The sequence below is a fragment of the Diplotaxodon limnothrissa genome, linkage group LG12, assembly GCF_057381915.1.
Source record: "Diplotaxodon limnothrissa isolate DT_005_m linkage group LG12, D_limnothrissa_male_GT1.1, whole genome shotgun sequence".
In the NCBI taxonomy this organism is placed as follows: domain Eukaryota; kingdom Metazoa; phylum Chordata; class Actinopteri; order Cichliformes; family Cichlidae; genus Diplotaxodon; species Diplotaxodon limnothrissa.
In genome coordinates, this window is record NC_140607.1 from 23,291,396 (window position 1) to 23,424,064 (window position 132,669).

Below are 132,669 nucleotides of genomic sequence, written 5' to 3' on the forward strand. Positions count from 1 at the left end.
AAAAGAAATAAAGATACAAATAGAGTCATCCAATGAAAAAGTCCTTCAAAGGATTGTTTTTTTTTTAAAGATCCTCATCAAACATAACACTTTGCTTTTTTCTCCCTCTTTTCACAAAGTACTTGTGCTTTCTAAAAATCCTCTCAGGGTCATCAGATCTGAATTGGTACAAAAACAAAAACACAACCACATATTATAATTTAAGTTTTTACTGATTTGTTGCTGGTAAGTGAGCTTTAAGATGACAAATCAGATGATTCGGTTGGAAAATCTTATCTTAATCTCAATCTGCCGAAGTCATTCACTAGTTGGAACAGGTATTGATGTTCTTGCCGTCAGCAGCGTCCTCCACCAGCGCTAAGTGATAGTCCGTGGACAGTGTGAAGTGGGACACGCAGCCCACCAAGCCTCCAATGTACTGTCTGTTTGTGTGAAGCGCTATCTCCTTCATGCCACCTTAAGACGAAGAACAGAGAGAGCGCAAACATACAGATGTGAAAATGATCTCTTAATCTTTATCATTTTATGGGTTTAGAGATTTGAGGTTTCACTTACCAACATATAAGGGTCCATTGATATTAAGTTGTCTCATTTTACCAGGCGCCCTGCCTGTCTTTGCCCCGTAGTCATCTACAGTCAGCTTTCCTGACTGGCCATCCCTGAATACAGTAAATCAGTTAGTCAAACTGAGAAACTGAACTTTTAATTTGTGCATAACATTTTTGTTATATATAAAAATAAAATATTGACCTTAGATTTTATATTTAACACAGGGATTGAAAGGTGATTTGCGGTAGCAAAAGACTGTAAAGAATGACCTACAACTGCTACTTCTACCGGATCTGTTGGTTTATAAATGGTATAATAAGGCTATAATGCAATATGTTATTATAAAGACTAAGAGAGGCAATTTAAAGTAAAGAGCCACAGTGGAATGTGATCAACATACTGGATATCCACTTGACAGGATTTCATGAGCTTACCTCACAGCTTTGACTCTGTGCCACTTTCCATCGCTAAAGGTCCCGTTGATGACAATGTTGGCTACACCACTGCCCAGGTTGTAACTACAACAACATGGAAATGCATACACGTACAGCAGACTGCAGTGGAATTACATTTTTATGGTACAAGCCTGATTAATCCTGATTCTCTTAGTGATCATGGTCCTCACACAGACCTTTTTTTTGTTTTTAGCTCTACCTCTGCTGAGCACGTACAGTAGCTCACTACCCCTTGATGGCATAGGCAGTCATACTCGATTATTACTGTCCTTCTTGTGCACAATTTTTTTTTCCCATTTGTGTTTTATGACGTTTTTTGCCCAGCGCGAGAACACAGAAAGGGCAAACACATGGCATCTAGAATTTACACTTTAACTAAAAACATTTCTTTACAATCCAGTTACATTTGATTAAGAATTATAAGATATCATAACATATTTTACTGTTTTTATAGTGCCGTTCATGTTTTACAGTGATAAATACCTGAAGATGAGAGCGCCATCTTGAAGACCCATAGAGAGGAAGTCACTGTTGGGTCTCATTGGACTGTCTCCTCGCCAGAGCAACAATCCGTCTTTAGCTGTGCTCTTAAAGCGCATGAAAAGGCTGGATCTGGACCCAGATACTCTGTAGAAAGATTGTAGAATGCACTTCATGAAAAAGCTAGAAATTAAAAAAAACACACACACACAGGAATTTCCCCACCAACCTTTTAAGGATATCTCTGTTGTCATAGGTCAGGTAACTTCTTCCGATGAACTGTGGAATCTCTATGGCTTCAGTAACAGCTGGGAAGAGAACAAGAACTCCTTTCATATCATCACAAGGTGGCAGCATCAGCACGTGTCAACTTATGTCTACAGCTAAGAGAAAAGACCAAATCTGATCCTGCGGTGGAAAATGTGTGAAGGGAAAGAAATCTTACGTGTTTTCCAAACAAGGAAAGAAAATTAAAAAAATATCTACTTTTTGAGATCAGAGAAGAAGACTTACTGTTCAAACAGTAATTCCCACACTCTGTTCCATGAAAGCATTAAAGAGAAAAAGTAAACTTAAGGGACTAAGTTTCCTTGAGAAAAAACTGTCATATTGGTGGATTTAAAACAGAAAGCATTATAAAAAATAAAACTAAGCACAAAATATTTCATGTAGCATGTAAAAACATCAGCATATTTTATTCTTAGCACCGTGTGAACAGCCTGCTGATTTCTGTGACGTGCACCAAATTGCACATCAACCGAGTTCATCTGTCGATGAGAACAATTCCACATGCAACAGACCTTTCTGGCAATGCCTGCCGTCGTACCCTAGAGGGCAGTCACACTCATATTCATCCCACTTTGGCCTGCAGGATCCTCCATTGGCACATTGACTTTTCACACATGGGTGTGCAGAATTGGCTACATTAACTCCACCAGCAGTTGCAGTTGTTATAGGGATGGTGCGATCATTGAGTATTAGCTGAGGGGGTGAAAAAAAAAGAGCACAGAGAGGAAAAGGACAAAATGAAAGAGCGCGACTGTAAAAAAACAACAACAAACTAAAATCAGACACCTGCCACAGTAGCTTGGAGATTGTACGCAGTATACATCATATATAATGTAATGCTGCTGTGTCACTCTTGATGGATTGGAAATGACTGAGTAACAATCTAGCAAATATAACTGTGTTGCAGATCACTGATGTTGGCATATCTAAAAAAAGCAATCACCTTCTGAATAATGCCAGTGAAGGGTTTTATTACACCTGCTGTCCGCTTGGTTTTATCGTACTCTGGCACGCCGCCAATATAGAGAGGTGAGCTGCAGTTGATCTGAGTGAAAGCTCCCTGAAACATAAATACAGCAGAGAAACAGGTGAGTCATGTCAAACCATTCATCCGCACGTCCGCTTAAATAAATACATGTTTTAAAAATCTATAACTCTGGATGTGTTTCGCTTGGTCAAAAAGAGCCTGATATTTTTCTCAGGAGTTTAAGAACCAAACCACGGCTAAAAGGTGATTAAGTGTTGCACATTCAAGAGTTGACTTTGACAGGTGATTGTTCTAATACAAATGTCACTTAAACATGCTTTAGAAACTAATAAGGTGTGTGCGTATCATGCATTGAGGTTTCTAATGTCATTAATTCCTGTTTTATTTTGAAATTCCCCAATTCTGTGTATTTCAGTCAGTTTTACTTATTGTATCTGGTTAGTTTCCCACCAGCTGTGTGCATTTTTGGCCACTTGTCACTTGCCTCTCATGTATGAAGTCTACCCTGACTATAAAGACCTCGTACTTATACTTGCTTCTAGTATCTTGTGGTTTGATTCTTTCTCCCGTTAAACTATAAAGTTGAGTTTTTTGTGAAGTATATTTTCTATAAATATATTTATTTTCTAATAATAACATAACATAGTTTTTGCAGATGGTTCTAATGGACTTTAATGTACCTCAGCAATCCCCTCCATAGGTCTTTGGCTGTCCACCTGGAGGATACCACTCTTTGCTGTACGTGATACTCTTAGCTCATGCCATGAGTCCAAACTGATCTGCTCCTCACTCCTGAAACACACAGTAACACACATTTAGTAAATCTAGTTAGATAATGTAAAACCAATGTGAAAAGAAGATTCGAAACTTGGCTCTATCCAGCACCTTATGACAGCTCCTCCAGAGCCACAGTCAAATCTGAACTCTACATATCTGTCCACCAGGTTTATAGCAAGGAAGTCCCCGCTCCCTGCGTCATCACTGTACAGCAGCACTCCATCAGGGGCTGACGGCTGAAACGTCACCTCAAACTCAGTGAAGGACAGGTAACTCTGTGAGGACTGAGGCCATGGGATGACGGCATATGAAAACACTGTTTCATTGAAGAGCGGCGAGGACAGTGAGAAACCTGAGGAAAAGGAGAAAAGACACAAGAAAATAAGTAAATGTAAAGAAGAGGAAAACAGTTGCTAACAACACAATGAGATTGTAGGAAGAGATATATCAAGGAGAGGAAAAAGTGAAAGGCTATTTTGTGTGAAAGGTGGTCTGACATGCAATCAATCCTTCTACCGCCATATGAGAAATATTTCTTACTTCAATCGATTTTCTTGGCATTTTCTTCAACTGCTGAGTAATTACCTTGAAAGGTTTATGTGACAATACGTGGAAGTCAGCAGGTAAGAAGAAACGGCAGGGATTTTATTTTTCCTTTTTTCACAGCTGTTCAAAACTCTCCTTGTAAACTGGATGCTTATGTGCGCGCTTTTGCAGGTGTGAGGGGGGGAAAAAGGGGAAATGGTTGACTCACTCTCTTCACAAAGTGCTCCTCTGAAGCCAAGTGGGCACAGACAGATGTAGCCATCAGCACGATTTGCAAAGCAGACTCCGCCATTGGCACAGCTGACCAGGTCACACACATTGTCACTGCACTCACCTGGTACATTAGGACAAAGCCAGCATATGTACTCTGCATATGTTTGTACACACTTACAACATAAATACAGTTTCCATGACTGCATTGTTCCTAAAAGTGAGCAGGAGTACAACACTCACACAACACGCACAATCAAAATATATGAGTTTTTTTTTTTTTTTTGTTTGCTTGCTTGTTTTGTATGAATGGGGTATATTTATAAATAAAAAAAACTTTCAGTGATTTTTAATTTCTTGCAAAATTTATTTAATATTCTTACCTCATTCATAAAATCATGTTGTGAAAAAGTCCTTTGTGTTCCATAATTTGCCAAAAACAATCTGCTTCTTGCTTCAGTGACATATTGGCTAAAACCCTGTTATTAAAAAGCTATTTTTGTCTGTCGCTGTGACAGAAAATTATCTAAAATGGCAACAATTCCTTTCTTATATCACTGGATTTGTCTTTTTTGATAATGTCAGATATTTTAATGCTCTCATTATACACCACGACATGGTCTGCTTTCATTTTTTCTTTTAAGCAAAGTGAAATAACACTAACACCGGGTGGTGTGATGAATAAACACTGTCATCCATATTCAAATTATGCCCACTAATGATTATAGTTATTTACTGTATGCATGAAAACCAAACAGCCAAACTCTAGAATTACTGTTCAGCTACTCAACCGAGCACCAAAACTTCAGGAGACCTAGTGCACTGTGGGTAATATGGATAAGAGCCAGGTGCCACTGGCAGCGGCCACATTAAAATAACATTCATCACTCAAATTCTCTCACATCCTGTGTGCTTCCTTACCTATATCAGCTCCACTCAGAGCACTGCCCAGGGGCCATGGCCTGATGTCTGTAGCCTTATTGTTGATGGTCAGACTCTGCATGCAGCCAACAAAGCCACGATTTGTCCCTGTCGCTTTGACCAGCCAGTAAGCGCTTGGAGATCCACCGACATGCAATGGGGAGCGGAAGGTGATCTTACTATACTGACCCTAAGAGGACAAGATGAAGAAATTAAAACCTCTTTATTTATATTTTAAGGATAGTCTGACCCCTTGTAAGACAATATTTGACAATATGCACCAACAGTTTTGGTGCAAGTAGTTACAGGAACAAACTGGTTATCCAGATGATGAAAGTGTAGCACCTTTAAACCTCTGGGCAATCACTTTTATTCGCACGGTGACTTTACAGGTTGCCTGGTAGGAGTTTGACTCGGACATATTGCCAACATGTTGCAATCAACATTAGTCAGTCTGTGCTAATGACTGCAACTCATCTGGGGCAAGTCTCTTTGCAATGGTGGACTCAACTGTCTCCAAACTGGTTGTATTTTGGTTATATTTCTATATAAAAGCAAACCTGCAGAGCACTTGTGTCAATTTACCATCCAATTTACCAAGAATGCAAGCAGTTAATTTGAGTTTCTGTGCATCTAGATGGAAAACACAAACAGAGTGCGTGTAATAGCCGACTTGATCCCATTCGATAGCCGACTGAGCAGACTGATCGCCGTCTCTATACACCAAAATCACTTTGAAGATAACAACTGACTGCAAAAGGTTGCAGACCTGGTCCCTGTCTTCAAAGCAACCATTGCAAAGACAACAAGACTGCAAGTTCACTGCACACAACTGCACTAATTTTAGTAGAGTTGCAGTCTCCAGCCACTGACTGACTGTAGCATTACACCTGACTGATGAGACATCTTGTATCAGTATGCTTTAAATCACTGTTTAACTTAAAATATGTTTTTAAAAAACAAAAAAACAATTTGACATTTTTCATTTTCTTTGTATTATAACCTGTGATCGTCCGGATATGGGTGTGTCGTTGTCCATACGGAGCCAGCCACTCATGCCATCTCTGAAGACAGTTACTGTGTGCCACTGACCGAGAACAATGCGGCTCTCACTGACTATCTGAGCTGCTCCTGTACCACAGTTAAACCTGCAGAGACAAGAATCTAGCAGGTAAGCATCATAGCTACAGACAAGGAAAAATCCCATCTCTAAATCTTATGCACCCTACAGTGCACATTTATTTCTTTTGATAAACAGTACATGATAGCTAATGTTATTCTGACATGTTCCTCACCTGTAATGAAGCTTCCCCCGAACCAAAGCCAAAGAAGTAAAGTCTCCACGGCCATGTTCATTCTCTCCACAGTACAGCAGCAACCCATCCTCAGAGTCTGCCTGCACCAAAGAGAAACCGTCTGAAATCTATTTTAATCACTGATAGAAAAAAAAAGATATGAAACGTGATATCTTACCTTAAACTCCAAAGTAATCTGAAAGGTTTGATAAGAGTTTTTTAAGGGTTCAAAGGTCATGTGAGAGTGGCCATGGAATCTGGGAAACTTCACTGATAACGCTGAAGGAGGACAAATGAAAAGAAAAATCATGACAAATGAGAAGTAAGAGCACCCATGGGTTGGAAGAAGAAAAGGCCACTTCTTGCAACCTTGACAAAATAGCCACTACACTATCAGAGCACAGCTGACATAAAATGTTTTAAAAAAAAAGAGATTCAGAAATCTTTCTTACCCTCAGAGCACGTGTCCCCTCTTCGTCCAAGGTTGCAGTGGCAGCGCGAACCGCCGCTTTCGTAATCAGTGAGACAGAAGCTGTCGGGCGGACACACAGTATCATCACAGCTCAGGTCGTACACACGAGGTACCTCGCCTTTCCAGGGGGACGTGGTCGTAGTAGAAGTGGTGGTCGACAAAGGGATGCTTTGGAGGATAAAAAGAGAAAGAAAGATAAGGAACTTTAGTAATCTGTTGCTAGTTGGGGTTACAGTAACCTAAGAGGCAATGTTTTGTCGTGTATTTACACCTTCATCAGGTATGTCTTCTAAAGGTGGCATTTGATTGTAAATTGTTCCTTTTTTGCTTGAAGGAAAGGAACAAACAGCAAAAAGCCCAAAGTGCTCACCCAAAATCAACAGAACAGGGGCCAAGCCACCATATATAGCTGCAGATAATGACATACAGTACATCACAACCAGACATGTGTGACATTTCACTGCTCCATTCGCTATCTTTATCAAATAATTAAGTATAAGAGCACAAAAAGACATGTTCTAGGTAGCTAGTAAGGGGGGAAAGCAGAAAGCCAGGAGAGATGGAAATATAATAATCACAATCACAGACTAAGGAGAAAAACTGTGAGCATAAGAGCAGTAAAAGATTTATTTTCTGTTCACGAGGAACAATCTATAAGTGGCTAATTTTGCCTTTAAAAGGTTTTGAAATCTCATCAACAACAAGAAATTGCAAAAAAAATCCTTGATGGAAAACAGATATTAAATTAAATAATCATTTTAACATCAGTCTTACCTGGTAGGGGTGAGTGGGGCAGTAGTTTTGGTCTCAAGAGTGCTACTGGGCTGTGAAGTGACTGGGAAAAGCAGATCTGTAAACTCTGAAAAGATGGATGATGTGGTGGTGGAAACTGGTGCAGCTGTAACATTTGGAGGAGTCATGGTGTTCATACGGTAAACAACATTTCGACCAGATGGGGGACCAGAGTGTGAACGCAGTTGGGACTTCCTGTTGTCCTGACTTATACCCGGAAATGGCTTCAACTAGGAGAGAAAAGAGAAAAAATCAGCGAAAAAAAAGTGAAGTGAGTGATAATCCAACAGAAAATAGGGTTGCAGTTTAGCTCTGGACTGTAAAAAACACACCTCTTCAATGAAGATATCATAATCAGAGTCATCAATGTCAAAGCCATCTTCATCTTTGACCCGAGGATCTGTGATGTAACTCCCATAATCACCGCTGCCAACATCTGATGCACCTGTTACAGACACCACAGAGGAATATGACTTGATAATTATTACAAAAGAGAGCAATGAGTACAAAAGGACAACAACAGGTTATTAGGTAAAACACAAATCATGAATTCCATGCAGTGAACGCAGGTCAGAGAATCAATGAGCTGGAAAAGCTGAAGACATGAAAGCGGGATTGCAAATATACAGTAAAGCTCAACTTCAATCTTTATTTTTTGTACAACAGATAATTTGACTCTTGGAGAAAAGCTCAATATTTTCCATCAGTAATATGAGAAAGTGAAATGAAATATATTCTAGACTCAGACACAGTTTAAAGCATTTTTCTGCTTTTATTCTGATAGTTATGGACGGTAATCCATCCATTATTAGTAAAGTATAATAAATACAATGCATCTCTTGGCCTAGTTCAGTCCAACCACAATCACTGCTTGACTTTCCATTTTGTGCTCATTGACATAGATTTTCTGACTTTCATGAGCTATAAACCATGTAATAAAAATTTCAAAAAGAAATGCTTGAAATCTTTTTCTTTATATGCAATGAAAAAGAAGCATATGAAAGTGAATATTTTTCATTTCTTTTCGCTTTTTTTATTATTTGTTATAAACACGTTCTCCATTTTGCTCTTTCATTGGCTTCTTTTTGAATACGGCAAGTTGGTGTTCATAAAATCACTGAGTCTCCATTATAAAATGTGTCAGTCATTTTGCATGAACACAGAGGGCCACCAGTGGTTTCTTTCATTATATATTTGCAGGATCCAGGGGTGCCTATTTAGCTCAGTGGGTTGAGCAACAAATAGCCTTAAAGGCAACTTCAGGTGCCTGGGTTTTATTTCACTCTCTGTCCATCTTCTCCTGTTTGCTCTACTGTCCCGTCATAAAAAAAATAAAATAAAATAAAATAATAAATATGTATATTTGCAGTCTCTTTCCCATGTATGACAGTGATGGTACAGTTAGTTGGTAGCAACAGTGAATAAGATCAAAATGACAAACAATAACGGCGGTTTCACGGCAGAAGAAGCTCTGGTCTTTGGTTATGACTGTGACAAAGGGGCAAATGTGATCATACTTCTCATATTATGATGATGATAATGGTGACAATAGTAATCCAGCTGATGCTAGCCCAGTAAGTCTACCTGTTAGTCTGTACCGAGGCTGCTGCACCACATACTGAAAAGTGTCTCCTCCGTTCAGAAGTCTGCCATAAGAAGCTCACAGTGTGCAAAGACAAAGCCAGACAGTAAATACCTGGATTCCAATAAAACCTGGGAATTGTTACAAATTTATTTCACAATAGCAATAAAATACATGTAAACTTGAGGTGGAATATAAATCAGCTTTTAAGATAATCAATATGCATTTTTATATTCGTATAGAGCTTCATGATGTCTTTTGTACACACTAGAATGGAAAAGCAAACAAAAACAATATGTGCATGTTCAACATAGCACACACACACACACACACCCATCCCTCTTACTCTGAGAAAGCTTAATCTTAGCTTACATAACCACTGCTCCCCCTTCTTCTTGCCCTTCTCCCCCCTCATTCCTCTTAACTGTGTAAATGTAGAAAATGCTGGAATCTGAGGGATAAAATCATAAACCTTTGTGTATTGCTGTGGAGTGATTATGCACAATTGAAAAAGAAAAAAAAAAAAAAAAAAAAAAAAAAAATATATATATATATATATATATATATATATATATATATATATATATATAAAATTTATTGACTATATCGTTCACGAAACTAAACAGAAAGAAAACTTGACTTTTAAGTGTGAAACAGTGCCAAGATTTAAACTGTGATTAGCACAGCCTAATGACATTAAATCCACTGAATAGCAAGTGCTGGCACAGAGGCAGGGGGGATGCCCAAAAAAACCTCTCATCAAACTAATCTGCTGTTGTGTAACAGTCCCCCTCAAACCATACCACCCTGTTTCTAACCACTCTGACCACACAAACAAGAACTGCTGCAGAAAGAGCGACAAAAAAAGTATGTCAGTCAGTCAAGCCCACGCCTTCTGCTCACTGGAGCAGTGGTGCATTGTGTGCATGTGTGTGTGCATCCATTAGGCATGTGCATGGGCAGAGAAGGGGTCTGGCATCCCATCCTTAATCCTGTCTGATGAGACTCGGACGTAACCCGCTTTTATCCCCTGCTGAGAAGCCACGCTTCTCTAGACCCGCAATTTCTGTCGGTCTGCCTCTGCAATTCACCCACAGCATGGTGTTCGTGTAACTTTCCTTCGCATCATTCTTAACAATGTCTTTTTAACTGAATCTGTCTCCCTGTCTGCCGCTCCTGCACTGTCTCTCTGAGGACTTAAGGCTCTTGTTTCAATCAGAGCAGTTTACAACAATCAGACAGCTAACACAGCGTTGGAAGCGGTGTCGCCCGCAGGTCACAGAAGAGAAACCTGGATAATGTGATTGTGTTTACATGGCTGTTTAATTTCAGTAGTTATAGATGTAAAAAGCTGAAGCCCGACATGGACTGCAGCTCACACTCACCCATACAAGCGTAACGCTATGCCCATTAATCTCTAGGTGAATTCATCCTCGATACGTTTGACATTATTATTGCACATTTTTGTGTGTCTAGCACATACACACCTGTATGAATGCATGTGCGTTTTAATATCAATCAGCTCCTTCCATCCCCCCAACCCTATCTTGCCCCCAGCAGGAGGCTACATCAAAAATAATAATGTAAATGACTTTGTTGCGGCGTATCTCCATTGGCTTTGGTCACAATACCCACTGACACACTGCCAGGTGCTGTCCTACATTCAACCTGCACACAGTGTTTCCATGCCAAAGCCTTACCAGAGGTAAATCATTTTTACGTCACATGAGGTTTGAGGAGGTTTTGGCCTCCAAAAAAAAAGCTACAAACAAAAAAAAGCTAAATTTTTAAGAGATTTGAAAAATATTTGCGAATATAATATATTGGCCAGTTTCATTCAGATCCGTAGACTCACGCACCGTTGGTCAGGAGATAGAGTATGTTAATAATAATGTGTTTAACAGTCATCTGTAATGTTTTGGTCCTTTGTTACATGATTTACTATTGCTGCACACCGCTGAGAGAATTTCACTGACTCCACAGGAACACTCGGGTGTTTTGTAAATCATGAGGATTAGTTTGGTAATGCAATAATATGCACAGTCTGTTTTATTTAGCGTGGGTGTATTGTTTAAACTATACTGAAAGAGAGCTTGTTTCAAAATGTGGTTTTAAAAAGAGTAATGAGGGCGCTTGGCCACCACGACATAAAACTCTGGCTCAGATATCAACATTCGGCCTTACCGAGCGTGCGCACGGGATTGTTGATAGGACTGGGTGGGCTAACTCCGTGTTTGTTGACCGCCCTGACAACAAACTGGTATTCTGTTTCTGGAAGTAACCCTTTCAGAACCATGGAGTTAGTCTCAATGGGCTCACGAATGTATGTCCACTCTGTGTCCATTTCAGGCCTGAGAAAAGAAAAGACAGGCATAAAGATACAAATATAAGAAGATTAATTTGACACACATTTGATGTTTGATAGTTTCGAAGACATCAATTATCTTTTTTTTTTTACTCCTCAGTCATTTTGTCTTTTAGAAATCAATGAAAAAAATGGTGATTACACTCAAAATCTCTCCAAAGTAATTGTTTTTAGAATGACGGTATGTTTTTGTGAGGGGTCAAAACTGTGATGTAATCTTCCACTTGACTGTGTTGCCCCTAATGAAAAAAAACATCTATAAGCAGCGGCATGGAGTACAGTGTCAAGATTGAATCTGAATAACTAAAGTTGTAAAAAGAGTTTCCAAAGAATAAAAAAAGAGATTATTTAACTGATTATTTGTTTCATTGTTGTTTTTGTTCTTGTTGTACTACCACTCTGGACATCCTTACATTACAACATTTTTGATTATCGTAAAAGTCATGAAAAAACTAAAACAATGAAGTCCTGAACTTTTCCTTAATCTCCAGCTTCCTTTCTTTGCCTGACTCAGGCAGCCTGGGGCCATAACTCTCTCTTGAACAGAGGCATCTTCAACAGCAGCTTCCACTCTCTTCAGTGAGGCCTCGTTTGATGTAAGGGGGGAGAAAGATTTGCTTCTGAGATGATCCTTCTGTGTTGAAAATCTCCCCGCATGCAAACACAGACACTTATTCTTGTCTGCTTGCTCACAGTAAGTGTTTTTCAGCCCGCCCATCTCTCCTCTCTTTGCTCATTCGCGGGGTGTTGATTCTGCACCATGAAGGGCGACACTGCTGTGTTTTTTAAAGTTTGCTTCCTTTTATAGCTTTTAAACTCTTCTTTCTTTTATGACTTGCTTTTAAACATGTCTTTTAAATACCATCTGATATTTCACAGGAAAAAAAATATCTGGCAAATCATCAGACAATTCGAGACAAATTATTTCTGACCTCAACTTTTTTGGAAGAACACTTGTCTAGACATGGGAGGTTCTTTATCTGAGTGCCTCTATGTGTGCGTGCGTGTGTGTGCGTGTGCCTGAACATTACTAAACAAAGAATGAAACTCATTCTTTCACATGTCACAACTGACCCTTATGTCAAAACACAAAAGCTTACACTGAACAGACAGGAAAAGCCTCATGAAAGTCACTGTGAAAGAGAGCTGTGTGTGCCCTGTTTAGTTATTTGAATCTGAGTAGGTGCAGATCTCTACATCCGTTAATGCAAACCAACTGAATTTTGTTTGAAATATGGTTTCTTTTAAGATAGTGCATTATTAGCACTCTGCTAGCTTTCAAAACTGTTACTGATTAACAGTGTATATTATTGATCTATTTCTAGAAGTTAATAACTTCTAATAATGAAAACATAGTCCAATTATTTACTATTTTAAAAAGTGTACAGATGTTGTCCTGTGTCCAGCGTCTGCTTGTTCCTTGTTGAGAGCCTCAAAAGACTGAGGGCTGAGGAGTTGAGCAACTTCAGGAAGCAAATCAAAAAAACTGAAAGCTGGGGAAACCACTGTCCTAAAAAAACAAGTGCAAGCAACAAAATTTGATTTTACTGAGAATCACTTCAGGTTGCTTTGCAGCACTGTAGTGGCAGTGACTCTTTCAAAATCAACTCAAGGTATCTGATTAATTAAATCTGCAATCAGAAGCTGCTGTTTTTACATTTCAGCCCATAGAAGGATAAAACACACGGGGAAAGAATGAGAGGTTGTGGTAGCTATGTTTTGAACCTTTTAAGCAGTGTTTTTTAACTTTAGGGTGGACACCCTGAGGTGTTGTAAGATAACTTCATGTAACTGGTGTGAAGTAAAAGCATACAGCTGGGTAGCAGGGAAAGTGCCTGGCTAAATGTTAGATATCAGCGCAACAGGGTTTGTCATTGCTGGTGTACCTGAAAATCAAAAACACATTTCACATTTGGTTTATAGACATGAAAGTCAAGTTGATCTTCTAACACTCCTAGCAAAATGGAAAATAAGAAGATTTTGCAGAACTGTTCTCAGTCTTAACTTGTTAAGTGCATATGTGAGCTGATTTTTAAGTGCTTGCATAAATTGTTTTTGCACCAATTCCACTCAAAAAAGACCTTCTAGTGCTGAAGTCGACAGCTGTACAGCACCGTAAAATTACTATTCCTAAAGTTGGAACTGCTGATGTTATGGAGGATGCAGTTTGCACAGTCCGTTTGCCACTATTTTTATTTTATGTAATGTTCAGCTCTCAAAACTGTCAGAAAAAATTGGCTGGTTTTCAAAAGCGAGCAAGCCAGAACTAGCTCCAAACCAGCTCTGGTGTTGTGTTGATGTAAAAGAAGTGACTGGTGTTTGTGCTGTTGCGTGTGTCCTATGTATTAACATCAAGTCAGCAGTGATGAAACCGGTCAGTTCTGACTGACCTGATGTAAGCCACCAGGAAGTGAAGAACAGGTGCGCTTCCATCGCTCTCGCCTTGCTGCCACGATAGCGCCAGCTCTGTGTCGGATACGGCCATGACAGTGGGCTTGGAGGGGGGTGAAGGGGGCATGCACATTTCTAATGCCAGGGGAAAAAACTGTAGTCAGCGAATGGTGTAAACGAATTACTGTAAAGCTACTGGCATCGACTGTAAAATGATCTCCGTCTACTCACATATTCTTACCCTGTGAAGCAGTGCCGATGTCTCTGGGCATGCTGGGTCTTCCCTCCCCTGCCCAGCCATATGCTCCAACACTGACTCTGTAGTTAGTGTTCACCTTCAGGTTACTGATGTCCACATCCTAGAAGGTGAATGTAGGAAACCGTTAAGAAGCAAGGCGAGGATGATTAGAAAGAGAGAGGGATGAAATAGAAGAAAAGAAAGCAGGGATGACATTATTAATTAGGGATTTTCTCAGCATCAGAGCGGAAATAATATCAGGTTCACAAATAAATGTCAGTCGTGACAATAAAGCAGGAGAAGTGTATAATTTTATAGAGAAAATGCATAATGTGGAAAGCAGTGGCTAGCACGGTACTTACAAAGCTTGCTTGTCCATCAAATTGTCCCTTTGAAAAAGAAAAAAACAGATGTTTGCATAAAATCACGGTGTTATGACTTTAATAACAAGTTCAAACTGCAACATCCATTCAGGTTTCCTCTAAGCAAATTCCACATTGTCTACAAGTGACTGCTAAAAATGCAACGCCTATTACAGGTGAATGTATCTTTGGATACTAACAGTAGTCAGCATGTCCAAGCTGAGCGGCACCTCCATTATAGACGCGGTCCCTACTGTACGGCCATTCTTCATCTCTGTGTAGAAAACCTGGATGATACAAACATTCATAAAATGCAATGAGTTTTTGGTTTCTTTGGTTTTTGCCTTTCCGTTTTAAAGATATAGCAACAACAATGTCAAAAGAGGGATCGCTAGAAAAAATTTATGAGGAAACTGAGAAGACTGTTTGTAAACTTAAAACAATTGGCCACCCCGCATGTTTATGGGGTAGCTCTGTAGTTGACTAATCCTCTTAGTGAAGACATATGGTCAAAAGCAGAGCACACGCAGTCATACTGATCCACAAATTGCTAATGGGCGACTCAAAACAAAAACAAGGGAAGAAGGAAGGAAGCAAGGGTTTGGGTTGTCTTAGAGTATACCACATTCAAAGAGAGGAAAAACTAAAATTATGACTTGTGTTACAAAAGAATCTCTATCTGTTTATTTGTTGATGACTTTCTATCAGGAGCTGAGCAACCAAAAAGCAGCACAGGTACATCTCAGTCCCCTGAAGGTCTACATCAGATGTTACCATGTTATCATGTTGCCTAGAAACCATCTACAAATGGGCTAAAACGAAAGATTTTATATGAGTTATCTATCTATATATATATATATATATATATATATATATATATATATATATATATACACCTTATAACAGCATTGTTTCATTGTAATTTTATGACATTTTACATACTCAAAATGTAAAATATTACCTTTTTTTATCTAAATCAGATATTACAATGTCGTATTCCCCAACAAGCACAGACCAATGGGCTGAGAATGACCTACTCTTAGTATTGATGCACCTGCAGTGCCTTATAAAAGTAGCGTATTGTTTTAATTTCACAACCTTAAAATCTCATTTAAATCAACACAAACTGGATATTGTGATATATAATGATATCACTTCCTTCCTAAAATTACTTAACAATGATATAAAACAACATGTATATAATATGTATATATAATATAACAGGACATGGATACAGGCATGTACTGGTCGCTCAATAATAAATAAAATTTGCAGTCAGTCGATTTTATGTTAAAACTCCCCTGCAACTTTTTTTTGTTCATTACTGAACGGAAACTGAAAGAAGCCAGGCCGACTTTAGTGTTTAAAGTGCAGCTTGTATAGAGTGGAGCAGACAATAAATAAAGATTTGTGACCACATCTTCCACAGCTACACTGTCCCTGTAAAAAGTCATATTGTGGAAAGGGTTCCACCCCAAAACCAGAACTTTCAAATATCAATCTAGTGCTCAAGGCTCTCTTAGTGGGCAGTGAGATGACAGCACTTTAGAAGCAGAAAAAAGAAAGTGGGGGACACTCATGCCAGTGGTGTGCAGAAGGAAATGGAAAAATTTTTCAAAGGAAAAAGAGAGACAATTTGATTTGTGACATATCAGAGAATTTGTTCTTTATGTTTGCCAGTTTGAAAAACCTTTCTATGCATTTTGAAAGGGCTCTTGAAAGAGTTATGTAAGTCCACTTCTCTTGGTTTTAAACAATTTTTTTTCTGGGACACTTGGACTCAAAAAATAAAAAATGGTTCAAACTAGAAAGAAGTCCTCTACAATGAAACATCCATATTCCAATCAAACATAACAGGATTTCAATTTTTATAAATAAGGTAGCTAACATCTGGCTTAAGACTTTGCTATGAAAGATATGTAAAATGTTTCATTTCACCAACATTAAATATCTAGCTACTCTAAACTTGTGATGCAACTTTGTTGTATGACTCATTTCATAAAAACATTCACCACCTTCTACTCTTAAAAATCAAAAGTTCAGCAGAACATGAGAATCATTTGCTATTGGATGCTAATGGAGCAGAGCAAACAGAGCAAAATGAAGCAGCTGAGAGTTTAATAAAACACTAAGACTATGCTGAAAGATAAAATGTGCAGATGTAGTCTATCTGATTAAAAAAGTAACAAAGTCTTTCAGCTGCTTCTCCTGCCCCATTCAGACATGTACGCCTTTCCTTTAATCTGACAGCTTCCCCCTTTATGTATGAACTTTTCCATATGTATGTCATTTTTCCAATAAAATTGTGACTCCTATCTAACACGGTTGAACCTAGTGACATTAACGGACAGGAACGCGCAAGATTGCATTTGAGTTGTTGTTATTTGGCCCAATTTATAAATAATAAAGTTTACAAATAACATGTATGTCCTAGAAATAAGACAATTTCATGTTGATTAGCTACTGATTAGATGTGATGTTAGAAAACAACAAAGTGATACAAGGGTGTGAAAGCTCCATTCACATGGTCTATAGGCTGGTTGGTGACCATCTAGATACCACTGGTAGCAAGTGACTGTTGAAGGGTGATGACTGTCGCTATCTACTTGATGTCTAAAGCTGCAGCCATGCAAGCCAGGAGAATCACTTGTTTCTACGGTGCTAAATGTGTATTCTGCAACTGATTGGCAAGTAGTTGCTGCAGGTTGTTGTCGGTTGTTAGTGTGAAATCAGTTGCAAAGAAGTGTATGGTGCTGCACCAAAACTTCCATGCTATTGCTTTACAAACACTTGCAAACTACTCTTTAAGTCGTAGTTAAACTGTGAAAAGTGCAGCGCAAACGAGAAACGCTCTTCTTCTACACTCCCTATTTTTTATTTGTTGTTGTTTTATTTAACCTTTAATTAACCAGGAAAAATAAACTTTTGAGATTAATAGCATGTCCTGGCCAAGAAGGACAGTAGTCAAACATAAGTTGGATAAATTATTAGCACATATCCATATATATATACATCCAAATCTACACACTGGTTAAGTACAGGCAAAAAATAGAAATAAAATACAGAAACAACCAAATTTTATAAACTTCAGATTCAATAAAAAAATGTATAACTTGGAAAAAGTAATTTTCTAATGCCAGAAATAAAGGTAATAATATTAAAGCAAAAGATTTATACCCTGAAATAACTGCCACCAAGTCATTTGAAATTGCTCTAAATCCATAATGTGAGACCAGTTTCTTAAGTTTTATTTGATTCGGCGGCTCATTTCTGGAGGAACGAACTTGAATACAATCTGAATGGTTTTTGCTGTTGTTTTTTTAATTCAGTGTGACTCTATGGGAAAGACAAGGAGAATCTTTCCCATTTCCTATTTGCATCGCATTTTCTTCAAGTCTTCCTGCATCTCTAAAAATAAAGGGGAAATCGCCATCATCTATGCAAACTACTGGCAACTGCAGCAGCAATCCGTTAGGGAGCAAACTAGTCACAAGGGGGTTCTTTACAACTGATTTCAACCAGTGACACCTCCACGTCTCAGCTGCTCAGAGAACACACATCTTTTGCCTGGGATCAGGCAGGTTACTCAGGCCTTGGTTTTTCAGTAGTTTGCCATCTTTTGGTGTAAGAATTACTAACTCTATGCAATAATATATGTTAGTATATCAATTTAGGTAAACTTCCATATTAGTACTTCAGGTTGATAACTGGTTCCAAATCTGTCCTCTCTATTGGTTTGGCACTACCACCAGTTCCTTTCATCATTGCTGATATTTTTCTGGCAGTTGTGCATTACAAAACAATTATGTGTAACCGGTGGAAGTTTAACTTTTGCCCCCTCTCCCCGCAGAGTAAAAGTACAATGCAAATGCTAAAATTGCGTAAACTGTATATTTGTAATGTGGGACTTGATAGAAGAATCCGACCTATAAGCAGGAAGAATGCTGATACAAATATTTAAAAAATAAAATAAAATAAAAAACCCTTACCAACATACCTAGTGACATAATGTAATATAAAAACTGAAATATTGCTTCAGTTGTTAAATTACATTATGTGTCTCTAATTACCTTATATCCAGTGATGGTGCTAACATGTCTCCGGGGCATCTTCCATCGTACACTGAAGGCAGTGCAGTTGATTGTCTCCAGCTGGATGTCTAATGGAGGACTCAGGCGATCTGGTTAAACAGAGACGACACACTTAGTGACAGATATAATCAGTAAGGGAAAGAAGAGATATACAAGGGAGGAAAGTACAAGTTTGGTTGTATTAGAAAGCTGTGACCACCTAGTTTTGGACGTGTCCAGAACTCTGCTGCCCGTATTATTACTAGGACTTCTTCTACCCACCACATCTCCCCAATCCTGAAGCAACTTCACTGGCTCCCGGTCAAATTTCGCATCCATTTTAAAATAATTCTGTATACATTCAAGGCTATTCATTCTCTCTCTCCACCGTACCTCTCTGACTTATTACAGATGAAGCTCCCATCCCGCTGCCTCAGATCTTCATCTTCTCTTTCTCTCTCTGTTCCCTCTGCTCGTCTGATCACAATGGGAGGGAGGGCCTTTAGCTGCTCTGCCCCTCGACTTTGGAATTCCCTACCCCCGGACCTCAGAAATATTAGTTCATTCTCTCTTTTTAAGTCCACCCTCAAAACTCATCTGTTTAAAATTGCCTATTCTTAAATTTCTGTATGTTTTAACTTTTATCTTCTATTTTTACCATTGTGTATATTTCCAGTTTTTATCTGTTGTACAGTGTCCTTGGGTGCTTTGAAAGGCGCTATTTAAATAAAATGTATTATTATTATTATTATTAAATAATGTTATACCAGATACATTATGGAATTATTTTGGATTTCATTACAAAGAATCTTGATGTCCTGCTATCAGCACGGTTCAGTAAGTGATGAAATGTAATTTACAACATAAACCTAAAGCTGCTGAAATAAAAATTTTCATATTAAGCATAATTCCAAAATTCACTTTTCTGTTAAATGTATAAACAAACAAATCGATGAAGAAATATCATCATCAGTGTGTTATTGTACAGTACCCTCCCTGTAGGTGTGATTTGATGGGCTTAGCAGCCAATCAGGCAGATATTTTCATCAGGAATTGTTATAGACCAAAACTCAATAAACTTAAATGTAACTATTTCAGTTACAGTTACACTGTGGCCAGAAGCAACACTTCAGATGAACATGAATGCTGCTTCGTGTCTGCTAAATCATTAGCTGTTTAGCTAACATGCTCACCACAAAATATCAGTGTTGTGTTCTGAGGCTGTTTCCCAGTCTTCAAGTCTACAAAAATGTTGTAATGCGGATTTCAAATGTGATATTTTAAATCTTTACTTAGTACTTTCTACATGTTGACAATGCACACCATATTTTTAAGAATCATAATTACAATGCTTGTTATAATTTTTGATCAATAAATCATTAAGGTAAGCTTGAAGACCTTGGTAAAAAGCCAGGATTTCATGGATTGTTATAATAAAATAATAACAATAAAGTGGTACAGAAATGTTTTTTCTGTGTTACTATTCAAGCACTTGTTTGTTGTTTTTGTTTTTTGGAAAAAAAAAAATACAGAGGATTTCTTGCAAAGTGTGCACCATTGCCTAACCTCTGGATTGGTGCTTTGCTGCCAGTTTTGAACAAAATAAAGTCTCTTGCAACATATTTCCCAACATTTAGTCTGGAAAGAAATTACACTCTTTTCCACTTGAGTGCATTTGAGTGGTGAAAAAATGGACCACTTCTAGCTTATAATATCAACTGACTCTGACTTCACATGTCATTTTTTCATGGTTCTAGATACTACAAAGGCATGTAATTGCCTTCCCAGTGTTCAGCTATGGCCTTAAAACACAGTACTTAGAAAAGTTCTTAAAAGAGCAAGAAAGAGCAGCTACGCAGCTGTCGATCATTAGGACTTCTACTGGCTTCTAATGTCCTGTGACGTGACGTGGAGAAGCATGAGAAGACAGCAATGTTTACAGATTCATATTCGGACACTTTTTTGTCAAAATATTTGTATATAGTGAATATTTGCCATAAAAATGCTAAATATTGCTGTACAGCACCTCAATATTTTATGATGTATTTTAGTGTGCTTGCAGATAGATTTCCCTCATTAAAAAATATGAAATGCGAGCGTTTGGTTCAAAATCTCAAATATTAAAAATATTAGCCACAATTTTTCTGTCTGACTGACAGTTTGTGCTGGCTTTTACAGCTATAAACTGGTACTGAAATCAAAGAAACATAAATATAGCAAAGCAGAGTGCTGTAAATTGAAATCCCATGTAGAAACTCTTTTCCACTGTTCCTGTATTTTCTTTCCCGTGACTACCCTTTTCTCCCTCTCAGGATGACCTTACTCCTACCCACTTCGACCCTCTTCTTCCGTCATCTCTTTTCCTTTCTCGCACCCTTGTCTTTGCTCTTTCACCTGAGTGGATAATGAAACATGTCAGGTGAATTCCCTGATCATTTATCTCTCCCCAGGGGTGTGTTCCAAGCAAACACATGGGTGCGCTGAACTCACAGATTTCAGATAGAGATAGAGAGAGGGGTCTCTGTGAATCATTAACTGTATGTCTGAAAACTTACAACAAACTACATGATGGATCGATGTGACTTTTAATACCTTTGAATGAACTGCTATGAAACTGTTATTGCACTTAATTGTGTGTCGAGAAAAGCTTGATATAGCCACCTGACACTCATGGTGTTTATAGCAGTTACTATTTGTCTTCCATGCAACACTAGCCTGATTTTTTTCCCTTTCAAACACATAGAGGTTTGGACTTTTTAAAAAAAAAAAATGAAACACTATTACGGTTAATATTTAAAACCTTTCTGTGAAGCAACCTGCAGAGCCTTTCTGTAAGATGCCATTCAGAAGTGCTCTGCAGCATGTGTAAGTCTTCATCTCTGGGCACATTCACGGCTACTCAAGGTGCCTGATTCAGCGCAGAGAAGCTGTGTTAAAAACACTCAGCACCGACTCACACAAACCTTGACAGTTGATTTAGCCAAAATAACCACTCTGCAGTTCAAGTGGCCGAATCGTTACTGTGCCACTTGTGAAAGAGGATTTATGGGTGTCTGGCGTGTGGTCCTCTCTGAAACTAATGTTAACAAAACAAATATTGATCAATCATATCTATATCGGAGATCACATTCGAGTATGGCCAAACGTTAAAGACCTCAATGTCTACAAACTGCACACTCTCACTGTCTCTTGATAAAGTAACAGACTTGCTTCTTATTAACATATTTTTTAATGAATATGCATAATAGTAAAATTTCCATTTGAAAAGCCAAACTGTTGCTTTCAACCTGAAGACATGGTGAAGTTCAAAACGAGCATCAGAATGGGGAAGAAATGTGTTTTAAGTAATTTTCTGCAAAACTGTTGATATACGGGGATTCTTTCCTGCAGAACCGTCTTTAGTGTTTACAGAAAATGATACAAAAAAAGAGAAAACATTATGTGTGCAGCAGTTCCCTGGGTAGAAATCCCTTGTTGATACCAGAAGTCGAAGAAGAATGGCCTGACTGCTTTGAGCTGATAGGAAGGCAACACTAACTTAAATAACCACTCGATTCAATCAAGACTGAATGGACAACATGAACAATGAACAAGCCTGAAGTAGATGGTCTACAGAAGCAGAAGACCACACCAGGTCCCACTCGGCTTTGATTCTCACGACCTTACCAAAATGGGTCAATATAAGATTTGGAAAACTGGTTGCTTGGTGTTATGAGTTTCAATTTCTGCTTTTACATTTGGATGGCAGGGCCAGAATTTGGTGTAAACCATGGGTAGGCAACTCCAGGCCTCAAGTGTCGGTGTCCAGCAGGTTTTAGATGTTACCCTTGGTCTACACACCTGAATCAAATGATTAGTTCATTACCGTCCTCTGGAGAACTTCAACATATGTTGAGGAGGTAATTTAGCCATTTAAATCAGCTGTGTTGGATCAAGGACACATCTAAAACCTGCAGGACACTGGCACTTGAGGCCTGGAGTTGCCTACCCCTGGTGTAAACAACATGGAAACATGGATACAGCCTGCCTGGTTGGCTGGTAGCAGTGGTGAACTAGCCATCTGGTGGCAGCATCCCTTCATGACCACAGACATAATGGGATGTATTTTCTTATGGCTGCTTCCAGTGGGTTAGCACGCCAAGTCACAAAGCTCAGATCATCTCAAACTGGTTTCTCAATCATGACAGTTACTTCAGTGTGCTCAAATTACCTCCGTAGTCACCAGACCTCAGCCCAGTAGAGCACCTTTGGGATGTGGTGGATCAGGAGATTTGCATCATGGATGCAGTCGACAAATCTGCAGTAACTGCTATAACATGCCAATATGGACCAAAATCTCTGAGGAATGTTTCCAATACCATGATGCATCTATCCAGTGAAGAATTAAACCAATTCTGAAGGCAATAAGCTCCAATCAGGTACTAGCAAAGTGTAAATTGGCTGGTAAGTGTATGATATCAAAGTTTCCATCTGTCGCATACAGTTAAACCAGCATATCCAGCATAAGTTAACACTGTTTATTTTAAGTCCAAACTGTACCATGCATCACAGCAACATGTGACTTTCCTCAGTTTCAAATGTGTGAATATAAAGTCTTTTTTTCATGTGCTACAAGATCTAGTGCACTTTCAAAAAGCTGCTTTCATAATATTTACTCTCACTCAGTCAGCAATTATCAAATCTTATATTCAGATATTTTCTTTCTGAATAAGCCACCTATTCCCTCTGATTATCATCCAATTATGAAGAAATGCAGCTCTTTTCAGGTATGAGCCATTCAGAGATCATTTTTAGTAAGACACAGGCTTTTATGGTTCTCTTCAACAAATCTAAGGGATAATTACACAAATCTTTTTCCAATTACTAAAAAAATCAAATCAAATCTAATGCATGTGTAAGGTGATGGAAGATGTTGGGAAAAAAATGGGGAAAATGAAAAAACAAACATTTTCACTTGTTCTGTTACTAATGTGTATTTTAAGAGGGGGCAATAACTGTCAAAATCCTGAAAAAGAAAGACCACCTGGATGTCATTCATTGTGGACCCTTGCTTTATTTTTAAGCTTGAATTTAAGTGTTTTCATTAAAGACAGATGTGACTCATGTGGACACAGAGTCCTGTTGACATTCCCCCCTCCCTGAGAATGAGGTCTGAAAGACCTCAGAACAAAAACAAGTACAATTGTCACTAGCAGTCATGAAGACAGAAGTAAAATCATTCTGTTTTTGGCAGTCTAAACTGTGGTGAGTTTATTGTGCTGACAGACAGATGTGAAAGTCAGCCTGCAGTGGCCTGTGGGCCCGTAAGAGTGAGGGCGGGAGAAATACAAGAGTCAGACAGAGTGACAGTGAGAGAAAAAGGAAGTGATGGAAAGAAAAAGAAAAGGAAAGAAAGGGGACCAAAGCAAGGAAAGGAAAAAGAAGGACAAAGAGTGAGGGAGTGGAGGCTGTGCGCATATCATGAAATCAACATCCAGGGATTTCTGTCCAAAGGACACATTGGCAAGTTTAATGATGGCTGCTCCAGTAAAGCTGAAGATTTCATTTTCTTTCATTCTATCCAGCTGACATATTCTGTAAAACTTGTAGCCAGCTTTTATCATCATAAAGTATGCCTTGAGAGGAGAAATTTCCATTTTATCTGGTTTTACAGTCCACACCATAAATATTTACTTATTTCTTGCTCTTCAGGCACTGTTCTTAAGCATGTGTAATTTGAAATTAAATAGCAGATAATAAATTCAAGTAACATTTATCTTTTGTAATGAAACTAGGTTTTTTATGAGTATGGAAAAATATGAAAGGGATAGGTCTCTTAGGGACATTAAAGTAATACTAAGATATTATGTGTGATGGAAAAAACTTTGCATAAAATTGTGTAAGGTTAAAGCAGACTTAACGTTACTGGTGTAGTGCAGCAAACATGATGAGCACATACAAATACTGTGATTACATCCACAAGGCTTCACTATAAAGACCAACTTAAAATAAAATCAATAATGATTAGGCTATTGTTATAACCGTAACACCTTGTCGGAGCTGGTTTTAGCTGCAGAACTTACCAGACCTTCGAGCATTTGATCTTCTTGCACAAAAGCAAACGTTGGCTATGCAAATTGCAAAGAAAAGTAGATACAAAAGACTTCTTTGTTTGCACTTAGATTCCATGTCTTGTTTTGGTCGAGATTTTCAAAACCAGTGACCAATGTTCATTTTATCACACATTCAAACGCACATGTAAATGCAGCTAATCCCGTCGCTGATAAAAGTTTTCTTAAAAACAAACGTTTTTCATCCAAATTTTGGGGACGAACGCCATCCAAAGACGTGCAGGGTATGTCCGAGAGGAGAGGGCATCTACGGTTTGACACTGATAAGATTACAATCTGCAAAAGATCAGTGGGAGGGACACATTAGCGGACGGACGGGCAGCCACGGTGCTCTGACAGGCGCTCTGACAGACGATGGAGAGGGCTGTTCCGACAATTCACGCGTAATGCGCACAACTGAACGGTGGCCACGGTGATTCTTTTTTACTGGTGGAGATCCATTTCCTTTCGCTCCAGTCCAAGTAGTAGACAACAAATAAGATGGACAGCGAAGTGCAAGAACGTAGGGCCATTTAGAGCTAAGAGGATAATAAGCGTCTAATCCGCACACTGGACACAGATGGAGAGCGTGTCTTTACGCAAAAGCAGGGGAGCCGCTCAAGCAACAGACACTCAATATGAATAACGTGTGTGTGCGTTTGTAATTGAGTGGCTGTGTGTACAACAAAACCCAAAGAGAATAAATTAACTGATTAATAATGTTAGCGAGAGAGACGGTTAGTTATCCATTAATGTGTGACTAAATTACCGAGAGAATACCCATTCATTATGTTCTTCATAGGAGTCTCAGCCCGAAAGAAGTAAAATCTAATCAAGAGGAAGGGTCTCTGTATGATTTAAAGAGAGAGAGCGGTGGAGAGAGGTAGAGTGAGAGTGAGAGAGAATGAGTTAAACCCTGGTGGTGGAGGCAGGCAAGAAGGGCTAAAAAAGAAATAAGTATAGAACACATAATACAAGGCACTTTTTGGTGCTGATGAAGTGCATTACCTACAGACTTGGTGAAAATGTAGTTTCATCCATTACATGTCCTACACATATTAGTGTCAGCGCAGCAGCAGTGGGCCTATTAACCCGAACTATCCACCTGGAGGAACACATTTTGTAACTTGATTCCATTTTGGTGTCCATTTTTGTTATATTAGTTAGGCTAGATAAAAATCTAACCCACAGCTAGGAACCACTCTGATTTGTTAGGCTATTTTCATTTTCACTGCTGCTCATCTACTTCAGCTTAATTTTCTCTGCCAGCCATATTCCACCTCCAGAAAAGGTATGAAAAATTCAATGATCCCTCAAGCCATGCGAGGTAATTTGAAAATAATTTTGTCTCATTTTGATCTAGTATTTTATTCCTGACACACACACGCAAAATGTATCCTGTGGGAAATAGGAAATGCATATTTGAGGCATAAAATAAATTCCTACAGAGACATAGTTTTACCTATAAACTACACTTAGTTGTGGTCAGAAGTATACATACAATCATCATAGGTATGACTGTCATGGTAATTTTATTTTTATTTTTTGCTCTTAATGATTTCTTTGAACAGTTCTTCTACCAAGCTGGAATAACTGCACAACAAACATCTTTAATGACTTTAGAAAAACAAGACCTGGTGTGCAAGTTTGAATTTATTTGGGATTTTCTCTGATCCGCACAGGGTCAAAGCATAATATCAGGTTAAAATATACAAGTGTTGCCGAAGGTTCTACAATGCCTTTTAACTATACAAGGCCAAGACCTGTTAACTTCCCATTATCATGACTGACCACAACTGGTAGTTTATCTTTGCCAGCATAAAAATGGTTTGTTTTACTGGATTCATCAATACTCAAAATAATAGTAAAGTCCAACGAATGGAGCCTCCTGGAGCCATTTCTAAACAACTGCAAATTCCAAGATCATCAGTTCAAAGAATTAAGTACAAATTATTTTGGATATGTCACCATGTTGGCAAGGTCTGGAAGAAGCCCAAACTGTCACCCTCAAATAAGAGGAAATTAGTTAGGCTCAAGCCTCCCATGAACTGGAAACTGCTGACAAACTAGCATCACCGTCTACAGTGAAGTCCGTCACCATGAACTGAAAGGGTGTTGACCAAGAAAGAAGCCCCTGAGCCAAATGACCTTCAAGGTTTAATGAAATTTGCAGTTGTCCACATGGACAAGCTAGGTGCCTTCTGGATAAAGGTTATGTGTTCAGACAAGACAAAGACTGAGTTGTTTGGCCTCAGTGACAAACGGGATGTTTGGAGTATTGAAGGAGAGGCTTTTAAACCTCAGAACATTGCACCAGCTGTCAAGCACGTCGGTGGTAGCATCGTGATGTTGGGCTGTTTTGCTGCCATTGGTACAACGCTCCCAACACACATCAAAACTGGCTTTGGAAAGGATAAAGCAGGCGAACACTAAGCTTCATCCCAAAGCTCCAACCTCAACCCTGTTGAAAATTTAGGGACTATGCTTAAAAACTGGGTCCATGTCAAGAAAGCCATAAATTTACATAAACTCTACTAATTCTGCCAAGAAGTGCCATCAAATGCCAGAATTATATTACAAAGGTAGTTGGCCAAGATGCAACTTAACGTATATTTAACCAAATATTAGTGGGGGTGTATGCATATATTTGAGCTTGCAGGTATACCGTATGTCAATTAGAGAAAATCCAACATAAATTCAAAGTTGCGTGCACCTAGTTCCTGTTTTTTAAAGTTATTAAAGATGTATGGCGTACAGTCATTCCACCCTGGAGAAACAACAGTTCAAAGAAATCATTAGAAGCCCCAAATTACCCTGACATTCATACCATGATGAGCATATATACATTTCTGACCTGATATAATTCCACACACAGTTCATCATTTTAAAAGGAGTCCCAGACACCTGGAATTGTAGAAGCAATATTACAGTAATAGCCAAGACTCATTAAGGGTTAGTAACCTGCAGACACAGGATTTTTTCGTCTACGTTGGTTGGCTGCTGACTGACTGTTGGGAGCAACCTGGGGTTCGGTGTATTGCCCAAGGGCAATTTAACATGAAAAGAAACCAAAACAAAAAATCTGAGAATATCAAGCCACAGCTGCCCACAGTTGTTTTAGTAGAAGTTCAAAAAGAGCAAGCAGACCTTACAACAAATCAGCAGTTCTTATTCACTCAGTCAGTATGGGAATATTGATTGTATGCTCTCAGCAACAAGGTAGAGCTCAGTTCAGACTTTGGTAGATGGAATTTTAACTGTTTGTCATCAAAAATGAAAATTACTGCACTGCACCCAAGTGTTAACTTTCTGACCGGTTTTATAACACAATGTACAACAGAAGTGAGGTCCCTGTGTATTAAATGTCACATAATTAAAAACTATACCACCTTGTAGTAATTTTGTTACATCTAGGTTTATTTTTGTGCTATTGCAACAATACAAATGCACCTTTATATCTTTTGTTTTTATCTAATACTTCATATAGCTATGTTTATTTGTCATGAAGGTTCAGTCTTCTTTGGGAAGGAGGATACCAGCCTTGCGCAGGTTTTAGGAAAGATGCTTTACAAATATTTTCAGCTGCCCCTTTCTGTAGGGGATATGCCACTCTACATTTATCTTCTAAATGCCAGAAATATGTTCCATTAGATTCAAGTCAGGTAGTATACTTGCTCAGCTTACAGTTTTGGGTGAAATCTGGGTTTCAGTGTATTGCCAAAGGGCCTTTTTTTTCAGTTTTTAGATTTTTTTCCCCTTTTAAAATGCTCATATATATTTGCCAAAGTGCTTTGGGTCATTATCATGCTGTAATCCTCCTCTTCTGGTGAGCTTCTGGAGACTAATCTGGTCAGCTGGTATTTTGGTAAGGCCACAGGCACTCATGGTGCAATCTATAAATGCCATCTATTCAACACCACTACCACCTCTATACTATGACTACATTTGTTATGGCTGTGTTGATTTGTGGCACACACACTGGAACCCATTTGAGATGAATAAGTGCTCTTATTTTCCCAAAATATATCTTTTTATATTTATGTGTTCTTGCTCTTGCAAGCAAGTGTATCTGTAACTTGGATAATCTTCAGAAGTTGTCCAAAATCTCACATAAACTCTTGTGCTAAGTGTGAATCACTTGCCCGTCTGTGTTTTTGTCAGCGGTGTCATTTTGTGGCTATGGCTTTGATGGCTTGTTCTACACCTCCTGATTACCGCTGAGACCGTCTTTCTAATGACTTTCAGCTGGTCACCAATCTTCACTCAGCTTTTTCCATTTTTGTGAGGTCTCACGATCAGATTTAACAGTTGCCCTGAAAATGGTTCTGTGTGAAGCCGTGATGTAAACGTGCAGGCAGACACAGCCTATGGGTCTAGAACTGAGGAATTTTATAACCGTGTTCATGCAAAAGGGGACCTGTAAATGATAAATGGACTGTGACTTATATGAGACATATGCTTTTCTGCTCAAAGTGCTTTTAGACTAACAGCTACCCTCTCCCATTTATGCACATCCATGCAGTTCTTTATTGCCTTAAATCCTTTCTACCTATCATGCATCAACTCACACGGTATCTTTCCCACAGACACTTCAACATGCGGACAAAACAACAAGTTGACAACCTACTTTACTGCTCAGTTTTAATTCAGTGATTGAATTTTTAATTAATTTGTTTGTGTTTTGATTGTGCATAAGAGAAAATACACCACTCTGCCAACTTAGAAAATAATGCAGTTATGGAGAGGTGACACAGTTTTAAATTATTTGACATTTACGTCGTATTTTAACTTACTTCCAGCCCACACTTTATGTAACAAAGAGGGCTGTCAAAGATGGAAGAAATGACCTTTTTACATTTTACATTTCTGACAACGTCAAAGCGAGCTCACGCTGGACCAGGTATGCATGCCGACAAAAAGAAATGATGACAAAGAGGCAAATTTTGCACCGATATACCACTGCAAAGCCTATACCTCTCTCATATCTCACTCAAAGAGGACAGCTGACTAAGTCTTGCATGCAGTTAGCAGTGGCAGTCCTTTTAAAGGAATGTCTTTGTAGGGTCTCAGTCATCCAGGTGATGGTAATCTAAGGAGCTCAGAGAGAAAAGCAACTGGACTTCCTCTCATCTCAGAAGCTTCTTCAGTTCTAATGAGCGAAGTTGTGGCTCTGTAACACAATCAGAACAACATATACACTCTGACGAGTTAACAGGTCTTTATTCTGTGCATATTTCCCTTTATAATATGTAGTTTATCACTGATTATGCTTCGAGTCTGAATCACAGGCCTCCAAATAATACACACTCTAATAATCCATAATCTAAGCTGAGTTAATACCTTTTCTTTTAAGTTGTCCACATGTGTCTTCTAAAGCAGTCTGACCGTTCCCCTGTAACCTCTGACATCAACAAGGTTTTGCCCATAGAACTGTAGATTTTCTCTGTTTTGGGCAATTCTTTGTGAACCCTATGGTTGTGTGGGAATATTATCAATGAAATCTTAATTCTCTGCACTATATTTCCATTGTGACATAATAAAAAAAAAAATAGTTTGATTTAGATGATTCAAAAGCTTCTTTTCAAACCTAACCAGTGTCAGGGTTGGCAGTTGGGATATGTAGAGCTTGTAAACAGCAAAAAATAAGCTGAACTGCAATAAAGTCTGGTGTCTGCATAATGAGGCTCAAGGATCACAATTTAGTTCAGTCCTGAAAGAAGTGAAATTATAGGCAAAATCCAAAGGAGGTTTCGAGTTGTGACATTATAAATCAGTATAAAAGTTTCAAACTACTTGATAGTTATACTGTACATTGCCACTAAAGCCTAAAACGCCTATCACCAAGCTTGGGGAGGATAGTGAGGTTTCACTTTGTTTGGCCCAGTGAGGAACTCAATGGTTCCATCTCCTGGACAAATGCAAATACACAGGAAAACACCGAGTTAGAGAGACAGAAATGAGAATAAAACAGCAGCAGCCACTAACAAAGCCATAGATTTTTCAGTACTGTCATCAATTAATGTTTTGTTAATAACCTAATGAATATATTAACTAATCAACAAGGTAAGTTTTCTCTTTCTCACCAGGCTGACTCAGACTATGACAGACAAGAGACGAGATAGCCTTAACATTAGCCTTGTTCCAAGAAATTATTTTTCGTACTCTTCATTTTAATCTGTAGAAGCAAATCAACCAGACTGGTGGTTTAGAAAATTGCGGAGCTTAATGAGAAAAACAGTAGGCTGCCCTGAAGTCAAAAGACCGTGACGTGTTTTAGAGGAACTAATTGGTTCTTTCTCACCACACCATGAAGATCATTAAAATGTCAATACAAATTAATTTCAGTTTGGTTTTGAATAGAAACAAAGTTTTAAGTTCCCCAACACCTCTGGGTGCTGTCATCATCCACCTTTACATATTTATATCAGTTACACTTGTTGAAGCATTGTTTTATTGCCATGTTTTATTAAAAATGTGTAGGAAAATTAATCAGGCATATACTTTTGATTTTTTTTTTTTTTTTTGGTGAACTATATTACACTATTTGTATTTTTACAACAACAGAATATGATTTTTGCTTGTTTGTTTGTGTTTCAGAAAAAGAGATCGTTCAGGAGTCTGCGAGATGTTTCAGGAAATCATAATTAAAAAACAAAGAAAAGAAGAGAATACTCAAAGTGTGGGTTTTACAAATATGCTGTAAACTTGCACATTGTGTACCATATTTAATGTGGATAGCAGTGATTTACAGTGTCCACTAGTGGCAGGATCAGACTCCTGCATGCAAGTGTGTAAAGAACCAGAACATCTGGGTTCATTGTTCCACCGGTTCATATCTGTACTTGAAATTCCAACTTCCAAAATGCAGTCAGACGTTTGGGTTTTGCAGCAAACAACAATTTCACAATAACTCACAGTCACAAAACTGGAGACAATTACAGAGTAAATGGTTTATTTGCTTAAGCATAATAACTGTTACTGACCTTACTTTAACATTTCTGAGCCAAGTCCCTGTGGTTCAGCTCAGCAGACAGCATCCACATTCACAGCTCCCGTAGTCTGATCGCTCGCAGCCCGAGGCTGCAGCAGCACCGAACTACATATGGTGTAGATTACTCTCTAAACACTGCAATGGCTCACCAAGGGGGTGCTTCTTACAACCTATTCAATGATTTACACACCACACAAATGTACAAGTAGATGTAACATCACCAGCAGGGAAAATTTTTTTGTTTGTTTGTATTTCGGATGGGGCAACAAGCTCTAATGTAGCACGTCCTTTGAAATATTAAAGTCCTCTATAATCTTCCTATAAGTGCAAGATAATTATGGGCTACATTCATTCACGGGCTATTTTGTGAAAAAATAAAGGTTTAATTCAGCAGACTGAATTAACTTTGACGTGGTTGTTGTGTCTGATGTTTGTTCATCAGTGTGCAGAAGTGTGTTCAGTGTGAAAATTGAAGTGTTTTTAGCTTTTCCTTCTCTGTGCTGACCTGAAATCTAAACATTTAACAGAACTGGTGAGCTGGTTTTGAAGAACAAAAGTGTGTAGTTTAACTTGAAATATATTTGCATAATACTCGATCAATGAAATGTCTGATGTATGGTTTTATTGATTTATTTATTCATTTTTTTATTTCTGGAAATGTCTAATGGTGATCTCCAAAATAAAGAGAACGAAAAGTGAAGTGGTCGTCTCTCATTTATTGAGTTTAAAGGATGCTCATGAATACATTAGCAATAAGAAACTACACAACCTGCCCCATCAGTGTATATCTACCTTACATATATAAAACATGAGTGTTGGCAACTATGTGAGTCTAAACTTTAACTTTAAATAGCACGTTAAACCCATAGGTAATGTAAGCATGCTAACATTGTTACACAAGCAGAGCAAGATGCTGATATTTAGCATGTAAGACATCATCTTAGTGTGCTAGCATGCTAACATTAACTACAAACACAAAATGCTGATGCTGGAGATGTTAGGGAAAAAAATGTTTTAGCTAGATGAAATATGGGGCTCACCAACAGCACAAGTCAATATTATCTGGTCCTCGTGGGTATGTTTACCAAAATTCATTAAATAGCTAATGAAATATTTCAGTCACAGTGTGTCCAATACAGCTGTTCTGTCAGATGCTGTTGGTGTCACAATGATACACACAGGGTGTCCTTTGGTTCTGATGCCACTGGCTGCACCTAGAGTGACAGCAGAGCTCCTTCAAATATCTAAAAAGTCAGTGTCAGGAGATCTTAGAGGTCCTAGTAGAGTTTGTTTGTCAGCTGTTTTGGGGGCATTGTGCTTTTTTTGCTTTTCACTTTTCACTTTTTTTAATTTGTTTTTTACGCATTGCTTGTTTAGGTCTAGGCACTAAAAACGATTTGGTTATGTTTACACATAACCAAATAGTATCTTGTATTTGTTACAAGATACAGAACTCTGCTATAGCAAAAAAACAACAACAACAACTTTTGTTTAAGTGGGAGAATAAACTACTTGTAAATGCATAAAAACAGATTGAAGGACAACTTCCTGTCCACCTCCTGTCAATCTTAGAGATAGTAATTCTCTAATTAAATAATGATTCTGCACCAGCATGTATCCTAAATCAGTAAAGTAAATTGCCTAAAAAAGAAAGTAGAGTTAGGGATCTCAGTTTCAATTTACTCACTCAATTCTTGAGAAAATGACCCAAAATTAAGAAAATAACTTGAAATTTTAAGACAACGCGAAATTTTGACTTATGCATGGCCTGTTTTCTTCTTTTGAGACAGTATCTCCAAATATCTATATTTGGAGATACGTGGACAAGGCATTCGACCGTGTCCCTCTGGGTGTCCTGACAGAGGAGTTGGGGTGTCTGGCCTGTTGCTACGGGCCATACAATCCTCATACAACCTTTGCAAGAGCTTAGTCCACAGGGCAATAACTCATTTCTGATAGGTGTTGGACTCCGCCAGGGCTGCCTTTTGTCACCAATCTCTTCATAATTTTTATCGTAGCCAATTGGCAGAAGGCTTTCACTTAGGTGGTCTCAGACACTCATCTCTGGCTTCATCTGGTGACAGCCTCCTCCTCACACTGGAGCAGTTCACAGCCGAGTGTAAAGCAGCAGGAATGACAATCAGCACCTCCAAGTCTGAGGCCGTCAGCTGGAAAAGGTGGAGTGCCCACTCCGTATCAGTGACAAGTTCCTGCCCCAAGTGGAGAAGTTTAAATAGCTCGGGGTCTTGTTCACAAACAGACAGATTGGTGCAGTAGCTGCAGTGATGTGGACGCTATAGCGGTTCATCGTGGTGAAGAGAGAGCTGAGTGTAAAAGCAAAGCTCTTAATTTACTGGTCAGTCTACATCCCCACTTTCAGCGTTGGTCAGGAACTTTGGGCAGAAGAGATTGCGGATACAAGCAGTGAAAATGAGCTTTTCCCGAAGTTTGACTGCTTTCTCCCTTAGAGATAGGGTGAGGAGTTTAGCCATCTGGGGCTCAGAGTTGAGCCGCTGCTCATCCACATCAAAAGGAGCCAGGTGAGGTGGTTCAGGCATCTGATCAGGATGCCTCCTTGGTGAGGTGTTCAGGGTATGTCCCACCCGGAGGAGGATATTTATCAGCTAACGCCTTGGTGTTCCACCGGAAAGGCTGGAGGAGGTGGCAGGGGAGAGGGAGGTCTGGGCTTCTTTGCTTACGCTGCTGCCCCTGTGACCCAGCCCTGGTTAAGCAGAAGAAGATGATGGATGGATGGATGGATGGATGGATGGATGGATGGATGGATGGATGGATGGATGGATGGATGGATGGATGGATTACATTAAATGGGATGTAAGTCAATATTGTTTTCAATTCAATTTCATTTCTATAGCAAAAAATCACAACTGTCAGCTCAGAGTGCTTTATATTGTAAGGTAAAGAGGAAACCCCCACAATCAGATGACTCCTATGAGCAAGGACTTGGTGGCAGTGGGAAAGAAAAACACCCTTTAAACAGGAAGAAACAGGAAGAAACCTCCAGCAGATTGAGGGGAGAGAGACAGAATAAAAGACCTATTGTGTTAGAAAGTCATCTGATCCGGCCCGAACTATATGCTTTATCTGTGTTTTAAGTCTAATCTTAAAAGCAGAGAGGTGTCCATCTCCCAGTTCCAAACTGGGAGCTGGTTCCACGGAAGAGGGGCCTGAAACCTGAAGGCTCTACCTCCTATTGTACTTTGAAATATCAAAGGAACCACAAGCAAGCTGCAGGCTCTCTTAGGGCGATATGATACTATTTAAGATAAGATAAGATAAGATAGAACTTTATTAATCCCTCGGGTGGGTTCCTCTGGGAAATTCGACTTCCAAAAAGCACAGCAACGACCGAAGTTACAGTTACAGAATTGTTATATATATATATATATATATATATATATATATATATATATATATATATATATATATATATATACACACACACACACATATATATAAATATAGAGACAAATATAAATAAAATATACAAAGGGGATAAATAGAATAAATAGGAATAAAAAATAAAAATACAAGTGAATTGCACATTTCAAGTATTGAGTCTATTGCACTGTTGACTATTTACAAAAAGTATTGCACAAGGTATTGTACAGTGAGGTGAAGAGGCACTACAGCTTAGTTGTTCCCCCCTCCTTTGTCCTCCTGTTTCCCCTCCCTCTCCCCTCCAGGGAGGAGTTAAACAGTTTGATGGCGTGTGGGACAAAGGAGTTTTTAAGTCTGTTAGTTCTTGTCTTGGGGAGAAGCAACCTGTCACTGAACAGACTCTTCTGATTGTTTATGGCCGTGTGCAGAGGATGCCCAGCATTGTTCATAATGTCCATCAGTTTCTTTAATGTCCTTTTCTCTGCCACTGTCACCAGAGTGTCCAGCTTCATGCCGACCACAGAGCTAGCCTTCCTGATCAGTTTCTCCAGCCTGGATGAGTCCCTCTTTGCTGTGCTGCTCCCCCAGCACACCACAGCATAGAAAAGTACTCCAGCAACCACCGACTGGTAAAACATCCTCAGGAGCTTCCTGCAGATGTTAAAAGACCTCAGCCTCCTGAGGAAGTACAGTCGGCTTTGGGCTTTTTTATACAGGTGCTCTGTGTTGCATGACCAGTCCAGTTTATTGTCCACCCACAGCCCGAGGTACTTGTACTTGTTGACCACCTCCACCTCCTCCCCCTCTATCTGAACCGGCAGTGGACCTTCTCTGGACCTCCCGAAGTCCACAACCAGTTCCTTAGTCTTTGAGGTGTTGAGTTGCAGGTGGTTTGTGTGACTCCATGCGACAAAGTTCCTCACCAGACTTCTGTACTCCTCTTCCTGATCATCCCAGATACACCCCATGATGGCCGTGTCATCTGCAAACTTCTGAATATGGCATAATTCATAATTTGATTTGTATGTGATTTGTATGTGAAGAGAAGGATTTTAAATTCAATTCTGGATTCAACAGGGAACCTATGAAGAGAAACTGATATAGGAGACATGAATTAGTTCAACTTATACAACTAAACTGAGCTGAAAACAATGGTCATTAAGACAGCAACACATGCCTTTATCCAGTATATTACTCAGTCTTTTCTTAAAATTTTAAATCTAAGTACATTAATATAATATCTTCTTACTTAAAACAAGTTTTGCTATCACGAGCCATTTTGGGGCCTCAGTTTCACCTCGGCCAGCAATGATGGGTGGAATAACACGGCACAATTAGCTTATTGTATGTGAGTCGAACTAAACTCTCAAAATGGCTGACAGATTTGAGTACAGAGCAGCCCCCATGCCTTTCAAGAAGGGAAATGAACATCTGTTTGATGTATTTGTTGCTTGGCACGAGCGTAATTGCTTGAGGACAGGGTATTTAAGTGAGCAAGTCAGTGGAAAGGGAAGCCTCTTCTGAGTAATTAGTAGGCTAACTTCTAAAAACACGAGTGGAAGAAGATTGTTATTGTGCATGACTTTACAGTTACTGCATACTCAGATGCTCAAATCGCTTTTGCATGTTCACTGTAGTCCAGTGATTACAATACAATGTGGCTGTCGCAGGCATACACTGACACAGACATGATTCATCATGAAACACTACAGTTCAAGGGTGCACGGACCCGTACGCATGTTTACACATCTGCATATGCTGCTTCGGATAAGTGTATTTCACATCAGCCTTGTTCATGGGCCGCTGTAAACTATAAGGCCTACCTGGGATGGAGGAAATGGAAAGATGTTCTTTTGGAAAAACCTTGTGTGTACCAAACCAGGGGATTACAATTTATCTGCAATGATTATTTTTAAAAAAAACCTGAGAAACTGAACAATAAGGCTGCAATTTATATTCTAAGCATCATGTTCTTATGCATGATAGTGAAGAAACAAAGCAGATTTGCTTTAAAATGTAAGCCCTGACAATAAAACACACACCCTCTAAGGTTACTTGAGCCAAAGGATTGCTGTTTGAATCCAACTAAAGCATTTATTGACCCCATTATAATTTTTAAAAAAAAAATTTTCAATCTGGACTTTGAATCATATAAGAAAATGCAGTTTACGTTATACATTTATCCTTACTAAAGAGCTTTTAAGCATCACAGCTGTCTGAGTGCTTCACTGAGTGTTTCACGTCACATATAAAGCTCTCAGATCAAGTCACTGGATATCATTCTGATTTTCATCAACTCCCTGTTCCTTATGCACTTAATAATAATGTTCAAAAGGATAAGCTAACAAACGAACAGATATGAAAACCGACTTTCTCTTATCCGCATTTTCACTGAAGTGTGGAGGAGGCAACCTGACCCACTTACTCCACTCACTTAGCTTATCCACATATGTCTGCATTAATTATAAACAAAATTACTAATCATACATGTTTGACAATTTGTTTTTAACTGTTCTTTTGGACTACTGGACCATTAGTTCTTAATATCTGCCTCAAACAAACCAACAAAGGAACAAATGGGAAGAGAAATCTACAGTTTTCCTCGGACATAACGTGATTAAAAATGACATATTTTAGCTCTTAATGTGGGAGAGAAAAGGGTTTACACAAGAAATTACTGGCGCAGTTATGCTTGGCCTAAGGGTTGTCACATCAACTTCTAGAAGTTAAATAGCACTGAAGTACATTAAGTGGAGAACTGTGGGATTTCAAGCACATGGTCTTCATCAGGAGCGACACAATCTATTCGATCTGTTTTGACTGGCTAATTGGAAAAATGTTTTCCGTCCAATATCAACCCAAGTCGAAAAGCAGGATGGGGATTCTGGTTCGGAAAGAATGGAACTTCTCCCGCCCATCTGAGGCACATTTCTGGATTTCCTTGGTGATATAACTCTTTAACTCTCACCAACTCCACACTTCAGCTTCTGTCTTGTCTGTGGCCTCCATCCTTCTGCATAGTTCCCATGCATGGGGTGGAGACAGGAAGAAGCAGAGGATGGACCGTCGCACGTCACCAGCACTCCCCAGCTCTCTCGCTTTTCCTCGCAGCTCAGTCAGGATTGATGGTGAGAGAGATGGCCCGAAGTCAGCAGCAGGAACTGTGTTGAATGAAAACAGTGAAGGACTGAAAAAAAAAAAAGGTTTTCATCGTTAAAGTGTTGTTGGACCCGTTTTGGAGTCAACTTCAGAGAGGAGCCGCTGATTTGCGTTTGCGCGTCTGTGCCCTGAATGTTGCGCCACATTGCGTTTCGCTGTCCAGCTGGCATGTGAGTGATTGCGTGCAGTTTGCAGTGCGCACGGTCGATTACCACCATTTGGACTGGCAGTAGCTCTGATGAGTCTAACTATTACACGTCCGTGGAGCGCTTTTGCCAGATGATACCTGTTGATTTTGCATCGCGCCATGTCCTACTGTCGGACTGAAGTGGACAATGAAGTTATGGGATAGTCTAACCACTTGTTTGATACTGCTGAGTGCCGTTTACGCCAGCCCGCTGCTCCAGAGCCCGCAGCAGCCCACGTCCACCAAGAGGAGAGGGCGCGTCGCCGAGAGTCCCCCCGAGCTCCCGCCCGTTCAGATCGGCCTGTCTGTTTCTTCCACGAGCATGAGCCGCGCGGATACCGCAAACAGGGACGAAACGCTGGCTGGAGGAGACAAATGTGAGGGTAGCGAAAGTGCGCAAACCCGATATGTCATTTGCAATGAGATTTGTGTGAATTGCTTAAAGACGTGATGGTGATGTGTCCACCAGAAAGAGAAAAAAAAATCAAAAATTGGCAAACCTAACAACAAATAGAAAACATGTGTAAGTGGTCACCAGTTAAGTTGCTTATACTTAAAATTTCTTTTATTTTATGCTGAACGAATATTTGATTCAGATTGATCATGGTCTTAAAACCTTTGCAGTTACACGTCTCATCATACTCAGTTTATTGGCAGATGAATGCCTCTTTTTTTCCCCTCAGAAGAATAACTTCAAGTGGTAATAATTAGGAATTCATTTTCCATCAAGTAACTTGTGCCACGAGGCTACATAGTAGCTGTGTTGTCTTCATTGTTTAATCCCACTTAAACGTAAAAGCGTCTGGTGACAATGGGACTCATTCGTAAGACACCTAAATCCAGCCCATCAGTATTGCCTCCACAGAAGAGACCTCTGTATCATTTAAAGATGTGCATGTGTAGTTTAGTGACACAGCACTGCATGTGTTCAATAGCCAGTGGGGTGTGTAGAAGTGAAACAGTGTGTTCTGTCCAGCCTTATGCATGTCTCTTAATTGGTTTCAGACACCACTGAGGAGCCCCTCCCAAATGAGTTTGAAGATGTGGTGAACTTCATCAAAGTAACCATCAGTAGAATGCGTCGCTCCTCCTCGCTCACTGTGTCCTCATCTACCTCCACCACCAGCACCACCGCCGCTGCCGTCCCCATCTCTTCCCCCTCCAAAGATAACTTTGACAGCAGGACCCGACATAGAAGGAGAAAGAGAAAAAGGACAAGCCAGCGAAATAGTAACAGAAGAGAAGGGGGATCTAGAAGTGCTGGCGCAGGTGGGAAGATTAGAGGCGGTGGTAGAGGACAGGGCTGCGTGCTAAAGCAGATCCACCTCAACGTGTCTGACCTCGGTCTGGGCTACCGCTCCAGTGAGGAAATGATATTCAGGTACTGCTCAGGACCGTGCAGAAAGTCAGAGACAAACTACGACAAAATCCTTTACAACCTCATTCACAACAGGAGGCTTCCCGCCAAAGACGTTCCCCCTCAGGCTTGCTGTCGGCCAATAGCGTTCGACGACGATCTCTCGTTTCTGGACGACAGCCTGGTTTACCACACCGTGAGGAAGCACTCCGCCAGAAGATGTGGCTGCGTGTAGGGAGTGCAACTTGTCAGGCTTTGTGTAATTTAAACTTTTTATACTCCCACTCTATAGTGGTATAATGTTAAGTGTTTTTTCTTTTGTTTTGATTTCACTCACAGAAGCTTTTTTGGCATGTGGTGATTTATGACTTGGATTTAGCAGTATAGGAGTAAATAAACAGGAAGTGGCATTACACAAGTTTTCACCCCAGAGAAATTACTTTTAAGAGTTACCTCGGCACGGTTACAGCTTCTATGACTTCCTTTACAGCCTACAGCTTGGCTATGTGGGATTTGATATTCCCATCTATACTCAGTCACAGTCACACATTCAGCAAACTCACTCTGTCTACTGTACAGCACATAAGTTACACAAAACATCACGCATATGAGATGTATTTATGAAATCTTGAATATATTAAGTTATTGATATTTATTTGTTTTTTGTAATGAATAAATGTTATTTATTACTGTGATCAGATCTATGGGAGTGTGCCAAAGATTTAAATCAAATATGATTTATTTTGATATAAAAGCAGTACACTGCAATACCATCTTTTACGCATCAGTATCTAATCTTAAAGGTACCCCGTTGAGTTGTCTTGACAATGTTAAGAGTGCATCCAGGGTTTCTCACCACAACACAGTGTGGGTGCCTTTGAGGTCTCGCAAATGAGCCAGCACACATTTCGAGTCTAACATTGTTTACATCCATGTTCACTAGCTTCTAGGCTTATTTGTCTTCGTCCTTTCTACTCCTGCTTCTTTACTTCTGTTACTCCCACTGATCAGCAGAGCATCTTAATTATGTAGGAAGCTGTACGGCATCTGTCTGTGCCGTGCGTGTGTGCACGACACAAACAGAATGCAGACCTGTTCTCATAAACATCACGCTGTTGTGTTTTCAATTCATCAAAAACTCCCCAAGGAAAGCTTTAAAGGTTTTTCTGCCTTTGTACAAGTAGCTCATTTGACTGTTTCCTGATTGAAGCTACGCGAAAGCATTTTCTTGTCATGGTTAGAGCTCGTTCCTCCTCTCAGCTGAATTAAACCAAAATTGCTCACCTCAAAAACAAACATGCAGCTATACGTTCTAGAGTATGTGTGCTCAAATTGTCTTATTTTTAATGTTAATAAATGCATTTTTACAGTGTACTGTATTCTGTAATGAAAAAAGGAGAAAAATGACCCCATTCCTTTGTTAATGAGCTTAGAAGACAACAGCATACTGTTTTAAGTCTGTCCAACCTTCAGAAAGTTTAGAAAAACATTCTGATTTGCAATTTGATCCCAGAATGCTTTCATATAAATCTTGTTTTAGTCCCTTTTTACCTAAGACACGAGTAATTGAGCATTGGGCCTTGGTTCTTAAAGAAATAATAAAAGATGAACAGAATCTGATGTTATCAAATGACGAGAAGAAACAATAAACACAAGAGAGACAAGATAGTACAATACCTATAGTACAGGGATAAAAGGAAGGTGGGACTGACAGGGAGTGATGAAAAGAAGATGGATCAAAGTGGCGGGGGGTGTCAAAAGATCTTACAACACGAGCAAAATAGCATGGAAGAATAAGCAGCGAGCTTAGAGCTGAAGTGTATGTTGGAAAAGAAAGGAAAGACTATTAAAAATTTGGGAAATATCCAGAGAAGACAGTAATGAGGACGAGGATGTGGGGATTGGAGAACATGAGAAGGGAGATGTTTAACTAATGTGTGTGGCCGCTATCTGATCCACTCCTCTTATCTCACATTTCACAGCCCTTCCTCTCCTGAACTTTGGGTCAGTGCAACCTCGTTCAAAAGCTACAGGGCATACGCCAGCTTACAGATTCAGTTTTTTCATTTTTTAAGTGTCGTATTCATCCATAAATACCATTATGTGATTCTGTGTGAAAAATCATGCCCTACAGCAGAAATGCTCAGAGCTGCTTTGATTAGAATTTTAGAGGCAGACATGTGTAGCTCCACTGTTTTGCTTTGGAGACAAGATGTCAAAGAGATGTCCTTTATAATGGTTATAGGTCTCGCTGTGAACTGCACCTGTCTACTGTTCAAACATTCTGTTTGCAAGAGGCATCCAATCAGAAACAAAGTTGGGTTAAAGTAGAGGTGCCCTTTAAGCAAGACGAGCTAAAATAGCTTGTTTCAGACAGGATGAACTGATAGTCTGCACCGAGGCCCAGTATAGAAGAAGTAAGGATTACTTAAATGTGAATTAACCAAAGCTACTGTAACAGAGTACAAAAATAAGACTATGGAGCCCAAAATGAGGACGACAGGTCAAATCGTGAAGTAATGAAGGCGTTTTTGTCCCCTCCATTTGTCCTTTGAACTAACAAATGTATACAAATCACCATATATTTAAAAAACTGGCAACTAGTAATTTTTCTACTAAGCCAGTTATGCAATATTAAGATCTGATGAGTAAACAGAATGAGTCACTTTCCAGTCATTATGTCTACTTTGAATTATTTTAGTGTCCAAGCCACACATGAACAAGTTGCACTCAAAAAGCCTTGTGTATAAATATTTGTAGTAGTTACCATTCGGGTTGCCAAACACTATAATAAAATATAGTCTGATGGACAATATGAAGAAAATGTGCACAATTAAATGTAACCCTGAAAGATGGCAACAGCAACCTGTTCTAGCTGCACTATGGAAAGTATAAATAACAAGTGCTATAGTCGTAGACAACAGAGGAAACCATTAGAGCCAAATGACACCTAGCAGGCAGTGTCATTACAGTCAGGCCAGTGTTCTGTTCTTTTGTTCACGGTGTTAGAGGAGCTTGTAATGAGGGATAATGTTCCGCTCGAGTGTAATGCAACACAAGTGTTAATGCTTAAAGGGGCGGTGTTCCAAACAGGTGCTAAATGCTGGCAGAGCTACAAGTGTTGACATAGTTTTCATACATGAGACCTCTTTTCTGTACTGTTCACCCATTTGTTCACTGCTGTAAAAAACATTAAAATATCCTGGCTCATGGGAAACCTGGCATATCCAAATGTGAAGTTTTTCTCCAGACTACTTCTGTTGACAAAAAGCAAAAGACCCAGTCACTGGGTGAGTGCGAGCAAAATCCCCGAGGCTCTGAGCTTGAAAATTTGGACAAATAAGACCATTTTTGTAATTTAGAAATTCTTTTTATTTTTATATTTGGGTTAGCTTCCACTTTTCAAAGCAAATTTCGACCATCCAACCTCCTAATGATGTCTTAAAACATGACTGCAAAATACAGTTTTTCTCAAATGTTAAAACACAAAAGCCAATCCTGTAACCCAAATGACCAGTAGTCTAAACACATTTACTAAATGTAGCCACCATATTCCAGTACCATAAACACATGTCACATGAAGACACAATTCACAAAACACAACCCTCTGTACTCATAAATCTAAACACATTTTTCCTTGCTAAAACACATGTTGCAAAACAACTCTGCTCATATCCTCAAATGAAAGCCCATGTGATGCGAAATGCTTGCCACAGTCACCAATCTTTGAACACAGGGAACACACCTGGCGTCATTCACTACACACAATGACTCAAAATTGAAGACACTTGTTGCTAATGCTGTACCCACATGTAAAAGCAAGTTCAGAGTGCACAGTATGCTGAAGGTTCCAAACAAACACAATGGATGAAGGCAGAGTCAGGGGAAGAGGAATTTGATGCAGAGGAGGGAGAAGAGCTGGCCCTGGAAGAAGAGGAGCAGGCCAATGAGGAAGAGGAGTTCAAATGAGAGGAGGAAGAGGAGCGACCAACGAGGAAGAGGAGAAGGCCAACATGGGAGAGGAGAAGGTCCAGGAGGGAGAGCAAGACAACCTCGCACCATCATTACTGACGAGATGCGAGCAACAGCTCAGCGACATGATGCCGCACAGTGATTGTGGTGTGTGTGTGGTGTGAATAACGTAAATAAAAAAACTTCACACCCTGTTCATGTTTTCAAGATTACTGTTGTGTGCAATAGATTCTGTTTTTGCATTGAGTTGTGTTACAGTAGTGTACGTACATGCAGGATTTTCTATAGATTTATACTACTCATATGAAACTCACAAATCTAAATGCCTAATCCTCTGCAGAGATCTACGACGATCCGTTACTGTATAGTTTCTAAAATATGCATTGGCAGTTATGAAACAAAGAACCTTCTCACAAATTGAGCATTGTGTTTTCAATTGTTTTGCTGTAGTGTGTAATGCTGTGTATAGTGTTTACAGTTTTGACAGCTTCGAGCTGCTCTCTTGGTGTGGGAGTTTGAGTTTTGCAGTGGGAAGGTGTGGTTGTGTTTATGTAGCTTTAGAGAAGGGTGTTGTGTTTGGACATTGGGGGACCTGGTGGTAACGTTTGTGACATGTGTTTTAGCATTTGAGAAAAACTGTAATATATTGTGGGGTTTTGAAGATGCATATATATTTTTGAAAAATTAAAAGACGGATTTATAAATTAATATCCTATAAGCCTATAATCCTATAGCAGTCTATGCTGGGAAGAATTAAAGCAGCTCTGGAGGCAAAAGGAGGTCCAACCCAGTACTAACAAGCTGTAACTTAAGAAGTGATAACTAACTATAAACTAAGGCACCACTTTTTTCCTACATGATCACTGTTCTCTGGTCTGGAAAACTTCTTATCTTCTAAGAAAAATCCTGGTGATTTTACATGTCTGGGAACTTACCAGTCAGGGTGGGTCACTTAAAGATTAGCTTATAGGAAGAGTGTCAAACCCTGTACCAGCATTATATCATTTTATACCTAATGAAATGACCAGTGAATATATTAAAACACTGTGATACACAATGGTGGATGTAAAATAGAGCAGTCAGCAGCAAAATTGGGCCTGGGTCATTGTTTCCTCTTCCAACAAGACGCTGGTGAAGAATTACCTTCAGAAGACCAGAGTGAACGTTACTGATTGGCCTGCACAAAGCCTTGAATTAACTCCCACTGAAAATCTGTTGGATGAACTAAAGACAAAGGTCCGTGTCAGAAGACCATTACATCTGGAGGAGAATAGAAGAATGGCCTGGGATTATTCAGGAGATGTGTGTGAGACTCGTTGAAACCATAGCAAACAACTGCAGGCTGTTATCCAGTAAAAAGGGTATGCAACAGACTATTAGCATCAGGCGGGCTAACAATTTTCACCCTGGTAGTTTTTGATTTTTTTGAAATTGCTTTTTTCTGTAAATAAACCAAAAAACATCTTGCATCTCAGCCTCAAACCTTCCAATTTCCTTAAAGATTTACTTTATAAGAAATTGGAAGCACATATTCCCTCCTCATCTTGTTTATTGTTGTTTACAAGAGGAAGCAATTGTGGGCAGAGTCTTGTTAGTCAGTATTGTGCTAGCTGGCATGAGAAAAGATACAGATGATAACCTGAATGTAATCATGGTTCGATGAAGCATGTCTGGGGTCTTCATGAGAAATCTGTCAAACTAAAAGAAGCTCTTTGTGCCACCGCTCTGGAATCTGTCAGAATGACTCAGGTTACGTGACAAGACAATTGCAAAGACAACCACAGAAAGAGAAAGGCGAGTCATCATAGATGAAAATAATACAGCTACCAATTCAGGATGTATTATGACAACACAATACTGATGCTGTCTCACCCTGTTGTTTTAGATCAAAAGAAGCTCCAAGATTTCTTTTTTTTTACTCGCCACTGAAGACTCATGAAAGTAGCTTTCATGAGTCTTTTAATGAGAAGTTCTTGCTTCACAAGTGAAAACACAAAGGGAGGAAGAGAGGGCTGGAGTTTTGGTGCCAAAGTTCTGCTATATCAAAATAGACAGTACAAAGTATATCAAAAAACTAAATCACTCGTATTTTTTTCTGATACAAGAAACAGGCCTGCCACCCTGTCAGTGCTGTTTAAACACTGCTGTGCATCACTGGATTGGCTGAAACACAAAGCAGAGGCGCAGGGAATTAACTTGGAGCTGTAACCGGACTGCACCGATCATCAGTTGGCTTATCATCAAACCTACAGTCTGGACCACCAACCACAGACTCCCCACTCATCACTGTTACCACACACACTGAGACACGTGTTATCAGTCATCACTGCAGTGAACTGCAGATGGAACATGCACTGTTTCAGCCAATTGCCAACAAGAGGGAGACAGCACCAGCTTCTAACTCTGTAACGTCAGTGGCACAATGCATTAAAAAAACAGATATTAATTTCATTTAATAGTCTTTATACGTCTGAATCATTTGATCTTAAGCAAATATTATAGCTTTAAACATGACTTGATGCCCTGCAATATGAAGTGATGAGAGGTGTGAATGCAACACTATCACCTGCGTGTTGCTGTGTGAGAATGTGTTAGTTCAGATAGTTAAATATTCAGGTGTAACCAGAGAATGTCCTTTACACCTGCTCTGTGTGTGCATGCATCTATGCCTCAAAGTGCATGTGTCTACATCTCTGGCATATTAGTTAAATAATTTTGCTCTCTTTTTTTTTTTAAGTACCATTTGTAATATTTTAAAGGGAAAATTGGATCATTAAACAGGAAAACATGCTCTCCTTAGGTTTTTCATGCATCATATTTTATTGAGCAATTCATATTTGGTCAGTTAGGCGCTACTGATGGGGTGATGGCATTTACACATACTTATCTGTGGACTATACGAGGAAACCACAAAAATAAAGAAAGAAATCAATTACATTTGTGATCAAAGACCATAAATCATTAAGCCCTCTGAGCTATTGTGTTCTCCAGCTTAACAGTCTTTTTCTAAAGACATTTCAGCAAATCCTTTACAACATTTTACCTTCTCCGTTTTGCTTTCACTGAAGTGCTTTCGGGATCTCATGTGCGCAAACCCTTTTCTGAATGAACGCTGTCACCTCGAGAAGGCACAGCTGAAGATTTGTAGACAGGCTGTTTAATGACGTGATTCTCTTGTCGGCCTCTGTATTTGTTAGAGTGTAAGGGTAAGAAACAGCTCACAGGCAGAGCAAACAGTAGCCCTGCTGGAGTGGAAACTGTCTGCTCCGATGTGACACACTACATCAAGCAAAGAGGCAGCTGCTGAGCTGATGTGACAGACAGACCACTGCCAAAGATACACACCAGCAAAGATGTTACATTTGATTTTTTTTTTTTTTTGACCAGCTCGAAATTACTTACAGTGAAATGTGTATTCTTAATCAGGAGTGGGAAATTAATTTTCCCAAGGGGTCACATGAGTAACTGGGACTGTTGTGGAGGGCCGCACTAATAAGCTGAAATCTATTCTGGTCAGTATTAATTTAATTTCTTTATAAAATGCTATAAACTCCTCAAAAGATTAGATGTAACACAATTAATTAATCACCGACCCCTGTTCTAAAACTGGAATTTTTTGGGAAGACAACACAGAGACAGACATGTCCATTTTTCAGCAAGAAGGTAGAGCTCGGATCTACATTCATTTTAGCTTGCCTGGGTTAACAAAGTGTAGCAATAATTTAGCACTGTACCAAATCAGTAGAAGCTAGTGGAAAACCACGTGGTCAGGTCCCGAGCACCATCTAAATGAGTGAGTTGTGTATCTAAAATCACAAAGCTATTAAGACCAAAACCAATTATTTCACCAGGCAAAAAACATGTTTACAGCTGCCGTTAAGTTGGGCGTTTTAACATCGGGGCCTTTTGAATCTCTGCTTTACTGTTCCACGATGAATACATGACAATTAAAGAAATTAGTTTCAGCAATATAGAAGGACAAGTTTCTATTTTTAACATTTTGACGACATGCTTAAAGAAACCATTAGAAGTTGACCCCAAAGACTGTAAATAAAAGACGGAGGTGGACTTAAGCCATGCTTTAAGTGCCTCACACGTGTAGTTTTTAAATGGTCACCAGGTTTCTGTACCTGTTAGTGCAAAAATATTTCAGGTCTTATAGAAGTCTATGAGACGACGGTTCTCTGGCTTAGACTCTAAAAACACATTCCTACAGCAATTTTTGGCTCCGCCCCTAATTTCCGGTCATACTGAATAAAATGTTACATCTATTTTTTAAATTGGTCATACTATGTTTTAGAAAGGATCATTATCTGGGTTATAATGACTTAGCAGTCACAAGTTAATGAGCATGCGATTTCAAGGTCAGACTTCATGAAGTTGGCGCTGATAAGGCTCTTCTTGAGACTTCAAAAACCAACGGTATCTACATCCGTCTTTTCAGCTGTCTGTGCTTCTGCATCTGAAAAGTGGCACTCATTTGAAAGTACCTTAAAACCTCCATTCTTTTTAATGGGCAGAAGGGGGCACTGCAAAAAGACTTCCAGTTATATCGAAGTTCATGGGAAAACAGTGCTCAGCTCTAGTTCTCTGTGACCTCAATAAACACTTTCATGATGACCCCATGGGCTCAGTTGCTAGTAGGAAGTCACGCTGAATGCAAGATGAAGTTTATTTTGCAAGTTTTGGTCATTATTAGGGTCAGATAGGGCATGCCCATTGGCTAGTGACTTGTCAATCATAAGTCATTAGCCAATGCAGATGGAGCGCTTCTTAGTTTCATAGACAGATCCAATCTTGACCATCATGTCCGGTTGCAAAACTGCAGAAAATTTTGTAAATAGTAGTAAGTAAAATTTATTTATATAGCACTTTTTAAAACAGGAAGTTATTTCAAAGTGCTTCACATGGGAATAAAAGCATATCAACCACAGACTCCCCACACTGTCACGAAATGTTCAGCGTGCCTTCAAATGGGGCGGATGCTTGATGTCACAATAGCTATTTCCCTCTTTGATATACAGTCTACAGTTCAGTCTTAACCCTTGACCTTGACTGTGTTCAGTATATTAAACATATATTTTCAAGTACATCTGTTTCTTTCATTAGAAAGTTTTGATTCTTCAGAAGATCACATGATATTATATAAAAAAGTCAACTGCTGTTTCTAAGGTTCAGAAAGTGAACTCCTTCCCAACTTATACAGTGTTTTTAGATTTGGATTTATTGTTCAAGATTGACAAATAACACATTCATAACTTCTTTATCTGATTTTGCGGTTGGCTCAAAACCGTTTAAATCTGTAAAGATGAGAATCACGAAAAACAACATCAAACGCTAACTTTAAACAACCATGATATACATGTGTATATTTTTTACAAAATAATTAAATTTGCAGGCCTTTAATGTTGTTTCCTCCATCCACGAGGCGCCCTGTGTCACATAAAATAAAACATGAACTTAGACGTCACATGACAACATGCTACAGCTGTTCCCTTCAGGGTCATAAAGGTTATGAATGTTACAAAATGTCCATAACACACAATGTCAATACATCAGTGGTGCATTCCTCTCATCGTTTACACATGTGGCCCTGGAGCACCTAAGCTACACTGAGGTACAGAGTGGAACCGTTATACTCTCCTTTGTAAACACACTAGTGTGTGTGTGTGTGTGTGTGTGTGTGTGTGTGTGTGTGTGTGTGTGTGTGTGTGCGTGTGTGTGTGTCTAAAAACCCAGGAGGCAAACCAGACCCCCAACTTACCATTCATCCTCCCTCATGAGGAAGCAGCAGACCTCCCTTTATCCCTTCCCCACTTCTCACTATCCCTCCATCCTTCCATCCTTCACGACCTCCCACATCTCTGCTTACCCTCCCAGTTCTTCTCTCTGTTCCTCTGTTTTCTGGTACTTTTTATTGCCCTGAGAATAGATGCAAAACCTGGCCTGGTGTCTTCGCTGCCTCCTGTGTATGTGAGTGTAAATCCACATTACACTTCTCTCCGTGTCTGTATATCCCTGATGTTAAAGGGAGGAACCTCTCGTTTCCTCCATAAACACCTCAGTGGTATGCAAAAGATCTGCAGTGAGGATGTATGATTTTTTCAGCCTTTGTAACTCAGGTATAATTTCTAAATAAGAATAATAAGTTGTTGCAATTTGTTAAATGGGCATTAAGGAAAAATTATTTAATTTTTTGTTCAGCTTAAAAAGAAAGAACTAGAGATGAATCCATTTAGCCACTGAAGTCAGTCTATTTGTGTCTGTAATGGGTGATGGATTGTTCATTTCATTAATCTTGGATTAACCTTTATGAAAGCAATCCACTCTACTTCAGTAAAATAATGTAATACACTAACACAGAATAAGAACTGCTAAATATTTTTGTCAAAGCATCATACTTAATAGGAAACTGATTTGACACAATTAATGAGTGTTAAAACAAATGTAACAATCTAAGTTACTGTGTTTTCTTTCTGGATATTTCTTGAACTATTTTAATTTTTTCTAGGTTAGCCTTTTATTGTAGTTTGTACAGCATCTGGACACAAGATCAAGCACTGCTTGTGACTACTATCAGCGAATTCTGTTACACAATGCTGCATGACAAATTGCTGATCTGCTGAATCTCAGCTTACCGCTGGGACCAGGCTTTGAGTCCTCAGTGAGCAACCAAGCTGAAGCATCGCAACAGGACAATGCTGGGATGAAACAAACTCCAGCTCGTGGATTTTCTTGTTAACCATGTTTCTTTTTTAAAACTTCAGTTTTTAGTCAGTGACCTCCTGTCTTTGAGTGAAGTTTGAATCATGGTAGAAAAATTTGCTCTGGACAGCTACACTTCTTCCGACAATAATGGCTTTAAGTCACATCTTCAGGTAACCTAAACTGGTACACGTGGACCCTAAATGGCTAATGTGTCAAATTCAGTAGAGATTTACCAAACATAAAAATGCATTGGTGTCTTTGATGATTTGTTAAAAATGATTGTAATATTTTAAACTAAAAATCTTACAAACGCCTTTAATTGTTAACCAAATCATTGTCCAAACCACAACCCTAACCCTAACCCCAGGAGACTCAGACAATAATACACTCAAGACAAGGAGCGGAAGGGAAACAGGTGAGAAGACAGCAGAAGACAATTAACCTAATAAATCGACTGCTTTCAAAATAAAACAGGAAACAACTAAACAAGGAATCACAAAGAGACATATAGACTTAACATGACACAGGTGGATACAAAGATGGTTAAATTAATTAACAGATCCAGATAAAAACTATACTAACATTAACGGAAACCAGAAAACAAAAGCAGAAAGAACTAAAGATGAAACACGCTGTCAATACCATAACAAGGAGCTCCAAAAAATACAAAACCTTGGGTATAAAGCCCAGAGCTAACATAAATATATTGCATGTAAATAACAAGAAAAGTTGATTATTTCAAAAAATTTGCAAATTTGCATCAGTCACATTGAAAAGTCCCCAGCTTGCTCAAAGTTATTGGAAACATGTAAAGGAAAATTACAAAATGCAACGGTAGGAAGGGGAAGTTTCCTTCTAAATCAATGCAACATGTGTTTGATTGCTTTGTAGAGACATTGTCATATTAAACAGGTTGCATTTAATATTTAACAGAAAGATTTATACATACATACACTTGTAAATACACATTTTTGTTGCTATAATTGGGAAGAAATTAATTGGTCTAATGCATTCCTTTTCCCCTTATGTCAGCCTTAGACTGGCCTAGACATAACCTTAACCCTAAAACCAAGTCAGGGCCGAAACAGCACTCTTATTAGGTGCAGAAATGTCCTCCCACTGATCTTCTTAAACTGCTCATCACTAAGATAATGGATGGCTAACATACTAATACAGACATGTATGAGCTGTACTCTTGTCTTCTAACAAAAGCCACAACCACACTCTAAGCTTGAAGCACATGGAAAAAACAACAGCAGAGCATGCCAAAAGTTGACATACAGTACCACTGGACCATATGTGCCTACATAAATCTACTGCTCATCACGATGCTAAAACAATATGTGCTTCCCAACCAAGCAAGCATTCTTCCGCCATTGCACAAGTGTGGCCTCATTTTGTCCTTTATCAGGGAAAGAGAAAACGATATGGACTGCATTTGCATTCATTTTTAAATGAAATTTAAAATGAAGTACATATTACATATATATTCATATATATTTGACCTAATGGTCACCCTTTTATGACAATGTTAACCTCTACTAAACTGACTAGTAGCAGAAAGTTTGCAGACAAGGATAGTTTCAAATATCTTCACAATATTATGATCACATGTTCACATCACCCTATTTGCACATTTGAATGCTGTGCATACATTTCATGTTAAACACAAGTGCTTGTGCAGAGCACAAACTGCACTTTAGCACGTGAATGGAGAGTAGACTTTTTTTTAAAATACCAAAAATACTACTGTTAATAACAGAACTTGTGATCAAATCCAAACCAAACATTAGTGTGTGAGATCCCAAAAATACCTACACAAGTATTTATAAGCCTCTGATCCCCTAACAGACATCTGTTTCCCCCCTGAGGTGAGCGGACCCTGAAATGTATCCCACTAAGCCAGAAAATGACTCACAGAGAGCCAGCAGTTCAAACCTCTGACTCACAGCCCCTTTACAACCTTTCATAGCCTCAAATGACCTTCTTGTGACCCCTCACAATGCCTTAATAACCCCCATTCAGGCCTGAGTGAGTCAGACAAAACTGATGGAAATTTGATCTGTCATGCCCCCCTCGCTCTGTAATTCACTCACACTGTCAACTTCTGACATGAAAATCTACATGCAAGCGCTCAGACATTCATCATGGGCACGCGCACAAACGGAGACACACGCTGACTGATGACTAACTGTCTGTATGAGCGATACATTTCTCTATATGAATATAACAGATGACATGATTATTCATGCTTTGATTTGCTTTGGTTGCATGATACAGTAATGGCAATGGTAAAATGGCTTTATTTTGAGAATGCCAATTCAACAACAACTTCCTAAATCCTTACAAATCCTTCCTTACAATTTGTTGTACTTGGTTGTATAATCCCAGTAACACACCAAGAGATATATTTACAGATATATATACATATACACACACATAGTGTGTAAATAGTGGATGAAAAGATGCAGTAAAAGCCCTTTTTTATCCCTGTACCTTGAAGTAAAGTGGTTTACGTCACTACGACGCAGGCAAATATTCAGATGATAGTACAAGAAGAGAAAACAAAACATTGATTCTGGCATACAGAACAGCAGCGAGGGTCTAAAAAACAACTCCATCACACACTGACAGGAAAAAACCACTGGCTTCTTCAAGTAAAGCCAAAAAATAATTTTAATTCCTGTTTTTTACCGTAGTTGAGAAGAGACTGTCCAAATTCTGATTTTATGGAAGGCTTTTTTGAGTTTTTGCATTCATTTTTGATTTTTTTTGTTTAATCTCTAGAAGCTTTATGTATGCCTTATGCTTTGACTAAAAACATCCAGACCTACAGTCAGAAAAAGTTGAAAACACACACATGATGTTGTATCCTATCATGTTTAGTACACGACCTAACATCCTGATACGCAGAACAGCACTTGGTGTGAAGTTCACGAAGGTTTGCAGCTGTTCTTCTCTTTCCTCTGCATGACTCTGGCATCACTGTGGGAAACATTTTCTGCCTTATTTTTGTAGATAAATCTGCGGTGGAGCTTCCATACTGTGGACACTGTAGATAAATGGCTGTGACACGAAAGGAAAACATTTGAGGACCGGCTACGTCGAATAATGAGCGAGCTTAAATGGAAAAACCTGCTGCGTCTAAGCTGGTCACTCACTGAATCTATTATACAACGAAAGATATCCTGATTGTAGCACTTCACACTGAGGCTGAACACACGGGGATCTGTCGTCACACAGTCAAGTCACACAGGAAGCTGCCGTATTGTCGCCACGCTGTCGTCAAGAGAACCGTAACAAGAAGGAAGCGCCCTCACACGTGCACATGGAGCCGTCTCCTCCTATCATGACAGGCTGAGTGAAGCCCTGCTGCTCTACACAGCTCTCTCACCACCCACCATTCACCCAACTATAAAAGACTTCGTCACTGTTGAAGAGCAAGCTTAGTTAAAGGTTTTGTTAATCAGGTACAGCAGCAAGATTGCGTCGCATTTCCATAAATGTAGTTGAATCACAAAACTGTTTTAATCCATACAATGACTCATCCTACAAAAACACTGGATCTACGGTTCCCATCATCTTTTTAATAGATCCACCCTGACTGGTAAATTCCCACATCTTCCAAACTCAACGCTTTACTGTGTAATACATGATATCACCAGGGTCATTTTCTCTGACTTGCCAAAGTCCTCCAGCACAACAGCAGAGAGCAATTATGTAACAGTTTTCACTGTTTGAGAAGCAGAGCTAAACTCAACAAGTATGAAACATTCCTCAGAGATATTAATATGATGGCATCACGCATCACACATCCGTGATGTTAATCTCCCACTCCACCGCATCCCAAAATGAATCTTTTGGACTGATATGATGGATCCTATTGCCATTCTCTCACTGTCATGCTCAAGATTTGAGGTTTGTGATGTGTTTAACTGGTACACTATCCCAGAAAGGGCGTAGGAAAAGTTGTACGCACATTTTCTAGAGCCGTCCACTGGACCAGATTGGAGTGTTTGTTGGGCCAATTCTGGCCCCTGGACCTTCTGTTTGACATCCCTGCTTTAGACTATTCTGGTCGATACTTTGTATACTTGCGATACCCTTATGGGGACAAAATGCCTGCCGCCACGAGTTTGAAAACATTTTTGAGACTCAAAATGTGGTTTTAGTGTCAGGGTTACAATTAGGTTATGGTTAGGTTTAGACTAAGGGTCGGGGTTAGGCATTCATTTTTGATTTTTAGGGTTAGGGTAAGCAGATAGGGAAAGCATTACGTCAATTAGACAATTACATGTCCCCACTAAGATATGAAAACATGACAGCGCGTGTATGTGTGCGTGTGTGTGTCTGTGCTTTGATGGAAATAATTTTCATCCCTGTGATTACTTGCAATAAGGATACAAGTCAATAGAAACTACAATATGAAAAAAATCTTGTTAAAAACCACAGACAAATTAGGAGCAGCACAGTGAAATACTTCAAATAAAAATTGGCCAGAGGTTTTCCAGAGTTGGAAAACTACACTCCAGATGAAAATGCAGCACACCTGTCCGCCCACGGCCCTCCTGCTTTATATCTTTCAGCATTTCAAGCACATTACAAAACTGCTCAAAGAAGCAGTTTGTAAAAGGAAAATATCTCACGCACTACACTTCACACCAACAAAAGCTCATGTAATTATTTCTGAAACTGGTTGTGTTATTGTTATTAGAAACTGAAGATAGAAGGTAAAGTTTGTCTTCCCCCTCTGCATCACTACTGCATGCGTCTGCCACACATATATAGCAGAAGTTGATTTGTCTACTAAATCTGGAGACAATTAGCCGCTGGAACAGAAATCAAAATGCCAGAGCTAGTCATAATATAGGTCTAAGGAAGACAGATTTCAGCTACAACAATGGTGTTTTGACAGGGAGCAGGGAGAAAGAAAAGAAGGGCGAGCTTGCCTGCGTTTTAAGGCAGAGCATGCTTCTTTCTTTCTTTTCCCCTTTTCTCAGCACCCATTTCCCCACATCTGTAGAACAGATCATACTAGTGGCGGATGGATGAGAGTAACCCCTAATAACACTCCACATTAACACCTCAGTGCTCTGCTCCATCTCCAAGTCTCTGGTATGATGAATTACCTGCTGGAAGTCTTGTACGACTTGCGAAGTAACAACACACACCTTCTATAGGAAACACCAGGATAACCTTTGTATTTCCACACCATCGTATGCAATCCTTCTAACATGTCTCCCAAAATCACAGGCCCTGTGAGCTAGACACAAACACACTCTCACTGAGACAGACAATGTTGAGCTTTAGCACTCAACCCAGGTTACGTTGACTTCCCCTGTGTGAGAGCCAGGGCATACAGTGTATTAAGAATTCATGGGGGATTTGCATCTTTGACTGCAACAATCCACGATAGAAAATAGGTCGACACAGGTTGAGAGCCACAGCCAGTAAAGGAGTAAACATGGATGCACACGCATACTCACGAAAGCGCCACACAACGCATAAAGAAGCATGAAAACAAACACAGAGCACAGGTTTTTGCAGAGAGAGAAGCACACAAATTCCACGCGCCGAGTCATACGCACACACATTTGGGCCACCGCGTACATCCCTCCAGGGGTAGAAAGATACACAAGTCATGACATTCATTCTCTCACACATGCTAAGACAAGTCCTGTAAAATGGCTTTTATGGATGCCACCTGTCCGTATGGGATCAGATAAACACACCGAGGCCTTTCATGTTTAGTTGAATTAAGCCTCTGTGACTTTCTCTCCGCTACCTCGCCCCACCCAACACACACACGCTCAGTTTGGGATTGTTTCTGCAAGCAGTGGAAGTTATCCATCACATTTTTCATTCCCTCTCTCCATGGAGCCCCTCACAATCACCTCATCTCTTCTTATCACATCTGCCAAAACATTTCTCTCACGCTTGCTGTGCTGAAGGTTTTCAAACGTTCCCTTCTACAAAAACCCCACCTCTGACTTTACTGTATTGACACGATGTGGAGTTTCAGGGTTCGGCGTCACCCCAAATTCCGTGGATGATACTTCAGACATCTGTGCTGTTAAAGGGTGGCGAATTTTTGGGCGATTGCAACAAACCATTGTTTTAATTTGTGATTTTTTTTTAATGAACTAGCCATCACTCAGAATTAGAGCAACAAGTCCAAAAGTAACACACACAGATGCCACCTCCTTTTTTCAGCAGCTACAGAACCATTAAAGTTTTTCACTAAAACACCCACAAACCAGGAACAACACATGCAGCTTCGGTTTCACAACAACATGAGAACTGGAAAAAGATGTGCGTGTGTGAAATCATAAATCAACACCAACATGTGCAGCAAGGGAGAGTGAATCAGAAAAACAGACATCTTTATTTTAGAAGGATCCTTTGAGTCTGTAAACGCTAAAGCTTTGAGACAGTTTGACAAATCCTGGATCGCGAGCGATATTACACCATAGAAAAAGATTTTAAGCTCCTCAGAATGTGTTTTCAAAACCTAAAGTAAACCAGAATTGCAGTTTGAAGTATGCAGATTGCCACAGGGTATCTGGATTTAATATCTGGACTAAGTATCGATGCAAAAAAAATAAAAGTAATATTTGGATGCCAAGTATGTAGTTAATTGGAAACAGGTACATTAAGCTATGCTGACCATTTCTGGAGAAAGCAGTGAAGAGAGATATGTACCACTTCCTGTTTGTGTCCTCACTGCCAACTTTGCTTCAGCATTTGCAATAAATGCTTCTGCCAGAAGAGCAGAAAATGTTCACTTCAATAACAAACGTTTCATTAACTAATGATTCAGTCAGTTTTGGCTTTGGCTGATAATGTGGAACCTAAATACATTAATGTGCTCGGTAAAAAATAGAATAAATGAGTCTGACACAAATGGAAACTATTCCTGATGTTTGTCCATTAACTAATTATTTCCTGATCCGATATCTGACTGGAAATTCACCGCTTTAAAAGGTTTGTAAAATAGAAATGTATCCAAATAAACAGAGTACGCATGCTCATTTCCTTATCTTATCCATATTAACCAAAAAAAATCGATAAAGACTTAACATTACTTAGATTTGTATTGAAGAAATTGCCTTTACACAGTGTCAGTGTTTCTGAAGCGCACTAGAATATGGAGGTAAGAAATTCAGTTTTTCCACCATTATATAAAATCATCATTGTTTTAGTGATCTCCTTTTTCAGTCAGGCGAGAAGCAACTTGAAACATTTGAGCAGCTGGTGTGTGCTGCCATCTAGTGGCTTCAATACAACAAGTTCTGAGGTACATGATCGCAATGAGGACTAAATTCTACATGTCGATTACAGATTCAGCACAGGACAAGCGCTACATTTCTTTTCAATTTTCATCTTTTATTATATCAAATATAACTTAAGAGCTAAAAGTTTATTTGCAGTATCGCAAATCTATGTAACCCCCCGCCCGATCCCAACTATTTAAAAATGTCAATTGTTATTTTAGCTGCTGCTCTGTAGTTTCAGCAGGGATGCATTCACAAATCATCACATCTCTTGAGCTACAACTTTGTTGTGGGACTCAAGCAGGTTGTCTTTGATAAATTATAGCCAATCATAACACAGGACATTATCTCAATGTGCGAGACCGGAAACAACGCGATGCAGTCACACATGAAGCGAGACAACTGATCAGTCTGGAATGCTGATCAGGCTGTGTTACAAGTGAGATGGAAGACATTTTTCTCCTTTTGGTAGGTTCTACGATAATTATCTAAAAATAGTCAATTACTGTTTAAAAACAAACAAACAAACAAACAAACAAACAAAAAAAAAAAAAACCAAACAAAAAAAACCCTCAACAAACAAACTACAATAATAAAAAAAGTTAGGTGTTTCAATTAAGCTTGACTGTGTACATAACATTTATATAGAAAGACAGAACACGCAAACATATGGTAATACACAAACATGGATAACTACTGAGAGAAAAAAAAAGAAAAAAAAGAAAAAAAAACACAATAACTTGGAATCTTTTTTTAATCATTCAGATTTGTAAAAATGTGTTAACCCATTTTATATTCTTTGTCAAGTTCGTCAAGTCCAAATGAATAACTCCATTTCTCTGTTGTCCTAAGATCTGAACACTCTGAAAATACAAATAACAGGAAATCCAAACACTTATAATCATCTCTGCTTGCCATCTTCATGCCACCTTTATACATTTTTTGCCTTGGACATGAAGTCCTTAAGAGTTTCCTGGAGCTTCTGAATGGCAGCCTCGTCTTCTTCAACAGCCTTTGAGCAGATCCGCTGCACTCTGCTGTGCAGATCCTCCAGGCATTTCTGTTGTAGAGGAAGCACAGGAGACAGCGTTGAGGGTACAAAGTAATATGCAGCATAAATATTGCTGCATTTTTTTTTACAGATTCACATTAAGGCCTCAGCCATACAGGCCTAGAAACTGGTCGGCAACCCTGGCAACCCCCCCCTTGCCATAGAAAAATGTGTTTTCGACGATGCCTGCAAGTGGCCATTTCCAGAAATCTGTTGCAAAGAAGGTGCTGCACTACAAACCTGCTTTTTCCCCCCAGTGGATTGCTGTGACTGCCTGTAGTTTGCATGGAAGATGCCAATTTATACACAAAAACTTGTTATTTACGCTCCAAGCTGTAATAAAACCTAAAAAAAAAAAAAAAAGTGATGCAAACTGAAAAATGAAGAATTTAATCTTCAAAGCAAAAGCTGTGCATTACAGCTGAAAGCAACACATTTCTCGATGTGCAGCTTCTTCTACATTCACCATTGCCAGTTTGCACTTTTCAGTTTCATTACAATTTGGCAAATAATGTAAGTGTTTCCACACAAGTCAGCATTTTTTGCTGGGTACCAGGGGGTCACTGATCACACAGATCTCTAGGCTTGTGTGACTGGGACTTGGGACAGCCATTAAACTCCAGCAATCACTGGCAACCTGCTATGGAACACACATTTTCCCTTTCTAGCCATATGTTGCCAGATGTTCACTGACTGGTCTCTCTAGAATTGTGTGATTGGGGTCTACAGCTTTAGACTTCTGCCAGAAATGCACATCCTAACTTGCGTGGTAACCGGAAACTTATATACCCACACCTAAACCTTCCACACCATTGCAGTGGTTGAGGTATGCGTTGACCCAACATGTAGTTGCATTTTTCAGGAGGTGCACATCAGGTTATGTAGCAGGACTAAAATGGGGTTCCGGTTATGCCGAGAGTTATGATGTAGATCTGATGCAGAAGTATAATTCACGTGTAAGATATAAAAGTATTACAAAAATACAAATTCAGAAACACAGATTTAGATAGTTCAGTTATTCTATACAGATTCTTTGTAGTTGTACATTTTTTTGTTATGCATTTAGTACAAATCAAATTGAAGTTCAGTATTAGTATTATCCATTGTTATAAATTTAAGGCACAAACACTTCAAGTATAATCTAATCTGTCCTATAGCTGTGATGTTTCTGGGGAAGAACGGCAGGGAAACCTAAAATCAGAGTGCTTTTGCCTTTTACTTTGATGTAAAATGAATGTTTTGTACTGTCAGAAACTCACAGCTTTGTGTAAATTTAAGCTCATGTCCTGAGACACTCTCTTGTGGAGAACAAGAGAGAGCTGTAGGAACGTTACCTCTGTAATTGACAAGTGGTTGGCAGCTGTGGTAAAAACAGACGCCAGGTTGTTAGCGACTGTTCGCCTCTCTTCATTGGTCTCCTGCAGCACGAGGTGGTACCTTGTGACAGAAACAAGTCTTAAATCTCATCAACTGGAATAAACAGACACATCATTCACAATAAAGTTCACCTTTGTTTCATTAAATGATGAATCTGTATTTTCAGGACTACTTGTGATGATTTTGAATATATAGAGATATAAAATGTGACGTCATTCAGGGGTAAAGCGGCAAAGGATTCTGGGAGTGAGTGGCAAGCGGTACTAGCGCACGCAGGCTTTCACATGAAAACAGTCACACAGCCATAAAAAGAAACACAAAAAAAAAAAAAAAAGGCAAGAAGCTGTTGTATTATTAACTACAATAGCCGGTCGCATGACAGCCACAGGAAGCCGACGGATAAAGAGATCGGTTGTTATCGGATTACATCGTGGAAGAGAAATTGTTTAAGCCACGTTTCCGAAGTAACAAAGAGCCGACGGATGGCCTGGATTGCAGCCATTCAAAGACCAAATATAACGTCCCAGAACACTCCAGCTCACATGTTAGTCTGCTCCAAGCATGTTTTGTAGTAGTTATTACACAATTTATCATAACATAATTGTCGATGTAGGTTACAAATAAGTCTTATATTGATTTGAATTTGTTGTGCTATGCTGCTTTGTTTACTGTGGCTTTGTGATCCAGAGTGGGCCCCCTCTATCAACCTGGGTCAGACGGAGTGTAAAGCTGCTACCACAGTGAGATTTGATCGGAGGGGGGGGGGGGGGGGGGGGGGGGGGGGAAGAGAGAGAGAGAGAGAGAGAGAGAGAGAGAAAAAGCCCCACATATATGTGCCCAAGTGTTGTATTGAAGCAATCAAGTGATGAATAACTGTTTTCCAGTATGTTGTTTTGCATTGTTTGTTGTTGTTTTTTTGCATTGTTGATTAGTTTTTTTACCGAAGCAGCTAATAAAGCACAATGGAATACAATGCCTCTTTCTTGTAAGATTCTATAATAGAATGAAACAATAATGCCAGTTATAAATAAAGACAATAAATTGAATGAATTACAAAACACTCATTTTATTTCTATTAGATCTGAAAATGTTGTGTAATACTACAACCTGAAAAGACAAATAGATTGCATTTGCCTGGACAGGAGATAAAGGGAAAAAAATTAACAACAGCTGTGAAATGGAATAGTCCAAATCACCTTGCAACCTGCTTGTTGCAGGGGTCTGAAGTTACTAAACATTTTGTGAGTGTATGCACTAAAACTTAGGACCATATAATAATAAATATGTGTGATGAAAGTTGGGCAGCACGCTAACATCCTTACTCCACTCTGTATGCTCGTATGGGTCTGACCCTTTCACTCCTTTGATTTTTTTCCTCATACTTTTTTTTTGCCTTTTCGTCAAGTCTGTCTTTGTATGGACCTGTCGTGTTCTCTGTCGTTTTGTAGATAACTGTTTTGGGGCCAAATAAAATGCAAGTAGGGATTAAAACCGCAGAATTAATGATTACCGGTGCTGGAAATACTAGCGCTTGATGCAGTGTTTTGATTTTGTTGCCACGGGTACCCACAAAGCAATGCGCGAAAGTCACGTGGTCTGTCAATCTCTATAGCAAGAAGAATCTTGAAGAAATAGAAATATGGTACATATATTGTTGTTGCTTACTGTTGCTGTGCTGCTTTCAGCTGCTGCACAGACTCGTCATAACCATAATTAACTTTCTTCTCGAGAAGTTTACGGTGGTTTTCCACAGACTCCATCTCTGCCGCCCATTCCTGTTCTTCTCGGGCCAGCTCCTATACAAACATACAACACGGCAACATGTTTATGAAAAACTACTGTGCATTTTCTTCTTAGGTTGTTGCCCAGGAGAAGAAAAAAATATTTCCTCCCTCTCCTAGGAGAAAGTGTCTTTTTTCCACTATGAATGGGTTTATTAGTTTGAAGCGTTGATAGCTCTTTGGGAGTTACAAAGCTATATTTTATTAACGTGGGTATAATTTTGTTCAGTGGAAACTTTCACTGTCGTGTTGCAGAATACGGGACAATACCTGCTTTTCTCCCTCCAATCGTTCGTCTAGCTTGCGGATCTGCTCTCTCAGCTGCTTCAGATCATTGGTCTTATCCGTGATGATAGAATTTACCTAACAGACAAAAATAACACAAATTATAAGTGCTGCCGTGCAAACAGGTTAATATGTGACTACTTCACAAATACCAGAAACAGATATGATACAGCACTATCAAATTTTTGTTACCTGTTCACAAGACTCCTCCAAACTGAGTTTCATGTTGGTTAATCGACTGTTCTCCTCCTCAACATCTCCAACCAACTTTCTTAGTTGCATCTGATCAGAACAATTACACAGAAACACCATCATGTAAAGCTACAACCTGAATATGGAAGTATATTTAATTAGAGGGAAGTAAGTTGTGTCTGGTGAATTTCTTAAGATTTGCTCTTGTAAAAAGCTGCGTAAACAGAATTTTAACTGGAGTCACCTGTATCTGTGTTTTACACTGAACCATGCTGCCGGCTCCGCATTCAAAAGGCCGGATCTCGAAATCGTGACCACAGGCGTTCTCTGCAGAAATCGGTATCAGCTTCAGTTTACGTGCCAGCTTGTGGTACTCTGCCAGCTTCAACTCTGCCTGGAACACAGACGATTGGTGTTGATGGAAAAGAAAAGGAAGAGAAAAAAAAAAGAAGTAAAAAACACAGATACTGTTTTTAAAATGATGATGAATGTTTGATGTCAACAGTCTACCCAGACTATAAAATGGGTAGAACACTGACACAGATGCACTAAATAATATTTTCCTAAAATGTAAACATTTACTCAAAACCAGCTAACCAAACAGGACTACAGCTGCCCCGCTTTGCACATATACAAGATGTAAATAGTACCTTCTCTTTCACTTTGGCCAGTGCAATCTCTTCATTCCACTTATGCTGCTCAGCGTTCTCCAGAGACTTGGTGAGACTGGAGATGGTCTGCTGAAGTTCCCTCTTCTCTCTGTTGATCCTCTCAACATCAGCTGGAGTAAACTTCTGATTTTGCAGGAGGTGCTGCAGTTCATTCCTCTCATGTTTCAGAGTTTCCAGGTGGCTGACTAAAAACAATACCCAAAAAATGTTCACTATATGTTTAATATTCAGGAGTCAGTAACTCCCACTGACCACACCACTCTTATCTTACCTTCAATAACCATCTACCACTTTGAACCTGAATACTGTGCAGTCTTTGCTTAATTTAAGTAACTCTAAAGACAAACATTGTTAAGTTGACTAATCCAGATATAATCGCATAATCACAGAATCCAGTGCTTTTTGCCAAAGACGTGGCTTGCTAACATGGTTAGATCAAATGTGTTATTTACTAGAAATCTCCAGCTCAGCATTCAGTTCTGAGTCTTTTTTCTCCAGGTTGTCTTTAAAAGAATCCAAGCTGGCACGATAGCTCTGGAGTTTCTTGAGATCTGCCTGCAGCTTCATCTTTTCCATCCTCTTCGTCATAAGACGGTCCTGCTCAGGAGGACACAGAACATGTCAACACAACTGGGTACACAATTCATTCCAGCCTAAAGACAAAATACTGGGAAAAAAAGGAAAAATTATTACAGTCTGACTCTCCTTCTCCAGTTTTTCAACCTCATCAGTAAGGATTCTGTGTTTCTCCTCCATCGTGACCAGCAGGGCCTCGTCAACGTTGTAAAGCTTCTCTGTGAACACAAGCAAACACTATCCTCGTTAAAAGCCTTTCAGACAGCACTTGGTGCAGTGCATTAAAGGGGATAACAGGCAAATTAAATCAGACACAGTTTTTGCCTTTTTGTAGGTGCAGTCTAGACAAATGTCACTGAATTAAGAATACCACCTGGGTTAACAGGAAAATCAAGGCCAAATGCTTAGCTAACCTGAGTACTCATGTCCCCCAAGGCCAAGTATACTGTTGTGAAGTTTAAAGAAGATCCATAAAGAATGGTTAATATAACATTTTTACCAATTTTCACATCATTTAGTGTGACCTTTATCCAATTTTCACTCAAATAAAAGAGCTCAAGCTATTATTGGTATCTACAAAATCTAAAAATAATATCTTGACGACTGTGGACACCAGACTGCTAAAAAACAGACAGAAAAACAACCACAGACAATTACATATTCCCTCCTTTTGTATGGAGAATAATTTTACACAGAGATGTTGTTCTTACTCAGTTTAACGAGGAATGCTTCATCTTCTTCCTCAAATGTGTCATCACCTTGCATGAACTTGGAATATGTCTCAGCTGTGTAGTCCAGGAAGAGCTACATATGAAGAAAGAACATTAAGACAAACTTACAATATAATAATCACACTAGCTTTGCTGAACAACACAGACACGACACATGATTGGCTACAAAATGTACAGTGCCAGTAACTATATAAAGTGGGCTTACACCACTTTCTTAACCTGTCAGTATACATTATTTTATTTTTCATAGTTTTCACACTGTAAAGTTCCTGTACCTTGTTAAACTCAGAACCTTCTTCAATATTTTCGCCTTCATTGAAGTCACTGAACAGCAGCTCCTGTTTGCTCAAACTCCAGTTGATCTGATGCAGAAACACATTAAAAATAAAGAAAACATGCTGACCTTTAGCTTCCACATTTTCTTGTGGGGCATTTGATATTTAGTGCATGTGAACTTTGTTTTAAACGATAACGATCCAATGTACTTGGAGATTTAATGTCATTTCTCACCTTGACATTATCAATAAGCCACATGAGAGCCCCCAGAGCCTGAGGCCAGGTATGGGGAGCTCCAACAGAATACATGGAACACTTGGAGAGAACGAATGGGTACCTTAAACAAGATGCCAAAACAGAGCAAGTCAGGAAAGTTTCTTAAACTACAGAAAATGAGACAAGATATTTCATAATATATCCTTTAACTTTTTCTTTTAAGTGTGGGGAGGGGGTTTAACAACAACAACAACAACAGCTGTTAACAGTACACATTTTACCCCAAGGTTTTAAAGAGAGCAGGAACCTCCTCTTCAACTTTTGAGTTTGGCATCTCAAAGGTTGGGTCTAGCTGGCAGTAGATGAATTCAAACATCTTCACAAACTCCTTGGTGGATGGAGACTGGAGGGTCTTGGATGACAAAGTGCCCGGGTAACCCTGCTCTGTCAAGAACTAGATCATATGAAAGAAATACACTGTTAAAATACAAACTAAAATTTATTCTGCAATCATTTAAGACCCCTTGTGTGGTAAAGTTATCCATCAGAGGTGTGGTAAAAATGCTAAGCAGCTAAATGAAATAAGGTGCATGTTGCAGTCCCTTATTTCACAGTCCACTTTACACAGACACAGTTTATGTTTTTACCTCGTGCAGCTGCCTGATGCATTGCTGAACATAAGACTTATCGTGTAGAGGTCGAGCATCTTTTATCTTCTCAGTTCCTCCAAACCCTGACATGGTGCTGTTGCGAGGCATGCCGACTCCACTAGTCCTATTAAAATGTCAAAGAGCAGTTTTATTTTTTAATTTACAAAGGGAGTTACAATATATTCACACTTAAATCAAGGCATTGCAGAGAATTGTTTTTGTTTTTTTAATGAAAAAGCATAAATATATTTTTTAAATTTAAGATACGTCAGTCATTTTACCCTGAGTGGGTTAATTAACTTATTCCACTTTTTACTTGTTTTAGGAACGTTTGTAATCTTCATTTTATTTTCAAATTTCTAATATCTAAGCTAATATCTAAGCCCAATCACCTGAGGATTTTACAAAAGTAGTCATTTTGTAGCAACAGTGTAACCGAGTTTTGGAAAATTCAGATATACCTCGGACCAAAGAAACTGGTCCGTCTTTCAGAGGTCCCAGACTGCGGTTTTGGTATGTTGAGCTTTCCAAATGAAGGCTGTTTACTGAGAAGAAAAAAAAAAAAAAACTTGAATAATTAATTTGCTAATACCTAGTGAGCCATCTTTCGTCATGAGTTAATAAATATAACTTCCCCATCCCTGCTTTACCCCATGTATACAATATCACAATATCAATATTATATCATATAACCCAAACCAGTAAGTCCCAGTCTGTCACAACGCATTTCTAAACAGACTGTGTGGTCCAAATTAAGCCATGTTAATTGAATGTTGTGGAGACAACCCCTTATTAAAAGCATTGGGTTACAACAATCAGCTGTTTATCAAATAGATGAGTGAACTAAGTAGTGTAATTGTAGAGCTGAATTTATTACAGGTCAAGTTTCTTTAAACAAACCTCTGAGGCGTCGTATACATCAAGCTCATCCTGTTGCTGTCTTGCACTCGCAGCGACTGCTCCGATGGTCTGCTACCTTTGACTCGACTCAGCCTTACACTGGAGAAAGTATCACAAAATGGGAACATGTTTTATGAAAGACACTCCAGTGATTCACAACTGTTCGCCGAGTACACAACACCGCCCATTAAGGAGAGGATGTTGGCCACATTTGTAAATGAATGACAACTCTCCGTTAAGGTTGACATACACTTCAGGAACGTAATGAAGTAGCATTGTTTGCTAACTAGCGCCGTAACTTCTGTAATATTTCAGATAGTCGAAGTTCACTAGACCTAACCCAATACCACGAATACGTCGTGTTTTACTCGATAAATAGTGTTATAGTTGTGAACATTGTTGAATTAACCGCTGCGACAACGTTTAAACTAACGGTCGCTAACGTCCGCAAACAATGACAGCAAATGAATTTGAACTTCGTTAGCTTAGGTGCCCAGAAACATTATATTTTGTCAGAATGTTGTTTGGCACTTATTTTCTTGGCCAAAGTTTAACTTACCGCTCCATTTTTTGTCACTTGTGTTTACAAAATGAACAGAACTTCCGAGCAGATTTGCTCACCCCGCCAAAAAAACCATATAAATACTGGAGGGTGGTGACATCACAGCAGTACGGAGAGCCATTTAGTCCAAGAAAGTTCCGCTCGGATTGATGCCGCGTCTATGGATTCGATCGGATTGGGGAACTCCAGGCCTGTCCTGCAGGTTTTAGATATTTAGATGTAGACACGCTCAAGGTGACATACTATAGTTGAAAGTAAGCATCAGAATGGGAAAGAAAGGTGCTTTAAGTGACTCCGAACGGCATGATTGATAGTGCCAGAAACGGTGCTCCGTGTTTCAGAAACAGCTGATCTGCTGGGATTTTCCCGCAAAACCATCTGTAGGGTTTACAGAGAATGATCCAAAAAAGAGAAAATATCCAGTGAGCAGCAGAGAAAATGCCTAGTTCATTTCAGGTCAAAGAATGGTCAGACTGCTTTGGCAACAGTAACTCTTGAAGGCAACAGTAACTCAAATAATGCCTTGTTACAAGAAATGTATGCAGAAGAGCAACTTTACCAAGAAGCCACACAAAAACCGGAACTGTTGTGGATCGCGGCAAACGGAACTCAGTTCAACTCAATATTATTTTTTTCTATTTACAAGCTTGTTGGTATAGACAGTCTATACAGCATAGGTTACACACTACAGCAGAAGACAACACCAGGTACCACTGCTATCAGTTAAGAACAGGATACTAAGGGGGTTACAGTTCCCAAGGGCACAAAATTGGACAACAGAAGATTGGAAAGGGCCTAGGCTTCCCCTGATGCATCGAGTGTTTCTTCTTTACTCGCTGCATTTCACTTTCTGCGTTTATTTAAAAAACGTAGTTATTATAGATTACAACACGACTTGACTCTCTTCCATAGCGTGCCGTTTCTCGTGTCCCCTCCACTCATCCCCAAGTGGTCTGGCAGACAGCTGCACCTCCTTGAGCCTGGTTCTGCCAAAGGTTTCTTCCCATTAAAAGGTAGTTTTTCCTTCCCACCATTGCCAAGTGCTTGCTCATAGGTGGGGTCATCTGATTGTTGAAGTTTTGTCCATGTTATTGTAGGGTACTTTCCTTACAATATAAAGTGCATTGAGGTGACTGTTGTTGTGATTTGGCACTATATACCGGTAGATAAAGTTGGTTGTCAGAATTTCTGATTAAAAAAACCCCATGAAAGCATGGAGCTGTCCTGTCTTTTATCAAGTGTTCAGGATGCTGGTAATGTAATAGTGTATAGTATATTTTCTTGTCACCCTTTGAGCCAGTTTTTACCACCATGGTTTAAACACCACAGCCTACATGAGTACCGCTGCAGACCATGTCCATCCCTTCATGACCAGTTTACCACTTTCAGCAAAATAATGCACCAAGTCACAAACCCAAATCATCTCGAACTGCTTTCTTGAACATGAGTTCATTGCACTCAAATGACCCCTACAGTTAGAAAATCTTAATCCACAGAGTACCTTTGGGATGTGGTGGAATAGTGTATATATGCTTATCAAATGTAAGGACAGCAGCACTCTCATATGCATGTAAAAATGCTTCATTTGTACATGAGGATGAGATCTAAAAAATATAAGAAAAGTCCTCTGACAACTTTCGACTCTAATACTTAAGTTGCCTGACAGGTTTGTATAATATGATTCAGCAAAATCAAAAACTATACTATAAATCACCTTATGCACACTTTAGGAAAAACTGTGATAAAATGATCATCCTTTGGACAAAAATCCTATAATCTGACATCATGTAAAGACTCTCTCAGTCATATCCGTCCAATGATTTTCTTCACTTTGGCAAGATGAACAGATTGGATCAACAGTTTGAGCAGACAAGTGACAAAGAGAAGTAGAAAATTTATTGCAGTATTTGTTCCACCAAAAGGGTATGAATCCCCTTTCCTCTTATTACTAGGGTGACCTAATACAACAAAATCTACATTTACAAAATATCCTCCTGCAATAGGCCACATATACTGCATGCGTAGTTCGAAATAGAATAAATTATATTCAGAGGACTCTGCCATTGTACAGCATGGACAAATAAAAGTGAACAAAAATAAAAATTCTTGTTTTTTTGTTTGTTTTTTGTCATCTGTTTTTTTCCTCAAATATCTAAAAGCTAAAAGGAAAAAACCATCCGGTTGCTAGTAGTATAATAAACTCCAAAAACACTTTAATAAGAACATCAAAAAGACTAATTTCCAACATTCACTTAAGGTTTTATTCTTTTTTTTTTTTACAGATTTTTTGTCTTCAGAGATATAAACATTTTAATTTTTTGTCGTGTTAAACTATGATACAGTGGGAGTAGAAATGAGCGACTAGAATCTGCTGCACAACAGCGAAGGAGCTCCCACAACAATGTCGACAAAACATTTCCCTCCAGGTCTCGTCTCTGATAGCCTTTTAAGGGATAATCGGGATGTATTATTCCTTTAATGCCTTCAGGATTCTATCCTCTGAACTTGTACACAAACGAAACATGAGCAGTCCCTCTAATATAAGTCTTATGTTTTGTGTCATTTTTGCAAGAATAACTCATGTAAAAGTATGTAGTGTCAAATATTCTTGCCCTCGTGTTTTCTTACAAAAATGAGGAAGGAGAGAGGGAGGGTAGGAATCCAGTGAAGTTTGGCTGTGTTGTTGGAGGTGGCAGGTTGAGGAGGAGGAGAAGGAGCAGGAGCAGTGAAGAGGAGGATTTATAATAAAGTAGAAATGGAACAGGGGAACCAAAAAAAAAAAATTAAAAAAACAAAACAAAACAAAAAACCCCACCACATTGGAGCCATTAGCTAGCCCCTCCTTCCCGTGCTGCATACAGTGAGCGTAAAGTCTGTACTACTTTGTTGCTCAGTTTGTGGTTGCTGGTCAAGGCAATCTTCTTGTAAATGATGTCCGACTCCTTAATAGTGTCCACCCAAGGCACCAGTTTTCGGCCATCACGTTTCTTGGCTTCTGCCCAGGGCCCCGAGTACGAACCAGCCATCCAGTGGATGCTGTACCCATTTGAGGTCTTTTGGATGACTCGAGCTATCTGCGGCCGGTCTTTATATTTGGGGCAGCAAAGCGCAATCACATCCATAACCTCCACTGTCTCACTCATCCGACCAGGATCCGAGGAGTCACCTGCTCGCCTTGACTTTCGAGAGGACTGTAGAGAGCAAAGAACAAAAAAAAATTTTTTTTTAAAGAAATTTCCTCAATTGCTTTTAATTAGCATTTTACAAAAAGAGTGTGTATCCATTTATCTCACCCCTGGGGTCCTCTCGTCACCATCACTATCATCATCATCCGTCTCTGGTCCGGCCTGATTGCGCGGACTCGGTCCTGACAGGGGGCCGGAGCCTCCCAATAGAGCATTTATGGCTTTGTTTCTGATGTTCGCACTGGCAGATGCTTCCCCCTCCTCATCCTCTTCATCTGGGTCCAGATGTTCCATCAGAACTTTGAACTGTGAAAAGTAAAAAGAAAAGAAACCAACTTTGAGACGAAGCTTCAGGCTAATCAGCAGTTATAACCATGCAAACCAAATATTGAATAAAGGGCAAAACTCATATTCACTGCAGTCTGTTTGAATTAGAGATGGACCGATCCGGTATTACATATCGGTATCGGTCTGATACGGACCTAAATTACTGAATCGGATATCGGTGAGAAATAAAAAATCTAATCCGATCCATTAAATATCACGAAAGCACCTCACAAAACTTGCGACATGGTGTAACTCAGCTCATAACCTTAGCACGTCGGAGCAGTATGCATCACGTGATTAGAGAGGCTGTGGCGTGCGAGACCTGTCAGCGGTCTGATTGAGCATTTGGATCCTTGCTACCAAGCCGGCATTTCATCTCCGAGAAAGTGATCCCAGAGAGAAGTAAAGCAAGTGGGTAAGTTCATCTCTGAATGTTTGTAAAGCATTCGCACGTTAAGCTTAACAACCGATTTATGGAGCGACTACCTCTTCTCTCTCCATCTCCTGTTGCTACTTCAATCATGAAACTGATCAATGATCGGCTGATCGGCTTTTCTGTAGCAACTCCCGTCTCTCTTGTTTGTTTATGGCCGACTTTGCACCAGAAAGGGGAAACCAGTGGCTGAACAACAGCAGCACATTTAAGCTTGATAAGCTGTTGTTAGAATTTATTTAATATTACTTTCTACACCAGGATCCTTTTCTATGCAGCTGACGGCTGGTAACTGTGCAGGGGCGGATCTAGCAAGCTTATGCCAGGGGGCCAGATAGGGCATTAACGGGGAAAAGGGGGGCACAAAGAAATACTTTTCTTTCTTATTGTAATTTAAAATGTCTAGCTTTTATTAAATAATTATCTGAATCTTACACCCAAAGTTTTAATCTGATGTAAAATGTATAGAAGTCCATTACTGTATATAGTAACTATTAAGTCTAATATACCCTAGTAAGCTATAGTACTTTCCCCTTTGGGAAGGTACCATCTGTGCAGTCTGCAGTTCTGTTGAAGAAAGATGTTGAATCTACTTAATTATTGTGGAAAAATAATTGATTTCTGTGCCTTTATTTTTTTTATCACATGCATTAAATTAAAGTTGATTACGTCGTTTAAGCATCGCGAGGGTGGGGGGTGGTTCCCTTTTTTTTTTTTTTGCTGGGAGTTGGCAACTCTTACTTAGGTTGCTTAATATTTCTGCTAAGTACTCTTTAAAATACCAGAATAGGGAGGATGGAGTAGGTTTAAGTTTATTAGATCGATCAGTATTGCTGAACTATGAAATAATTTGGGTGCACTGTATTTTTTGCATACAGCCGTAACAGAATAGCTTTAGGGTTTTTTTTTTGTTTTTTTTTTACTTGAGTATGAACTTATGCAGCAAGATATATAAAAAAAACAAAAAAAAACAAAACAGTTTTATTGATTAAAAAATACACTATATCGGATTCATATCGGTATCGGCAGATATCCAAATTTATAATATCGGTATCAGACATAAAATGTGGTATCGTGCCATCTCTAGTTTGAATCGCAAATTTAAGGCAAAACTCATATTTTAGTAAGTTCAGTAAGTAAGAAAAAATTATTAAAAAACATTTTTGTGTGATAATTAAATTCTACACTAAACTCGTGTAACTGCTTAGAGGACAGACAATAATATAAACCAGTGAACTCAAAACACTTTAGTCAGGCTGATTAAGCTTTGTTACTTACATCTAGATACTGTTTGACTATCTGCTTCTTTACACCATCTGTCAGCGTGGCGTGAGCCATGTTGTTGGAGATAAAGTCGATGGTTTGTCGTGGGTGAAAGTGAATGTTGCCTTTTCTGTTCACTGCCTTGTCGTACACCTTGGCTGACTCTGTTGGAGAGTATTTCTGGATTTTACTGTTGGAAGACAAAACATTTTTTGGTCAGTTGTAGAAGTCACAAGGTCCCATTTTGGCAGATGTTCTGAGTTTGTTAAATCAATCCACAATTACTAACCTGTCAGAGAATCCATATTGGTTTTTCAGATGCTGTTTGAGCACCAGCAGAAGCAGAATGCCCTGAACTGCGTTTGCAAAGTCCAAGAGACCTGTGGGATTATCTGGGAGGAGCCTCATTACTTTCTCCACATCGTCCACATCCAAATCCTCCAGATCAGACTCGGACTCCGAGCTCTCCGAGTTTGCAACAGGTTTTTTCGTCGTTTTTGGCCGTCGTACCACATCGTCGTCAGTGTCTTCATTGTCCTCACCATTGCTGTTCTCTGCATCTTCACTCCTCCAAGAGTCGCAGTTCATCTTTTCCTCATCATCCTCTCCATCTGATGAGTTCTTCCACTCTTTCTTGACCTTTTTCTCTTTACGTCTTGGTTCCTTTAGAAGAAGCTGGACAGAAAGGACAATCTATTAATATTTTTTTGTTCCAGCAGTGTAATTCTCTGGATTTAAAAACAAAAGAATAAATCTCAGGTCTTCCCCACCTCTTTAAAGGTTTGCAACAAGTTGCTGCCAGAGACTGACAGGGTGATGTCTATATGGTGCATGATGAAGAGAGGCTCCTCCTGGCTCTGGTATGGAAAACAAGCAAGGTTGTCTGCGATAAACAGGAGCATGTTTACGTCCGTCTTCTGCAGAAAGAAAAGAAATGTGGAGCTTGATCAAAAGTTAGCACTTGGTACAAAATAACAGTGCAATATTACCCAATTTGAGTTCAAATGCTCATACATAAAAAGTTAACTGTGTATAGTGAAATCAGAAAAGATGTAATATTGTAGACTGAACTTCAGCATTTGTCGCTTAATAAAAAGGTCTTCCTTTAAGATCAGTGTTATCCAAGCTCAGCAACCAGAGGAATCTGAAAGCTCATGTTTTCATTTGTCTGGATTCCCTTTTCTCTCTTTACATTTGGCCTAATATGGGTATTATTGTACACATTGTGTTGTTCTGATTTGTTGTAATTCTATCTAGTTGTAACCAGCGGCATTTCTAGACTAATTTACATTTGCATAATGATGTCAGGCTAGTTCTAACCTTAAGAGTTGTCATAACACACCTGTTATTACACTTACCACAAAGCAAAGAACTCAAAGTATATTTTTACATTGCATACAGTTAATTAGGAAACACCATTTGCCACTAAGGAGTCATAACATGTGCCAAGATGAATGCTGGTTAACTCACAGCACTGTCATCAAAGAGGTTCAGCAGCGAGATGAGAAAAGCCCTCCGGTGTTGTCGGTTCCCCCGGATCATAGTGAAGAGGTGGGAGCAGAGTGCCGAGTGGGTCTCGTCCTGTCTGAATCCTCTTATGATGGATTTACGAGATGAATTAATGGCCTGCTGCAAACTGTATGACATCTTCATCCCAGCAACTGCCTTCATCTGTCATAAAATATATTGGGTGACGAGTGTTAGAAACACAGCATTTCTATAACTACTGGGACAATTATTGTACTGATAATGTTCCTTTTAAAAAAAGTATCATGTACATTCACTTTATTAAAAAGAACAGTGAATAAATGAATGGCTGTGGTACATTTATCATTAGATTAGACCAAAATCCTGAATGTTATGTTTTTTGATCTTCTTTACAGCAGAAGATCCAGAACATGATCTCTCAAGAGACTGGAAACTGTTCTGGCATTAAATGGTGCAGTGGGTAGAATAAATGTTGTGATCTGTACAGGGTGTACCCTGCCTTTCGCCCTGACACACCTGGATAGGCTCTAGCACCCCAAAACCCTGAACTGGACAAGCAGTTAAGAAAATGCACGGATGGATTTTTTTGTCACAAATCTAAGGCTCATCTTGTCCATACTGTATTACTGTTATTCTGGTTGTTTTTTGCAGCTGTTTGTGCTAAAGTTAAAGAGGGTTAAAAGAAGACAAAAAAACCCCAAAAAGTAACAAGGTAAGACCTAAATCTGGAATGCGAAAAAAAATGAAAAACACCAACTCACGTGGATGAATCCTGTGTACTTCTTGTCAATCTCCACCAGCTGCTGGTCTGCTTTGTTCCTCATGCTGGGCTCTGGGTCTGTTCCCATTGCAATGAGGTAGGGTACACACTACACAGACAGGATAAAAGCAGTGAAGTTCACATGCATATGCATTTTACTTCTGTTCATGAAAAAAAGAGAAAACAGACTAAAATGAAAGTAACTAGTGATTTTACAATAACTACAAACTAATGAATATTGGTTAGCTTTAAGATGCTTGCATACAAAAATTACTTTGAGGAAAAAAAGTGCTATCAATAGACCAAACACAAACAATTATTTATTGATAGTGATATAATAATGACACGTGACAAGTTCTTGCTTTCAATTACCTGAACAGGATGGATGAGACCCTGGTTGAGCGTGAGAGCTATGACGTTGAGAGCAAAGTGACGTACGCTGGATTGGGTGTGGAAGAAAGCCTCCAACACCTGCTTTAAATAAAGCTGCATAATGGAGCTGCTCATCCCCGAAGAGATGTCTCCCATCTCCTTCAGATCCTCTTGTTTGGACATTTTCTTCCCTACAAGTACAAAAAAACCATAAAATATACAGATTGTCCCTTCTAGACGATGTTCATTTTTATATAGTGAAGTAATAAAATCACTTGAATTGACAAAATGTTATAACAAGTATATTATTCACTGTGACGTCTAAAAGCTGTTTAAAAAAACAAATTACTTACATTCTCTGTCTGCTTCCTGCATCCGCGTGTCTTCCTCCTGAAGGTATGTCTGGAGGTTTTTGAGGATCTGAATTTTGAGGTTAATTGAGGAGCCACTGTCAGCCAGGATGCCATTATACAAAGACTTCACCTCCTGCATAAACATCTGGCTGGGATGCATGATCACAAGGAAACCTGCGTGAAAAGAATAACAAAGATCAAATACATGTAAAAATAAGTAATGACACATCCTTCTATATGATCTCAACCTGCTGTGGCCAGGGAATCATTTGCTCATCTCTGGTCTTTATATTATAGTCCTATAAGCTGGTAAAATGACACTGTAGGTCCTGGAGTCAGTCTAATCACACTAAAAAAAACATTATGTTCTTACCTAAGCCAATGATGGCTTTGGTCTTGACCTCCTCATCTTCATGCTTGGTGAAGTATAGCAGCAGCTCAAGAACTTTCTCCTTGATAACAACCTTGACAACACGTCAACACATAATTACGAAACTGCAGACATTTTCATACATATTTTTTAAAACAGCAATCATAAAGTTGCATAATGAGCTGCTTCATCATAGCCAATCGTGGTTGTGGACAAGATCCTCAAAGAAGAAGATAACTGGACGTAAAGCTGTAATCCAAAATTAGACCCAGTTTTCATTTGAAATGTTCATTTCTAATCAATAATTAATCATTAACTACTACCCTACCTTGGTGGTGCCCTTGAACTCTTCCAGATCAAAATCAAAGTGTCGGGCCAGGGCACCCACGGTGAAGAGGGATCGCAGCAGGAAAGGCTTGTTTGCTACCAACTTTGTGTCGTTTGGGTCCTCCTGATGCTGAACCTTCAGCCTGTTAAGCGCACCTAAGAGGGGATGAAAAAAACATTTGAATTGAATTTTTTAAATTCCATTCAAACTCTGACTGCTTAAAATGCAATTTTATATTTTATAGGCCTTCTGCAATGTTTTTTGGAGAACTTGTGGCTAAACTAAATCCACTCTTCTGAAGAAACAGTGGGATATAAATAGTTACATTTCTTTGGCTTTTGAATGGATTAATGTGGTACTTCAGCAGAGCTATGCTATCCCTATAAAACACAAACATTATTACTCCAGGCATTAGCATCTCTCACCATAGAATCTGTTGAAGCAAGCCCACACAAACTTATAGTTGTGTGTGACTTTGTTCACAACGGCTCCGAGACAGCTCACACAGTGTTGGACCACCTGAACACAGGAAGATAAACCATCATGTTACCTCTTTAACAAAACTGGTTACAGCTTATATACTTAAATTGGGCAAACTTATATAAACTTGTTAAAACACTGCTGCCACGCACCGTCATGCCATATTTGATGATGAGCTTCATGAGGTCTTCTTCAATGGTTGCAAGGAAAGTTGCACTGGGGTGCTCCATCAGAGGAACCACAAGCTCCAAAATCTTTGCCACATTACAGATAACCATGAAGTCATTGGCAGTCTGCAGGGGAAACAAAATATGAATGTTATAAAAGTATATTAGGAAAAATCAACTCAAAGAAAGTACTCCTTCTCCCTTTCAATCGAATCATTAATTTAACAACTGAATTATCTTTACAAATCAACAATATAAAGTTATAGTATATACTAGTAAACATTATCACATTAATAACTCTTCAAGAACAAAAAACGTTAGTAATTTTGAAACAACTTACATTACACTTTGTCGTCAGGTAGGGTTGCATGGTCATAGCATGTTTGACCATAAGCTGGGCGCTGATCTTGCTGAACAAGTACAAGGTGGTGATACAAGCCACTAGCCGTGTTGAGTTCACCCCCTTGTTCTCTATAGAGGGAAAAGGAGTTAACAATACATGCAAAATTACAGTACAAGTACAATGCTTAGGCAAGGATATACGTTTACATTTAAATATATAACCAATATATATCCAAACATACCTGCAAGAGACTCCTCATATTTAAGGATGTGTTCAACCAGATTGTCGACGAGCTGAACACAAGCCTTTTCGGCTGGCTTATATGATGCGTCCTCTTCAGATTTGAGGAGCTAAAGAAAGGAGAAAAATGTTTATAAGGTTTTAAACAATAGCAGATCTCAAAACAGATATCTATTATATAATGAAGCTCAAATGCTAACATTTTGAAGAAGCTGTTCAAACCAATCATAGCCGGTGTCTCGACAGGCTGCAACCTAAAGACATCAGAGGAAATGATTAATAATATGCAATCATCAACTACTGGTTGAGAACTGACACCCTACGGTTTTTTTTACATTTATAATTTTAAATCATTCAACAAAGTGGTAATTCAGTTAAATGTACCACATCAGTGATGTTGAGAATCTTCCTGGTCATGGTTTCTTTGTCATGGGCTGGAGTTGGAGTAAACCACAGCTTCTGGAATGTCTCATTCACCAGTTTCTATAAATAAGAAATGCAATAATAAAAAAATGAAATAATAAATATCTACAACGAATTCTATGAAGAATGGAAGCCACGTCTTAACAACCATCTGTAAGCAGATCCATACCTTAATTCCTTCCTCGTCATTGACCCTGCGGATCATCTTCACGCACATCTCAGTAATCTTACTGAAGGTCGGTTGCTCCAGACAAATATCTCTGAGGATTTTGATCACCCGTTTTCTCACACTGATACCAGTGTCCTAAAATAAAAAGGAATTAAATTAATAAACTGAAGTATAATTTTTAAAATGAATTTTAAAAAGAGAAAAGAGAAATGTATGCATTTGGTGTAGTAGCATTTTTTCACCCACAGGTGGCAGAATAAGACTGTAATGAAGAGTGAACTTCTCATGAACCCACTTGAACATTTCCATGACAACAGGGACAACAATCTCAACTGTTCACTTCCCAGATGCTAAGCACAGAGAGTAACTAGAAAGACTTTGAGTTCACCTGAATTTTAGTACTAACAGCATGTTGTCACGTGTGCTTTTTAATCCTAAAATCTTAAACTGCTGCTGGAAAACAGATTTAAATAGCTTACGCAATAGAAAACCCGAAAGTGCCCTATTAACCATTTTTTTAGGACTCTCCAAATACATTTCTGATGTACACTTGGTGTACCCCCCTCCAAAACAAAACAAAACAAACCCCAACCAAACACAAAACAAGCCAACAACCGCATTACTAGCCCAGAAGAAGTGTGCAGCAATCAGAGAAAAACACAATATTTACATGTATGCAGTTCATCAACAGACACATGAGTATTACTAGTATTGATCTGTGTAAGAAACCATCCTGCAGGTGCTAGGGACAGCTTAACAATGAAAGCACAAGTGAAGGGCCAAGCAAAAACACACCAACTAAGGCTACGTCCACACGTACACAGGTATTTTTGAAAACTGAGATTTTCCGTTTTCGTTTTAAAAAATAATCCCGTCCACACGTAAAGGCAGAAATGAAGGAAAACGCTGCTAGGAACATGCCAAAGCAACAGGTGGTGATATATTCCTAACCGTGTAGAAATGTTGGCCAATCAGAAGTCTAGAAATAGTAAACAAAGATGGGGCATAGAACCGAGTCGTATGTGTGAAGGGACAGTAACTGTGTGTGTATATGTAAGCATTTAAACACTGCAGAGAGTACAATTAACAGTAACAGTATTGTAGAAATTGATTTCACCGAAACAATAACGTGGCGCACAGTGTGACGTCAAAAAAGGCGCACACCTTTGACGCTGCGTTTTCTCAGTTTTTCTCGTCCACACGTAAATGCAAAAACTGAGTTTTCAAAAATATTCACCCTGGCCGGAGTTTTTAAAAATCTCAGAAAACGCCGTTTACGTGTGGACGAAAGGTGCAAACGCATAGAAAAATCTGCGTTTTCAAAAATACCCGGGTACGTGTGGACATAGCCTAAAAGCCCACAGTACAATGATGAATATGCCAAAACAGTGTAAAAGCTAAAATAATTATAGTAATGATAATTCTAATGCTATATTTCCTCATTATCTATGGAAAAACATCACGTATGTCCAAATCAATCAATTGGTACAGAATTGAAAAATGTTAGCTATTATAACCCAGCATCCTAATGTCACACTCAAGGTGTGGTGGACATCATCACACGATGGACCTAGCATGTGAAGTCACAGCTGTGGTTTTTGCTTTTGCGCCTTTAGCACCTATATGCAAACCACAGCATAACTGGGAATAAGTGACTGACTGGACAACTTACCAGTATCCTCTCTATGAGCATGTCGTAATATTGCTCAGTGAGTTGGGGTCTGCTGAGCACAAACTTGCCCAGCAGCTCTACAGCTGCCTCTCTCACACTGGTGGAGTTGTCCATTAAACGACCATGGACACCACGCTGCATGTCGGACTGCAGACAAAGAGAGCAATCAGTCAGCATATAGCAAGCTACAAGAATTACAAGATACCTTCTGAACAGAATGCTGCAGAATAAGAAGTACATTTTGAAAGAGCAAAGCCATACAAAGAATATAAGTTAAGACAGCATCATGTGCAGTAAAAAAAAATGTTAACAATTAATGCACTTGCTACTATAAACAGAGATAGAGACATACCCTTGCCAGTATGCTGGGATCAACAGCCACGACCTCAGACAGACATTTCATGGCTTTAGTCCTTACAGCGATGGCACTTTCTCCAAGGACTCGTAAAATCTGGTAAAGAACAAAGAATGTTTATGTTTCTCTGGGGGGGGGGGATTGAAATGCTTTTGCTAAAAAGAAAATCACACTCTTACCTGTGTTAAATAAATATCAAAGCTCTGGGCGAACGGCCTCATAGAGGCCAAATAACGCACAATCAAACAGGCATCTTCATAGTCCACAGTGTCAGAGTTCATTCTGTTGAGAAGCAGGTTACAGACTTGCACAGTCACACAACTGCACTTGTGCAAATAAAAGAAAGTACACTGCTGATATATCGCACATTCTTACTTCAGTGTGGTGAAATGAGCTGGCATGGTCTTAATGATGTTGCGCAGGAACTTCTTGCGCTTCTCAGCACGCTGCATAATTTCTCCGGTAGTTTCCACCTCCTTGGCATGTTGCGGACCGTCTGAAGAGTCTTCGTCCTTTGGATTCTGGTTACGCATGGACTTTTCAGCCTCGGTGGTGGCATCGCGGAACCACTGAGCAATGTAAAACTTTCTAGCAAACTAGAATGCAAAACAGGTCTCAGTATTACATTCATAGCATTCAAAGAAAATAATTACTTGCAGTAAGGAACATTTTTATTTGCACACAGAGATAACATGAGCAAATACTGTTTTAAACCATTTAAGATATGTCTTCTTATTTAAGAGAAGAAAGATTTATTAATATGGTAGTTTCCAACAGATTCCTCAAAAGCCAGTTCAAATGCAATGTGAAACTTATATCTAAACCTTAAAGAGTTCACCACATTCAACCTAATGAAAATACCCACCACCAGTGAGGCATCTGTCTCAGCGTTCTCCTCCAAGTAGTCCAGCAGAGCCTTCTGTAGCTGTTGGGTCTCATCGCTGCCTTGAGACTTTAAACGGGGAAGAATAAGTGGGAAAATATATTTATTGTGCCAAATGGTAGGAATGTAAATCATCAAGCAAGAACACATTTTCTGCATTTTACTCATTTCTGTCCCCATAAAAAACAAGAAAACAGTATCCTAAATCATTAAATTCAAAGCTGTCCTTTTACCTCTTGTACGATACGATCAATTGATCTCTGGTCCATCTTGCTTGTCACTGCATCCTTCCTCAGACGTGCAGCCACTGTGCCCAAATAGTCTAGAGATGCTACTCTCAGAGCCATCTCTGTCTGCTTATTACTGAACTGGTGTACCTAATAGGAGAAAAAGGCACAGGAATGGATGAACACAAGAACACTCTCATTGTGTGTGTCTGAAAAAAAACTGCTGTCATAAAGTTGATTTTCATAAACCACAGAAGTCAAGTTTGATCAACTGTGACACAAATGTTTTGAAAATATTGTATAAAATAAGAACATTTGCTTTCCTGGAGCCTCCATGACTTTTAACAAAGTCATCTCTTGCTATTAATCTGGATCATCTGTTCTCAGAAACACTGAGAAAAATACTTGCATTTCCAGTTTAAAGAAAGATCTTAGTCATGCTAACCAGCAGTCTCCCAAGCAAACTGAGCAGCAGCTCTGCAGCAGGCCATTCTGGTTTGTTCACTGTTGAAAGTAGGTCCTGGACAAAGTTCTCAAATAATGGACGGTAATCTTCTTCTCCCTGCTTGCTGCCACACCTGAGGGAGGCAAAAAAAGGAAGAAAGGGGATAAATAACAGGAAAATAACTATGCTCTGAGAGCATAATGAGAAATGATTAATGGTAACAATTATAATCAAGGTCAGACAGCCAACGATCAGAATTAAGACAGAAGTTTTAATACGGCTGAACAAGCTGGCAGAATACATCTGGAAAATCCTATAGAGTTACAGCTACTTCAAAACGTTCCTAGTTTGTCTCAATGTTGACTGATGACAAAAGGGATCTTAGCAACATTCAACAGTGTCATCAAAAAGTATAAATAGGAAGAAAACAATCTGAAATTACTTTTTAAGGAAGACTGAGAGGAAGTTTTGCGCAGTTCTCATTGCCGTCTCATAAGAGTTTGTTATCAACACGTCCTGATCCACCTGAAGAAGAAAAAAAAATCTTGAGCAAATGGTGTGTCTGACTGCATGTTGTATTGAATAAAACTATATTTGCTGATGTTTGTATGGGTTTTCATGTCAGCTTGTGCACCTACCTTGGTGTCATACTCTTCAAAAACATCTTTGTCACTGGGTAGGTGGACCACACACTGGATCAGCTGCAGAACCAGTGCTGTTACCATTTGGATGTACATCGGTTCTCCATCCTGGTCTGAACTGTTCAGCCTAAAACACAGAAGGTCAGGATAAATCACAAGTTACTAGCATTGCACAATCCAGTAAAAAAAAAAAAAAACATCAACACGTCTGAACAATTTTTATTTCTACATTGATGGTCAGACAATTCTCAAAGCTCTCAATTCATGCATTAACCTGGCAACTCTGAATAGCCTCAAATTTAGGTGAATTAGTGTGGAAAATGGGTTACCTGAAATTCCTGAGGGAGCGTTTGCTGGTGGGCAGTCTGGCCAAAGAGGTAAAGATCTCCTCAAGGATCAGCTGCCGATGCTTCTCATAACGTGAGAACACCTGTATACAGCAGAATATGAAAAAAAAATGTAAAAAAGATAAAAATTGCAAAATAACATTCTGGACCAAATGCCCTAAAAGGATGCTTTTAAATAAACACTCAATTTTTGTGCAGACGTACCGCTGTAACTAGTTTAATGGCACACAGCTGAAGCTCACTGACATTCTCTACAAAGAATGGAGTGATTCCCATAGAAGAAACCTGGAAGAACGGGACATGCACAATATGAGAAATCACGCATGTCTGCATGTCTGACTTACACTAATGTACTAAGTGCAACACTCTTAGCGTTTACCTGGAGGATGGTGGTGTCTGTAAGCAACTGTATCTCTAGGAGCTCAGAGATGTTGCTGACAATGTCACACACTTTGTTGTATAACATGACTATGACACGCTGCTTGTGCGTGGAGCATTTTGCACGCTTTGCCTTCGAGCTCAACATGCCACCTATAAAAACAACAGAAGTAATTTTTTAAAAGATAATGAACATAATAAGAAAATTAAAAATCTTAAATTAAGAAATACTATAATTTTGCAAGCTGAAAAAAAACTGTTCCTGATTTCATAAAGCAAGCATCTACACTCAACAAAAATATAAACGCAACACCTTTGTTACTGCTCCCATTCCCCATGGGATGGACGTAGAGACCTAAAATTCATTCCAGATACACAATATAACCATCCCTCCCAAACAGTGGTCACAAATCAGTCCAAATGTGTGGTAGTGGGCACATCTGCCATATTGAGATAATCCATCCCACCTCACAGGTGTGCCACATCAGGATGCTGATCTGACATCATGAGTAGTGCACAGGTGTACCTTATACTGCCCACAACAAAAGGCCACCCTTGGAATGTGCAGTTTTGTCTCACAGCAAAATGCCACAGATGCCACAAGCAATGAGGGAGCGTGCAATTGGCATGCTGACAGCAGGAATGTCAACCAGATCTGTCGCCCGTGCATTGAATGTTCATTTCTCAACCATAAGCCGTCTCCACAGGCGTTTCAGAGAATATGGCAGCACATCCAACCGGCCTCACAACCGCAGACCTCGTGTAACCACACCAGCCCAGGACCTCCACATCCAGCAGGTTCACCTCCAAGATCGTCTGAGACCAGCCACCCAGACAGCTGCTGGAACAATTGGTTTGCACAACCAAACAATTTCTGCACAAACTGTCAGAAACCGTCTCAGGGACGCTCAACTGCATGCCCGTCGTCCTCATCGGGGTCTTGACCTGACTCCAGCTCGTCGCCGTAACAGACTTGTGTGGGCAAATGCTCACATTCGATGGCGTCTGGCACGTTGGAGAGGTGTGCGCTTCACGGATGAATCATGGTTCACATTGTTCAGGGCAGATGGCAGCTGAGAATGTCCCAGTTCTTGCATGGCCAGCATACTCACCGGACATGTCACCCATTGAGCATGTTCGGGATGTGCTTGACCGGCGTATACGACAGCGTGTACCAGTTCCCATGAGTATCCAACAACCTCGCACAGCCATTGAAGTGGAGTGGACCAACATTCCACAGGCCACAATTGACAATCTGATAGACTCCATGCGACGATGTGTTGCACTGCATGAGGCAAATGGTGGTCACACCAGATACTGACCGGTTCTGGGTCCCCAGACCCCCAATAGCGCAAAAAACTGCACATTCCAGGGTGGCCTTTTGTTGTGGGCAGTCTGAGGTACACCTGTGCACTACTCATGATGTCAGATCAGCATCCTGATGTGGCACACCTGTGAGGTGGGATGGATTATCTCAATATAGCAGATGTGCCCACTACCACACATTTGGACTGATTTGTGACCACTGTTTGGGAGGGATGGTTATATTGTGTATCTGGAATGAATTTTAGGTCTCTACGTCCATCCCATGGGGAATGGGAGCAGTAACAAAGGTGTTGCGTTTATATTTTTGTTGAGTGTATTTCAGTTTGCCAAACTGGCACTGGCTTATTTATCATTTGGTCTACTACTAATGTTAAGTTTATGAAGCGTTTCTAAAGTTAATAAAGAAAAATGAATGCAGAATTCTTCCTGTACCTCCATGCGGGTCCACCCTGTAGACTGGATCGTACTGTGGATACAGTGTGTTCTGAAGATGAAACTTGGTGTACTGCAGCACCCGCTCTATGACATCTTCTATGTAGACAGCCTTCGGCATGTGTGCTGAGGTCATAATGTTCAGAGCTGTCAGACAGGCATCTGCAGACTTTGTGACTCTCTCCATTATCAGATCTCTCCAAAGTCTTTCCTCGTCTTCAGCGTCATGGTCCTGTGGTTAAAAAGTAAAGAATGTGAACACTTTCAACATCAATAAACCAGTGTCAGAATGAGGAAGGCTATTATGTATTTCAGGAAGAAATCTGGAGTATTTTTTTATGATTGTCAGCTATTTCAGCATTATTATGTTTTGTTCATGGTCTCTGTATATAGATTTCCGCAGTGCATCACTGCAGGGAGAAAAATACTCCAGATATTAAGTAATGCTGAAAGATAAAGAAAAATAGGAAAAGGGAGGAAGGGCACTCACATGGTTCATCATGGTGGATAGCTTGGACCCATCCTGGATATTCTTTTCAAGGATATTCAGAAGCTTCACCAACTTGTCTGATGGGATCTGTAAGAACAGACACTGGTTTTTAGATCTACATCTGAAGAACCATTACAAACCCACAACATCCCAAATGATGTTTTTTTATGAATAAATAGAATATAGTACCCTGCTGGAGATGCCCATGGCCTTAATTTTGGCAGATTCGCTACCCAGCTCATTCAGCTGGTGTTTACCAAGCAGCAATTCCTGAGGTATCTCATCATCGTCTCCTGCTAGAAAACATAAACCAATAAATTAGGACTAAACTCTAATAAAATATAAGAAAACCAACATACCCACATTGACAGTCAGTACTGATACTTACCCATAGTAGTAAAATCCACATCCTCCAGATTTTCCAGTATGTTGTCAATGCTTGCCAAGAACCTCTTGAATGTAGAAGAGTCCATCAGTTCTTCTTGGGTCAGCTTGGGTTCATAAGCTTTCCGTTTCTTCTGCTTCTCCTTCATCTTCATTTTTCTGGCAACTAAGTGTGAGAAAAAATTTTTTTTAATTTTTAAAATTAAAATTTTAAAATTAAAATTAAAAAAAAATTTTATTTTTTTTTCAGGGGGTGTGCAAGAAAAAAAATCTACTGTAAAAATCTGCTGTCAAGTTTTTCACATATCAGATTTACCTGATACTATTAAGCAAAATTAAGGTGTTTTTATGCATTTAAACATGTAAACACCCAACTCCACAATCAAAAATGGCAGTTTGATTTAATTCTGAACACCCAACAAAGGCATAATAATCTCTTCTACTACACATGTTTCAGAAGGGAAACAAAGACCATTTGTAGCACTTAAATTACAGACCTTCACTCATGCTCGGAGGCGGCGAATCTTCCTCAGATGAGTCTCGGTAGCGGCTCCCTGATCCTCGGCGGCTGTCTCGGTGCCCACTTTTCCGGTGTTCCCCTGACCCTCTGCGCTCCCTCTCTTCGAACTCCCAAGCTCTGTCTTTCTCTCTGCGCTGCCGCTTCCTTGCAGCTGTAGAGATTTAGCATAAAATAATAAGGCCTAAACTCTGAAAAAAGAAGCTAAATTTAAAAAAATAAATAAATTCTCACATCTAGTAAAAGAACCTGCAAAAAATAGTTTGGTATAAGTTAGAATTGAATGAATTGACTCACACTCTCCAGTTGCGTCATAGTCTTCATCGGAGCTGACCTCAGCATATTTGGGCCTCTCATTTACTGTGCTTCGTTTCCTCTTGTTCATCTTTACTCTTTCACATAAGGGCATGGTAGACTCGATCTCTGCCAGCAGCTCTGGGGGCAGCTCCTTCAAAACTGCTGGGTCCATACCACCTGAAAATTTGACAATAATATTATACAATTATTAGCAAAATAATTTCATTGTATAGAGCAGACTTTCCCAAAGTGTGGGGCCCATCCCCTAAGTGGGGGGGGGGGGGGGGGGGGGGGGGGGGGCAGAGCCATGGTAGGGGGGCGCGATATGAAAAGGGGGGGGAAAAAACAAAACGCTTGGACACTGCTAGCGCGGGGCGCCCACAGAAACGCAAAGCAGGAGATGAAGCATAAGTGAATATGTTTCCAAACCAACTTCATTCTAAGCCAAAGACTAGAAAATATGGTGAAACATATCTGCCCTTTGGTTTCACCTGCACAAGTGCCAAGGTAGGTCTCCCCTGCAGAATTGGCTTTTCCTTCGTCGGGAGCAGCGCTTTACATTTTTCTTGTAAAATAAAGGGGGGCCTAGCAAAAAAAGTTTGGGAACCACTGGTATAGAGTGAAAAAACACATTGTAAATATAATTTAAAAACAGCTTCTTACTTTTGCCGGACTTTCCTGAGGAGAGTCGGTTCTTTCCAGACTTGCTGTGCCGAATGATCCTCTGGATCTGGTCAACTGATAGCTTTTTTAGAACCACTACAGGCTTGGGGCGCTTCTCCAAGTCCTGCACCAATCCCAGCCTCTCCAGTTTAACTTTTGGCTGGCCCCACATATGACTTTCAGTCGATCCACTGCCTTCCTTGTCACGATTGATCTGGGAGGAAAAAATAAGATAGGAGTGAGAAAAAACATCCAGTATAGTCAAGTTCAAAAATCAATATGTTCCACACTTCACACAATTAGAAAGAAAACATGGGCTTCATTCAGAACAGAAAATAAGGTGTGAATAATGACTCAAACTGAAATGAAATTGGTGATTTTGATGTTAGTTTCCAGTGTCTTGATAGCAAAGCACAAAGATATATTCCACTGTTTTTCCAAAAATATCCAGGTCTTAACTTGTAGAACAAACAGTGAACACATCGTGTTGTCGACACTGCAGTGCAGTCCCACTTCTAATTGGGAGTGACTAGCCAAAACTTAGGATGCAATTTTGGATGTTCCCACTTGTATTGCGCTTGCAGTGCAACAAGTAATTTGTGCTAATTGTGCTAAGTGAAAAGTGGGAGTGAGCAGCAGCTCATTGATGCAACCTTTGTTCACATTAAGAATATATTTAAGAAGCTTTGTCAAGTCTACAAATCCTTAGTAACTGAATAACATTTAAATACCTAACCAGCTATTTTTAACATCATTTCAGTCATCGTACCACTCTTGATCTTCAACGTCATGTCAACAATCTGGGCATAAAATTTCTTACAACATGATTTTTCCCATGATTGTCCTCACAGTCAACCCATTGTGAGGACAGTCATAAATTCTTAGTGAACACTGCACTGGCAGCCTTTCCTACACAACCATAGACAGACATGCTCTGTCAATTACCAGCTAAATCATTGCTAAGTACTACTAAGAACTTCCAGATGTCTATTCACTACAGAACCACTGGTGTTGTCCAGCTCTACCTCCAAGTCTAGCCTCGCCTCTATCCTAACCACAGAGAGCTCTTGAACTTCAACCATTTGAACTTCTAATCTGAAGAGAGTGCATATATAGTTTGATTATGTCTGGATAATTTAAGCATAGAAATTGAAGCATTTTGTGCCCTTTTTCTTTGGCATCGCCAGTCAAGATGGACAGGAAAGTCAGGCCTAGTACATAACCAAACAGAGGACTAGCCAGGAAGGACAAAACCTTTGGCAGAGGGGTCACACTCAACCAGGTGAAGTGCTTACAGAAATGATTTACTTGCATGCAGTCCCCCCACAAAAAAACAGCAGTGGAAGATTTCTTTAAATGTGCTTGCTTTCATTCATACAAGATAAACAAAATAATTACCTCTACTTTTTCTACTCTAAAAGACAGTTAAGTGTGGTTAATGTGTTAAAGAAAATTAAAGACCAACACCGAGAATAAAAAAAGGCTGACAAATGGGAAACTAAAACCAAAAGAGTGTATAATGGTATGATTTGGTTTTGTGAGATTGCAGGCAGTGACAGCTGAATGATTGGTAGGTGGGTAGATATTTGTTTTGGATCAGCCCAGATCACCTTAGGGATCTGGAAGTTCTTCAGTGCGCCACTATGCCCTCCCAGAAGCTGAGCAGGGAAAGAATCTGGAAGTTTAGCACCAGAAGCTGACGAGGGGAGTTTGGAACCATCTTGTCTACTGCTGCTCCGACCAGGGTCTCCAGTGGAGGAAGCCCTGAAGCCAGACCTATCTCGATCGCTTCGGGAGCGAGAATCAGGGGACCGCCTGTCTCGGCCAGTCTCACTCCGATGCCTCTTATCCCTGTCAGACTCACGGTCCCTGTTTGACGACTTGGGCAATTCTCCACGTCTGTCTGAGGACTTCTCATCATGTCTGTGCTTTGAGGATTCCCGACCTTCTCTCCTGCTGTCATGCTTATCGACCCTGTTCTTGATGACTTCCGGTCGTCCATCTGGTTTCAATCGCAAAACTGTGTCAGAACCCTCCACAGCAGCTGGCCCACTAGCTGGTTCTTCAGGCCAGCGTTGGGCCTCAAGGGCAGGGACAGGGGCAGCCAGACAGGGGTCGAGCTGACCGTCAGCTCGGCCTGCCTGCTGGAGGTCGATGCTCACCATGAGGGGAGGGCGGCTGGCACCGTTCCCAGCTGCAGTGGCCTCTTGCGGAGTCAGTTTGCCAGCATTGCCCCCTCCTGTTGATCCGCTCCCCGGCGCACCTGTGGGCCCACCTGGTCCCCCTGCACCTGGTTCCAGGGGAAAGGAGTCCTGCTTTCTCTTCTTCAGTGGCTTGTCTGTAAAGAGAGAGACAAGTAATTAAAATTAAATACCATGACAAGATGCTATAATTCAAAGCAAAACATTTTTTAGCTGTAGAGTTATATGTAAATGTTAATTCTATGTGAACTTCTCTTACACACCTTTATCTTGCACCTCCTTGGAGCACTTCTCACTAGCAGCCTCTCGTTCTATCCTTTCAATTTCAGCAAGTGCATCCAGCTCTGCCTCATCATAAGGGGAACTGGGAGGCTGAAGTCCACTGGCACCACCTACTTGCTGCTGATGTTGCAGCCGCGCTCCCAGATTTTGCTGGAGAACAGGAACCTGCTGAAAGCCCAGTTCTGCCTCCATATTGTCTGAGTTCTGATCCATGCCTGGCATAACATCACCTGAGATATTAACAGAAACACTTTACATGGTTGGATTTAAAAGGGGTGGTGGTAGTCCTGCTGATCTAAAATGATGCATCACGATGTACCTCATCAGCATTTCTAGTAGATCAAATAGCTATGAAACTGATGGAGAAAAACAACATCTCACCTGGGGGATCCGACTCATTTGACTTGACCCTGGACAGCTTGAGGGTGAGCTTTGTTGAGTCCTTGTTTGGAGAGCTAACAATGTCGTACATATCTTTCTCCTCTTTTACTATTGGGACTTTCTTTCTTTGCTGTAGCTGCTGTTTCTGGTCAGGTACTCCTTCCCTTGGTGAGGGTGCATACGGGGGTGGTGACTGGAGAATCAGTGGGGGACGAGAACCCGCTGTGAAGAAGGAAGAACACAAGGAAGAGGAGATAAGAGTAGTGAAAAAGTGACATTCTTCAGAAAACATTAAACTACACAAATACAGACATCTCTCTCTGATGAGGGATAACAGCCGCAGTGTTTCAGATTATGTAGCAGCTTCTCCCATAATGAAGAAAAGGTAAGCAAAGTGTATGCACTGTAGTGCCTCCTTTCCACTTCGAGTGTCCTTACGTTTGGGCGTTCCTTCACTGCTAGCTGGCGAGCAGCCTGACTGTGGAGACCTCAGAGGAAAAGATGGATTTCTCATGGCAGAATCACCCTCCTCCAAAAGAGAGACAATACAAACAAGTTAGCATGTAACACCTTTACACTCAACTTTCAACATTTCTCTCAATTATATCAACACAGCTACTGTTAAGACCTAAATAAATTGTACCAGATAAATATATTCAGGGTTTTATTGTGGTATGTAGTAAATACACATTCATCTATTTAAAAACAGTGTCAGTTGTACCTCATTTCCCAGTCGATGTACAATGTTCAGGTAATCTTCAGTACCATGTCTGTCTGAGTGGTGGTTGGCAGCATTAGGGATCTGCCCTGTTACTTTGCCCTCATGGATGTTTCTTATCCCACCTGGAACCATGGGACTGGCCACAGACACTAGCAGAAAAAAGACATTATTTTATTATTATCCACTAGTAGGGAAATACAAACATTGCTGATTAAAACAAAATAAATACAATTCTTTTGAAGTGGAGGTGTACCCAAAAATTGCTGATAAAATAAGTAAGTATGCATATGACCAGTGATTTTTTTTAAATGCTTCGAAGTTCCTCAAAGAGATTTCATCAGGCAAAAAATAAGTGAATCAATAATTTCAACCATCAGGACCATATAGAAAGGCAATCAGAAGTTAGGTTTCATATACAAATAATGAGCTACAAGATTAAACCTGCTGACATGTAAATAACTCATGATTTTGTTACAATTGAACGGAGAAACTGGAGTTCTGACTTCGAGTGCCCCCTTTTGTAATAGCACTCCCCAACAACTTCCTCCCCAGGGAAGACAATGTATCCACCACACCATAAATACTGTTCAAGTATGGAACAAGAAGGTGAATAAAAGCCCAAGCCATCAAGGTTATTATACCTTACTAAAACTAATCTAAAAACTAACAATAGATATGAAGAAAGATTTGAGTTAACTAAAAATAAAAAACACATATTAGAAAAAATTGGAGAAGCTAGCCTTAATTTTAATCCAACTTAAAAACAAAACAAAAAAAACTACATTTCAACTTGCCTGATGAGGCTGTGCTGTTTGGTGAAACCGCTTTCAAAAGGTTTTTCCTGACATATGCCTTTCATACAGTTATAATCAAAACGACTAAAACTAGCACAGAAACCAATAAACTAAACATTTTAAAACAATAAAAACTAAACAACAAATATTTTTGGAAACCAACTGAAACTACGCTAAATTGTGAAAAATGTCAAGATAAAAAAAAAACAACAAAAAAAAAATTATAATAACTCTCCAAGGCATAAACGAAGAATGTAATCTCGATGCACCAAAACACAGCTGATCCACAGTCTCCACCCCACAAACCACAGACCAAATGTGTCAAACACTAGGACACCCAGAGGTCCAGTGTTCATGCCCAGATGTGTCAGAGCTATTTCAGAACAAGAGAGAACAACACAAAATATGCACAGTTTAAAATGTGTACCTAATCAGTGTATAGTCAACCTGTTTGTGTATAAGCGCAAATATAATATTTGAGAATCGAACAACACTGTTAACACACACACACACACACACACACACACACACACACGTAGAATTAACAGAAAAAGGTCATGTTTGTGTACACCAGCAATGGCCTTGTAAATACAAAACATAAATATTTCCACAAATTATATTTAATTATAGGAGCCACAATTATCTGATGTGAGAACTTCAGTGTACATTCGATTTATGTATGAAGAATATGAATTCAGTCAAACCCCTGCTTATTATTCAATCCAAAGGGAACAGAGTTTCCAGAAGCCAAAGCTACGGATATGGCTGACAAAATCAAACAAAGACGCCATCAGACTTAGTCGCAAGTTTAACATTAGAAAAAAAATTAATGATGAGTTCTGAGTCTCCATGCATGCGCATTAACATTAAACACAGGTTCTCACCTTGTTGAATCTGTTGGTGTTGGTTATAGCTGGGTGGTTGTTGGTGGGGATACTGCTGTATGTAACCTGTGGCAGGGCTCTGAGGAGTGTATGGGCTGGGTACTGGACTGTTCTGTTGGCCCATGTACCGGCTACTGGAACCCGTCGGAGGTGTCACAAACCGGCTAGAATAGAGAAAATGTAAGGACAGAAAATAAGAAGAAGCACACTGCATAAACAAAAAAAACCCAAACATTTATTTAAATTCAAACATGATGTATTTGTATTGTGCTTTAATTAACATTTAAAATTTAAAGTTGGAATAAACCAGATTCTTGTCAATCTTACCTTGGTGGATTGGGAGAAATCGCAGCTGGCTGGAAGTTTGCAGACTGGGCAGGGCTATGCATGGAATTCATCTTAAAAGGTTGTACCATTGGCTGCTGCATGACATCTGTTTAGAAACAAAATTGAGAATTGAAATGAATAACCTTTATAGAAAAAAAAAAAACCAAAAACACAAAGCTTGATTTTTTTGTTTTTATATTAGTAACATAACGACTTAATGTGCAACAAGTAATTGCGCCCATACTTTTCTCCCTGAAGATGCCAGGGTTCCTGGCCAGCATGGTCTGCAGCAACAGTGGTGCATCTCCCTCTGGTTCATCGCTACCCAGGTTGTCCTTCAGCTCTCTGAAAACACACAAAACGAGTTCACATCAAAACAATGAGGCAGATTAGAAAAGTGTCAGATTTAATGTCAAAAGCAGAAAGAAAATGCTGAATACATTTTAAGCAGTAAACAGAAATTTGACTATATGGCCAATTCGGAATCAGCAAATAAGATAACATGAACATCTTTGAACTGGATTGGAAACTGGAGCACCTGGAGAGAACACAAATAGTTTTCTCTTCAGTACACGGGTTTTTGGCTTTTTATGTGTAGTATTTGCACCTAGAAAAGTTTCCCGCAGTGGAAGCATTAACATTCATGGTAGTCTTTCATCTCTCAGATTCATTAAAAATTAATCTTTTGTGTTTTAATTAGTTAAAGAATTAAGCAATGCAAAGCATCTCTTCTGCTTTAAATCAGCTTTAAAGCCAAGTTATCCTGACGTCTGAGCTTTAACAGCCAAAACATTTCCATGAAAACATGTTGGGGTTTTTGTTTATTTGTTTTTTAGTTGGCCTTTTGTCTTTGTTCATCCAGACAGCATATTGTCTTACAGACACTTATATACTCACATGTGCTCTGTGGAGACCTGGTTCAGACCATGGGCTAGCTGGGAGGCCAGATTCTCATCCCGGCAGCCCAGTAGGCATGTGACTTCCTCCGCAATCCTCCCATTGTATAGGAGGCTTTTAGTGGTGGTGGCAGGTAGAGGAGAAGGGAGGGGCAGCTGGTTCAACACTAATACAAGAAGAGAGAGTTTTCAGCAAATATACATTTTAGGAGTTAAAATGTGAGCAATACAGGACATAAGGTCTCAGAAAAGTTTAGAGACGCAGAAGTAAATGGGGGGAAAAACAAAAACAAAACAAAAAAAATGTGCATGTAATCACTATTGCACATTTACATCTGTTCAAATTCAAATTCAAATTTTATTTGTCACGTACACAGTCATACACAGTACGATATGTAGTGAAATGCTTGGACAACTGCTCGTGACCTAAAGAAAACAAAAAAAGGAAAAGGCTATGAATAAGATAGGAAATAAATATGAAAAATTAAAAAGGGTAAATTTAACTAGGAAGGAATAGAATATAAATTAAGGTTAAAAATTCAGACCGAATGTTGCAGTTTAGGACTTAACACTGGGAGAGAAGACATAACAGAACTGTGAAAACTTGTGTTTGTAACATAACTATGTGACACTCACAGTCTGTGAGGCTAGCGATCCCAGCAAGAGTGGTGATGGGAACATGAGGCATATCCCCATTCATGCTGAAGGTGAGGGTGGGGGAGTGTGTTGATACACAGGTAGATCAGGGGGTCGATGGACGACACCCGTCCTCACATCTCCTGGCACCTAGCAGAGACAGGGAGGTCGGTAAGAGAAAGACAAAAGCAGCTTTAGTGATGGACAAGAAAAGAGAGAAAGAACTGCTGCAGTACAGAATTACAAAATGAGTTAATGGTCATAAAAATGTATACAAAGAAATTATTTAACACAAAAATGCTATAATTAGTCATATTATTTAAATATAAAAATAGACCCAAATATTTGTTGTGTTTTTTTCTGTCTGCCTTTATGCTGACATTGCGTTTCATGTGGCAATGGTGTGCGCTGTAATAAATGTCCTGCTAGAGCGTGTCAATCAAAATAAAATGCTGTGTTCTTCATTGGTTATTCAATTATGATCTTACGTTTTTCACAGCATTTAGTAATGCCATGCAGCTAGTACAAGCGCAGGTTAGTTGTGTCACTGAAGAAATGCCCCACAGATACAAAAGCACCGAGAACTGAATCCTGAGGAATGTACCACAAGGCGTGATTAATGGTTACTGAGGCATGTTGTGTGTGTGGCAAGTTTTCAATGTCACAAGGGTGGCTTTCTTTCAATCTGGCCTCATAATCTCTCATTTTTATATTCAAAGTTTCTGATTAAAATTGGTTGCAACATGTGCAACCCTTTCGGTGACAGATATTCTCAACTGAGGGAAGACAGCACGTTATATATGCAAAACCAATGAGCCGTAATGCCATCGTACAAAGCCAAGCAGGTACAGTAGCACGAACTGTACGCATCACAAACCGACAAGCATACAGTCTGTGATGTAAAAACATTTTTAGTACTCAATTTCACTCCACTATTGTTTATTACACAGATGATTCAAAACAAAAACTTAATTGCTAAGTCAATTAACTAAAGTGCTTTCCACACTGCCCTGTGCTTTAACATGAGACAGTCTGGGACCTAAATGCACTTCCTGGGAATCATGTTAAATATATCACTTTTTTAAGGTTAAGAGCTCTAATGTAAAGTGTTCACTTCAGAAAAAAAAAACAAGCTCCGAGTGTGCATTGAGTGGTAAAATAAGCACATACAAGTGAATATTCTTCTCTTGTCTTAATTGCAGACACGTTGCAGTTTGTTTGCAATTCGTGATTATTCTTCATAATGTGTATCAGTATATTCTCTTTATGAAAACATGTGCAAAGTCAGATTTTTCTTTGTGAAAAAAAGCCTGATTTAACAAAAGTTTTTTTCATAAAGTTGCCAGAGACTTTTGGGATATCCATAATTTTAGTTTTGTGTCTGAGTGTGTACTTGCTTTGTCGTATAGCCCTCAGGTCACAAAGTTACACATCAACACAACTAATTGTTACATGACATACATGTCACACTAAAAATACACTACAAATTTTTCCTGAATCCCCACATAATACTAAGTAATACTACTGAGTTATCTGGTTAGGCAATAGTACTTTCTGAGTGCTATTCAATAGTCAGCTGTTTGTACATTTGTGGGTGCTACCAGCAGCTCCCGTCTCCCAAGTATCACAGAAAGTGAAGCTGGATTTCCAACAGAAATGTTGTTCAACCCAGAACTGCTGCAGGTTACTAGGGCATTATCCACCTGCACCACCGCATACTGTGTGTGTGTGTGTGTGTGTCAAACAGCTGTGTGACAAAGGCCTAGGTGTAGCTCTCACCGCTTCAGACTTTACACACACACACTGCTGTCAGTGCAAGGTGAAAAAGAAAGAACGAGAGAGAGAGAGGGAGAGAGCGCATAAAATGATTGAGCCTACTGTAACTGCAACAGATATTAGCACCTGAACATAAACTGTGTTACATTTTAACACCTGCCAGGTTCTGTCCTCCTTTTTGTTTTACTTTAACTTTTTTCTTGCTATATTAACTTTTTCCAGCCTATTATTACAGGTAAATAATGGTTAATGTAATTTCAAATCTTAACAGTTGTAGCTGTGTTAAAAAAAAAAACAACACTTAAGAGGCAGGGAGTAATGCGAACACACTGCAAATGATTCCCAACTGTAAATATGCAATCCATGCTTCTAAATGACACAGAGCAATATTTTCTGTAAAAAGTATTTGGCAGAGCACTTGGCTATGGGTCCTTAACCCCACTTTGAGAACCACTGATTTATGTGACATTGTATTTTATTCACACCTCTCCTAAGAGCAGAAATGCAAAATATACACAAACAAATATTGAGGAAGGGGTGTAAATGCAATAGGACAACATCAACAAAACTTTAAAAGCTTGCCTTACTCAGCTAAATGAAAGGACTAAGACTGACACGGGATGACTGCCCCTCAGCACACGTTTTTAAATATTATACAGCCTCAAGATAATGCATTTCCATAAATGAGCCACAACCATTTCTAATACCAAAAGCACTGTTAATCTGAATAGGGATTCATCTTGTGTTACTACGATTTAACTACATTGCCTGATACCTAAACATCACTCATTTCAAAACATACAGCTCGCTGTGAGAAACCTTGAAAACCTGTGGCCCTTTTTTTGGATTGAAATCCCTTTGCTTGTTAGATCCTTAACCTCTGACAAATGTGTGTGTGGGGCACACAAGCAAAGAAAAAATGCAGCCGAAACCTCTTGACAAGATACTTTGCACTTTACACTATTTTTAAAATCAAGACAGGAAATAACAACAATGTCAATATAAAGGGTAAGTAGTTTAAGCTTTTGCAAATATAAATTAATGATACCTTTTTGACGAACTCTGTGCAGTCTCCTGTGGACTCACTGACATTTCAGATAAAAAAAAGTCCTTCAATCTGCCGAAAAAGAAAACAGCTTTGCATCAGACTCTGTAATCTAAACCTACATTTTACTCTTAGTTGTAAAGACTTCAAAAGAAGTTCTGCTTACAGCTAGCCAATGGAGCTAAACCAAAACAGTAAAATAATGCCAGTGCCTGCATTATTGTTTTGCTATGAACATCTCGTTAACACTACATTATCCGTAAAATTGAATGAAAAGTGTGTGGCACTGGCTTCTAAGAGAGAGCAACAAGTTTTGATCGACTTCCGCACATCACTAAAGCCATGCAAATATGTAAACAACATACTGCAACGCGACATGAACTGAAAGCATGCGATCCCTAATAGGCAAAACTTATCGTGCGCGGCAAAACTGTTGCAGGGTACCGACAGACGGATACTGTAAACAGTGCATTAGCACGCGGCAACTTTAGCATGCTCAGTGGTAGAGTGGTTTCCCTATGCATGCAGGGGCTTGGCTGACAGCTGTGAGACTGACAGGCAGGAGGCAGCACAAAGGAACAGATGCACTGTGATGGTGGCGGTAGTAGTGGGGGCTGCATCCTCCAGAAGCCGCCAGCCCCCGTGCACATTCTGCACACTGGCTAATTCGAGAAAGCCAACGAAACTGTACTGGCTCTGGTCAAGGGGGAAAATATCTGACAACATGCATACCTAACTCAAACAGTAAAGCAAGGAAGAGCAGGGGCAGAGTACGTTTCTGCGCGAACCATAGTCAAAATATTTCACAGCAGGTTCGCCACCAAAACCACTACTAGCCCTGCCAAAGGCTCCAATAACCCGAAACACAGGCTAAGATGTCAAACAGCATTAATAATAACAGCAAAAAAGTTAGCTCCCGTGCAGTTAATATTACCATCAATTTCAATGTTTATCTTAGCATAACTGCAAGCGGCAGCTCGCTACTTGCGAACAAAACCTCTCCAACCTTTGCACTGCCAAGAAGTTGACTGTCTGGATCGTTCGAGCTAAGCGTGAAGCTAGTGTTACCACTGAGTATAGCAGCTAAGATGAGTAACGCTAGCTGCCCAACATTCACTAACAACAATAGTCGTGTTTTAATAGCTAGCCAGTTATGCTAACTAGCTGTAAATGTTGTCAGTTAGCTCCTAATGCTGCTGCTCGTTCAAATAAACGGAAGGCAATGCAAATAATACAAGGAAGCGTTACTAGGAGTTTATGAATTTTTAGCAAATTTCCATTTTGTTCGGGGAGGAAACGGCGCATTTGTAAATAGATGTAAAGAAAACGGCACAGACTCCTAATTCCGTGGCAACGGCCCAATCCTCGGGCTCGACAAATGACATCCAGTCGAGGCCGTGCGCCTCGGCACAGCAAAAACACACCTAAGCTAGCCTGGCTGGCTAGTTCGCTAGCTTCCGTTACCTCCCGGTCAACGATTAACGACGCCGTAGGTGGTCTCGCGGCAGAACATTTATCAACGTTATTGATAATAGTCGGAATTTTAAAAGTTGGATTAAAGATACAGATGTGTGATTATATTTACCTTCGGATGTTGCGTTCAAAGGGAGGGGAATGTTTTAGCTTGGTTTGTGTCCGTATCTCTAGCTCCCCCTTTCTTCTCTCTCGCAGCTCCTCCAGAAGGAACTCTAGTGGCTTGCCAACTAGCCGATGAGCTAGCCTGCTAGCTATCAACAATAATCCGGGTCGGGCTGATTCGTTCTTCTTCCGTCACTCAAGGGTGAATATTTCAGCGTACAATCATGGGGAAACATTCGTTCTTCGGAGTTTCAGTCGGTCTGCGCCGACATAATCAATGAATGCAGCCAATTTCGACAGTAAATGAGAAATATGACGATTGTTGCGATCATCAAGAGGCTCTCCTCTCGTAGAACAAAATGCCGACCGGAAGTTCTGCCGTCTGACTGACCAAAGATCTCAGGAGTGACTCCCTCCATCGGCGCCAAACAAAATGCCATGCGACATTTCGTGTTTTTGCCCCTAGGGAGCGCTGTAAGACAAGTTTCTTTTCAGTGGCCTGTTTACTTTACAGTCAATTATAAATTTTGGATTTGGTAAATATACTACAGACACCCATATGAACAAATTATTAATATATTTTTTGAAAAATAAACAGCCAATGAAATTACCACAAATATATCAGTATAATCCCCCGCTCCCCCATACATGTAGCTTATGTAGATGCATTTAAAAATATACACAGTGCACCGGTCTGTAATAATTTCAGTTGGTTGTATTAAAAGTGTTAAAGTCAAAGCAGGAATACTTTACTGGAATCAGAATACCAGATTAATAAGTGATGTAAAACTACTCGTGAAGCATACCTCTTTCAGAGTGTTAACATATTATTTCATTGTTACTACATTAACATTAACTTTACTTTAGCGGCTATGAAATTTAACGGGCCTTTTTTTTTGCGTCGCTTCCCTTTTCATACATGTGGGGTTTTGTTTTGTTTTTCTTTTTGTTTGTTTGTGTGTCTGTTGAGTTACATTAGGATGAGAAGCATGTTAACTGATTTACAAAAATCTGTTTAACCTGCTCAGCACAGTCTTGTCCAGGATAACTGAACATATATTTATGCACAGCTCTCATTAGCTCCCTCCACAGCATTTCAAATGGGCTGATGTATGGTCATTGACTGTGCCAACACCTTGATTGACTCTTTTGCTATACAGAGTTCATTATCACTTAACAACTGTAAGGTGCCAATGTCCAGTGGCTGCAAAACAAGCTCAAATAACCAGCTCTCCACCTCCATGCTTGACAGTTGGTATGAGTTGTGTGTGTTCATAGGCTGTGTTTGGTTTTCTCCAAACATGTGAACTGTGTACTATGGCCAAACATCTCCACTTTGATCTCATCTGTACAAAGGACATTCCAGAGGTTTTATGGTTTATTCAGATGCAACCTTAGATGTGCTGCCACTTTCTTTTTAGAGAGAAGAGGCTTTCTCCTGTCAAACCTACCAAATGAGTCATACGTGTTCAATCTTTTTCAAAATGTGCTGTCATGAACTTGAACATGCTAACTGAGACCTGCGGAGTCTGAAATGTACGTTTGTTGTTGTTGTTGTTTTTGTTTTGTTGCCGTTTCACTGAGCACTGTACAGTCCCACGTGATGTGAATTTGGTTGGATGTCCACTCTTTTGAACATTTACACCTGTCTTTTTCACTTGTGAATAATCTTTTTTACTGTAGAAGAAGGGACATTTTTGGAAAATGACCTTAAGACTCTTCCTAGAGTGATGGGCAGCTGCAATTTCTACTCGAAGATCATTGCTGATGGCTTTCTTCTTGGGCACTGTGTAAACACACCTGAATGCTTCAGACCAGCAAACTGCCAAAACCTGCTGTTATAGGGGTCCTCACACTTGCTGATGACAGATTATTAAAGTTCATTCGATTAGCAGCTCCTTGCTGCTACTTACCCTAATAATTCCTTTTTTATACTCCATTTCTGCCTTTTGACCAAATCTTTTTCTTACATAAATAATGACACTATCTGATATGCCATGTTTAGTAATTCATCTGAACTTTTATTTGCCTTATTTTAAGACCTGCCCAGGATTAAATGTTTTATTTTAATTTATGTAATGTATAAAGAACTGAATCAAGGTCTGCTTTCTTCCTCCTATAACCTTGAATGAATGCATTCCTGACAGTATGTTCACAACTGCTAAAAGTGGATTTCAAAGATTTATTCAATTTATATGCGATTTCCAAAAGCTAAGAATTCACTGATTATTTCACATTTCTGATAATCATGATCAAACAATAAACACACAACCAAAGATTTTATTTTTTTTTATTCAAAAAAGCAAAACAAAAACAAAATAATCATGCAAGATAAAACTACAACTCTCATTATTTCCTGTTCATGTGTGTGTATGCGTACCTGTGAATTAATGAGAAAATCATATCAAGAGAGACACCAGGAACTGTAGACAAACGATCTATTCATTTTCCTCAAGTGTGTAAAGAGAAACATTTGGTCCTTTAATCCGGCACCGTTTGCATTTGTAAAGAGGAACTAGAGGAAATGTTAGTTTGGTAAGAGCGTCTTTACATTTACAATCCTCAAGTAACCTTTTGCCATTTTAAGCTACAATTAATATACACATTTATCTACATTTCCCTATACAATTACATTATATTCAGATGGATCTTCTATACAAAGAATCTGCTATGCATTCTATATGTCCTTTATATTGAATTAGTTCAAATGTAAAGCTAAGCATTAAACTAAAAGGCTCTGATGTAAAATCTGTTAGATCTCTATCTAAATCAAAGAAGTGTACACATAAAATTGTACTTTCTACGCCAAACTGAATTCAGAAAAATCCACCATAATGTTTCTAGAAAAATATGAAAATTTAACATCCAACCTATCATTTAACTCTTTTTTTCCAGGCAATTATTTTTCAGTCTGAAGGCGCCACCTTACAGTCACCACATTATTACTGTCTTTATATTGAAACAGCACCATGTTTTGTTGGTTGCTGTTAAGCTATAGAGAAATTTGGATTACAGACTCCTTTTTTGGTTTAAAAAAAATCTTAAAGGACTTAAAGTTCGAATCTGCAGCTGAGCAGATTTAAAGAGAGAAAACATGAGTTAGTAGTTTTGGTATGTCACTATTTATGATTATAGTGATTGAGGTGATAGTTATAGAGAGAAAGAGAGAGAGCTTTGTTTGCCTGACAGCACATACTGCTTTGGATAGTTAAGGGATAAAAGACTTTTTGTAAATATATCATTCATTCAGCTGATATCTGTACAATGATCATAAAAAATAAAGTCACAAATGACTGTACAGAAGTTGTAGTAGCACTTTTTCCTCCATATAGGCTGAAAAATGTTGGCCATTTAGTCCATGTGCATGAAGTCTCCTGATAGATTTTTACTACCACTTAACAACATTTCTCATAAACATAACCAATGAAAAACAATTAAAGCCAGAAAATGTGTGCAAGTGGGCTGCTTTCCCGATACAGCAATACTGGCCTCTAGTGGGTAAGGTTAGTCATCACAGTTCTGGGAGAAGTTGGATAACATGCACGCCATGGACCACTGGGCTCTGTTTTCATTCTTAATAGTAAACAGCTGCCACCCTCTGGCATAACATATAGTACTGTTAGGAATAGCACAAAGCTACTAATCACTTCAAGTGTGTGGGATGTGAGAGAAGCCTCACACATTAGTGAAACTCACTTGGCTGAAATAGATTCTAGCTGTAAATCACTTTAATCATACGATCTCATCAGATGAAAACTTTAGAAGTCAAAAGGACTTTGAGAGTTGAAAATGTGGTTCAAAGCAGTGCAGCAAATTTAACCCTGTCTTTACATCTTGGTCTCATTGCTGACAGGATGCTCATTTTCGTACTCATTCTCCTGGTTGATGAGCTGGTATGGCTTCTTCTCTGACTCCTCCACCACTGAGTTGCCCACCTCGGGGTCAGTATTCTGCAACTCATGGCGAGACAGATGTTCCACTATGCCTGCACCAATGGAGTCCCCAAGGACATTAGTAGTGGTGCGCAACCGGTCCCTAATGAAAGACAGGTGACAACAGGAGGTTAGACATGAAACAAAAGAGAACAAACCAAAGCAAGACAGGACAAAAGATGCTAAACTTAACAAAAAAAAGCACACCGACATGTGTTCATAAAAATAAATTTAATTAGAAAATTGTAAGCGTGATTTTAGAATTGTTTCAGGCTATCCTCAGACTGAATGTACACAGCCAGTAGATGGGAGGAAGAAGGGGCTAGCGCAGGAGATAGTTGTGGATTGAATCAAATCCAGATGGATTACGTATCGTGGAATGTGAAAGGAGTGTCTCTGGAAGCTGTCCTCTTATCTTCTAATCAAGAGTGCAAGGCACAACAGATATTTCTACTAGGTCCAAATTGATTGAATTCATACCACACAGCAGCACTACATTTTATTTTCTCAAAATTAAATCCTCCCCGTTCCTCCCTCATACCAAACTATTTCCAGTTTGTACAGTGAGTGATGCAGTTTCACAGCTAAATTGTGAAAAAGCCTGGCTTAGTCTCCCTTTTTTACTGACTGCACAGAAGAACATTAGCTTTTTTTTTGTGTGTGTTTTTTTTTGTAGCAATATAAAGCCAATACTTACAGGAACCAATCAACGGCAATGATCAGTGTGATGTCATCTGTGGGAAGGCCTACAGATGTTAGCACTATCACCATGGTGACCAGTCCTGCCTGAGGGATTCCAGCTGCTCCAATACTGGCTGCAGTAGCTGTGATACTAAAACAAATAAAGGCAGATGGAGCGAATTACCTGGAAATTCAATTTCTGTCCCCATATTAAGTCATTCTATGGTAATAACACTGAAGAGGGTGACTTAAATGTATTCCCTTGGCTACAATACTACTTATTTATTCCTCTCCAACTAATTGGTGGCAAAGAAACACCATGCGTAAATGCACACAAAATCTAAGGGAAATTGTGACAAAACAAATCTGATAAAAGAGTGCAGTGTACAGCACATACCTGATGGTGAGAATCTGTCCAAAGTTAAGTTGATAGTCATTGACCTGAGCGATAAAAATAGCTGCCAGGGCTTCATACAGAGCAGTGCCGTCCATGTTTATGGTGGCACCAACGGGGAGCACAAAGCGGGTCACGCGTTTGTCCACCTTGTTGTTTTCCTCCAGGCATTTGAAGGTGATAGGCAATGTGGCAGAGCTGCAAGACGACAGAAAGAGCAAGAGACGGTGGTGTAATAATTAATTTATTAATATTATTAATCTGACACAATTTATTTTGCTGATTGACATGTTAATAAAAGTTATTGCAGTTTGTTTTCAACTCATTTGGGAACAGCACAGACATTAGTGTCACACGTGTAAAATCTCTTTCCAGATCACTAAAACAACACAAAAGTGAATAATATTAAAAGGCTTTTGGATGATGCTTCTTTACCTGGATGATGTTCCTAGAGCAGTGATGAGCGCCTGCAACAGGCCACTAATGAAGACAAAGGGGTTCTTCCTGGTGATGACGAAGTAGAGAGTGGGCAGGACAAAAATGGCGTGGATGAGCAGCCCGCAAATGACTGTCACTGTATACATTCCCAGCTGGCCACCCATAGCCGAAATGTCATCCATCTCCACAATCTTACCAGCAATCAGGAACAAGATACCAATGGGGGCATACCTGAAGAAAGATGGCTGTTATGAATTTGTAAGCTAAACACATCATTCATCCATCCAATAACCATCCTTTGTGGTACTTACCACATTATTATGGCAACCAGCCTCATGATGGCCTCGTTCAGGCAGTCAAAGAAGTCCCTTAGTGGTTGTCCCTGTTCTCTCATGTTCCCGATGATGAGACCAAAGCATATGGAGAACACCACCAGCCCGAGTGCATTGATTCCATTTACCGATCCTGGCACAGGGATCATCTCCTCTATTTGTTGGCTGCTATTGGGTGCGACTAACGTGTCGTTTATAGTCATCGTCACATGGACTACTCGCTTGGCGTATTGTGTCTTGAACTGGAATTTAGCAAAGAAAGAAGACAGCTCTCAAACAGTAGTTTCTAAATATCTGGGCAAAGTAATTAAAAATAATTAAAAAGAAAAAAATGGCTTAGCTTAAAGATAGCGTTAAAGATTACTATGAAACTGATGTGTAATATACAACTTAAAAATGAGTATTTGGATAAGAATTCTGTGTCTGTGTGACGTCAGCAAGTTTTCACTGGAATAAGATGCCAGATGATCCTGGCATCTTAATAAATCTGGATAAATTTGTTCTAGATAAAATGTAGAGAAACAACAGCAAATGCAAGCCATCCAGTTCTGATGTACCCTAACACCAATAGTCTTTAACATTCTTTCTTAGGTTTACTTTTCCTTTAAGATGAGTGGGGTCAGTCAAGACAGATGAAGGGTCAGGCCAGCTCAAATCAACATGGGACTTGTTCTCGACATATACAATTATTGCTGTGAAAGTTTCGTTTTATATATCAAATACTTTTCAAGATTCAGAAATGTCACTAATGGTCTTTTACAGTGTTTTTTTATTAGCACATGCACAAATATTAGACTTAACAGGCTTGAATTTTTTCAAGCTTCTGGTTATCAGACATTTTCTGATGCATCTACCCAAATTATAGAGCTGGATTCATTTTGATGATAAGAAAGACAAGTGAAAATTTCAGGCTTTTATCTTTAACTCAAACATTTCCTCAGATTCAATGTGCAAAGAAAATGGCCTGAAGTGGCTTGACTGACCATTTTCAAAAAATATCTTTTCTAAAGTGTTTGATTTATGACAATAAAATGTCACAGAACTCATTATATTCGAACTTTGGACAATAACATTTTTATGCAAATAAAAGAGGGTAGAATAGAAATGTTCTAACAATTTGCTTATTTGAGATGGAATGACCTATAAGGGAACACATCTGTCTGATCCTTCAGACCGCCCAGATAGAAGATGCCAGAGCAAATATAAGATCAGATGGCGGAGATGCCAGAGATGCCAGAGCAGAGGTCCCAAGGTCAGACCAGCAGACTGACCTCAGGTCCTCTGTGTAGGTTCTGCAAGACAAGATCTTTGCAGACCTCACTAAAATAGCGAGTGGAATCAACTCTAGAAAAAAAAAAGCAACCTTCACAAATGTTCACAAAATATAACAACCCACAAACACATCTCAGCGTACCTAAATTGTGTTCAAATGAGGAAGCAAAAGTCACAATAGGATAACATGTGTTGTGTGGAGATGTGTTTGAATGGCTTGCTGGATGTGCCATCACTGTCCCAAAATACTTTTTGTCTATTTTAATAACGTTTTGCAATGCACACCTTACCAAAGACTGAGATAAATAAAGCATGTCTAATGTGTTTTTATAAGGATGCTACCAAAGGAGTTAATCGTGGAATTTAACTCCACTGTTTATTTTGGCAGCATAGGTCAGAAATGACAATGGCAATATGAAAAGGATTACTAACTGTGAGTTTGTAAACAATGCTAACTGTGCACTCAGGTACAGATGTGAGACATCTTTGTGAGATAATCAATTTTCTGTAAGTGTAGAAGAAAACGGGAAATGTGTGGAGGAAAAATTACCTGTTTGGTGCAAGCCTCCACGAGGTTAGGTGGAAACATGTTCCTGCAAAACACAACAAAATCAGTACATTTAAAAATTAGAATGAATAAATTACAAACTACAAATGCATATTGATAAAAAAAAACAAAAAAAACAATCAAACAATCAAAAAGGAATTGTATAGAATATTAAGACCACTGTGTGATTTTGCAGTGCATTTTGCAGCATTAAAAGATAAAACAACTTAAAAATCCTTCTCCCAGGTTGAACACCTCCATCTCAGTGACCTATATCAAAAGGGCAATTAGTAAGGGACTATGAATCCTCATTTTTGCTGATTCGGTCATTGTACTGGAGTGATCTTGTGAGAACGCTTGTTTGGTCAGAATGCATAAAGGTATACCTGATAAGATCCAGAAAGGCATCAGCAGCGCTGACCTGCTCTATCTGCTGCTGCTTGGAGAACTCATCCTTTGATCCTTTTCCAGGGTGAATAATGAGCACCATGACAATACCGATGAAAACAGCGATGATGGTTGTAGTGGTGTAATAGACAACTGCTCTTATTCCCATTTTACCAGAAGCACGGCTGTCCAGAGCAGCAATACCTGCAAAATGACAAATCATAAACATATGAGCAGAGTTTTAAAAATAAATAAACACATTCACTGACAGCTGTACTTTTGGAAGAAGCATGGAGTGACTCATGCTGTAATAACTCCTATATACTAATGAAGAAACGGTGCCATAAAGGTTGTGTTGGGCATGATGTAAATTAGTCACCGCAGAGTTCGTGACTGTAATATTTCATTATTTCTTTATGTATATAGTAGAATAAAAAGAATGTGGTTATTTTTTAAATAGGGTGCAATAATACTACAGTGAAGTTTGTAAAGATAGAGCATGTTCCTGTTTTTATGATGGTTTCTATTAAAAGAATAATGCAGTAATCCTGCCCAGGGATTTTTATTGATGCATCACTAAAGTCTATCCCTGTGAGCATATGGTTAGCTTGGGAAATGAGGCTGTAATTATAGATCAAATGTCTCCACCTGGATTATCTGAATTACTATCTGTGACAACAAAAAGTGGCAAGAAACACAATCTGACTGACCTTTCCTGATGGAAAAACAACACCTAAAGCACACAGAGGGGAAAATTGTAATACGCAAAACTGCACATACTTTCCAAGTTGCAAATTACAATTTGGGGGATAAACTCTGCAAAAATGAATTGGCAGTTGAATTAAAAACTAGAGCTGGCGTCGTTCCGTGAACTCTCTTTATTGCTAAAAAGTTCTACATGTCCTCGCGAACATTAGTTTGCTGTGTACACACTGTGTAGAGATGTTGGTTGCAGATAAGCAGTCTAACGTCAGCTCAAGGTTTGTGTGCTGTGTATGTGTGTGTGTGTGTGTGTGTGTGTGTGTGTGTGTGTGTGTGTGTGTGTGTGTGTAGCTAGTTACTGCCATAAAAATCAGCAAGTTACTGTGTTATTTTCTTCTTCTTCTTTTCTGTTTTATGGTATGTACTACCCAGCATAAAGGTGTAATACCTCCACCAGCTATGTTGGCATGACAACCAGACAGGTACCTCTGCTATTTAAATGTAATATTAGCACTTACATTTATAGGCTATAAATTTTATAGAGCTTGATACGCCGACACTAAAATTACAATAAAAGCAAATAAACAAAATTATTTTTAGCTTCAGAAAGAAACTTTAAAAGAAATATCTGGTTCTCAGAAAGAAATTGATGCTGCAGAATAAATGAGGTTTAACGGCCGCCGGAAAGACTTTGTGAGGGAGTCGCAGCGCCTGGAGGCTAAACTGTCCTCCACAGTTCTAATAGCATTAAACAGACTTTGTAGGGATAATGGCAGCAAGAAGAAATACAGCCATTCAGAGAGCTGGATTTAGAAACTGACAAGGCGCTTCAATGGGCGCGATAGTGGTGTTGTATTTTTAAAGTGTCAGGTCCTATTATGGCCATTATCTTTATTCAGAGCTGAGGAAGGCAAAGAAAGCTTTGTGTGATGGGAGATGTATGTGTTTCTTTCGCATGTCTCACTTTGATACTGTCTATACCACAGTGTGTGTGTGAGAACCAGTTTGAGTTTTAATTGGAGGTGAAGGCATTTTGGTCTGTCCTCATTTAATGACACAGCCTTGAAAGTTATATTGAGGGCTAAGACTTGGTCATAGGGGTCAGGTTAATACTGGGTATAGATCAAGGCTGGGTTAAAGGTTGTCATTTGGTATTTAGTTGTGATGTTTAAGGTTACGGTGAGATGCCAGCAAATGGATTATGTCAGTTGGCATTCAGACAAAGAGCACAATTGTGAGTGTGTGTCTCTGTTTGTCCGTGGGTGGGTGGGTGTAGCTATTGCCCCTGCTTTGGCCCTCTCTGTACCTCTTGTCTTAACATGGCCAGACTTGAGCTTTTATCCGATTCTTTTTGATCCTCTTCCTTCCCTCCTCACCGTTCCCCTTCCTCGTTCTCTTCTCCCAAATTCTTCGCCTCCTTTCTCTGCCACCCCTCCATCATGACCCCTTATTTCAGAGTGTCCCCCAGTACACCTCCCCTGCTTTCCCTTCTTTCCAAACCCACATCTCACCTCACCCCTCTCCCTTTTTTTCCTTTTTTTCAGGGGAGACTGATCTTATTGCTTCAATCCTCTTTCATTGCCACCCTTTCCCTCCCAATCAACCCCCTTCTCTTGCTTTCCCCCAATTCCCTTTCTGACAGCCCTGGGAAAACTTGTTGACTTAGTTAGTCCCAGACGCACACAATGATCTCCAGCCTGTTGTCCAGGCAACAGCGGATACAGCCGTACCAATTCCATCTTTTCAAAAGAACGAAAGATTGAGGGAGAGGAAGGACAATGACCTTCTTTTTTCATATGGGCAATGTTCATCAAATACAAAAGTAGGCCTGCCTTGGGGAGGAAGTTGAAATGCAGGACATTGCAATTCCAAGAGGTCGGCCCTTAATGCAAAGACAAACTCCACGGTTCTAGCAATTCTTTACCTGTCAGTTTATGGTCAGTCAATACCTCTGCACCTTAGTGGGTATAACTACAAATACCAACAACTTACTTTTAGTGCAGTAACTGCAAATAGACATAATGACTGTAGGTTTGTAGAAAGGGGCACTTCATATTTAGATTGGTGTTTTTAAACTTGCAGCTTAGCTGATGAGATCGTGTACCTTTCAATGCCTCTTATTCCATGTAGCTAAAATTCTTATGTGCATGCAGGACAGCACAGAGGAGGAAAATGATGCTGCAGAACATTCTTATGAGACCTGCAATGGTACTCTTGGACTTTATTTCCTTGTAAAATCACACTTCGAAAGATTTGATTTATGTTCCTCTTCCAGAAACCTCCTCTGACTTCCCTCTCATGATCCCTTCACATCATTTTTTTTTTACTGCCCGTGTCTCTTGTTCCTATCCAGCCCATTCTTGGCTGTATAAAGGTTCTGTGGTGGAGTTGGCTCTCACAACGAAATGCCTGAGGACAATATGGATTGAGAGGTTAGTTTATGTGAGTGGGCGAGTGAAGGAGTACGTGTAAAAGAGAGCTATAGAGAGAGAGAAAAACTGAATGAAATATAATTTTGAAAAAAAGAAACATTCTCTGTATTCTCTCTTTCTTATTCTATGATTAAAAAACATTTTCTCTGATAAGCCTTCTCCTTCCTGCCTGTCCTTTCTCCTCTGTGTTTTGTTTAAAAGACCTTTGAGGTCTTTAAACTGATTTGGAGTTCTACTTCACTTTTAGAAGAGATCAATTCAGAGCCAAATCCTTTTCTACCCAGTCTTAGGAGCGTGACAGTCATATTGCACAGGGCTACAGGTTTGCAAAAGACAACTCATGACTGTGAGGCTCCCGTGCTCTATAATATGTTATTCTCAAAGTCATGATAGTATGCAAAGCAATCAGTCCTATAGAACATAATGAAAATACTTGATGAAATATATGTTACATTTAGCTCAACTAGAGTAGGACACCTTTTAACTGTGTTCTAAAAGAACTTGTAATGCAATAACTTTACCCCATTAAAATAATAAAGATACCTGAATGATCAAGAGACAAAAACAGATGAGAAAAAAACCTCTGGTTTTATGAACATGCATGAAAGTCTATTTTTAAACAAAGTATTTGTATTTAAAACGTATGAATGAAGTGATAGTTGTTTTTTAACTTACAATAATCAGATTTCTGCATATTATTGTTATACTGTTTGTTTTCCATGTGCTACTATTTATCTCTTCATGCCGATGATGTTTGCTGTTACAGCATCGGCTACGTGCAGCAGTGTAGTGTTTGACTGTCTCTGGTTCTGAATAGCGTCTAATAACTTGCATTAGTTTGTGACTAAGGCAGAATCCTTTTTCTTTTTTTTGATTACCACATGCTGTTGGTCATGTGACATGATGTCAGAGGATGCTGTTGTTACGCCCTGCTGAAGCACAAAGAAGGTTATTATCGGACAATTGTCTATGTCATCCCTTCAGGAGACTGGCCCCTCCGATCCCCTCCAATCAGTGCTCAATGACTGGGCGTTAGGCCCTCCTATCTATTTCGTCAATGCTGTTGACTCGTATTTTGGAAATTTACACGTTCCATAACTTTATTCATTCTTACACTTGCTACAATCGAGTACTCGCGTGTGTCTGACTTGCATTAAACACTTGAAAACTTGATGTCATTTGTTTTTGTTTTGTTATTGTTCTGCAATATTTGGACAAAATTTACACGAGCTGCATAAACTAATTCTGAATGGCTTCAAATAAAATAAAATGTACTGTGACTGCTGTGGACATGCTGTTGCAAGATTAGAGCATTACTACAATGATCAAGCATGTGATTGAGTCTCTCTCTCTCTCTTATGAGGTCATTCTAAACACATCTACCGTGAGGCCTAAAAGAAACAGGCACCACTAGGTGAACACACTCTGCCACTCATGAGGGTTATTTTGGTCAGCAAGCCACAAAACAGCAAACAACACTATCAGCTTCTTAAAATAAACACGGACGAGTTTTAAGACATCCACATACATAAAATCCCATAAAAACAGAGTCATGTGCTCTTTTTTCGTATGTGAAAACTGATGTGTTGCAGCACTTCCACAACAGGATAGCAGGAACTCAGAGTACACATTAGAAGGCCATTTCTACACTAGATACTGTATTACAAAATCTGAAGAAAGCTGTGGAGACATACTGAGTAGGCACTCTGAATTACTGCTGTGGATGTGTGGCTAAGACAAAGGGTAGTATTATGTATTTATGATATTGGGAGTAAAGTGCTGGGTATATTGTTGTTCGATACAAGTGTACGTTTCTGAGAGGTAAGCCAGAAATAGACAATGACTACAAGTTACTTACCTTAATAATAGATTAAAAATGTGGCCTTGGGTGTGTCAGATGTATTTAACTTTATGACGCAGTTACTCATAGAGTAACTAAATCATTTCTATTTGAGACATTTTTTCTAAGTCATCATTCACGATTTAAAGTAACCCTTAAAACTTGACTATTTTTATTGTTGTTGTTGATGGGGGTTAGTTCCCTGACCTCCTAATCTGATGTACTTGTGACTAAAACAAGAATAAAACAAGGTTCTGACAGCGAGTAGTCTATGTATTTTTCATGGAGATGCATCTGTATCTTTTAGTGTCCTCATTGCTCTAAAAATGTTTTGATGCCCATACCTGTAATGAGACTGGAAACCAGCAGGGGCAGCACCAGCATCTGAAGCATTCGCATCAGCAGTTCTCCAGGAAAAGAGAAGAATTTAATTTCACGGTAAGACATGTTATATGGCCGAAGGGCAAATCCCAGGATTATACCTGCAGTGTGAAGCAGAAGCAAAGCAGAAACTTAATGTGACCATTTTAAGTTGACATGACAACATGAGCTTAGTAGAGTCCTAGATTTAACTCCAACACAGGAATGAATACATCCTTAATATGAGTTAAAATTATTAGTAGGCTATAATGCTTGTGACTACTTTCAAAAAAAGATAATCTAAGTAGGTGGTGCTATAGTGTTGAAAGTGAAAAGCACTTGATGTGCCGTTTAGACTCTTCAAAACACCAGTAGTTGCGCAATGGTTGCGACTCCTGCTTTAATTGATTTTTAAAATGAGATTTTCTTGTTAAAATGTCTGTTTTCATCTTCGGTTTCAGTGAAGTCTGTGTCTTCAATGAGCTGTTTGTTCACTCCATCAGTAATCCGCAGACAAGCCCAGGTGGCTGACCCTGCAGCCTGAAGTGAGGAGTATCCGGAGTTTAACAATCAATCAAACGTGTTTGTTGTGGCATGGTGTAATTCTAGCAGGGCTGCAGATGTCCAGGCAGCAGGCAGGCCCGGCTTACATCCTACTGAGTAAGAGTCAGAGGTTAGAGCACTGAGCTGACCTTTGGCTTGATGCCAAAGGCCAGTTAAGAAGTTAATTTACGTTCCCTGTATTCTCTCATTTGGAGAGTTTGTGTTTATTCGTCCTCCTTTTTTAGTACAGCGTGGAGCTGTTGGTTGCAAATTCATGGATTATTTGCATGACGCTTAGAATGTGCTGCACTCTACAAGTTTGAAGAGAGGAGGGCTATGTGGTGTACTCCAGTAATCTTCAGTTTTTAATGAACTGATTTATTCTTCATGTAAAACATGCCTGAAGTAAAAAATAAATCCTCCCCCACTTACCAATAATAACTGCAGCAACAGTGAGAATCACAAAGGCATTTCTGGTAAAAAATCCCTTCACATCGTCTTTTGTCATGTTCTCCACCTTCTGTCTGGCTTTTACTGATCGGGACTGGATTCCGGCTCGGATTTGTTTGAGACCACTCCGGGTCTTCTGCTGGTTCTCACCGTTGCTTTGAGTCATAGCTGCGAGTGAAATCTTTAGATCTGTTATGAATGTGGGAAAACCTGAACTCCACTCAGCTGTGACAGGAACACCTTAAAGGTGCTGATGATTCACTTGATCCGTTGATCTTCTCTGTCACGCCTTCTCCTTTGGAATTGCCTGGTTGAGAGGGAAGATAATATTTACCCAGCTATTAAGATTAGACAGTCATGCGGTTAGTTGAATCAGATAACAGAGGTTAGTGACTCTATCATAGTTTGAAACTACTACAGCAGATGAACAAATACATTTAAGTGAGACTGAAAAATTACAATATCCCATTGCAACTTCTGACAGATGACAGCAATAATTTAGCAGCACCATCCCACAAGAAAATATTTTAACCCTTCCTTGGAGACATGCTTTCTTATGACAAGCCCATGTGCTGCTATGCAAAGGGCTGCAAACTTCCTCTTATGCACACTAGCCTCAACACGTGTACAGTTTCCCACACATCCACACACACAAACACAGCTTCTGGTTAGATGGGTAAATGTATCTGCAAACACATAAACTGGTATAAAATACTAAAAGTAGAAGTTGTTTCTGTACCTTTAGGCTCAAGTGAATGCTTCCTTTGGAGTAAAGTCTCAGTTTCTCTGTGGAAAGTTGTGTCTTAAAGCTTGATCAGTGGGAGACGGACAGAGGAGCTCTTTGGCTTTCAGCTGGCTGGCGTGAACAACCAACAATGAAAAGAAACAGGGAGAAAAAGGAGAGGGGAGGAAAAAGGAAAGGAGGGAGGAGTGGTGGGATTGAGGGAATGAAAGAGCCAGTGAGAGAATGGAGGTGGTGCTGGAGTAGAAGAAAAACTAGCTAGTCACTCATATAGTGTGGGCTTGTGGGGAGGTGAGGCGGGGACTAAAAAAAAAAAAAAAGTGAAGTTAGGTAAAGGAGGGGGTCGCTTTTCAGACGAGGGAAGCTTGAGGAATAATGAGCTTTCCAAGTAGGAAAAAGAGAAAGAACCTTCTTGTTTTCTTCTGTCTCTGTCAGCCTCTCTTTCACATGGTTTTTCACGCTTGATAAGTTCAGCCTGATTGGAGATTCCTGCAGCGAATGAGTCAAGAGAGAAATAAAAGTGCCCCATCCATCAAAAAAAATCTGGAAGTGGATTACCTATTCATACATTTTCTTATTGGCACATTTCCAATAGACACATTATTCAGTCTCTCTTTCTCTCATTTCCCCCCTGTCTTTTCTAAATTGCACATTTTTCCATTGAGTACAAAGTCCGGTTGGCTGCCCTTTATTTCTAAAAACCTGTGGAGTTTTAAGTTTGTTAAACTAAAAAGAGAAGGTAAATATTTACCAAGTGGCTATAGTACAAGTGGTGCTCAGCTTTGGGCCATTAAAGAAACAGACTAGTGATGTGTCGGTCGCGAACGAAATGGCTCTTAGAGCCGGTTCGTTGACGTGAACGACGCGAGCCGTGGGGTTTTTTTTTCTTTTCTTTCTCTCACCCTCTCTCTTGCACTTTTTTTCCGAGTCACTTGTGCTTTGCGCTGGGAAGAGGGGCGAGGGGCGGTAGTTACACTGGCAGTAGCACAGGAACAGAGCCGGAGGGAAGGAGAGAGAAAGCGCCAGGGACAACAACATCACATTAGAAAGGTATAGTAATCATCCACAACTATTTTCAGTTGCGGATGATAAAGGATTCAGAAAGTTTATTCATGCAGGTCCATATGACAGAGAATATGCATCTTCTTTTTGTTTTCATATTTTAATTTATATTTAATTGTGCTGTGGTTTGCAGTGTTTTGTGTTGTTTCACTTTAAATTTGTTTAAAAGGAAAAAGCTGAAAATTTAAATAGTTAAAAGTTGAAATGTGAATAGTTGGTTTTTGTATTATATGATTTGTTTATTACATTTTATGTGGAGTGAATAAATAAAAGTATATTTACAGTGGCCCCTACAGACAAAGCACATAAAAACTCCAAAACACGTAAAAACTCCGAAGCACATAAAAACTCAAAACACGTACAAAATACAACAGAAGTGCTCCAGGATGCTCAGGCGCAGAGTGCTTGTGTATAAATACACAAACAATACACATATGCTTTCATGCTTTCAATTGTGTAATTTAAGTGATCTAGTAGCTCTGTTTTGGAAGTTCAGTTCATGCCAGAAAAGTGTTTTGGAGTTTGTACGTGTTTTGTCTCTAGGGGCCACCGCATATATTTATATATAAACATATATAAATAAAACCACTTCTTTTTTTTACATTAGTAATTCCTTTTGTGCATAATTTTATATTATTGTTAATAATAAATTAATTAAAGCAACAAAACAACCTGAAGAGCCGGTTTGGAGCCCAAAGAGCCGGCTCTTTTTAGTGAGTCGAGCCGAAAGAGCCGGTTCTCTAAAAAGAGCCGGAAATCCCATCACTAAAACAGACTGTTCCAATAGTGACGCTTGTTTTTAAAATGAGCTGACTGTAGTGCTACTGCACTTCTGCTACCTAAACACAAAATTTACCACACGGGACCCAGGGGTTTGAAAGCAATGACCTGGACTTTATTTTGGCACTGAAATTTAGGAATTTAGAGTCAGGCTTGTCCCGAGGTATCCTTTCTGACTCATAGTGAGGAAACCCAAGTATGGCAGAAATGTTCTGAAATGTTTTAGCCGTCAGTCTGCACAAACACAAACGCCCACTGTCCCTCTTTCTTCATGTGATGTTGGTGCAAATGTTTATGGATTGCAGCTTTGTTTATTCCTTGATATTAAGATAAAGCTAACTAAATGTGTGGCCTTGCAATAATCTATGGCAGAAGCCACTCAGCATGGTCGCAAAAAACATCATCCCTCTTTCCAGCCATTCATCCAGATAGTCTGAATTCTATTTTAAAGTTTGGTTAAAGTAATTCAACACCAAATTCAGCAGTAAAACATTTTATACACAGTCATTCACAGTGATCTAGACGAATGATGCTTTTCATAGAAATTCAAGAATATTTGCGTTTGAAAAATCTGTGCATTACTATAGTACCAGTAGATACACCAGAGAAGAATTTGCTATCAAGCACATTCAATTGATGTTTTGCTGCTTTGATTTCTACATAGCTAAACTACAACAAAGCTACAACTCGTTGGTCCAGGTTTTTGCAGATTACTTTTAGTTTTTTTTAAAGAAATGAAAGTGGTCAAGATACCTAACGGGAAACTATGTTCCCCTCGAGGTACATATTTTAGTCAAATACAAACATGTGAGCACACAACTCAGATCACAAGAGGAAATGCTTGGAGAGGTTTCAGACTGTAATATTCATTCATAACATAATGAAGCAGACAGAAAGGCATGAAGCAAACAGAGTTATTGGCAACATTGGAATCCCACTAGAATACCTTAATAACCATCATTACCTTGTAAGAAACAGACAATTATATTTGAAATACAGTAAAAGTTTGTCTGTGCTGTTATTATACACCTCTGGAATGCCCTGGGCCTCAGAAACACTGAACAGATCCATAATGTCTTCACAGACAGTCTGCATCTGTCTTGTCAGCACAGCTAATTGCACTGTATTAATACTGTTGAGACATTTGTTTAGGTGAAGAGAGATTGATGAAAAGACATCGTGGTGGCACAGCGATTCTTTTCAAGGACTGTCTGAATCTTACTATTGGATCAATCCGCATAAAATCGATCAAATCTGAAAAAATGTTTCCAGCTGATTTTTTTTTTTTTTGCATGATTGCTTTAGTCTAATTGATGCAGGAATGCAAAATTTTACCTTCATACTTTGAAAACTTTTTGAGTTTCAGGCCCTCAGAATTCATAAGGATGGTTTGATATTTGACTCTTTATAATTACCGTTATTTTTGTTCCAAATATTAAAGCTTGATAACTTTATAAAAGATAACCAACCAAGATTGTGAAACTCAGGGTTGGCGTAAAGTTTGGTGTAAAATCTAATTTCTTCTGTCATGTTACTCTGTGATAAATAGATGTTCATGGCAGAGTGTAATTTTTCTTTCAGCTTTTAGGTATGTTTATTACTTGTAGTGTTAGTGGTTAATCCCTAGCTTGTGCCCTCATGTCTAAGTGTTCAAAAGAAGGTTAGGCTGATACTTGATGTTGATACATCCCCGGATAGAGCACCCTTCCGCAACCTTTCTAGTGACCGTAAGAAGGTTTGTGTGATCAGATGTTCAGCACATAAGCATAGACAGTCTAGACCTGCTCTTTGACTTGAAGCATAGAGAAACAACCCTCTTGTCCAGTGGGGAAAACCCCAACATGGAGGCGCAGAACCACATCGATACAAATATACCTACCCTTGCTCACCACCTCTCACCAAGGGTAACTCCAGAGTGGAACAGAGTTCATCTCTACTCCACAAGACTGGTTCCAGAACCTGTTGTAAAGGCTCACCTTCTAGCACATTCACTTCACCAGATGCACCTTGTTTCTTTTCCTCACCTTTGATTGGGTGTGGTGCTTGGCCTTAATTGCACTCACCTGTCACTCGTTATATAAGGACTGCACTCACCTACCCCTCACTCTTTCTTCACTCCCACATGGGGCGGCAGCTGAGGTGAGTTTCTCTTTGAGTCTCCTGAGTTCATGTATCATTTTGAGTTACTTAAATCGTACTTTATGTCCTTTTTAGAGAGAGCAGTCCATGTGTGTCTTTCTTTACTTCCTTCTTTGTCTTATTGATTTGGAGAATAAAAGGAAAACCCTGAGAATAATTAGATGACTGCTTATTCTTATTCTAACCGGATGAGCCCATGATGCTGATTGCTTAAGCCCTGAACCTACCTTCCTTCAAAACATGGTCCTCCAAGCCGGAGCAGTATTAGCGTCATGGATTCAAAGCAGCCATTGACTGAAGGTTTGAGAAGATCCAGTCGTGATAGTCGACCTCCTGCCTACTTGCAGCAGTATGACGTTCAGTATCCTGGAGCTAGAAGAGCTACATGTGAGACAGAGTCAAACAGAATGCCAGCACAGTGACAAAGACACACATGGGCTGCAAGATCCTGTCGGAGAGTCAGAAAGACAACCAGAGACATCCCCTGCTCCTTTACCCACCAATCAAGATGAGGTGATGAGGGAACTCCTGATGACAATGAGGGAGATTAGGCAACTCATGATTCAGTTATCTCCTCCCCATTCTCGCAGTTCCTCCAGATCTTCAATTCACACTGTCTCTGATGAAAGCAAATCCTCTGTTTGCGGTTTACAAGCCATTCCCCAAACACATCAGCAACATGAGCAGTTCCCAGTGATTGATCCAGCAACATGTCAATCACCCTCTCAGCCCCCCCAGGTTAGCCGTCACTCTGGTGCAGTTCTGGCTGCTAGCCCTTCTTTCCCTAATTCAACAATATTAGATGCTGCAGTTCCTTCAAGTGGTTTGCCTAGACCAGTTTTTCCTACACCAGATGAGACTCCTTTTAATTTCCTGGCCACACCACTGCAAGGTCCCCACCAGATTTCATGTGTTCAACCTGCTGTTCCTCTAGATAAAGACCCCGCTCAACCTCTCGTTTGCATTCCAGAACCAAGGCAGCACCCTCCTGTAAAGCAGCAACCAGCTACATCTGATGGTTTGCATGCACAAAAACCTTCGGTACCCATTACTGCTAGTTCTAGTCACCCTGTTAGCACTAGAACACATGTGTATAAACTTGAGGGTCCTTCTTTCCCAGACCTTACCAGAGAAGATAAAATCCAGTATAGGCTGTTACGAATGGCCCTTACTAACCTGCTTGACCCTCATGAGACAGAGCATTTCAAATATCATGTCCTTCTTGATCATCTGAAAGTAGACAAAGCTAAACGGTTAGCTATTTCCTTTTCCTATGCTCCTGACCCATACACTCAAGCCATCAAAGCTCTTGATGAGCGTTATGGGCAACCAAGACAGCTAGCATTGAAAGAGCTACGGAATATACTGGAGCTTCCTCCTATCAGAGCAGGTGATGGTCGGACTCTGGATAACTTTGCTCTTCGTGTGCAAGCTTTAGTTAGTTTGCTTAGCACTATGGGTGATCAAGGACAGACAGAACTAAATTGTGGCTCCCATGTCGATCGCCTACTTGAAAAGTTGCCCGCAGAGCATTCCAGTCGCTTCAAACGGCACATTTACAGGGAACAAGGAGATATGATGTATGACTTACCTTTGTTCTCATCCTGGTTGCAAATTGAATGCAAGTGTCAACCAAGAAAGGACAGTCCTGTTTCATCCTTTAACCAGCCACGACCAGCCCATAAGTACACCTCTCCACTCACAACAATATTACATGGGACAAATGCATCCGATCCTGTACAGGCGGCACAACCCATCATAATGACTAAGGCAAGATGTGCATATTGCTGCTCACCTGAACACCACATTAGCAAGTGCCCTGAGTTCATTAACAAGACAAAGGATGAGAAAATAAACTGGATAAAGAGAAACAAACGGTGTTGGCGTTGTGCTAGGACTCATCAGGACGCAAAGTGTGACCTGAGGAAAGCATGTGCCACCTGTATGGAACTACATCTACAGATCCTATGTGAGGTGAATCAGAGACCTAAAACTGAAACTAATCCTGTAGTGAGGACACTACACTTTGATAGACCTAGTGATTGTCCCAGTGTCCTTTTAAAGGTTGTGAAAGTGCTCCTGCGAAACGGCAAAAGAGCCCTTGAAACATGTGCAATACTTGACGATGGCTCCCAATGTACCATGCTTCTGACATCTGCAGCTAAGCATCTCCACCTAACTGGGAAAGCTGAAAAATTATCACTCAGAACTGTCCATCAAGAAGTTGAAACTATTAAAGGTTCTTCTGTAAGTTTCCAGATTTCTCCCATCGCACATCCAGAGAAAACTTACACAATTAACAATGCCTTCGCTACAAGTCACTTAGCACTTTCAGACCACACCTACCCCGTATCCTCTCTTCAACGGAGATACAAGCATCTTCAAGGTATCCCATTAACCTTTACTAACAAAGCAGCTCCACTACTGCTCATAGGCTCTGATCATACCCACCTTATTACGCCTATTGCACCAGTTAGACATGGACCATTTGGATCTCCTGCAGCAGTCAAAACCCGCTTAGGATGGACACTCCAAGGTCCAATCACAGACTTCCAACCCCAGAGCAGTTCCACGCATGCCCAATGTTTATTCACATCTTCCAGTTCAGGTTCAGGAGAACCGCTCCAGCACATCCTTGTGTCCGCTGATGGCTCTGAATTCATTCAGCCACCTCATACTCTACCATCAGCAGTACCTATGTCGTCACCGGCAGTGCCACTATCACCAGTTCCACCGCCTGTGGCTGCCATTCCGCCAGTGGTCAGGGCGCTGCCTGCTCCTGCATCACCTGGTCCTGCCTCTGCCAAGCCCCGTACATTGCCCCCAGCACCTGCAAAACTGCCCAACGGTCTGCAGGTCTGGGCCTGCCGCTGCATCCCACGTGGTTGCCATTTGGACCTGCTTTGCCGCCACCGCTGGCTACATGGTCGGCCCCCTGAACTGTCTGGCCTGCATTGTCGACCTCTAGGTCGACCCCCTGAACCTATAGTAGACCTGTAGCATGTCTGATTCCTCTGCCCCCGCTTTGTGAAAAGGAGCATCTCTAATCCTTTGAACATATTTCTCAGTAGAAATATGGGGGCGGCTGTTGTAAAGGCTCACCTTCTAGCACATTCACTTCACCAGATGCACCTTGTTTCTTTTCCTCACCTTTGATTGGGTGTGGTGCTTGGCCTTAATTGCACTCACCTGTCACTCGTTATATAAGGACTGCACTCACCTACCCCTCACTCTTTCTTCACTCCCACATGGGGCGGCAGCTGAGGTGAGTTTCTCTTTGAGTCTCCTGAGTTCATGTATCATTTTGAGTTACTTAAATCGTACTTTATGTCCTTTTTAGAGAGAGCAGTCCATGTGTGTCTTTCTTTCCTTCCTTCTTTGCCTTATTGATTTGGAGAATAAAAGGAAAACCCTGAGAATAATTAGATGACTGCTTATTCTTATTCTAACCGGATGAGCCCATGATGCTGATTGCTTAAGCCCTGAACCTTCCTTCCTTCAAAACAAGAACCCAAGCTATGTCATGATGTGAGCCAGTGTCTCTCAATATCAACAACTAGCTCTTTTGCCACCAGACAGCTCCATATATCCAAAGCAGCTTTCAGTAACTGGGTAATTGATTGCTAAGGCCTCTTCTTTTGTATCCCTCCTGCATGCAGGTGGTGTCCACTGGAGGGGTGGCCCATGAGACTCATTCAGGCTGAGCCTGCCTGGACCCCATGGGCGAAGGCCGAACCATCAGATGTAACCCAATCCAGTCAAGATAACACAGTTCAGTGTTGACTTTTCCATTGAAAGTCTTATATTGGGGACATATTTCAGTCAAAAAGGATACACTTCAGGGTACACCTGCTTTTTGATTGGCATGTCATTACCACATGAGCATTCAGTGTCACTCAGTTCTCTCTTCTCACATCCAGGTTCAAAACATCAAGACAGTGATTGCAAAAATGTTCAGATTGAAACTTCCAAACAAGACTTACTGACCACTCAGTGGCACCACAGCACCTGGGTCCTTCTACATCTGTGTAAAGACTATGTGATAAACTGAAGAAAAATATATGCTCAGCTCCACTTTCACTAGGTGTGGCTATATGATAAATTGTACATTAATAAAATATAAGCATGATAATGATCGTTTTTGTTGAGACTTTCAGGGAGGTTTTGATTCTGCTTTATATACACAAATGTAAATCAGTGGAAGCAGTGGAGTTTTTATCGATACAGTTATATTGGAAGGTAAGAAATATTTCTGGAAAAACAGAGCATTTAAGATCATAAATAAAGGTCAGTGACTGATATTTGCAGCTTATGTAAAATGACTTGGAACAGAAGCAATAATGACCAAAGGGAACAGATAACAGAGATGGGACAAGAACTGATGTCACAGTTCCCCATTTGCATTCCTACATTTTGTTGTTTTTTGTTTTTTTGTTTTTTTTGAGGGGGGGGGGCGGGTTATATACTCAAAATAAACTATAATGGTAGTTCATTAACTTCAGTAACTGGTTTGATATAAAATGTCAATGTTTCACTACAGCCCTCACATGAGGGCTTTGGTTACACTTTGCTCACACTTTAGTCACAGTGTAGAACTGCTTTTCCTAATTATTGTGAAAGCACACTGGATGGCTGAATGTTGTCTGTCTGCGACACAAAGTCGTGACAGGGAGTAATACCATACCAAAACTTTTGCTCTCTCCTCATTAAGCCTCAAGTCATCTGGAATGACTTACACTATTCCCAGTGCTCACCACAGAGAAACCACATGGCATCTGTCACACAGCTAACCGAACAGGGAACAACAAACAACAGCCTCCTTTGTTGTCACAGGGCAAAGCTGGTTGGCTGGACCAAAGAGCTGAATTTGTAAAGTGAAGAAAGAAAACAAGAATCAGTGCCATGACATAAAATGCAGAATTAAAAGAGAAACACATAATTGTGGCAAATTTCTGGAGTCTGGATTCTCTCTTGTGTGTATACAAATGTCTTCATTATCATGACTGTGGGTTTTTGTGTGCTTTGTTTACAGTCCAGCATCTGCAAAACCCACCTTAAATGGGGTTTTTTTGATACTGATTGATAAAATTTTTGTTGTTTGAGGGTTTAACTTTTTTTGGTTTCTGAGCTGGGATGTGCCAGAAAAACGGAACAGTATTGGTTGGAACGGGTTTCATCGTGTAATATTTTCACAAATCTTCTAACATCTTGTTTCATCACGAATCACTGCTTTCTTTAGGTAACTGCAGCACCTCAAACACTCCAATTAGTGGTCTCATCTTAGTTCTCTTAAACAGATTATTGGAGGAATGTGGATGAAAATAGATTTACTCCTGATCTGATGATTCACTGAAGAAGCCATGTGTTTTAATAGCATCTTGTGTTTTTCTGGGATTAAAGTGAAGAATTGTATAATGTCAGGAATAGCAGGAGAAGCATTGTTTATTAATAATCCATTGAACAAAGAGGAAACAGTGATCATCCATGCTTTCTCTTATCAATTGGCTACACAAAGAGTTGGAGTTTTTGAAGGACAGAAAAACAAGTTCGATTATTTGGTAACTTTAGAAGTAAGTGATGTCATGAGCAAGCTGCTTGCTTATTTAGATCTGATGTCAAAAGCGCTTAGATTTTTACTCACTCATTCACGCACTGGTATTTTATACACAAGCACATATAAATCATGCCTTCAGCCTCAGCATCAGTTATCGTGTAATTCTATCTGGTTCTGGCTGAACTACCGGGCCAGTAGTTTCAGATGGGAGTGGTCCGGTCCCAAGGGGGTGATGTATCCAGGACAGGTTATAAGATCTTCAGTCTACAGTGGCCCTCTAGGGACACACCGAACTGGGGCCACATTGTTCAGCGGCATCATTGTGCACAAGGGTTTCCCATGGATCAAATGTTACAGACTTCAAACCCAGGGGTCTCAGCGCACTCATAGTTGTTCAGATGGGAGGCGAAGACGTTCACACACCGTTTCTCACTGATCTCAATAAGGCCACACTGGATGTTGTCCCAGTGGTTTGTCAACAGGATGCAGAGGAGAAGTGTGATGGTAGGGAGTCATAACATGCTAGGCATACAGATAAGAACACTTGGAGAGAGTGTTTAATTACAGCATAAGAGAAGAAGAAGTCTCGACACTCAGTAATAGTAGCAGACATGCCATGGAAACAGCATTTCAGTATTTGGCACACGGATAAAGAGGACTGCAAATGAGGCAATGCTTCCACATAGCAAAAAATGAGGCAGCAGTGTACAGATGAAGAAATTGGAGACTAGTACATCTTGTACTCGTCCCTAGGGTGATGCGTTTTCATAGATAAGAACATTTTGAAGACTGCGTGCATTTAATTATGTGCTAGTCAGCCGTGGTGGAGTTTCTGAGCAAGTTTACATTTAGTAGGAAAGTCAATTTTATGCTACATTTCTTTATATTGTAATAGGAAAATGGGAAATCGGTGTAGCCATGTATTGAAACATGTGCAAAGATACATGAAAATACAGTAAATAAGGCAAAAAATAAGTTTGTACAATTCCAACAAGCTTGAAGGTCAATATTTGATACGACCACCTTTATAAAGACCTGGATGGCCGCTAACTTTCTGCTTCTTAATTCAGATAAAACTGAGGTTATTGTACTCGGCCCTGAAAATCTTAGAAATATGGTATCTAATCAGATTCTTACTCTGGATGGCATTACCTTGGCCTCCAGTAACGCGGTGAGGAACCTTGGAGTCATTTTTGACCAGGACATGTCCTTCAACGCACATATTAAACAAATATGTAAGACTGCTTTCTTCCATTTGCGCAACATCTCTAAAATTAGAAATATCCTGTCCCAGAGTGACGCTGAAAAACTAGTTCATGCATTTATTACTTCCAGGCTGGACTACTGTAATTCATTATTATCAGGATGTCCAAAAAACTCACTGAAAAGCCTTCAGCTAATCCAAAATGCTGCAGCAAGAGTCCTGACAGGGACTAGAAAGAGAGAGCATATTTCTCCTGTTTTGGCTTCCCTTCATTGGCTTCCTGTTAAATCCAGAATTGAATTCAAAATCCTGCTCCTCACATACAAGGTCTTAAATAATCAGGCCCCATCTTATCTTAATGACCTTGTAGTACCATATCACCCTATTAGAGCGCTCCGCTCTCGCTCTGCAGGCCTACTTGTTGTTCCTAGAGTATTTAAAAGTAGAATGGGAGGGAGAGCCTTCAGTTTTCAGGCCCCTCTTCTGTGGAACCAGCTTCCAGTTTGGATTCGGGAGACAGACACTATCTCTACTTTTAAGATTAGGCTTAAAACTTTCCTTTTTTCTAAAGCATATAGTTAGGGCTGGACCAGGTGACCCTGAATCCTCCCTTAGTTATGCTGCAATAGACGTAGGCTGCCGGGGGATTCCCATGATGCATTGAGTTTTTCCTTTCCAGTCACCTTTCTCACTCACTATGTATTAATAGACCTCTCTGCATTGAATCATATCTGTTATTAACCTCTGTCTCTCTTCCACAGCATGTCTTTATCCTGTCTTCCTTCTCTCACCCCAACCGGTCGCAGCAGATGGCCGCCCCTCCCTGAGCCTGGTTCTGCCGGAGGTTTCTTCCTGTTAAAAGGGAGTTTTTCCTTCCCACTGTCGCCAAAGTGCTTGCTCATAGGGGGTCATATGATTGTTGGGTTTTTCTCTGTATCTATGAAGCGCCTTGAGGCGACTTTTGTTGTGATTTGGCGCTATATAAATAAAATTGAATTGAATTGAATTGAATTGAATTCTTAACTCTCTTCGGCAAACTTTCTAGTAATTGCATTAAGTAGTCTTCAGGAATAGTTTTCGAGTCCTCTTGAAGGACATTCAAAGCTCTTCTTTGGATGCTCACTGACTTTCATTCCGTTCTTTGTCAAGATGATCCCACAATGCTTCAAATGTTGAGGTCCAGGCTCTGGGGATGCCAATCCATGAATGTTCTATGGTGTGTTTTTTCTACCCTGGTATAATTTTACTGTATCATTCTTAAGATCACTGCTTTAACTGACGCTTTGAAGCAATCGGATGCTTTCCACATGGTGTTGTGTGGTGGATCAAAATCTGATGATGCTTTTCATAGTTTCATAAACTTATTTCCCTTCCTTTAGAATTGCTTCCACCCTTCCACTGAGACCATTTCTGCTGAGGCTTCAGTGAACAGATGACTCAACTGAAGGACCTTCTGCATCTCTCAGGTCCTGTGTCAGGTTTTTCCTACATTTTCTCCATTTCTTAACCACATCAAGACTTTGACACAGCATTTATATTATATAAAGTTGTATTTAAAGTTATAACATTTATGGTTAACCCTACTTTGACCCACTGTAATGTTAAAATGATAGTTACACATTAAGCCAGAAAATGATAAACCTTATCAACTAAAAATGTCACGCCCGGTGTGGCAGACGTGTGGAGTCGTAGAAAGGATCCAAAAGGCGGCAGCTCTGGTGCAGGTGAGTATTTATTTACAGGAGTGGGTACAAACAGCAATGGTGGGTGAACATGAAACCGGAAACCTAAACTGGGTAAAACTAACAAAACAAACCAGAAATGAAGATGCAGGGAGGTCCGGGGAAATACATACAGAGAGACGCAGGGAGACCGAGGGGAAACAACACAGACGAACCAGCAACGACTAAGACAAAAGACAAGACTTAAAAACACTCATAGAACACAGGGAGATTACACACAGGTGGGGGACACAGCTGGAAGTGATTAACGTGACGAGACTAGGGAGGCAACTGAAAACACTCACATAAGACGCAGACCTTCAAAATAAAACAGGAAACACATACATGCAATGACACAACACAAAAACTTCACACAGACTGGGGTACACATAGGAACATGAAAACAAAACCCAGAATAATAATAACTACTAAAACATAAACACGGAGTCACAAACTCCGGATCATGACAAAAAATAAGCCTAACATAGTTAAGACCTTAAAACTTTGTGTTGCAACTTTATGTCTTTGACTTAAAAAAAAGAACAAAGGAAGGAAGACTAAAATTAATGTGTTCTGTGAGCATTAAAATTCACAAAACAAAGAAAGAAACAGAAACAAGTCAGCATGTTGTTTGTTGCCATTTTACAATAATGAAAATAACCTGACACCAAAAACTGTCATTTGTCAGCACTGTGACAAATAGGTGACTTATTGCTGCTGTTTTGTCATACTTTAACTATAGCAGCAACTCTGATGTCTCTAAATTTATGAACTTTATCATGTCTCTCTGAGTCGTGTTCAGTGTTGCATTCAAAACAAACAGCTGTGGGTTTTCTTTTACCTTCTTTCTTCAACAATTCCAACATCTTCAGCTGCAGTTTATCATTAACACTATTATTTAATCAGGAAAGGACTATATAACCAAAGTGTTGTCACTCGAGATTACAGAGCACTAAGTGAACACCAGAACTGAGTATCTAAACTATGTTCTTGTTAACGTTTGCTTCAGTGTTTTGACCAAAGTAATGTAGTTTATCATCTAGCTGACCCAGTTGCACCCATGAACTTGAGAAATTTAATTTTGTTTTTCTAATTGCTAGATTAGAGCTGCTCATTGAATGCAAACATCAGTCTGACAACGATTCAGATTTTGGGTCTTGGCTCAACCTTTAAAATCCTCCAAAATAAAGTGGTTCTCAAAATTGTCAGTAGTGTCACCACACTCCACTAGTGGGGCCCAAAATCTGTTTTTCAACAATGTTTCCTGAATATCACATGCTCCTTATTAAACTACAAAAAAAGCAACCAGCAAAAGCACAACATATCTCACTAAAATGAGTAAATATGAATAAACTTGCTCGGGTGGCAGGGATATAATTTCAGTATAAGTCATTTCAAGAACACAGTGTACAAGGTTTCCCAAATAATCTGCTTACTGTTGTGCCAAAGGGTGTGACCAGAAACCTGACAAGGTTTTCAAAATTGTGTTTGAAGTTCTCAGAGATTAAAACGCTACACCCGTCTTTTGTATCAAAACCACGGGTTCATGAATTTAACCTGTGAAAGATTCAAGAGACTTGTAACAATGGGAGAAGATAATAGCATGAAGAAGAGATAACCAGTACCTCACCTCATTACATCTTCATACAGGGGGTTTGAACTGTCTTTTAGCATCACTGCATTCGTATTCCATGTTTCTGTTGAATGGTATGTATTTAGATTGCACTGAAATTTGGTGTAAAAAATTATCCTGATCGCCTGAGAAACCGTCCCCACAGTAATCACGATTGGGACTGTGTGAGCAGCAGCTTCCTGGCATTCCAATATGAAACTGTATCACCACACATACAGTGCTTTAGTTTTATTAGTTATATTCTCTTAAATTCAATTGATGTAAAATAAATGATATTTGTAGATTATTTTCTCTTATATATTTATTTATTGTTAAAATGTGTATCTGCTTGATCCTGTTTCTCTCTTTTTGCAAAGCTGAACCTTCAGAAACAAATTAACTACCTCCATCTAGTGGTGAAACAACTGCACTAACTTAATCCACCCCTGTTAGAGTTCACCCAAGGAACAATTTCTTTTGCATCTTTAAATCTAGTGGTTAAAGACATATTGGTCCGGAGCATTTTTTTTCCTCATCTAGTACGTATATAACATTGGTTTTGTTTGTGTTTTTGTTTGTTTGTTATTAAAGTAAAAACTAAACAAAAAACTGTAAAATAACAAAAACAGTACTGATTATTGCTGACAGGTCCAAAATGTGTGACGTAAAACGTTGTTAGTCTTTATAATCAGCAAATGTCCCTTCATAAGGTTAAGAAATGAGCTGCTGTGAGTAGACGAGCTGCTCATTTTAATAACCTGGTGAAAACATGATCTTATTACACATTAATAATAATTTTAATGAGTATATACATACATAACCTTAGCCTCCAGTTAGATGGTGATGCTATAATAATAATAATCAGGATAATCTCTGCCTCAGATTTGAAGAATGTATCTGATCAATGAGATTAGGACATACATATATTCTACAGTGACTGAAGGATTGAATCTCATTCAAACAGGTTTGAATGGTCATGCACCTAATTATTTTAATCCTTTTAGGATTGGGAGGGTGGGGGGGGGGTGTGACAGATGGCCTCATTAAGCACCTGCCACTGGGTTTTATCTGTGCTGTAACAGTTTGAATCAGGCCAATAAGCCTTGCACTGCAGAAACGAGACACAGGAAAATGGAGCAAACAGACAGTCTTCTAGAGGACTGGCCAGCCTCTCTGGACATTTTTGGGTCAGTTTTGTTGGATGCACTGGGTGTGACCAGAGCAATTGAAGGCTGGGCCGTTTTAGTGAATCTCACTGAACATCTGTGTCTGGATCTGCTGGGCCACATGGACTTGTTGCTGGAGCACCGAGCTGTGTGCATAAACATACTTGGACCCATGTACGCTGACGACCCTTATTTATGGTTGTACCTCCACAACTGAAACGCACTGAAAGCATTCTGTGTCGCTTTCAGTCAGCACTCTATCTGGATATAAGTACAAATGTTTCAGGGAGTAGGGTGGAGGAGAAGAGGAGCACGGGATCAGAAGAAAACATAACTGAAAAAGTGATTTGAGTTTTTCTTTTTCAAGATTCACCAAGTTTAGAGAATAATTGTCTGTGTTGCAAGAATTAAGATTTATGCATTTTTTGCCTGTGTTGCAATTAGAAGTGCATGCAAACCAACACAACTTTAACCAATGGATTTAAAAGGTAGTTTGCAAGGACAGACAGAAATTAATTTATATCATATCAGAATGCATATCTGAAAAAATATGTATGTTGGATTAAAAAATATGAAAAAGAATTGTGTCTTACTGATTTAGCAAAAGAAAAAGAAGATATCACAAGAAGATATAAAAAGAAGATAAGAAGATGTCCTGTTTTAAAATATTGCTCATTAGTCGTAGTATATCAGAAATATATCATTATAAATTACCTTTTCCTTTCAGGTCCAGCACTTTGCAATTTAATCAAAGCAAAAAAAAAAAAAAAAGTTCAATCAGCCTGTGGCTGATTTTGTATATGAACCTGTGATAGATTTTGAAGTTCATATGAATTTTATTTTTTATAAATTGTATCACTCTGTTAAATTCAGAATCAGGAGTATAATAATAAGAAGCAGCATCATTTGTTTCTGTTTCATTTGTTATATTTCAGCCTGTCCTTATGTAGCTTTGTGCTATACAGAATATGCATGTCTCTGGAGACAAAAACTGTTTCTGTCTTCTACAGAACACCATTATGTTTCTCTTTCAATGCTGTGCAATCCACACGTCTTTTTATGCTGAATTATGGCCACATTATTCATATGCTTGCTTCTCTGTCCACATTCCAGCCTCTTGACTCTGTTCTGCTCTTTCCTCATCCTATATCTTGTACTAAAAAGTGGGGTGAGTGAGGTTTCCTCATAAGACACTACTGCAAAGATTTTCTGGTTATTTCTGCTATTTACTTACACAAATATTATGCAAATTGTGTTTAAGTGGCATAAAGATGAAATAAGTTGTTTTTCAGTTAAACTCATGGATGGAATTGTGTCTCAGGACTCTTTGTATCACTGAAATCAACCTTGGACACCTATGATCATTAGTTTGCCCGTTGAGCCCAATTAAAGGAAAAACCACTAAAGAAGGATGTTCCACATTATTAAGCAGACCACAATTTTCAAGCAGTATGGGAAAGAAAAAGGATCTCTCTGTTGCTGAAAAGCGTGAAATAGTTGAATGCCTTGGACATGTAATGAAAACCTTAGATATTTCACAAAAATTTAAACGTGATCACCATAATGTTAAGAGATTTCTGGCTGACTCAGAGCACACACGGGTTCGTGCAGATAAAGGGACAAAGACGAAGGTTTCTGCCAAACAAATACATCAGACTAGGGGAGCAGCTGCTAAAAGGCCATTACAAAGCAGCAAACAGATATTTGCTGGTGCCTCTGGAGCCCTGTGAACATCAAGATGTAGGATCCTCCAGAGACTTGCAGTTGTGCATAAACCTTCTATTTGGGAATCCCTAACTAGGGATGGGTATCGTTTAGGTTTTAGCCAATACTGGTGCCAAACCGTTACTTGTGAAACGGTGCCAGTGCTTAAACGGTGCTCAAACGGTGCTCAAACCGGTGCTTAAAGAAAGGAGAACACAAAATTGGTCCAAAAACCTCTCATGTTTTTATTTTTAGAAGTCTCTTTTTTTCTGCAAAATGATAACCAAGTTAGCCTTTTCTGTTGATACAACATACCTCCTTTGGTTGGAACCGGTGCTTAAACAATGGAAAACACAAACTTTGACCTAAAACCTCTCATGTTTTGCTGTTGTTTTTTTTTCTTGGGGGGGGGGGGGGGGGGGGGGGGTTGTAAAAAGATAACAATGTTAGCCTTTTTTGCAGCTATAGGGCATATATGGTATCACTCTATCAAACAAGAAGACAGCATGTAACTACAACGGTGTTTGCTAGTTCACCTTACATGCATTAATGTAATAACGTGGTTAGCCTACTCAATGTAAATTACACACGAACAACATTAAGCCACTCACTCAGAGAAGAACGGCTGCTGCTGCCATCATCATCCGTCATCACAGTATCACCTTAAAGCACTTGTTGCAGGCTGCTGAGTTTGCATCTTTTGCTGTGAAGTACAGCCAGACTTTTGAGCGCTTCGCTTTGGGCATTTTTAATCTGTAGCTCTGCTCTAAAAGAACGTATGTACCTGGGCCCGCCTACTTCCTTGGAAAGGTAAAATGATTGGCTAGAATCCAAAGTGTATGACATCGCAGGAAAAAAAAAAGCACCGAAATGTGCGCTGCTTTTCGGTCTGGTTACTACCGTTTATGTCAGAACCGGTGCACCGGATACTGGCACCCATCCCTACCCCTAACCAATACTCACAAGCAGAAACGGCTGCAGTGGGCCCAGAACTACATGACGACTAGTTTTAAAACAGTCTTGTTCACTGATGAGTGCCATACAACCGTGGATGGTCCAGATGGATGGTGGTGGCTGGTTGGTGGATGGCCACCATGTCCCAACAAGGCTGTGACATCAGCAAGGAGGTGGTGGAGTCATGTCTTGGGGCGGAATCACAGGGAGAGAGCTGGTCCGGCCCTTTAGGGCCCCTGAACGTGTGAAAATGGCCACTGCAAAGTATGTGGATTTTCTGACTGACCACTTTCTTCCATGATAGAAAAAGAAGAACCATACTTTCCGCAACAAAATCATCTTCATGTTAGACAATGCACCATCTCATGCTGCAAGGAATACCTCTGCATCATTGGCTGCTATCAGCATAAAAGGAGAGAAACTCATATTGTGACCCCCATCCTCCCCTAACCTCAATCCTATTGAGAACCTTTGGAGCATCCTCAAGCAAAAAACTATGAGGGTGGTAGGCAGTTCACATCCAAACAGCAGCTCTGGGAGGCTATTCTGACATCCTGCAAAGACATTCAAGCAGAAACTCTCCAAAAACTCACAAGTTCCATGGATGCAAGAACTGTGAAACTGCTATCAAATAAGGGGTCCTATGTTAATATGTAACTTGACCTTTTAAGAGGTTTTTGATTGAAATAGCTTTTGATTTCAGTAAATATAATCTCCTAATGCTGCAAATTCAACAAATGACCACTTTCAATTCTCTACAATCTTTAAAATGTTTTGAAACTCTGTTTGCGTAATAATTTGGAACAGTGCATTTTAAGTTTTTTATTTTTGAAAAACATACTGTTTTCATTGGGAGGTTTGTTGAGTAACATTTGAATTATACTCTAATGCTTGATGACTCGAAAATCATGCTGTCATTTGAATCGACTATTTAGGAAAATCAGAGAAAATATCATTTGCATGATAATTTGGAATGCGGTGTATATTTAAAGATAGTATTGTCAGCTCACAACATATTCTAGCAAAGTATGTAGCTGTCTTTCGAACTAAGTTCAGAAAAAAACTGGCTACAAATGTAATGACTACAAAAAACATTAAGCTACTTCCTTTTTCAACAGTTTAAAAGTTTATATTTGTGTATCTTTCTCAGGTTTTGAACCTACAATCATTTGTATGAGCATATCTGTCTACCTGTCTACACTGTACGTGTATGAATGGATCCCAGTGATGCAATAATGCTTATAAAATACAGAGTTA

The 132,669-nt window shown here is 39.6% G+C and overlaps 5 protein-coding genes across 6 annotated transcripts; 1 reads left to right on the top strand and 4 right to left on the bottom strand.

Moving 5' to 3' along the window:
* Nucleotides 1–304: 304 nt before the first annotated feature.
* On the bottom strand, nucleotides 305–24,949 carry egflam (EGF-like, fibronectin type III and laminin G domains). 2 transcript variants are annotated; one of them, XM_085368349.1, is made up of 26 exons: nucleotides 24,844–24,949; nucleotides 18,782–18,891; nucleotides 14,912–14,998; nucleotides 14,712–14,738; nucleotides 14,353–14,470; nucleotides 14,111–14,246; nucleotides 11,540–11,706; nucleotides 9,358–9,432; nucleotides 8,106–8,218; nucleotides 7,756–8,003; nucleotides 6,962–7,149; nucleotides 6,688–6,788; nucleotides 6,510–6,610; nucleotides 6,218–6,362; nucleotides 5,215–5,404; nucleotides 4,292–4,417; nucleotides 3,646–3,889; nucleotides 3,441–3,552; nucleotides 2,716–2,832; nucleotides 2,285–2,465; nucleotides 1,998–2,021; nucleotides 1,714–1,792; nucleotides 1,488–1,631; nucleotides 984–1,067; nucleotides 556–659; nucleotides 305–456 (listed from the first exon to the last, which is right to left on the bottom strand). In XM_085368349.1, the coding sequence occupies exons 1-26, from the start codon at nucleotides 24,947–24,949 to the stop codon at nucleotides 305–307; spliced, it is 3,279 nt and encodes a 1,092-aa protein (XP_085224475.1). The 2 variants fall into 2 exon arrangements, with proteins under 2 accessions (XP_085224475.1, XP_085224477.1); XM_085368351.1 differs by lacking the exon at nucleotides 9,358–9,432.
* A 13,805-nt stretch (nucleotides 24,950–38,754) lies between these two features.
* On the top strand, nucleotides 38,755–40,198 carry LOC146621351 (glial cell line-derived neurotrophic factor-like). The gene is made up of 2 exons (XM_085368352.1): nucleotides 38,755–38,983; nucleotides 39,612–40,198. Exons 1-2 carry the CDS (start codon nucleotides 38,755–38,757, stop codon nucleotides 40,196–40,198), a joined length of 816 nt encoding a protein of 271 aa, XP_085224478.1.
* An 18,650-nt stretch (nucleotides 40,199–58,848) lies between these two features.
* On the bottom strand, nucleotides 58,849–67,190 carry ndc80 (NDC80 kinetochore complex component). Its single transcript, XM_085368353.1, has 17 exons — nucleotides 67,183–67,190; nucleotides 66,624–66,722; nucleotides 66,185–66,268; nucleotides 65,721–65,847; nucleotides 65,355–65,527; nucleotides 65,092–65,194; nucleotides 64,857–64,943; nucleotides 64,561–64,654; nucleotides 63,968–64,068; nucleotides 63,727–63,871; nucleotides 63,254–63,459; nucleotides 62,848–62,997; nucleotides 62,604–62,693; nucleotides 62,397–62,489; nucleotides 62,011–62,141; nucleotides 60,303–60,405; nucleotides 58,849–58,977 (listed from the first exon to the last, which is right to left on the bottom strand). The coding sequence occupies exons 1-17, from the start codon at nucleotides 67,188–67,190 to the stop codon at nucleotides 58,849–58,851; spliced, it is 1,923 nt and encodes a 640-aa protein (XP_085224479.1).
* Nucleotides 67,191–69,432: 2,242 nt separating this feature from the next.
* On the bottom strand, nucleotides 69,433–98,828 carry nipbla (NIPBL cohesin loading factor a). The gene is made up of 49 exons (XM_085367352.1): nucleotides 98,472–98,828; nucleotides 96,890–96,958; nucleotides 94,066–94,215; nucleotides 93,431–93,596; nucleotides 92,778–92,878; nucleotides 92,534–92,639; nucleotides 92,207–92,370; nucleotides 90,529–90,677; nucleotides 90,246–90,336; nucleotides 89,808–90,029; nucleotides 89,408–89,656; nucleotides 88,554–89,281; nucleotides 86,944–87,157; nucleotides 86,281–86,457; nucleotides 85,964–86,137; nucleotides 85,471–85,632; nucleotides 85,272–85,378; nucleotides 85,083–85,169; nucleotides 84,593–84,824; nucleotides 82,836–82,987; nucleotides 82,661–82,741; nucleotides 82,439–82,539; nucleotides 82,107–82,236; nucleotides 81,911–81,993; nucleotides 81,469–81,601; nucleotides 81,030–81,173; nucleotides 80,779–80,865; nucleotides 80,289–80,509; nucleotides 80,093–80,195; nucleotides 79,911–80,009; nucleotides 79,559–79,705; nucleotides 77,887–78,021; nucleotides 77,679–77,777; nucleotides 77,495–77,548; nucleotides 77,296–77,404; nucleotides 77,052–77,182; nucleotides 76,697–76,837; nucleotides 76,490–76,583; nucleotides 76,065–76,219; nucleotides 75,740–75,830; nucleotides 75,367–75,540; nucleotides 75,014–75,204; nucleotides 74,643–74,750; nucleotides 73,864–74,064; nucleotides 73,164–73,310; nucleotides 72,683–73,068; nucleotides 72,409–72,583; nucleotides 70,479–70,676; nucleotides 69,433–70,376 (listed from the first exon to the last, which is right to left on the bottom strand). Exons 3-49 carry the CDS (start codon nucleotides 94,127–94,129, stop codon nucleotides 70,014–70,016), a joined length of 7,626 nt encoding a protein of 2,541 aa, XP_085223478.1. The 5' UTR covers nucleotides 94,130–94,215; nucleotides 96,890–96,958; nucleotides 98,472–98,828; the 3' UTR covers nucleotides 69,433–70,013.
* A 1,966-nt stretch (nucleotides 98,829–100,794) lies between these two features.
* slc1a3a (solute carrier family 1 member 3a) lies at nucleotides 100,795–113,695 on the bottom strand. The gene is made up of 10 exons (XM_085367353.1): nucleotides 113,514–113,695; nucleotides 112,757–113,081; nucleotides 111,766–111,903; nucleotides 106,447–106,651; nucleotides 106,064–106,106; nucleotides 104,221–104,483; nucleotides 103,907–104,140; nucleotides 103,475–103,669; nucleotides 103,094–103,228; nucleotides 100,795–102,499 (listed from the first exon to the last, which is right to left on the bottom strand). Exons 2-10 carry the CDS (start codon nucleotides 112,938–112,940, stop codon nucleotides 102,292–102,294), a joined length of 1,605 nt encoding a protein of 534 aa, XP_085223479.1. The 5' UTR covers nucleotides 112,941–113,081; nucleotides 113,514–113,695; the 3' UTR covers nucleotides 100,795–102,291.
* Between the last annotated feature and the right edge of the window lie 18,974 nt (nucleotides 113,696–132,669).

What these genes read in the sequence shown, in the direction of transcription:
- egflam (XM_085368349.1), bottom strand. Translation starts at nt 24,949, where the DNA reads ATGGAATCTAAGTGCAAACAAAGAAGTCTTTTGTATCTACTTTTCTTT. An exon ending in TTGATGGACAAGCAAGCTTT is followed by an intron (nt 14,471 to 14,711) that starts GTAAGTACCGTG and finishes TTCACCTTCTAG; the next exon opens with GATGTGGACATCAGTAACCT. An exon ending in AGGAGCACTTTGTGAAGAGA is followed by an intron (nt 3,890 to 4,291) that starts GTGAGTCAACCA and finishes CCTTTTCCTCAG; the next exon opens with GTTTCTCACTGTCCTCGCCG.
- LOC146621351 (XM_085368352.1), top strand. Translation starts at nt 38,755, where the DNA reads ATGAAGTTATGGGATAGTCTAACCACTTGTTTGATACTGCTGAGTGCC. An exon ending in GCTGGCTGGAGGAGACAAAT is followed by an intron (nt 38,984 to 39,611) that starts GTGAGGGTAGCG and finishes AATTGGTTTCAG; the next exon opens with ACACCACTGAGGAGCCCCTC.
- ndc80 (XM_085368353.1), bottom strand. An exon ending in ACCAGTTTCTTTGGTCCGAG is followed by an intron (nt 65,848 to 66,184) that starts GTATATCTGAAT and finishes ACATTTTAATAG; the next exon opens with GACTAGTGGAGTCGGCATGC. An exon ending in AGTGTAAAACACAGATACAG is followed by an intron (nt 62,694 to 62,847) that starts GTGACTCCAGTT and finishes TGTTCTGATCAG; the next exon opens with ATGCAACTAAGAAAGTTGGT.
- nipbla (XM_085367352.1), bottom strand. Translation starts at nt 94,129, where the DNA reads ATGAATGGGGATATGCCTCATGTTCCCATCACCACTCTTGCTGGGATC. An exon ending in CAGACACCACCATCCTCCAG is followed by an intron (nt 82,742 to 82,835) that starts GTAAACGCTAAG and finishes CCGTTCTTCCAG; the next exon opens with GTTTCTTCTATGGGAATCAC. An exon ending in CGCTCCCTCAGGAATTTCAG is followed by an intron (nt 82,237 to 82,438) that starts GTAACCCATTTT and finishes TCTGTGTTTTAG; the next exon opens with GCTGAACAGTTCAGACCAGG.
- slc1a3a (XM_085367353.1), bottom strand. Translation starts at nt 112,940, where the DNA reads ATGACTCAAAGCAACGGTGAGAACCAGCAGAAGACCCGGAGTGGTCTC. An exon ending in TGTTGCTGCAGTTATTATTG is followed by an intron (nt 111,904 to 112,756) that starts GTAAGTGGGGGA and finishes TTCACACTGCAG; the next exon opens with GTATAATCCTGGGATTTGCC. An exon ending in CTGGTTGCCATAATAATGTG is followed by an intron (nt 104,141 to 104,220) that starts GTAAGTACCACA and finishes ATCTTTCTTCAG; the next exon opens with GTATGCCCCCATTGGTATCT.